This window comes from Hemiscyllium ocellatum, chromosome 10 (genome assembly GCF_020745735.1).
Source record: "Hemiscyllium ocellatum isolate sHemOce1 chromosome 10, sHemOce1.pat.X.cur, whole genome shotgun sequence".
Lineage (NCBI taxonomy): Eukaryota > Metazoa > Chordata > Chondrichthyes > Orectolobiformes > Hemiscylliidae > Hemiscyllium > Hemiscyllium ocellatum.
Genome location: NC_083410.1, coordinates 95501239 through 95623134, shown reverse-complemented (window position 1 = coordinate 95623134; position 121896 = coordinate 95501239). Strand labels below are relative to the sequence as shown.

General features: G+C 39.8%; 2 protein-coding genes across 5 annotated transcripts; one reads left to right on the top strand and one right to left on the bottom strand.

Annotated features, from left to right (window-relative positions):
- Positions 1-607: 607 nt before the first annotated feature.
- Positions 608-22726, bottom strand: armt1 (acidic residue methyltransferase 1). 2 transcript variants are annotated; one of them, XM_060831058.1, is made up of 5 exons: positions 22643-22726; positions 13981-14086; positions 9306-9547; positions 8243-8408; positions 608-2746 (listed from the first exon to the last, which is right to left on the bottom strand). In XM_060831058.1, exons 1-5 carry the CDS (start codon positions 22708-22710, stop codon positions 1970-1972), a joined length of 1359 nt encoding a protein of 452 aa, XP_060687041.1. In that variant the 5' UTR covers positions 22711-22726; the 3' UTR covers positions 608-1969. The 2 variants fall into 2 exon arrangements, with proteins under 2 accessions (XP_060687041.1, XP_060687042.1); XM_060831059.1 differs by lacking the exon at positions 22643-22726 and adding an exon at positions 22147-22594.
- Positions 22727-23350: 624 nt separating this feature from the next.
- rmnd1 (required for meiotic nuclear division 1 homolog) lies at positions 23351-93620 on the top strand. Of its 3 annotated transcripts, XM_060831055.1 has the most exons (13): positions 23351-23453; positions 26080-26191; positions 28540-28968; positions 53879-53987; positions 56463-56538; positions 66670-66709; positions 67375-67475; positions 73514-73620; positions 75328-75392; positions 76791-76867; positions 77768-77888; positions 87652-87768; positions 92033-93620. In XM_060831055.1, the coding sequence occupies exons 3-13, from the start codon at positions 28558-28560 to the stop codon at positions 92063-92065; spliced, it is 1257 nt and encodes a 418-aa protein (XP_060687038.1). In that variant the 5' UTR covers positions 23351-23453; positions 26080-26191; positions 28540-28557; the 3' UTR covers positions 92066-93620. The 3 variants fall into 3 exon arrangements, with proteins under 3 accessions (XP_060687038.1, XP_060687039.1, XP_060687040.1); XM_060831056.1 differs by lacking the exon at positions 28540-28968; XM_060831057.1 differs by lacking the exons at positions 26080-26191; positions 28540-28968.
- Positions 93621-121896: the final 28276 nt, after the last annotated feature.

Here is a 121896-nt window from a genome sequence, read left to right as displayed (position 1 = left end):
TGAACAAAAAGTTGGATGACGAGAGAAATAATGAATGAATACAATTTACAAATTAAGATCTGCATGCTTTGAAGTTATAATTCAAGGATAATAGCACAAAAATAACAATAAAATCTTTACTTTGGAAATAAACTGCGTACTTTAACATGTCAACAATGGCTAAATCTCAAGAGGTGATGGAATTTTCTTTAGAATCTAGCCTGTCATACATTATGAAGCAAAAATACAAGCTTGGTTGATCAGGGCACACAGCATGCAAGGAAGACCAGGCTTGCAGGTACAGTTTTATGGGGTTGAAAGCTGTCTAGACTAAGCATGCAACCCTTTTATCAGTGAAGAATTGAAAATCATTTTGAATAATTTAACAGTCACAATATCCAAACTCCTTGAGCAAATGCACAAGTGCGCAGATGAAAGAATCCAGGCGCAGGGAAAAGAATAGATGATAAATATAGGGCTAATGTAACAGCCGCAAACCTATGTGTGAAAAAAAGGTATTTTAAGATGGAGCAGCCTGTTATTGGTTTATTTTGAGAATTCTTCCAGGACTAGAGTTTTTTTAATGTGTATTATCTTATAGTTTTTTTTAAGTAGATAAGAAGATTAATGAACTTGCCAAAGTTTATTTAAAAAATCAGCAATTTACATCATACTGCAACGTTAAGGAGGTAAGAACAGAAGTAATTCCATCCTAAGCGAGTTGCGTAGATTAGATGTATGACAAATCTGCAATAGCACGCATCATACATTATCAAGTGATCGACTGCTTCAGTAAATTTGTTGTGGGTTCTTTTTATTCAGTACTAGTACCTGTACCTCTGGGTAAGAAAGTCCAGATTCAAATTCTAACGGCTTTGCATGCCTGTCATTACATGTCAAAACAGGTCAATTAAAAATAATTTTGGAGAAATGAAGTCAGTGGCAATGCTGTTGGACTAGCAATTTATAGGCCCAGACTAAGGCTCTGGTATCAGGTGTTCAAATCCCATCATGGCAAGTAGTGGATCTAAATCCAAAAGTTAGCCTTACCTTGGGCCAGCAGGTTTGTGTTCAAGTCCCATCTGCCATGAAGGTGAGCATAACATGTTGGAACAATTTGATCAAAAGCAATTTTTATAATGACAGTTAAGCTACTGTTTCATTTAAGTAAGCATCCCAATAAATTTAATACATGATCAATAATCCAAATGATTCTCAAACATTTAACTTACTATAAGCAGTGCGTGACTAAGAATAATTTTAACCGTACCCATCCAGTAAGTAACTTAATCAGGGACCCATTTTACACATTTTGCCTGTTTTACTTTGACTTTCCATTGAACATAGCGAGGAGTGTAAAAGAGATCATCAGTTCACTGGAAGGCCAAATAGGTTAAAACAACCCATAGTCAGGTACAACATCCATTCTTTAATCTAAACATTCAATGTTAAGACTGGTATGAATGGTGATACATCTTTCACAGTCATTTAGCAGTTTACACAGCAGAGAACCTGTATATATTTCACTTAAATTCTTGCTTGTTTCTTTGTTACTGAATCTGATAAGAGTTCAAAAACACTGTTTGAACTGGAATCAGCATATGGCAAGTTAATACTAGCAACATTTTAATCAAGAATGAACTGACATTGTTAATTTTATAATTTAATATTAGGGGAGTATTTCACATCAAGACAGTTTGTTTTCTGTGAGAGTAATGTTCTCATAGATTTTTAAAAGAATATTGCGAAAAACCTTCCCTCAAAAAATTTAAATAAATATCTTAGACCATAACTTGCTTTAAGATCAGTATGTATTCTGTAAACAATAAAGAAGCATGCTGACTGTTACAGAGCAGCCCCAGGATCAGCCATAACTTGCTTTAAGATCAGTATGTATTCTGTAAACGATAAAGAAGCATGCTAACTGTTACAGAGCAGCCCCAGGATCAGCCAGACTGGCTGATACACCATGCAGGTAGATTTGTAAGTATCATTTTTGATAAGCACCACTGAACTGAATGACACCATAGCGTCCGCTGGTCATCCATTCAGAATCAGAGACGTCCAGTTGCTCACCTTGCCCTGGTTTTAAACCAACCTGAATATCAGCTTTCAGTGTTCTTAAGCTACAAAGTGCTGCGGGTTGAAACCCACGCAAGGCTGTGTCAAAAGAAACCGTATAGTTCCATTTTCTGTCTCCTGTTAGTTTCCTATAGTTCAGGTCTCCTTTAAAAAAGATCAGATTTGATTTCTGTAATTCAATATATAAATCATGCGCAACAACAGACATGTCACAAAACTCATGAGGGCCGGTCCAGAAAAGGTGGTCATGATAAATCCAAATTCCTTGCTTCACATTCTTTTCCCACATCATACCACACGTGGACATCTGCATGTGATTGGCTTCCTTCATCTTCTTTAACGTCCAATCAAAATCTTTCTTGGTCGTATCAGAAACAAACCAAGGTATGCTTTTGCCATGAAAGTGAATCACGTCAGCCAGTTGAGAGGTTATGAGAAAATCTGCTAGTACCAAATCAGTTACCAGCTCAAATCCGGAATTGTCAAGGACAATATCTATGCGGGTGCACGTTGTTTCTGAGGTTTTATTTTTCTTATTATTAATGAGGAGTTCCCAAACACATTCAAAATCATCCACCAGGATGAAAGGCTTCAAAGATTCCAGAGTGTCTAAAGGATTGAACGACTGAGAGTTGTCCTGGCCAGCAGAAATGGAAAGGTCACATTTGTTTCCCCACAGTGCAACCTAGATTTACCAAAAACATTGAATAAGCAATTAAGATTATCTTCTCACAATAGAAGAAATTAAAATGTTGACAGTGTCAAGACTGAATCCAGAAATCTTATTTCCCACAATAAGAAATGGCTTCATCCTGCCCAGATTAAACAATTAGAAACTAATCAAGAAAGACATTCAGTTTGAAGTAACTCTCGATTTAATATTGTGCAGTTTAACAAAAGTGAGCAGTCATTTGGTTGCAGAGAATGTATGTATTGATAAAAGAAGATACATTTTGCAGAAGCTTTTCATCTTGCACTTAGCATGAAAAATACCAGTACAAAAGGGAAAACAACATTTCATTCTGGTGAGGTGTTTTCATGGAGAATGAAGCAGTTAGATGATGACTGACAGTTAACTGCCAAACCTTGTTTAAATTTTAAACCAGGAGATAGTCATTGATTTGAAGAGGTAACAACTTCAGAAATTAACCACTGAATAACTGTCATCTGTTTTGATGAGTTGAAACAGGTGTTATGTGTGTACATGCTCTTTCTGCCTACAAAGAGCAGAGCCTGGTTTATCAATACATAGCTTCCTGATTTGAGCAAGAGGCGAACTTAGCTATTTTGCACTACTGCTATGAAGTGCTATTCGTCACTAACAAGATGGTGCTGTCAAGTAAAAAGGTGTTCTGTCTATTGTACAAATGTGCAATGTGGTAATTTAGTTTCAGTGCCAGCATGATGCTAGTTTTGTAGGCTGTATGTTCCAAAGACCGGCAGATGATAGCAAACCACCTGTCAACTTGGCTGTTGCAACTGACCATACCCAATCCATTTGGCTTGCAAAACTCAAATTAGTTATGATTCCACAATAGAATGCTGGAGCAAATGTAGCCTAGAGTGTGCAAAAAATACATTGACAGTCAATTTAGAATTGTGTCTGATTCAATTCAACAAAATTAGGTGACACCCTCTGGTTAATTTCTCAGGGTAATGCCATCAACAATCAGTAAATCAGTCTGTTTTTTTTCTTTATATTCATTTGTGAGATGTGGGCATCGCTGGCTGATCAGTAGTTATTGCCTGCACCTGGCTGCCCTTGGAAAAGTGGTGGTGAGCGGCCCTCTTGAACTGCTGCAGGTCACCAGCTCCGGGTTGACCCACAATGCTATTAGGGAGGGAATTCCAGGACTTTGACCCAGTGACACTGAACGAATGGCAATATATTTCCACGTCAGCATGATGAGTGGCTTGGAAGGAAACATGAGGGTAGTGGTGTTCCCATGTATCTGCTGCCCTTGTCCTTTGAGCTGGAAGTGGTCATAGGTTTGGAAGGTGCTGTTTGAGGGTCTTTTGGTGAATTTTGGCAGTACATCTTTTAAGCAGGTCACACTGCGTAAGTGAGCATCAATTGTGGAGGTAGTGGATGTAGTGCCAATCAAGCGGGCTGCTTTGTCCTGGATGGTGTCAAACTTCTTGAGTGTTGTTGGAGCTGCACCCATTCAGGAAAATGGGGAGTATTCTATCCAATACTGATTTGTACCTTGTAGATAGTGGACAGGCACTGGGAAACCAGGAGGTGAGTTACTCATCGCAGTATGTGTAGCCTCTGACCTTCTCTTGAAGCCACTGTGTTTATGTGGTGAATCCAGTTGAGTTTCTGGTTTAAAATTTAATGAAAGCTTGGCAGTTAACCTTTAGTCATTATCTAACTGCTTCATTTTCTATGAAAACACCTCACCAATCAAGAGTCCAGAGTCTATGAATGACTAATCACCTCTCAGAGTATTGGCTTCCCTATACATTGGTATTTCTTTCAAACTGTCCTGAGCGTGATTTGAAAACCTTCAACAAAGTCCTTTTTTAACAAAAGTAGTTGACAGAATGTAACAAAATTTGCAACCTTTTGAACACTGCAGTAAGAAACGTATATTTTTAACAATGCAGACTTACTGCCATGCCCACACCTCGGATGTGTGTGAATATTGACATCTAAACTGTTAGAACTACAAACAGAGATCCCACCCACTCAATACTTTTTGAAAAAAATTTCCAATGCAGTTCGATTTTGGTTGAAACCTTGCCCCTGCCCCTACAGATAACATCGCTCCTTGACACAGGAATCAAAGCATTCCCTAGAAGTATGACTAATCTGTAGCTGGTGTATCACATAATACCAAATAGAAACTCAAGTAAATCAGTAATTCTGGGTTTTGCTTTTGATAATTTAGCAGTTTCTCAATTTGAATTTTTTCAGCCAAATTCCAATTGTATCAGCAACTTGAGATACACATAAATCAACGGGAATATCGAGTTAAACATCAAGGCTGTATTGAATGCACTGATACCAGGTCGTAAAGTCAAAGTTCCTCAGGGCATTTAATTATTTTGGTAACAAAACTTGAATCCTATTCGTAATAGTGTGCTATTCATTCAGCTTCTTTTTAGAAAATAGATACACGTTATTGATTTTGAATGAAAGACAGAGTAAAGTATTTCTTGTTACGTTTCCATGTATTCTCTCCGAATTAAAAACAAAATAATTGTTTGTGCTGTGCATAAATAACTTCTCCATTTTAAACAACCTGGAAGCTAGAATTTTTTTTATAATTTTAAGTATTTTATTTGATGCAAGTTAGCACATTCCATCCTTTTCTGCACTGTTGATAATTTTTAGTTTTTTGATCTGCTTATAGCAGTCTTGACAAATACTGTGAGCTCAAAAGTAAGGACAGATTCAGTAAGAGCCATAGTCAACAAGTTGATTGAAATTAGAAGTCATAGGAGCAGAAATAATCATTCAGTCCATCATTTCTCTGCAATTCAATAAGATCACGGCTAATCTGATAAAACCCAATTCCATTTTCCTGTCTTTTCCCTATAACCCTCATTTCTGTTTACAGATTAAAATCTGGATGTAGGTTTGCTCACTGAGCTGGAAGGTTTGTTTTCAGATGTTTCGTCACTATACTAGGTAACACTGAGACGGCACAGTGGCTCAGTAGTTAGCACTGCTGCCTTGCAGCGCCAGGGACCTGGGTTCCACTCCAGCCTCGGGTGACTGTCTGCGTGGAGTTTGCACATTCGCCCTGTGTGTGTGTGTGGGTTTCTCTGGGTGCTCCGGTTTCATCCCACAGGCCAAAGATGTGCAGGTCAGGTGAATTGGCCATGCTAAATTGCCCATAATGATAGGTGCATTAGTAGGGAGTAGGTGAATGGGTCTGGGTGGGTTACTGTTCGGAGGGTCGGTGTGGACTTGTTGGGCCGAAGGGCCTGTTTCCGCACTGTAGGGAATCTAATCTAATATTACCTACTATGGTGACGAAACGTCTGAAAACAAACCTTCCAGCTCAGCAAGCAAACCTACATCCAGAACCTCAACCTGAGCTAAAATCTTCTCAAAACTCGCTCGGATTAAAATCTGTCTATCGCAGCTTTGAATATACTAATGGCTCAGCCTCGACAGCCCTCTGTAGTAAAGATCTCCACAGATCTACTAACCTCAGAAAGAAGAAATTCTCCTCATCTATATCTTAAATGTGTGACTGCTTATTCTGAGATCATGCTCTCTATTCCTAGACTCTCCCAGAAGGGGAAACAACCTTTCTGTATCTACCCTGTTGAGACCCCTAAAAATCTTGTATGTTTGAATAAATCATTCTTCTAAATTCCAATGAGTACAGGCTCAACCCACTCAGCCTTTCTTCCTAAAACAATCCCTCTACATCTGGTATCAGCCTAATAAACCTTCTCTGGACTGCCTCCAAAGCCAGTATATCTTTCTTTGGATAAGGGACCCAAAACTGTTCAGTGTATTCTAACTGTGGTTTGACTAGTGCCGTGTATAGTTTTAATAAAACCTACCTACTTGTATACTCCATTCACTTTGAAATAAAGACTAACATGCCATTTGCCTTCCCCTTTACACAACGTAGTTGGAAGCTAGCTTTTTATGATTCATGGATGAGGGTCTCCAAACCCTTCTTGTTTTATAGCTTTCTTCAGCCTTTCTGACTTTAAACAATATTCACTTCCTCTATTCTTGCTGCCAAAGTGCATAACCTCACATTTTCCCACATTGAATTCCATCTGACAATTTCTTGCCCACTCACTTAACCTCTTTGCATTCCTCTGTTGACTCTTTGTGCCATCCTCACAACTTGCCTTCCCACCTATATTTGTGTCATTCCCAATATATTCACTTTCCTCGTCCAAGTCATTAACATATAATGTAAATAACTGGAGACCTGATTCCTGTGGCATTCCACTTGTTATAGGTTGCCATTGTGAAAATGCCCCCTTATTCCAACTCTCTGTCTTCTATTCGTTAACTAATCTTCTATCCATGCTAATATACTAGAACAAAAAGGCAGAACAGTCCTAAAATGGAAAGAGAATACATAATGCTGCATTGCAGCGGAATCTAGGTACCTATTACAGAATCGTTAAGAGATAGCATGTGAGTAGTCCAGGTTCAGAAGGCAAATAGAACATTGGCCTGTTTGCAAAGGGAAATCAGGTATGAAAGGAGGGAAGAGCTGAAAATGTGTTGCTGGTCAAAGCACAGCAGGTCAGGCAGCAGAATTTCCTGTTCCTTGGATGCTGCCTGACCTGCTGTGCCTTGACCAGCAACACATTTTCAGCTCTGATCTCCAGCATCTGCAGACCTCACTTTTTACATGAAAGGAGGGAAGTATTGGCCACAGTTACACAGGGCTTTAATGCAACTGCATCTGGAACACAGAGTCATAGAATCATAAGATGGCTCTTCGGCTTATCATGTCTGTACTGCCACAAGTCTGAACTATCTACACCAGTTCCACTTACAACTACCATAGCCTTCAATGTTAAGACACTTCAAGCATTCGTCCAAGTATGTTTTGAAAGTTGTGAGGTTACCCACCCCCTGCTCAACCATGTGCTCTTACCTTATTCAGTAGCCTAAGCTGCAGTACCTTACTAAATGTCTTCTGAAAATTTAGCTATATTACATTACTGCTTCCCCTTTATCTATCCTGCTTTTTAACTCCTCAAAGAATTCTAGTGAAGTAACTAACTACAGAGATCACAGATTCTGTTGGTTGCTCCTTTTGATCTACAATAACAATTTTATACTGAAACACTAATATAATCCCTACCCTTCAAACGTTACCTCAGAAGGTTTCACTCCTATTTGTGACATTTACATTGTGCTGCAGGCTTGCTGTTAGTGAGCTTTTGTTTAGATTAACATGTATTAAAACAAAACTCAGAAGCTAACATTGGACAGATTTTTGAAGCTACCCATTGGACACCAAATGAAAGCAAGGAAATGATTAAACTTCTTTCTTTAACAAGCTTCACATTACAGTTTTTATGTGATACTGAATATCATAACCAAGGTTACAGCCCCAAGTGAATCATGAGTAAATTATTATATTGTACAACTTGATATTGGGACTTCTTCACAGCTACAATCAATATTAATAGTAACTACACAAATACAAATCAATACACCATTTACTTGTTTAAGACATACCTGCATGAATAGAAGAAGCTCAGCTTTGAGTTGAGTATCCTTAAAACCTTCTATTTTCTTAGTAATTTCCAGAAAGTAGGTGCAGAGAGCAATGATAGCTTGCTGTGACCCGACGAAACTTTGGGTCTTTGCTTCATTAAATACATCAAAATCACACATGGGAGGACTGCAACGCATGAAATATAAAATTAAATTAAGTTATAGATTTTACAGTCTGAAGTTCATACTTTTCTTGCTAATTAACCTCACCGATTCTAGTTGATTTCTTATACAATTGTTGAGAAAAAAATAAAAGCTTACAGTTATTTACATACATGTTAACATTGAAAAACATTTCAGGTGCTTCACAATGAGATAAAATAATGCTAGCAGTTTTTGAGAAGATATGTGGCTCAGGCTAATGATATGTATGTAAGTTAGCTCATTGAGCTAGAAGGTTTGTTTTCAGAAGCTTCGTCACTATGACTAGGTGGCATCACCAGAGACTCTCACTGATGATGTTACCTAGTTATGGTGATGAAACATCTGAAAACAAACCTTCCAGCTCAGCAAGCTAACTTACATTCATATAAAATAATGCTTTTGTATGGCAATTTATTATATCTTCAGGCAAGGAAACAAGAGGTCACAATTTCAGAATTTACAAAAGGCACAAAACTCTAATATCTGGTTAAGAGAAAGGGAATACATACACACACACACACACACACACACACACACACACACACACACCATACCACGCCCCCCCTCCAAGTACAGAGACAGATAAGTAGATTGAGTATAAATTGATAGTGAATGAAATGCAATTAACAAAAAGAAAAAGTGATGTATTTAGGAGCAAAGTCCACATTCACAATGGTAAAATGTCTGGAGGAGCTTCAGGTTTACAGATATGCAAATTTTTACAACAGCAGAACAAACTGAGAAATATATAAAGATATACTGTAAAGACGTCATAAAATTGCATTTCTATACTTCAAATGCAACTTCCATTCACTGTTTATATTATAGATACAATTTCTTTCAATGTTTAAATGTCCTTTTAACATATCACTTCACTCACTTGAGTTGTAGTGATTCTTGAATCCTACGGTACATATAACACTCCATGTACAACCAGGGTGATTTAAACCAGCTGGGGTATTCATCTTTATCCAGTCTGGCTTGTTGCTGTTCTAGGTATTCATTCCACAAGTCAACATCAGGTAATCCATCCGTAAGTGGTAGTGCTGGCTTGTCCGTTTGCACCTCATTTCGTAACTTAGCCAAGAGATAGATAGCTCTCTTTTCAGCCTCAACTCCTTCCTAGAAAAATACACAGCATCATCTTAGGTACATTTAAGACAAAATTATCACAAATTAACATATCACAAAACACAAATCTGATAAGCAATTTTAATACTTTAAAATAATTTGTACGTATCTTTCCCATTTCTCACAAAATCTGATGATTTGACACACAAATGAGCTGATAACTTACGACAGTATCTGGGTATTATTGCTTTAGATAATGCATTACAATTGAATCACAAGGTAGAGTAGGAAACTGATATACTGTCTCTGTTAATTTTGATCAATAAGCATCCCAATCTAATCTCCATGGCCTCCTTGCTCCACTTTGCTAAGCTAACTAATTATATTTTTAAATGATTTATTATTTAATAAATGCTCATTTATTATTTTATTTAATTGCTCTGTTTTATTGATTGCACAGGGAGTTGAAAGCTCTGAAGCAGGCAGGAAAGTGGAGTCAAGGCCATAATCAGATAGCCGCAATTTTATTGCATGGCAGAGTAGTTCCAGAGGCCAAACGGTCTACTCCTATGATCAGAGATTCTTTGATATTTGAGGACTGGAAAGAGACATCTGTACCTAAATCTCTTTAATCTATTGAGAATATTAGTTTGATTCCACGCTAACACTCTTAAAAGTTAGAAAGTCCAAGCACCACTTCAACAGTTAAGGAAAAACAAATGTAGGCTGACCCTTTAGCGCTGTACTAAGGGACTTTGATGAACCAACATTAAACAGCCTGTATGCTTAGCCAGACAGATTTAAAAGATCCCATGGACCTATTTGATGAACTGCAGAATACGTTGGCTAACATTCATAAACATAACATTAGGACCTCAAATCCATTCTACCGCTAAATTAGAGGACGAAATATCAACATCACAAGAGCATTTACCTTCATTCTCTCCTTACACTATTAACCTAACAAAACTCCAATAATTTCAGTCTTTACAATTTCAATTGAACAAGTATATGCAATATTTTGGACAATCAAGTTCTATATTTTCACTACCTTGTGTATACAAAAAATGCACCTCATTTTATCCCCAGATGGCAGAGCCAAAAGTTTGAAACAATAACCTTTTTTGAGATTCTTGCAAGACAGGAAATATTTTGTTTATGTTGACTCTATCTAATCCCCTAATAATTTCAAAAAACCTTGTAAGTTCACCACTAAACTAGATAAATTCCAGACAAAGTAGGTTTATGCAACCGATTAACTGAATTTAACATTTTACACTGGGTATCAAGTTTGGTATTATAGGATAAAAGATTTGGTGAATAGAGTATGTGAGAAAACATGAAGTTGTCCACTTCGATAGGAAGAACAAAAAGGCAGAATAGTCCTAAAATGGAAAGAGACTACACAATGCTGCATTGCAGTGGAATCGAGGTACCTATTACAGAATCATTAAGAGATAGCATGCGATCAAGTTCAGAAGGCAAATAGAACAGTGGCCTGTTTGCAAAGGGAAATCAGGTATGAAAGGAGGGAAGTGTTGCCACAGTTATACAGGGCTTTAATGCAACTGAATCTGGAATACAGAGTATTGAATCAATCAGATGGCCCTTTGGCCCATCAAGTCTATACTGCCAAAAGTCTATACTATCTACACCAGTTCCACTTACCACACTTGCCACTACCAAAGTCTTCAATGTTATGACACTTCAAGCATTTATCCAAGTATTTTTTGAAAGTACCACCCATTCCCCTCTGCCCCTCCTCCTGCTCAACTACTCTCCCACGTAGAGCATTCCAGACCCTCCACCACCATCTGGGTGAAAAATGATTCCTGAAATGCCACTAAACCTTCTGCCTTTTACTTTAAAAAGTTTGCGCCCTTGTTCTTAACCCTTTTCCACGCTGTCCATAAGTGTGCACAGTTTTGGTCTACTTCCTTAAGAAAAGATATAGTTACATTAGAAACAATTGAAAGAAGATTCACTCAACTGGGAATGAAGGGAGAAATGAAGCAAAGGTTATGAAGATCAGGCCTATACTCACCAAAATATATTAGAATAAGAGGTGATCTTATCGGAACTTGTAAGGTCCTGAGGGGATTCATAGGGTGGATCCTGAGAAGATGTCTCTCTTGTGGGGGAGTCTAGAACTAGGACACACAATTTAAAACTTAGGGGTCTCCCATTTAAGACAAATAAGGAAAATTTCTCACTCTATATTAGTCTGTGCGATTCTCTCCCCAGAGAGCAATGAGGCTGGATCATTGAATATATTCAATGCTGAGTGAGATGGATATTCTTACAGTTTTGTGTATTTACTCTGGTGAATTTGCATCATACCACTTTCAAGGCCATTATGTCTTTTCTGAGGTTAGATGTTCAAAATTGACTGCCATGTTCCAGGTGCAACTTGACCATGGGTCTATATAATTGAGACATCACTTGCTCTTCTTTGAATTCTAGCCCCCTTCAAATAAAGTCAGTGGGCCAGATTTTCTGAGGGGTGGCAACACACTCAGATTACCCCTGTGATTCTGCAAAAGGAGATTAACATTTCCAAGAAGAGATTCCACTCAGGAGCTTCCTTGGAAAGGCACAGCTTTTTTGCTCATTTGGGCAAATGTCATTTCCTGTTTGTCTTCTCAGATGGTGGCAAGTCGGGTTCAAATCAATGTGTTTATTGATAGAGTTCCAGTTGGAATGCCATGCTTCTAAGAATTCTCATGTGTGTCTCTGTTTGGCTTGTCCTGGGATGGATGTATTATCCCAATCAAAATGGTGTCCTTCCTCATCTCTATGTAAAGAAATGACTTCACCACAGGAAATGACATCACTGACCCAAGGAAACCTAAACATCTAAATAGAAAACGGGTCACTAACACTAGTGCTTCACCGGAGGCTTACTAATGATGTTACCTAGTATGATGACAAAACCTCTGAAAACAAACCTCCCAGCTCAGCGAGCACTTACATCCAGAACCTCAACCTGAGCTTAAAATCTTCTCAAAACTCACTAGTATATTGAACTATTAAGGCACTTCAGATCATCATCATGCATCTTGTCACATTCCACCAGAAAGAATAAGAACTGTGTATTCTTACTTTGTCTCCTACCTCACGACAGGTTCATCACAAAATCAAAACATTATACAGAGGAAGCTCAATTAGCGTGAAAGTAGCCTGTCATTTAAACTATGTAATCTTAATTTGATATTTGTAGAATCGTGTTGGGTATGGGAAACCAGCCCTCGCCTACTGATTTCCAAATAAAAGAACACCAGTCTACCTAAATCTTTGATGCAAGTCTTCGCAGGACAAATTTAACAAAAGAGAATCAAGCAGATACAGTAGCAAATTAGAAGTTACTGATCAGACATAAAATAATCCTCTAGTGTTACAATGCTGAGAACTATATCTCCCTTTAATATTTTAATACTGAAGTTTACACCTGTTTTACTGATTCATGTCAGCTGCATTACTAACTCCCACTCTGAAAACTTAACAAAATTTACCAAGCTTATCTGAAAACTGGATGTAGGTTTGCTCGCTAAGCTGGGAGGTTCATTTCAAGACATTTCATCACCCTACTAGGTAGCATCTTCAGTGGGCCTCAGGCAAAGCAGGATACATGATTCCTGCTTTCTGTTTATATGTTTAGGTTGGTGATGTTATTTCCTGTGGTGATGTCATTTTCTGTCCTTTTCCTCAGGTGGTGGTAGATATAGTCTAACTCGATGCATTTGTTTATAGAATTCTTGTTGGAATGCCATGCTTCTAGGAATTCTCGTGCGTGTCTTTGTTTGGCTTGTCCTCAGATGGATGTGTGGTCCCAGTCGAAGCGGTTTCCTTCCTTATCTGTATGTAAGGATACTAGTGACAGACAATCATGTCGTTTTGTGGCTAGTTGTTCATGTATCCTGGTGGCTAGTTTTCTGCCTGTTTGTCCAGAGGCCCAACTAGCCACCAGGATACATGACAAGCCAAACAGAGAGACACACACACGAGAATTCCTAGAAGCATGGCATTCCAACCGGAACTCTATCAACAAACATATCGACTTAGACTCCACCTACCACCCCCTGATAAAAAGAACAGGAAATGACATCACCACAGGAAATAACATCACCAACCCAAAGAAACCCAAACATGTAAATAGAAAGCAGGAATCATGTACGCTGCTTTGTCTGAGGCCCACTGAAGATGTTGCCTGGTAGGGTTGTGAAATGTCTGGAAATGAACCTCCAGCTCAGCGAGCAAACCTACATCTGGAACCTCAACCTGAGCCACAAATCATCTCAAAGCTCATTATCTGAAAACTTGCTAATTTCAAAAGTCATCATACAGCTCAATAGGAAGTCATTTGGCTCACTGAGTCTGCACCATGTGCATTTCTATTAAAACTCTTATGCACTCTCTCCAACATCATTTTTCAACAAGTTAGTAAACTTACATCTTCAATTTTATAATTGTCAATCTCCACTCACCTGTCCATGTTCCTCAAAAAAAGTATCCATGTGTCGATGTACTGAATCAACAGCCTTAGTGAGTATCCGTGGCAGTCTGTCTCTAACTGTTATGTACGCAAATGACCTACAACAGAAAAATATTGTACATCAGTGGGATTATATAGCTATGGGATGCAAGAGGTTAGTACAGATTTTTCAGTATAATGTCAGGGTCACAGAGGACTCCTTTGGGCAATTTTTACATAAATGGCTGATCACCTAAATAACTAAAATATTACTTTTTGGCATTTCAGGAGAAACCTTGAACTAACAGGAAAGCACAAATATGGCATAAAATCAATATTCTATTTCGTTCCAATTGAACCAGGCTTCTATTCAGCAGAGAACACTTACAATGTTCAAGTTAAGGTTGGCAAGGGTAGCAAAAATGAAACCATGGAACAAATTTGATATTGTAGATTTCTACTTACTATATACTGTATAAAATTACACAAACCACTGGGACCTGCATTCAAGTTCAACCTTGACAGGTATGAATTTTTCTCTGCCTGCTGAATGTGGGCACCTTTTGTAAAATAAATTTAACCAACTTCACTAAACAGCCTCAAATTCAGCAATAATAGAGAACCTACTCCGAATAGTCATGGGATGACTGGTGTGAGAAATGGTGCAGTAGACAGGTGAAGCAAAGCAATCTTTCAGATTAAACATTGACCTACCTTCTACGATCTACCCTCTCTTGTGGAAGTAAAAGAACACCTTACATTATTTGAAGAGCAAGGGAAACCTGATCAACCAGCATGATTAAAACAGATTATCTGGTAATTTTCATTTTGTCTTTTTCAGGGCCTTGCTGTTTACAAATTGGCTTCAAAGATCACTTTACCTACTATAAGGCACTTTGAGATGCTAAGGTGGAGTCAGAAGCTCTACATAAGTACAATTCTTTCTTTCAACAATTGTAGATACACAATTACTTATTCCATGTTATTAATGTTCTGCATTCATCTGAATTCCAGGGCCACAGCCTAAGCACATTGCAGAAATGATTCCCTGAAAGCATAATTAGAGCAGAATGGAGTGAAATAGCCAATGAGACTTTCTGATATTGGAATTTCAACCTCTCAAATAGTGCCATTCTTTTCACAGAAGCTAGAAGATAGAACATAGTAGCTTGCCCCACTGCAGAATTTGAGCTTTGGCTGGGTACACTGAGGAAACACTGCATCACCGATGGGGTGTCATCAAAATGCTGAACTATGACCCAAATGTAATTAGAAATTGTCCCGTAGCAGCATTTTCCCTATACACAGATAACCATTTCTCCTCCAAACAACATCACTAAAAATGGATTAATTGCATCATAGAACCCCTACAGTGCAGAAAGAGACCATTTGGCCCATCCAGCCCACTCCTCACCCAGTTACCCCAAATTTCCCATGGCTAATCCACTTAGCCTGTACATCTGTAGATACTATAGAACAATTTAGCACGACCGATCCACCTAACTTACACATCTTTGGACTGTGGGAGGAGATCAGAGCACCTGGCAGAAACCCATGCTGACATGGGGAGAACGTGCAAACTCAATACAAACAGTCATAGAGTCATGCAGCATGGAAACAGATTCTTCATTCCAACTCATACAAGCAGACCAGGTATCCCAAACTTAACTAGTCCTATTTGCCTTCATTTGGGCCATAGCTCTCTAAACCTTTCCTATTCATGTACCTATCCAAACGTCTTTTAAATGTTTTACCAGCCTTTATGACTTCGTCTGGCAGCTCATTCCATAAACGCACCACCATCTATGTGAAAAAAAATTGTCACTCAGCTCCCTTTAAATCTTTCCATTTCAACCTTAAACCTACACTGTCTAGATTTGGACCCCTCTACCCTTGGAAAAAGACCTTAGCTAGTCATCTTATCCAGGTCCCTCATGATTTTATAAATCTCTATAAGGTCATGTCTCAGACTCCAGGGTCAAAAGTTCCAGCCTATTCTTACAACTCTCAAACCCTCCAGTCCCAGCAACATCCTTGTAATTTTTTTTCTGTACCGTTTCGAATTTAATAACATCCTTCCTACAGCAAAGGCTGGAATTGAACTTGAACTCTGACAGAGTGAGGCAGCAGTGCTAACCACTGAGCCAGCTTGCCACCCAATTTGTTCAATTGTTTCACTGATACTGCAAGGTCTTTGTGTGCCTACAAGAACATTACTAGGCTCTAGCTGAAATTCATTACAAAGACCCTTCTAACTTTAACAAAGATAAAATCTCATCAAATAATTAACTTAAGAAACAAAATCAAATGGAGCTAATTAGTTTAAGCATTTTTGTTATCTTTGGCGGCTACCTCTAGACTTGATGATTTCAAACACTCTTAGCTGGCTTCCTATTTTCTATGTTCCAGAAACTTGAAGTCAACCAAATTTCTGATGCTCCTGTCCTAACTTGCACGAAGTTCCAGTTACTCATTACCATTACACTCATTGACTTATACTGAGTCTTACTGACAAACATCTGGATATTAAAATTCTCATTCTTAATTTGAAGTTCCTCCTTGACTTTTCCCTTCCCTGTCTATGTAATATCCTAAAGTCACACAAGTCTCCAAGACATACACTCTCCAATTCTGGTCTCTTGAACATCCCTGATTTCAATTGCTGCAGTGTCTATGCTTTCAGATAAGATCTTAAACTATACAATTCCCTCTCTTGACTTCTGTAGCACCATTTCCTTTAAGATTTTTTGAAAAGCGAAAATCATAAGTGCTTCGCCTGAGGCCCACTGAAGATGTTACCTAGTAGGGTGACAAAACATCTGGAAATGAACCTTCCAGTTCAGCGAGCAAAACTACATCCAAAATGTAACTCTTTAACCAAGTCATCTGACTTTGTATCACTTCATTTGGTTGGGTTTTCAAATTTAATTTGTAACATTTCTGTGCTTTGGGACATCTTCCTATTTTTGAGCATGACATAAATACAAGCAGTCCATGCATTTGTTGGAGCTTTTTCTCTCATGTTGGATATACTTTCCAGTAAGTGGTACTAAATTGACACAATAGCTACACATAAACCTCAGAAAAAGATTTTAATTCAGAAGCCAAAATGCGAGTTTCATTAGTACTTCTCAGAATAAAAGAACCCTTGTGAAACCATGGGTTTCCAAACCTTACACTTTTCGAACTTTCAAGGCAACACTAACAACACATGTAAAAATTCCAAGAGTGAAGGATTACTTAAAAATTAGAGTAAAATTAGTGTAAACACAGTCAATGGTTGGAGAATATTGCCTAGATGCCTCAGATTTTTGTTTGGAAAGTGCTGGCAATGTATTTCTGAAATGGTTTTAAGTTTTCAAGATGAGACTGATAAAATTTTGCCAGGTTTTTATTTTTGTCCTCTTTATCCACACTAATTTTTCAAAGTACAGATTTGGGACAGGGTTGCCAATAAACATCAGCATTTGTAAAATGGCCAATGTAGAAAAATGAGAAAACATATAGTGCTGACTAAACTCCATTTTGCTGAAGACAGATGGTTGGATCAACAGTGTGGGAACATAACCTTAGAGAGGATAGTAGTTGAAAGGTCATCCATTTTCTCAGTAACTAAATGCAGTAAAGCCAGGTCAGCACTACTGCCCTTAATGATAAACATTTCTCAAGAATTTAACCTTCAGATCTGTTCTCCTTTGAAAATAATTGTTTCCCTTCCTTTATTCATTTCCTTGTATTACTTTAAAGGAGAAAGTTACTTTAATGGAGTTGGCAGCAACGTCGTGTTTGCAACTTTAATAAGCTCTCAAAAAAATGCAATTTGAATTTAATAATTTAAGAGCTAGTATCAGCATTTGCATTATACGGTAGCTACTATTTCAAGGGTGTCTGGGTTATCTGGGAAAGAATCTCAAAAATACATTCTCATCAATCTACAACCTGACCTCCTAGCCCAGGAATCACGTGGTACAAAAGAGAATCACGTTGAGTTTGGCCAAGACATGAGAATGGAAAGAAATAACAGTCACAAAGGAGGGAATCACAAATTACAAAATTAACTATTGTATATTCCTAAATGTCAATCATTAACCTTTGACTTTAATAAATAAACGTGTCAGTTGAAATAATTAGATATGGTGAGACTTACCTATGATGAAGGCAGTGTCTGAGCTGACACTGATGTCAGTGGATAAGTTTCAAATCCCATTGTAGGCTAATGCAATATCTAACATCTCTGTGTGAATACCATCAAGTAGCACTACATTATAAGAAGCTCTAATTGGTGTATAAAAAGGAACAAAATTCACAAAAACAATGGCTTGGAGCATTTCAAGATCAGAAGAAGCATGGTGTGAAGCTTCACTGAATCGTGTGATTTCTCCTACAAACTTCAAACATAAAATTAATGATACCTCAACTGAGCAGTTTTAGAAATGTAAACATTGCTGAAGTTCCACTGTATCCACTGTGCAGTTTGCAATCTTCCAGGAATGTCATTCCCCATTAACTGGAGCAGCATTCAAGATATCTTACAGTTAAATCATAATGAGTCAAATCAGACAACCCAAAAGTTTGGATCGATTGAAGTCATCAGCCATTCCCAAAAGCAGAATAGCAAAGAATGATGTCAGCGAAAAGACAAAATTCTGAACTGGTAATTTCGGATTAGACAAGCTTGATATCTCACCATGCCAACCAACCAGAATGAAGTTAGGCCAGACTGGAGTGTGACCTCATGCAGCTCTGGGCAAGCCATCATTTAAAATGAAGACCTCTATGTGAAAGGACATTCTAAAGCCTGCAAATTTGGCTAGACCTATGAGAAAGTTTAAAGTGTTAGCAAAGAGAAAATGAAGTAGATAAAGCAAGTGGAATTACGTGACGCAAAATTATAAACTGATCTTGCTAAATGGAAGATTCAAGCACTGAGTTTGTCAACCACTCTGAAACGGAAGGCAGACATCTTGGAGCAATTTGATAAGTGGGCATTCTCTCCAGAAAGGGAGATGAGAAATGGCTGTCTATTGCAATGATGAATATGTTCTGATAATGTGGTTCAAGACAGCTCAAGCAGGAAACATTCCCATCTCCAGCACAATCCAGCAAGAAAAGTGAACCTCGCCAAACAAGAGACTGGGCTATAACAATCCACATGCAGCAATGAATGGCTCGACCAGTTCAAAGCAAGGCATGGCACTGTCTTCCCCAGAAAAAGCAGGAAGAGTGCAGCAGTTAGGCAACAATGACAGGTGATTGGCTCCAAAATAGTCTCACTCCTGCATGAACAAGTATGTGCCAAGAATAATTTTAACGCAGGTAAAGCCAGATTGCTCTTTGATGTTTAAAGATTAAGCGACAGAAACTACAGCAAGTTGTGTGTCACTGCTATGATGTGTCTCCCTGCTATGATGAGTCTCCAATATGGACAGCACCAAAACAATACCTCTTCTTGGAACAGGAAAGAAGCCATGTTGGTTTACAAATAACAAGACATCAGCCATGCAAAACTGTCTTAATGTATAACTTATACATTTTTAAGGTATATATCAAGAAACTAGGCAAACTATTTTAATGGAATTAAGATTACCATCATCATCCAGAGAACTGTCTCTCACACCTTGACAACACTGAAGGGTCAAGCTAATATTCTTTCCTCCCAGCACCAACCAAAGCTCCTACCGATGAATCAGGGGAGATTAGGCAGCTGATCTCTCAGGTTACCAAGGCCAATAAAAAGCAGGAGTACGACTCAACACCCAACAACTGTCCTTGACTTTTTCAAGATCAGGCCATTGTAAGTTGCAAAAAATTGAAAAATATACTGCAGTTTCATTTAGGATTTTTTTGACATTGAGCACATTTGTAGGCAAATTGGATTACTATAGGGCCTCATCTATTTTGAAGCTCTGATTATCAATTTGTGGTCAGATCTCCTTGGATTTGAGTTAATGACCTTACTGTAACACAATCTGTAATGAAACACCATTCTGCATTATGAAAAATACAATACCCAAGTCTTGTATATTATCTCATGCAAGCCTGTCTTGAGAGAAAGTCCTGTCTGTAGTGAGTCATTAGTCTTAGTGAATAAAAGAAGTTCTCATGCTACATTTGGTTTTCCTAAAGGTTATTTTGTTTCATAGAATTTATTTTCCAATCCAACATCTCTGTATCTGTAAACTCTGAAATTCATTTAATCAAAGGGTATACTCTGACACTGAAAGGAGAGCAAAACATTCAAATCAACATGGGTTGAAGCTTCAAGGCAATGGTGCTTTCTCATGCACTCAACAATACTAATTCCTCTAAACATTATGAGGAGTTAGTCTGGCTCTCTTACTGAGTAGCATTGGTGTAATATTATAACTTGTCTTTCTATCAGCCCTATCTTAGATGTTGCCAAGGTTTTGGTGAGTACAGGTTTGGATGTTTCATTGGCTGAAGAATTGGGAATGATTTTGTGTGTTGTGCAATGAAAGGAAGTAGCCTCACTTGAGCTCACAATGAAGAGAAAGGTCAATGTTGAAGCAGTTGAAAGTAGCTGAGCCTAGGATGCTGTCTTGAGCAACTCCTGCAGTAATGTTCTGAGACATAGATGTGGACTTTCAATGACAACTGCTTTGATTTCTAGCTACGGAGGCATTTTCCTTATGTTACCACATTTGGTCAAATACTGCCTTGATATTTTGTGAGGTAAACAGTGTGAACCAGACAGCGAAACCTGGATCTGAATGGTTCTAATGGAATCCAAAAAAACTGAGCACCAGCAAGCAGTTTGTAACTGTGATGTTCTGCTGATGAATCCTTTAACCACATTGCTGATGAGATGGAAATTTACCTGATGGAATTTGCCTGCTTGTGAGAGGACAAGTATCCACATTGTTCAGTAGGTGTAACTTGTAGTTGTGACTGGGGGAGGGGCAGCACAGGTGGAAGTGGAGATGGATTATCCACACAACAATCCTGACTGAAGATCATCCTGGCAAATGCTTCAGCTCCTTTTTGCACTCAGCTGTGCTGTATTGTCAATATGGAGAATGGTAAAGCCAATAAACCTCCTTGTGATGTCAACATTTTTACATTTAGTTGTGACAGAATTGTTTAAACTGGTCTGTTCCTTACATAGTCATTTAGCCAAAAGTGGCATTGTACTGCCACTGCTTAAAATGCTATAATCTTACATTATAAAATCACCAGTTTGGCAGATAGTTTTCTGGTATGTCTGATACTACTCTCCACATGTGTTCATGTGTATGTCTTTATTCCTAATTGAATCAGTCTTGGTCACCTGGCTTGACTGTGATAGAGGAGTGAAGAATATGTCAGTCATTATGAAGCTAAAAATGAAGTTGTATGTATCTCTGCTGCTGATGATGGCCCACAGCACCTAATCATGGCCAGTTTTGGACCACTAGATCTTTAGAGTCAAAGAGAAGTACAGCACAGAAACAGACCCTGTGGCCCAACTCACCCATACCAACCAGTGTCCTAAATTAATCTAGTCCCATTTGCCAGCATTTGACCCAAAACCCTCTAAATCTGTCCTATTTGTATAAACATGTCTTCTAAATGTTGTAACTACCACCTCCAGCAGCTCATTCCATACAGAAAGACACCACCCATCTGTATGAATAAGTTGAAACTTAAGTCAGTTTTAAATCTTTTCCCTATGTTTTGGACACCCCTCATCTGTGAAAATGCCTTGATTATCCACCAATCCATGCCCCTCATTATTCTTATATATTCAGTGATTGTACTACACGATTTAGTGGATCATACCCTCAGTTCGGCATTCACTACCACACTGCTTACTAGGAATAAAGCAACTTTTGATGAGAATTATTTTTTCCTCTATCAAAAGGTTGTTAGTCTATGGAATTTTCTTCCTCAAAATTGTGAAGGCTGTGTCATTAAATTTATTCAGGTCAACGTTGGATTTTTTTAAAAAGACAAGGAAGTCCAGAACTACTGCAGGGGAGGCAGACAGAAAATTGGGGATGAAGACACAAATCAGGTCAGCCATGACCTTATTGAACAGTAAAACAGGCTTGAATGGCCAAATAGCCTCAATCCCTTGGAGCATTCTGAGGTCATCAAAATCACATCATTTTCTCTCATTAAGGGATCCAGCCTAAGCAAAGGAAACAAATTCTGTCAGGGCAATTTAAAAAAAACTCACTTGTTGATAGGTTCTTGATGCTATAGGCGAGGATTTTTTGTTTTTAAAAACTATTCCCTCCGAAATATATATAAAAAAATCAGGAAACAGACTGTGCGAGCACGCTCGAGGATGTCTCGTTCTTCCCCTTCATTCGCGATATTTCTTAGACCATACAGAGCCTGTACTTGGCCTGAGATGCTACTGAAGCCTCTTTCTTGTGCAACCTCAATCCCACAGACACAGGCGCCGGCCGAGCTCTAGCCCTCTGGGTTGAGGCCGGATTTGTGAGCCTTCCAGAGAACGTTTTTGTTTTCCGTTCGTTGTATGAACTGTGCTGGTTTAGATTACAGTGCTGTGTGATACTAATATACACGTCCATCAGAAGAGCAGCGCGACTCGCTTTCTGATGTTGAAGAACCTGACCGGGGGGGGGGGGAGGGGACGGGGTGGGATCGGCGTCACACGTACACTTCAGCCTTTCTTTGGCATTTGTTATCGGAAAAGAACTACAGACCCGGTGTACTTCGCCGAGAGCGAGTCTGGCACATCCACACCCGACACCGTCTTCGGCCGCGCTGCCATCTTATCACACCGAGGGGACAGGGGCCAGCAGTAGGAAATGACGTCACACAAGGCGACGCGGTGAAACCGAAGCCCATTGCGCGTGCGCGAATTGAGGGGGAAGTTGGGGAAAAGCACGAGTGAAACCGAGGCCCATTGCGCGTGCGCGAATTGAGGGGGAGCTGGGGAGAAGCACGAGTGAAACCGAAGCCCGAAGCCTATTGCGCGTGCGCAGATTGAGGGGAGCTGGGGAAAAGCACGAGTGAAACCGAAGCCCATTGCGCGTGCGCGAATTGAGGGCGGGGGAGCTGGGGAAAAGCACGAGTGAAACCGAAGCCCATTGCGCGTGCGCGAATTGAGGGCGGGGGAGCTGGGGAAAAGCACGAGTGAAACCGAAGCCCATTGCGCGTGCGCAGATTGAGGGGGAGCTGGCGAAAAGCACGAGTGAAACCGAAGCCCATTGCGCGTGCGCAGATTGAGGGGGAGCTGGGGAAAAGCACGAGTGAAACCGAAGCCCATTGCGCGTGCGCAGATTGAGGGGGAGCTGGGGAAAAGCACGAGTGAAACCGAAGCCCATTGCGCGTGCGCGAATTGAGGGCGGGGGAGCTGGGGAAAAGCACGAGTGAAACCGAAGCCCATTGCGCGTGCGCGAATTGTGGGGGGTGGTGTCGGGGAAAAGCGCGAGCTTGGGTAGGAGGTTTCAGAACCGACACGAAGTGTGAGGATGGCGGTTAGGGACCGTGAGGAAGAGATCAGTGATTGAGGTGCGTGAAGAAAGAAAGGCATGGTGGTGGTGGTGCGAGAAGGCAGCCTGGGTGATGTTGTTTTAGATGACCCGGGAATTAGTTGCAATTGGAGCCACCGGAACCTTTCCCCGGAGCCCCCAACCGACTGCGCACGCGCGCTTTGTCACTTGCCCTGGCCCTCGTGTTTCTTCTCTCACAAAGCAGCAACAAAGTCCATAGAGTCACTTCTTGTATTGCTGTGGGGAATGATATACTGGCACATGTTTATTTGAGATATCACTGAGGTCTTTGCCCAGCCACTTTTTTTCTGGGCAACATTATTCTCTTGGTAATAAAATCAGTGGCTTTCTTATTTCAATTTAGTCTATTTGCTGCTCACAGTGCTATCTCCTTAACATTAGCAAGACCAAACGCAGACCACATTACTACTTTGTGGAACACCTCCCGTTTGTAAGAATGGCCTCAACCTTCCAGTTGCTGGTCATTTCAATAGATCAACGTGCTCCCAAGCATACATTTGACTTGGGCTGCTTCTGTATCCCGAACAAGCACAATGCAAGTTAGATACCTCATTTTCTGCTTAGCTACTTAAAGATTTTAGGATTCAGTATTAAATTCTGTACCTTTACAGTATAATCTCTTTGTCTTTGGTTTTTCTTGTGTAACCCACCTTTTCCCATGTGCACAACAGAGTCTTGTCTTTGTTGACTTTGATGTCAAAAGAGTGGACTATCTTTTTTTCACCTTTGTTTACACCCATTCTACATCTCTATTTAGTCTTCACCACCATTAACAATCTCTTTGGTTCTGGGTGTCCTATCAATCTGTTCCATTTGGTAGAGAGAAATAGAATAATAAAGTGAATTAACACAAGTACAAAAAAAACTTTTATAACATCATTGAAGAGAGAGTAGTGAAGATGAGAGCTGAAGCAACATATCTTTTGATATCAAAATAACTTCGTGATGACTTGCTGAACAACAAAATAAGCAATTTTGTGACTTTTTAATAATTAAACACAGTTTGCAAGAAGTGTTTTTTTTAATTTTAAAGTTGTGCTATTTATTAATTATTTCCCTGTAAGGAGATTGCAATTGGTGTAGTAGGGGGCACCAAACTTAGCTTATCAATGAGGTATTTGCTGCATTTCAGTAAGCGTGTAAAACTTCTTGTGGAGAATAGTTGTTATAAAATATCTGATACAACTGGCAGATTTTACCTTGTATTTTCTCTTGGATATAGCAGTGCTAATCACTCAAAGTTGTTTGAACCTTTTCCAAAGTGGGGTATACCGGCAATCTCCAGTAAATTATGACATAGCCCACAGTTTTAACAATAGGCCTTATGATCTTATAGTTGTATATTTTCCTTTTATCCTTCATTTTCTTGATAAAGGCAGACTGTGAAAATACTTGATCAGACAGACCAGATATAAATTGTTGAACTTCTCATTTCACAGCAAAGGCACATCAATAGCAACAGTTATGATCAGACTTATCAGACCAAGTTAAATCAATACTACTTATCACAATAATTACACCATGCTTTCTTCATCAAGAAACCTCACTTCACATGCCTTTTGTTGTGATATTGCCTCTGGGATCTATCCTTGGCCCCTCATATTTCATTCCTGCATACTTTCCCTTGACGATACCTTCAGAAAGCACATTGTAAATCTGGGCAGTGTCAGTCTACCTCACCACATTTGTCTCGACCCACTTTACTGTTTCTAAATGGTTTAAATTGTCTGTTAGATATTTAGCAGATGAGAAGTAGGAGGACACCAAGGTGGGAATTCCCATTTAGTTCCTTACTCATCTCTAATTTTAATTGAGGCAGAATTGGTAACTATACCTTTGGCTACCAAGGTCTTAGGTTTAGAGAAGCAATGTCAGAACTTATCAGCTCTACCTCTCTTCATCTTCAGGACGAGTATTAAATCTGCCTCTTTGACCATTAACCCTCATATCATCTTATGTGGCTCAGTGCCATACTTTGTTTTAAAATGTTACTGTAAGATATCTTGGGATGCTTTATTATATTAAGGCATTTTTATAAATGCAGGGGTTATTGTTGTCTTTGTTAATGACCTCAGTGTATTCCTGCTAATCTCTTCCATGCTGCTTAATTTATGTTTCAATATTGTTCATTTGTATGTCCACTTCTCGACCCCTCCAGAGCCAACCCCATTATTTTGATTTCCTTTTGATCCTTATCCCCTCTCTCCTCTGTTTCTGCTACTTGGTCATTGCTAGCTTTTATTTTTCCTCTCTCAAGAACTTTGCTTCTTCAGTTTCTATCAAAACCAATAGTATATTTACATTTTGAGCAATTAAGATTTCAGCACTACATTGTGAGCATACGTTGACAAATCCAGTAATTAAAATTAATTCATTTTTCAAGTTTATTTTGTGCATTGCTAAAAAATCTCTTTAAAACTGGACTGTCTGAAGTAATGTGACTCTTTAAATTTCCTTGGAGCTTCTCATTACGTTCATCCAATAGGAAAGATACTGTATAAGTTACATGACTACAGTCAATGTTGCTTCTGTCAGTCGATGAAGTGGTTTAAAAATGGGGGGCCTAGATTTATTGAATTCATTAATTTGGGTCTAACTTTCTATGTTTTCTTTTGTTTTGAAAGTGGCCACTCAGTTCTATGATTGTACTGATGCTAATTTCAATGTCCTTGTCGAGAACTGAAGAAATTTACCACCAACAGCTCCAGTCCTGAAAACTGAAATTAGGCTAATCTGGTATGTACAGATTACCCTCTTCTGTTAAACCATATAAAACATTATATTTTGGCTACTTTTAAATAGAGTAATTAACTATAGCTTAGCTTCTACTACTTAACAAGAAAGACTGGTACAAGTTCTTAGAGGTAATACTGTGATTCCACTTCGTCCCCATTTTCTCTTTTCTTTGCAATATTTTTATTGTTCCATTAATTTAGTATAGCTCCATAGTTCTGTCATCTTAATTTTGTTGATCATGTGATTTTAGTTATACATTTTCATTACTGTATCAAAAAGTATCTAATTAAGCTACTAGACTAGATGGAATTGAGGTTCACAAGGAGGAGGTGTTAGAAATTCTGGAAAGTGTCAAAATAGGTAAATCCCCTGGGCAGGATGGGATTTATCCAAGGATTCTCTGGGAAGCCAGGGAGAAGATTGCCGAGCCTTTGGCTTTGATCTTTGTCGCCATTGTCTACAGGAATAGTGCCAGAAGACTGGAATATAGCAAATGTTCCCTTGTTCAAGAAGGGGAGTAGAGACAACACTGGTGATTAGAGACCAGTGAACCTTACTTCGATTGTGGGTAAAGTGTTGGAAATTATATTGATAGGAATAAGTTGATTAGGGATAGTCAACGTGGTTTTGTGAAGGGTAGGTCATGCCTCACAAACCTTTATTGAGTTCTTTGAGAAGGTGACCAAACAGGTGGATGAGGGTAAAGCCGTTGATGTGGTGTATATGGATTTCAGTAAGGTGTTTGATAAGGTTCCCCATGATAGGCTACTGCACAAAATACGGAGGCATGGGATTGAGGGTGATTTAGCAGTTTGGATCAGAAATTGGCTAGCTGAAAGAAGACAGTTACTAGTGGTGTACCGCAGGGATCTGTTTTGGGTCCACTGCTGTTTGTCATTTTTTATAAACAACTTGGATGAGGGTGTAGAAGGATGGGTTAGTAAATTTGAGGATGACACTAAAGTCGGTATAGTTATGGATAGTGCTGAAGAATGTTGTAGCTTACAGAGGCACATAGGTAAGCTGCAGAGCTGGGCTGAGAGGTGACAAATGAAATTTAATGCGGAAAAGTGTAAGATGATTCACTTTGGAAGGAATAACAAGAATGGTCAGATTCTTAGAGGTGTAGATGCGCAGAGAGATCTCGGTGTCCATGCGCATAGATAGGGCTGTTTAGAAGGCATATGGTGCATTCGCTTTTATTGATAGAGGGATCGAGTTTCGGAACCATGAGATCATGCTGCAGCTGTACAAAACTCTGGTGCGGTTGCACTTGGAGTATTGTGTACAGTTCTGGTCACCGCATTACAGGAAGGATGTGGGAGTTTTGGAAAGGGTTCAGAGGAGGTTTATTAGGGTGTTGCCTGGTACGGAGGGAAGGTGTTACGAGGAAAGGTTGAGGGACTTGAGGCTGTTTTCGTTTTCATTAGAGAGAAGGAGATTGAAAGACTTAACTGAGACATATAAGATAATCAGAGGGTTGGATCGGGTGGACAGTGAGAGCCTGTTCCCTCAGATGGTGGTGGCTAGCACGAGGCGGCATAGCTTCAAATTGAGGGGTGATAGATGAAGGACTGATGTCAGAGGTAGTTTCTTTACTCAGAGTAGTAGTAGTGGCGTGGAATGCACTGCCTGCAACAGTAGTAGACTCTCCAACTTTACAGACATTTAATTGGTCATAGGAGAGGCATGTGGACGAGAATGGAATAGTGTAGGTTAGATGGGCTTAAGATTGGTTTCACATTGAGGGCCGAAGGGCCTGTACTGTGCTGTAATGTTCTATGTTCTAAAATATATAATTGCACATTCACCCTCTCAGTCACTCTCCTGATTATGCTATATTGAAAATGATCTTCAGAAATACATTATACAGTGAACAAGGCTGGTGGCTTCCATTTTTCACAGGAAAATGGTGAAAATCCTGCAATCTCATAGTAACGTATTCAATTTATTTTGTCAGCACAAGCAAGTGGCACTTGGAACTGAATTACAATAGATCGGGATTTAACTTTGCATTTCCTACAAGATGGTTACTATTTAAATCAGATATTTTTAGCTTATATGATTGGGTAAATGATGGCATGATAATATCAGAGAAAGGCAGATAGTTAATAATCCTTGCAGGCCTAATTTAAATGTAATACACTAAGTGCTTACTCAGCAGTTCAGAGCAATTAATTGATTTGTATCACTAACACAGTTTTTATCTCCTACTTTGAAGAGGATTTTACTTTTCAAATACAGATGAATGATGATAGCTTATGTGAGAGAAGTGATAAGAAACAGTAATAATGCTTCCATTGTGATGAATATAAATTCTCCAAAAAAAATATTTTTTCCCACTTTAGATTGATTGTCCACTAACCATGACTGTCAGATTGCTCAGAATCTTGGAACTATCTGCACATTTAATGAAAAGAACTTCCTGTTTGCGATCCTGTCTGGGAACTGTTCCGCTCCTTGGGATTAGGCCCTATAGCAATTTTCAAAGAAATGCTCTGTGCTGCCCATGGAAAGGCCAAGATGGAAGATCACCAGACTATAGGCTGGTACCAGGCTCTCTCAACCCAAAAGGGACAGCTTTTGTGCAAATGCTGCATTGGCAATCTCTAAATTGTGTACAATGTGCAAACATAAGGAAACTGTTTTATTCTACTGTGACAAGCAGCAATAAAATGATTCCCAAACAGAAAGTACTGTCACCCAAAAGACCCCTTAAAGGCCCTCGGACCAAACAGCCATCAAGGACCAACCAGCCAGCTCTTGCAGATGTGGAGGTAAACAAAATGTTTTAGGTTTTCTTGTTAACGGACTACTCTTTAGGTTTGCTATATTATTTCGGTCAATAAAATTAAAATACTGTGTCCCAGTATCTCTTTTTATTCATGCTTAAAAGCAATAAGTTTGATTATTGGAATTAGATGCCAATGATGTCCAAATGGATTGGTGCAGTCACCAGTTCTTGGTTGAACCACAAGGTGGAGCATTTCTCTGTAATACTTGTCAATGGATTTCAGTTTGGAGAACAGATAAAGAACAAGAAGCTAGTAGTATTTGCTTTTCAGATGGAGAGTACTCATGAAGTTGTGATCGCTGTTACTATAGAGTTCCATATTCTAGATTGTTTTGCTCTTGTGACTAAAGGAGCAACTGAGATGGAAAATTTCAGAGTTAGAGGACATGAAGGGAAAGAAAACAGATTAACTGACCAGTGAGAATTTTAATTCACAAGAGCTTGTGGCTAGGATAGTTATAAATTAATGGTCACTGAACAGAAGTACAACCTCTCCAATACACCCACTTCTGAATTTAACAAAGATACATGTGGATGCCAACAGAAAGCTATTTGAGGACCTACTATCTGGGTACTTATTGATGCGATTAAAATGCTTAGAATAAAAACTAACTAAGGAGTCTTGAGGCAGAGTGATAGTGTCCCTACCTCTGAGCATGTGGCCAAGGTTCAATTCCCAATTACTCGAGGATGTGTCGTAACATTTCTGAGGTGGGTTGATTAGAAAATATCTAGAAGAGAAAATGAAGCACTTTTAGACCTTTTTAATCAACCTTTCAGACATGTTGTGAAACATCTCTGGAACAGTTGGAACTTAAAACTCAGACCTTCTGAAGGGATATTCCCACTGAGCCGCAAGAGCTCAACTAAGGCTTTTTAAAATCGATTTGAATACTGCTCCAAGTTTTACTTTAGAAGCAGGTATTTCCCCGTGCTTGGAGAACTGATTTGGCTTAGAGTTTGGGACACTACCACTGGGTGGGATGCTCTTCGTGGGGTTGGTGTGGACTTGAGGCCAAATAGCCTGCTTCCACACTGTAAGGATTCTAAGCAATCAAATTGTAGAGTGCTTTTAAATGAATTATTTTGATTCCTTATTTTGAAAGCTAAAAGGAAATGTCTAAATTTTTTTGAACAAAACGGTTGTGCTTTATTGATGAATGCTTGAAAATTCTGTGCAGCTGGTGTTCTGATTTTTGGTACAAGTGCAGTACATGACTATTTCTGCCTGGGGGAAAAGCCTGAAGGCTGGTCTGTAGAGAAGATCCTGATTTGATCCGATGAAAAGGGCTGGATTGTATATCAATTCCACAGTATATATAAAAAACAGGGCATTTGAAAGATCTCACTGGAAACATTTTTTCAGTCACATCTCATTCCTCTCTTTCTCTGTGTTGTACAGCATGTTAGAGTTCGTTGAAATAATTCCTCTTCTCTTTCCTTTTAAGATCTGTGCTCAGCCAGTAAGAAATGCTACACCAGAATATTTTCTACTTTGTTACATTTATTCTGGCGTTACTTAGAGTCATAGAGATGCTCAGCACAGAAACAGATCCTTCGGTCCAACTCTTCCATGCCGATCAGATATCCTAAACTAATCTAGTCCCATTTGACAGCACTTGGCCCATATCCCTCTAAACCCTTCCTATTCATATACCCACCAAGATGCCTTTTAAATATTGTAATTGTGCCATCCTCCACCACTTCCTCTAGCAGCTCATTCCACACACACACCACCCTCTGTGTGCAAAAGTTGCCCTTGAGATCCCTTTTAAATGTTTCCCCTCTCACCCTAAACCTATGCCTCTAGTTCTGGACTCCTCCACCCCAGGGGAAACACCTTGTCTATTTACCCTATCCATGCCCCTCATGATTTTATAAAGCTCTATAAGGTGACCACTCAGCCTCCTATGCTCCAGGAAAAATAGTCCCAGCCTGTTCAACCTCTCCCTATAGTTCATAATCCTCCAACCCTTGCAACGTCCTTGTAAATCTTTTCTGAACCCATTCGAGTTTCACAACATCCTTCCAAGAGGGGGGAGACTAGAATTGCACACAATATTTCAAAAATGGCCTAACTAATGCCCTGTACAGCTGCAATGTGACCTCCCAACTCCCAAACTCAATGGTCTGACTAATAAAGAAAAACACACCTAACGCCGCCTTCACTATCCTATCCACCTGCAACTCAACGTTCAAGGATCTGTGAACCTCCACTCCAAGGTCTCTTTGTTCAGTAACATTCCCCAGGACCTTACCATTGAATGTATATGTCCTGCTCTGATTTGCCTTTCCAAAATGCAGCAGCTCACATTTATCTGAATTAAACTCCCATCTGCCACTCCTCAGTGGCCCAACTAATCAAGATCCTGTTGTACTCTGAGGTAACCTTTTTCACTGTCCACTACACCTCCAATTTTAGTATCATCTGCAAACTTACTAACTATACCTCCTATGTTCACATCCAAATCATTTGTATAAATGATGAAAAGCTGTGGACCTAGCACTGATCCTTGTGGCACACCACTGGTCATATGCCTCCAGTCTGAAAAGCAACCCTCCACCACCACACTCTATCCTCTTAGTTACTTCTTCAAAAAACTCAATCAAGTTTACAAGACATGATTTCCCACACACACAGCATTGTTGACTATCCCTAATCATTCCTTGGCTTTCCAAATACATGTAAATCCTGTCCTTCAGGATTCCCTCCAACAATTTGCCCTCCACCGATGTCAGGCTCACCAGTCTACAGTTCCAAACTTTTCCTTACAAGTTTCTTAAATAGTGGCATCACGTTAGCCAACCTCCAGTCTTCCGGCACTTCACCTGTCACTATCGATGATCCAAATATCTCGGCCAGGGGCCCAACAATTACTTCCCTAGCTTCCCACAGAGTTTTAGGGGATCAACTCCTAGGGATTTATTCATTTTTATGAGTTTTAAGATGTTCAGCACCACCGCCTCTGTAATATCGACATTTTTCAAGTTGTCGCGATCTATTTCCCCACATTCCTATCTTCCATGGCCATCTCCACAGTAAACACTGCTGTGAAATACTCATGTAGGACCTCCCCATTTCCTGCAGTTCCACACGTAGGTTGCCTTTTGGATCTTTGAGGGGCCCTATTCTCTCCCTCATTACCCTTTTGTCCTTAATATATTTATAAAATCCCTGTGGATTCTCCATAGCCCTGTTTGCCAAAGCTATCTCACATTCCCCTTTTGTCCTCATGCCACTGCCACTATACTGTAATGATTCACACGATCTCTGCTGTCTATATCTGACGTGTGCTTCCTGTTGATGTTGTGTAAATATTTCACCCTCCAGCAGGAATATTGGATTGTTATCAATGATAATGACTTCTTTATAATATGATGCAATGTTAGGAGTAGTGGTGTAGAACTGTAATCTCTTGAGTCACAATGGAAGTGCTTACTTTCAGTGAGTAGGTCAATTTTAACCAACATATGGAATGTGTGAAAGCTTCATTTGAGTTGACATAGTTATACACCACTAAAGGATAAGCATGCACTTGACAAAATTGCTTCTCTTTGTAATAGAGATTGGAACTGGGGAGCATGGCTTAAAAATAAGGGGTTTCCAATTGAAGACAGATGACAAAAATTTCCCTCTGATTTGAGAATGTGAAATTGTCTTCCCCAGAAGACAGTGAGGCAGGTTCATTTAAGACTGAGGTAGATGGATTCTTGATTAATAAGAGAGTTGAGGTGTGGAGGGGGTACCCAGGAAAGTGATTTGAAAGTGCTTTGATCAGTTGTGGTCTTAAGCTTCAGAGCAGGCTCAAGGAGCTAAATAATCTATAACTGTTCCTAGCCCGTTTACTTGTATGAACATCAGTTGAGTGCTTAGATTTTTAATCAATTCGACAAAATCTCCTGTGATTCAACTCAATGTGAGCTCTCTTGTGATGCTACAACGTCGCACAAAATGTATGATAATGTGGATGATCTCCCATGCATTGGGCAGAGAACCAAAATCTGTCACCAGCTTGCTGCATTTATTTTTACACTTCCAGCCCTTTTTCCTCATAAACCTCCATTCACTTTCCTACTATCTTTCCCCTCCAACTAAAGACAAAATCCTTGGAAATAGTTAAGTGAAAAAATATTCTGTTCATGTTTTAAAACAAATTGATAAATCCAAGCCACAAATGCTTACATCCTGAAGAAAGAGTCACTTCCAGTTGGACTGCATACTGTACCAATGCATGCTTTCCCAACAATGCATATGCTGAAACTGGCATATTAAGAATTGTAGGCACACGTGTAATTGGTATCCCCTTCAGTTGATAGTGTGATAGTTCTGGCAAAAGTATCCATTATGAACTCTGGATTTTGCACTTCTGAGAAAGAAAAATATTTTGAGCAATTTTGATTCTGTTTAGTCAAGGACATTTAAAACTAGAGTGTTATGCAAATACACACAATCATGGAATCTGAGGAAGAGCTTTCATTAGAGCCAATGAGCTGCACAGCATAGAAAGAGGCCTTTCAGCCACTGTGTCTGCACCAATCATCAAACACCTACCTATACTAGTCTCATTTTCCCACTCTGGTCTGGTACCTTTCTATGCTATGGTACTTGAGGTGTTCATCTAAATACTCATTGTGATGGTTCCCACCTCAACCTTCCTTTGTGGCAGAAAGTACTAAATATTTATTCATATTCTGAGTGAAACCATTCTATCTTAAATCCCCATTAAACATTCCACCTTTACCTCAAAGCTGTTCCCCATGGTTATTGATCCCTCTATAGAGGGAAGAGATCACTTCTTTTTGTTTTACATGTGCTCCTCCTAATTTTGTACAGCTCAGTCAGGTCTCACCTCAGCTTTCTCTGCTCTAAGAAAAACAATCCGTCTGTCTAATCTCCCTTCATAACTGGGCAAGCATCTGGTGAATCTGCTCTGCATGTTGTATTCCAACATGTGGCCGCACTAACATCTTGTACAGCTCCATGATAACCCTCCTGCTCTTGCATTTACTACCCTGAGTAATAATAGCAAGTAGTTTAAAATGTGTTGTTGGAAAAGTGCATCAGGTCAGGCAGCATCCAAGGAGCAGGAGAATCGACGTTTTGGGCACGAGCCCTTCTTCAGGATTCCTGAAGAAGGGTTCATGCCCGAAACATCGATTCTCCTGCTCCTTGGATGCTGCCTGACCTGCTGCGCTTTTCCAGCAACACATTTTCAGCTCTGATCTCCAGCATCTGCAATCCTCACTCTCCTAATAACAGCAAGTATCCCATATGTCTTCATAACCACCTCATCCACCTGTCCTGTGGTCTACACACAGGTCCTTCTGATCTTCAGTACTTCCTAGGGTTCTACCATTCATTTTATATTCCCTTGCTTTGCTAGTTCTCCCAAAATTTATTTCTTTTCACTTTTTTGGATTAAGTTCCATTTGCCATTGTTCTGTCCATCTGACCAGTCCATCAATTATCATCCTGTAGTCTAAGGCTTCCATCTTTGTTACTTATCACATTACCAATTTTCATGTCATCTGTGAACGTACTGATCAGATTTCCTTCAGTATTGTTTAAAATATAATGTACACTACAAACAGTAAGGGACCTAGCACCAAACTCTGCGGTATACTGCTCGACACAGACCTCCAGTCACAAAAAGCAATCTTTTACCATCAGCATATGCCTCTTTCCACTCAGCTAAATTTGGGTCCAATTTGCCAAATTGGCTTGACCAGTCTTCTATGCAAGACTTTGTCAAAAGCCTTATCAACGTCTATGTAGACAGCATGTTCACTGCACTGCCATCATCCGTATATCTAGTCACCTCTTTAAAAAAAACTCAGCCAAACCTGTCGGATATGATCTCTCCCTTGCAAAGTCATGCTGACTATTCTTATTTAATCTTTGCCTCTCCAAATGGACGTTAATTCTATCCCTCCGTATTTGCTCTAATAGTTTCCCTACCCACTGGCCTACAATCCCCGCATCCCTATAATCCATATTGAATAATGTATCACATTATTACCTTCCAGGCCTCTGGCACCTTTTCCAAGTTCAGAGAGGCTTTGACATTAATGTCAAGACTTCTGCAATTTCCTTCCATGCTTCTCATAGCAGCCTGAGACACATGTCAGCTGGGCATGGAAACATACCCAATTATAAATCCACTTAAATTGCTCATAACTAGCCCCTCTCAATTGCAGTTTGTTAAACGATATCACAGTCCTCTTCTTTGATGTCTATATCGTTCTTCTCAGTCATGAATATAGAAGTTAGTGTGTCTAGGTGTTTAATGTGCCCCGCTATTTCTCTGGTCATTCTCTAATATACTTACAAAATGCCTTCAGATTTTCCTTTTATTGACTTGGCAGTGGTTTTTAATGCCTCTTTCCTAACTTATTTTAAGTAAACTCCTGCACTTTCTATATGCCTCTCGGGCTTCTGATATTGTTGAATCTTTGGTATGTACCATATAGGCTTCCTTTGTTTCTCTTTATCCAATCCTGTATACTCATCAATGTCCAAGATCCTCTAGAATATTTGGTCTCGGTCTTCACCTTTACAGGAACATGCTGACCTTTGTAGTTTCATTAATTCCTTTTTGAAAGACTCCCACTAATGAGATAGTGAGCATAACTTAGTAAAATCTACTATCACCAAAATGCTCTCCTACTGACACTTCTACACTTTCCCAGCTTTGTTCCCTAAAGTTAGGTCCAGCTCTGCCTTGTCTTTCGAAGGACTTTCTGCATGCTGTCTTGAAAAGCTCTCCTAGATATATTTTAAGAATTTTAACCTTTCTTAAGCATTTCACATTTTGTCTCAGTAAGTTTAAAATTTCCTGCAATTATTTTTAAACTTCTCTTGAGATTTGCCAAAAATTTGATATCTGCCCTTTTATCTTTCCTCAAGTATTTTTGAAACCTACTGTACTTTCCTAATCATGTAATTGCTCCCTTTTTTGTGTTTTAATTCTACCATATGGTCTGTTAAGGAGCCTTCAAAAATGTCATTCCTGTTTATTGCAGGAATTGACTCCTTGACCAATACTGTGATGCCACCTCTTTTACATCTCTCCCTGCCTCACCTGAAGATTTTATACCTCAGAATATTGAACTGCCCATGACATCAATAATATCATAACCACGTGTTAATCAGCACACTCAACTCATCCGCCTTACCCACAGATGCATTAAAATAAATACCAAGCTCCCTTGTATTTTAATTTGACTGCATATGCTTGTCTGCCACAATGATTTGGCTTTTCTTCTATATTTATCTATGCATCACCCATTATTGTACCTACACCCCGTACTGTCAAATTAGTTTAAACACCCATCAACAGCTCTAGCAAATCCCCAGGTAAGGATCTTTATCCTGTTTCAGTGCAGGTGCAGCCTGTTGGACTTGTACAGGATCCCACCTTTCCCAGAAACAGACCCCGTGATTTGGGAATGCAAAATCCTCTGTTGTGCACTAACACTTCAGCTGCTTTATCTACCTATTCCTATACTCTGTAGTACTTGGCACCAGAAGTAATCCAGAGCTTGCAATATTTGAGATCCAGCTTTTCAACCTGCTGTTGAGATCCTTTAGTTCTTGTCATGTGACCTCTTTCTTCTACCTATTGTCATCGGTACTATTATAAACCACAACCGCTGACTGTTTCCCCTCCCTTTTCAGAATTTCCTGTAGCCATTCAGTGACATCCTTGATCCATGCTCCAGTTAGGCAATATACTAATTTCGAGTCACTTCCACAGCCATAGAAATGCCGAATGTGCCCCTCACTATCAAGTCTCCCATGACTGTAACTTTTCCTCTCCGCTTCCCCTTGTGCGGCTGAGTTCTGGCTGCAATCTCCAGAGAAACTGTCACCCACCTTTTTCTAACAAAGAAACATATTTATTGAATAAGATTCACTTTGATGCTTTCTTGACTGCCTACCTGCTTTATTTCTTCTAACTAATGGTCACCTGTTCCTTCTCTAGCTGCTCTATCTTAAGCTGCAGGATAACCAATTTTTTTTAAAAATGCCCACCACATAACACAACGCACTGCCATACCCCCAGCTGACACTGAAGCTCTTATCTGGTACTTCATACAGATCTGGCCATCCAAACCAGATGAAGACTTCCCACATATTACGGGCTGTTCTACACTAGAATTGAACTCCCATGCCATACCTGGACTTTAAAAAAAAAATCTCACCCTAAATTTAAGCCAATTAGAAAATGAAATTTTCCTTTAAAAAGGAGCTACAATTCTTACCTTTCTGAAATGCAACTCACCTACCAGTCAGATCGCTAATTTGTACTGGTGTTACTTTTATCAGCCTTTTTGAATTCTGACAAAGTTACTGTTGGAGTTTAGCTGTTGCTCCCCAACTGAGTTTGGAATTAGTACATTTGAACCCTTCCAGAGGATGAATATGTAATTTGACTAAATTGCCTAAATTTTGAAATTCAAGCTTCTTGAGTGTTGTAAGGATTTAAAGACTCTTTAAGCTCCAAGTTTGTCTTTCTGAATTCATAACATCGTAAACTCTTATTGTACAGTTGGATGTCATTCAGCTGATTAGCCTGTGCTGGCTCTTTAAAAGAGCTGTCAGATTCATCCTACTCCCCTTCAGGTTCTCTACAGGCCAATGTTTTCTTTCTTTTAAGTAGTCAAAGGAGATTTTTATCAGCAAGTTCCTGATGGTAACATTAGGTCGGAAAGATTTAAAATGATTTTTTTTCCTTTAAATGATTGCAAAATAATGCTAGTTTTCAAAGATACTTTTCAGATATAGGATTGCTGAAAAGATAATTGGGATCAGAGAATGTTATTAGTGCATCTTGATGCACCTAATTCTAAAAGTCTTGTCTTGGATTGTGTCGATAACTTCAACATTTTCCCTTTTTTATATGTGGAAGTTCAGAAGCAGGATTAACTTTTTATTCATTCAACGAGTATGGGCACCACTGGCTAAACCAGCATTTATTGTCTGTTCCTAATTGCCCTTGCGAAGGTGGTGGTAAGTCACCTTTTTGGACTATTGAAGTCCACCCTACTATTAGGGAGGGAATTCTAGGGTTTTGACACATATATCTGGGAGATATGGAACTTAAACTCAGACTTTCTGGCCCAGAGGCAGGTACACTACCGCCATGATACCCTGTAACCTTTAATCAGAACCTTTGTGGGAGCTGTTATCTCCACCTGACAGACATGAGCCTTTGTTTGAAGTCTCAACCAAGGGACAACCTATTTCTCTGGAAAGTCAGTTTAATTTGTGTTAAAGTGGCTGGACTGGGACTGTGAACCTTCAACCTTTGGGCTCACAGGGAAGGGTCCTACCTAAACATTGCAAAGAATCTAGTCATTGGTATAACAGCAATTTCATTGATTGTCAAGTATATTAATTGTTTGTGCAGTTGGTGGGATTAATTGGAGACTTGACGCGATGTAGTCTGGAGGATAGGTGCTGACACGGACTTGGGTGAAAGGACTGTAAATCAAGTACATTTTTTTCTTTTTGTTCTTATGCTGGACTTATATTTATTATTCTTTCAACTTTGCACCAAATACTTAAATATCTGTACCTACACATCTTGCATCTAAGATAGTGCCATAGACAGCGATTGCAAACATTTTACTGCAGTTATTCAATAAAGCCAATTCAATTCATTTAATTGAGCATGCCATAGTCTTATACGCAAGATTAGAGTGGTGCTGGAAATGCACAGTAGGTCAGGCAGCATCTGAGGAACAGGAAAATTGACATTTCGGGCAGGAGCCCTTGATCAGGAATCGATTTTCCTGCCCTCGGATGCTGCCTGACCTGCTGTGCTTTTCCAGCAGCACTTCAATCTTGACTCTAATCTCCAGCATCTGCAGTACTTGCTTTCGCATAATCATATAGGCTTCCAGCGCAGAAGAAAAGACCCTTTGACCAATCAAGTCTCTGCTGGTCAAAAACAAGCACCTATATTCTAATCCTGTTTCCCAGCACGTGACCCTTTAGCTTTGCTTGTGCACTAGTGCACATCTAAATATTTTTCAAATGTTATGTGGGTCTCTGCCTCTACCACTCTTGCATATTTCCACCACTGTCTGGGTGAAACGTATTTCCTGACATCCCCTTTAAACCACTTGCAACTTACTTTAAATCTATGCTCCTGGTTTGGATCCCTATACCAAGGGAAAAGTTCCTTCTTGTCTATTCTATCTATGCCCCTCGTAAGTTTGTACATCTCAATCATTGGCCCTCCCTTAAGTCTCCTAAGCTCCAAAGCACACAATCCATCTATCCTATCCCTCTTCATAACTAAAACTCTCAAGACCAGGCAAAAATTTGGTTCATCTACTCTACACCCCATCCAATGCAATCGCATCCCTCTTACAATGTGGATTCCAGAACTGTACAGCATACTCTAGCTATGGCATAACCAATATTTTATACAGTGCCATCATAACCTCCTTGTTCTTAAATTATCTGCCTCAGCTAATAAAAGCAAGTATCCTATTTACTGCCTATTTTATCTATCTGTCCTGCTATCTTTAGGGGACTGATGGACGTGCAAACCCTTTGATCTTCAGTGCTTCCCAGAACCCTAATGATGTTCTTTGTTTTCTTGCTTTGCTTATCCCGCCTAAGTGCATCACTTCACACTTATCTGGATTGAATTCCATTGGCCAGTGGTCAGGCCATCTAACCAGCGTATCTGTATCCTTCTGTATTCTCGGGCTGTCCTCCTCACTATTTACTACCCCCCAATTTTCGTATCATTCACAAATTTACTAATCAGCCTTCTTAAATTCAAGAATACATTGTTGATATCGACCACAAACAGCAAAGCCCCCAAAATTGGTCCCTGTAGAACCCCACTGAACACAGGCTGCCTGCACAAATACCACCCTTGAACCATTATCCTCTGCTTCCTGCCACTCAGCTAATGCTGGATCCAATTTGCCAAATTTCCTTGGATCCCACGGGCTCTTAGCTTCATTTTCGTTCTCCCATATGGGACTAATCAAAAGCTTGCTGAAGCCCAAATGGACAATATGAAATGCATTGCCCTCATCTACATACATGGTCGCCTCTTCAAAAAAATTCAATCAGGTTGGTTAGGCATGGCTTACCTAAAACAAAACCATGTTGTCTGTTCTTGAATAATCCCTGCCTCTCCAAGTGCTGTTTAATTCTGTCCCTCTGAATTACTTCTGATAGTTTTCCCACCACTGAGTTTAGACTGGCTGGCCTGTAGTTTCTTGGTTTATTCCTTGCTCCTTTGTGCTATTTTATATTACAGCTGATCAAAACTGTGTTGTATTTGAAGGAGAATGTTTGTAAAATGTGTGTCTCTGCACACAATAAGAAGTATGTATAAGTTAAGCTCCGGTTTTATTCCCCATTGTCTGTGTTTCTGAAATAGGACTGGGGGTGGTTGAATTCTGTCTTGTTGGAGATTAACTCAAGTGCCATAAACTGGCGATTACGTGGCACGAATCTTCCCTTCTAGTATGTTATGTCTTGCTGCAAGTGACCATGGACTACCTCATTATCTGGGGAATTGAATAGAATGAAACTGTAATCATTGGTGAATACCTCCGCTTGGGGGTTAAAAATGGAGGAAAACTCGTTAACCATGACAGATGAAGGTATCTGGATCTAAGACATTGCCCTGGGGAACTTCTGCAGTGATGTCTCAGGGATGGGTTAATTGACCTCCAACAATCATAATCATCTCTTTTGTGCTCGGTATGCCTCTTAGTAGTCTGCTCTGATTCCTATTGATTCTATTTTGTTGGAGTTCCTTGATACTATACTATTGAATGCTGCCTTGATGTCAAGAACTTTCACTTTCATCTCACATCTCAAAGTTAACCTTTTTGCAGATGTTTGAACAAGGCTTTATGGTGATCTGGTAAAAGGCTCCATCAGGATCTCTGAATAGATTTATTGCTGTTGCTTGGTAGCACTGTTGTTGACATCTGTCAAATATTGCTGATGATTGAGAGTAGACTAATGAGACAGTAATAACCGTACTGAAGAATTTGTCCTGTATTGTGACCATTACTTTGGGTAATTATCCACCTGATTGGTTCAGTTTCCAGTGTTGTAGATTATCTGGAACAGCTTGGCTCGGGGCGTGGCTAGTACTGGAGCACATATGTTCTGCACAACAACGTGGTTTGCTGTACGGGGCCAAGGATCTTTGTGTCCGGTGTGCTCAGCTGTTTGTTGATATTTTACGGAGTGATTCTAATCTGCTGAAGACTGACATACCTAATGCTGGTGATCTGAGGAGGAGTTTGACATCATAGATCATGTGCAGAGGATTGGCATGAATTCAATTCCTCAAACTGTGCTTATCATTTTACTTCCTTGGAGGAGTCTGCCTTCCAGGCACCCAACAAGGATCAGAAACAGCTACTATAGTGAGTGTGGGAAGGACACCATTATGAAACTGGGGACTGCCTTCACTCAATTCACGTAAAATAAAAATCCTGTAGTACACTCTGTCTTATTTAATGAACTGATTTAATGAACAGGGAAAATTGTCACTTTTTCTATTCAATTCCTTTTTAGTGGGAGATGTAGACATCAGTTTGCGCAGATTGAAATATTAAAATTAGCACAATTTGTTCACACCTTATTAAGTCCACAAGTGCAAGAACATCTGGTTGACAGCCACTGAACAAAGTTCTTTTATAATCTTATAACTGGCTCCTTTTTGATAAAACAATGGGGAATCCCCACACTAATCAAAAGCTATTAAAGTAAATTTATGATGCTTGAATGTGAACAGATGCAATTCTTTAAATAGCTTTTGAAGTTCTCACGTATGTTCTTGAAGCGAGACTGTGAAGACTTATAACTGAGCAAGATAAACAACAGATTATACACTTGTCCTTTGGCAAACATAATTAAATGCTTAAACCATTGATATGTTTGTGTCTGTTAGTCTGAACCACTTCCTTTGTACAACTAAACTGTTACTTGGATTTTTCTCAACATCTCTTTTGCATGAAATTTTTATTCAGCTGTTTCATGGCTGCCATGGAAATTTTCTGTACTATCCGAAAGCTGTTAGGTAATGTTTCTACTTTCATCATCTGTATTGCTTTCTTTCAGCTCTTAAAATTTTAGCCTTTAAAAATGTTGTAAATATGTTCAACCTTATATAATTTCTATTTAGTTTCATTTCCTCTTCCATATTCTTAAAATGTGTGGCATGACAAGGCTGCATTTATGACACCTCCAGGCAGTATGCCATCACCAAGCACCTTTCCCATCCACTGTGAATATTCTGCCGTGACTAGTCCACTCATCTTTTACTCTTAACACCTCTTCATAATACCTTCCTATTCAATTCTGAAAGGTCTAACACTGATTTCTTTACCTCCTCCCTCCTCATTGTCCAAGGACCCAAATGCACCCTCTAAGTGAAACAGCAATTTACTTGTAAAGTACTTTTAATCTGCTGGGATTATAACACAACTAGATGTTATTACCAGATAAATCAGATTCCAGACGGGATCCAACTTGAGAGTTCATAACTTTATTTGTTTTGGTTTGAACAAAGTGCTCTCTCACTGAAGCACAACAAGCAATGCTGCAAATTTTGCTTTCATAACAAAAAAGAAGTGTATTATAAAAAGAATGAATTTAAAATAGAATAATCCAATCTATCTACTTATAACAAAGTGTAAGATTTTAAACACACTGTAAATATGTAGCTCTATTAATCTGGAAATACCCCTTTATTAATAGATAAGAAACAAAACAGCTTTTGTATAGTGCCCAAAACAACCGGCGCAGATCTCCAAACGCTATTCTGGATACAGTGCCTAAAACACTATTTGTATAATACACCAGTATCCCTATATCTAACACGTCAGTGGATGTAAGTGACTTAATTACTAATTTAGAGCTACAATACTTTCTTCCTGCATTATCATACACTTGAACTTGCTGCACTTAGTTTAAGTGAGTACCTCTGGGATCTTATCCTCCAAGAACTCGAGCAAATTTGTCAAATATTATTTCCTTTTTACAAAACCATGTTGACACTCTCTGAATGCATTCAGTGTCTAAGTGTCCTGATATTTCTTCTGTAGTATTGGATCCTAGCATTCTTCCAATGGTAGATGTCTTGCTAACTGGCCTATAGAATCCTGCTGTCTATCTTCCTCCCTCCTTGAACAGGGACATCCTATTTATGGTTTTCCAATTCACTAGAACCCTCCCAGAATCCAGGAAGTTCGAGACTAGTTTGCTGTCTGCAGCTATTTCCATTAAAGCATTTGAATGCAGATCAGAAGAAGCTGTCTATTTGTCTGTTTTCTGCTCTATTGAAATACCTTGTCCCTAATAATAAAATGTATGACAAGACCTTTCCTTCATTAGCACCTTCCCTGATACCTTTGGGATGGTTACGGTGTTCTCCACTCTGGTGACCAGTGCAAAATGTCGATATATTGTGAAATATCTTTGATTTTCCTGTTTCCCACTATAAATTCCCCAGTCACATCCTCCAAGGGTCCCACACTTACTCTAGCTACTCTCTTTCTTTTATATACCTGGAGAAGCTCTTGGCTATTTATTTTTATATTTCTTACCAGTTTACTTTCATTATTAATTTTCTCCCCTTTAATTAGCTTTTTAGCCACCCATTGTTGATTGCACTTTAGACAACTCTTTGTTCACCTCTCTGTAATTGCCTTTATTGACTCTTGGCAGCAGAGAACAGTTTCCATTCTCCCCCCACTTGAATGGCACTCTGTACTATGATGCTGTGGTCAGTTTGCTCATCTTCTGTGTCCCCATCCACTCTGGGAGCAAGAACTTCATGCCTTTTGGGCAAAATCACAGGTTGAAGCTCCTTCAAAGCTAAATTTTAGATTTCAATACCTACCTACTTCACTTGCAGACACACCGTCCTGACTCTGATCATGATGTAGTTAATTTAAAGGTGTGACTGTCTCCTGAAACACTGTGTTCCCATGTCCACAACCCAAACTTCACCTCAACAACTGAGCTGAAATTCCTCAAGCAATCAACACTTGCTTTGGATGCTGTCACTGAGAGTCGCACCGTCACTTTCCACATACTACTGCTGCAACACATTGCCTTCACAGCATCCTTCTGCGTCACTGTATCTCTGTTGTGAGGTGTTCACTATTTTCTTAAACACCTGCCGTTTTCCTCAAATCGTTTTTTCTGCTGAGCTCCTTTCCCAGTCAGCTTCAGCCAACTTTGCCTTCATTCCTTTGTAATTACTAATGGCAGTCATATTAATCTCATCCCTCCATCAGAGAAATAGGGTTACTTCTTTAAAATACCTGAGCTCAGACCCCATTCGTCCTCAATTGCTGATGAGAAACTGGGAAGAAGAAATCTGAAAGTCAGAAAAGAATGAGGAAAAGGCAGACCAGCAAGAGAAGGAAAAAGCCAACTGAGTAAGTAACAGAATATGTTGATGAGAGGGACAAACAAATGAAGCACGATAGTGAATTCACAATGTGAATTGAATCCTTTGGAAACAGAATCAGTCTGACTCAAGATTGAAAAACAGATAGACTCTAACCTCACACCTGTAAGGCATTGCCTGACCTGAGATGTCACCTTTTTTTTTAATAAAACCTTAAGTTATATCAAGAGTTTGGCTTTAAAGAAGGGACCAAAGGATATATAATTGAAAGGCAAATGGGGCTGTCAGGAAATTTCACCAATCTTTTAATGTTCTTCTGGAGCCTATTATTATCCTCCTCATTGCTTACTCCATTTCTGAGTCAACTTCAAACTTGCAAATTATTCCTTGTATATTCCCTGTATATCTCTCATACACACGCGCTCTCTCTCAGACACATACATCCAGCCACATTCATACCCATGCACATACCATCTCATCCGTCAAACTCACGCACACTATCAAGCATGCACGCACACACACACACTAGCATTCTCTCCCTCTCTCCCAGACACACACTCTCTCTCTTTCCTTCACATGCACACTCTCATACAAGTCTATGCAGTGAATTTGCATTTGCAGAATTGTATTTGCAGATACATTCTACTTTGTTCAGAAAACACACAATCTGTAAGCAGATAATCCGTGTGACATTTTATAAATTCCTGCTTTGGAAACAGAACCAATCTGACTCAAGATTGAAATACAGACTGACTCTAACTTCACACCTGTAATGCATTGTCTGAGCTGAGATGTCACTTTTTTTTATAAAACCTTAAATTATCTCGTGAATGTGATTTGAAAAAAGGGATCAAAGGATGTATAATTGAAAGGAAGGCAAATGGAACTGGCAGGAACTAGCAACTGGTGCAGCTAGCCTGTCTCATAGTTCTTTAAGTAATGGCAGGTGAAAATAGTGAAGTCAATATTGTGTTTATGGAATTTCAAAAGGCATTTGGTAAAGTGCCAGGTGATGGACTTGGAAAAAAAATTGAAACCCAACAAATGAAAGGAACAGTGGATTCAATGCTGTCTAAGGGACAGAAAGCAGACCAACTGTTTTTCAGATTGGAGAATAACGTACAGGGGTACCCCCTGTGAATCAGAATTAAAACCACTGTTTTTAATATATAACAATATCTTACATTTAGATAAAAACCACAACACCAGGTTTAGTCCAACAGGTTTATTTTGAAGTACAGCTTTCGGAGTGCTGCTCCTTCGTCAGGTAGCTAGTGGGGCAACATCGTAGGACACAGAATTTATAGCAAAAAAATCATAGTGTCACGCAACTGATACGATATATTGAACAAACCTAGATTGATGTTAAGCCTTTCATCTTTTTAGAATGGGTTGCAGGTTTTGGTTCATTAATACGTAAATCCCAGAACTTCTTTCAAGTCACATTCCCGAGATAACTCAGGGCTTTATTAAAACAAGGTGACAACTCCGCTCAAAAATGCATTCAAGGTGTGAGGTTAGAGTCTGGCTGTATTCCAATCTTGAGTAAGACTGGTTCTGTTTCCAAAGGAGAAATTTATAAAATGTTACATGGAATGACTGCCTACAGCTTGTGTGTGCGCGTGTGTCTGATGGTATGCGTGAGTGTGACGGAGTATATGCTATGAGAGGGTGTGTGCGTGGGTGAGAGTATGGCAGGGTGTGTGTGTCTGAGAGAGAGCATGTGTATGAGAGATATACAGGGAACATACAATGAATAATTTGCAAGTTTGAAAATGACTCCGAGGCGTAGTAAGCAATTTGGGGGATAATAATAGGCCCCAGAAGAATAGAAGACTGTGAAATGGGCAAATGTGGGAGATGCAATCTTAATGCAAAGAAGTGTGATCTGATGTGTTTTAATTAGAAGAATGAAGAGATGCAATATAAAATATTATAATAAATAATGCAGTTTTGATGAGGTTGCATGAACCGAGAAACTTGGAGTTTATATACATAAATCACAGCATCATGGCAAGTTTAGAAGGCTGTTAACATTAAAGCGCCATGGCTTTATATACAGACATAAAGTAATAAAGGAAGAATGATTTTCTGGCCCTTTCTTAAATTGCTGATTAAGCCTTAAATTGAGTATCACATTCATTTCACAGGAGATATACTAGAATTGAACTGGAGGGTATGGCATTCAAGTTACAATCAAAAAATAAGCTGTGTTGCTTTCAGAATGGCAATGTTGAAGGTGGAATTAATAGATTATCTAAAAATCATAAAGGAATTTGATGCAATAAATAAGGAGAAATTGAATTCACTGCCTGAAGGGTCAGAAACTAGACAATATAGGTTTCAAGTTATTGGTAAATGAACCAGGTATGAGCTTAGGCGCCTTTTTCAAATTATGAATTTCTACAATGTGGAATGCACTGCCTGAAAGAGAGTGGAAGCAGATTCAACAATAACTTCCAAAAGGAAATTGGTTACGTGGGGAAATGTTTCTTTCTCCAAAACCACATTTTTATATCCGAATTACTGTTTTCCCCTGTAGCTTGCTTTTATTGCATGGAGGGTGGAGGGAAGGTCAAATGTAAACTTCCCAGAGCTTTTTTCCTAAATTAGCCCTAAATTATTTTCTGTCTGTCTTTGTCTGTCCCAGGAGACTGAGAAACTGCAGTGGGAGGAAAGGGAGATCGTTTGCATGATGAAGTTAGGATGAAACAGTCCTTTTTCATATACTTATATATTTTTGGGTGGATTTCAGAAATACCAGTGAATTGCAAATGGGCATACCTTACTTGCAGAAAGTTAGATTTTACCTCATGTTCTTCCAAAACAAAAACTCAATGTAGTTGAAGTAGGTTAGTTTATTATACTATTTTCAACCAAATCATTTAATGTTGGAGGGAAAATGTTCAGCAGAATCTTCCCAAGGCCTAAACTGTAGGCAATGGCAAGATCAGAAAAAATGAGATTCACAGGGTCAAGTAATTAAAGTCCGTTGTTCCATCCAAGATTTTAATGGCAAAACGAGAACCTTAGCTTGTGAGTAGTGAGCGTCCAATTTCTGTGTATCAAGAATTCATCATTGCCTAATCTTGCCATATTTAATAATAACAGTAATTTTGAAGGTGGTCAAGTAACAGTAAGAGGATAGAAGATGATACAGCATTCTGTGGCTACAGTTACTGTGTTTGAGGTGGGGTCATCGTTGGTCACCACTTCCCTGGCTTTGACAGGGGGACAGTACAGCACAGCAGTTGTCATCTCTAGTATGCCTGGGGCACAGTGAGGTGAAGTAGGGAGAGGAAGACTCAACTGAAAGAATCGAGTGGGAATGTGAGAATATTTTTCTCATCAACCTGCTCAGAGCTAAGCTTAGAACTGCTGGAGTTGGCAGGGAGTGCAAAGAAAGAAGAAGTTAGAGTCTCCCATGTGTCCTCTATCAAGGACTAAGGTGAACTGTAATTTGTTTGTGATGTGAATGCTGACTGCTCACGTTAGCAAGGACCTTTTTTGTTTCTGATGTTACCCATATATATGCATTGGATCCATTGGTAACAGTTCCTGCTGTAGTAGGACACTGTAAATAAAGGCACTAAGAAACTGAGGATAATCTAACCAATCAGCAAACCTAGGGCGAGCAGCAACCTCCCATGGCTATGAAACAGCCTCCACAAGAAATTGCAACAAAATGTCCCCTCAGGATACAGAACACACACAGGAGGCACAAAATGTATTGTCCTCGACTTTACCTACTGAAGATAAGCAAGTGCATGGCTGCCACAGACTGAGGATGTCCTGGGATACTGTAACAGAATCATGTGCTGGAAAAGGACGTGTGAACTGAAGGTTTGGGTGGCTATATTATCCAAGTGAGAGGCAAGAGACATTTTCACTAAATTTTGATACAATTGGCTGCTTCCAAGAATTCAGTAAGAACCTGTGTGCACTCTCTGAATCCTCAACCCACAAATGTATCAACACTGTTACTGAAGAAATTTGTGTCAGATCACACTGCTTCATCTTCTTTCCCTATGATGTCATCAGTATTGTAGCTCATGCACTCAGTTTTGCCACCTTAATTGGCTTCACCCAGATGCAGAAGGTTACGGAAGTCGAGAATACTGTATCCTATAATGGATGACATAACCAATAGACCAGGATTCTGTTTGGTCTGTAAAAGTCATCTGTGGTAATCAGTGTAATCATTTTGGGGATCTGCACCAAACATCCTGAAAATTGCCATGATATCTAAATCCTTGACAACTCAGGTTCCTGCTACATTTCAAGGGCCAGGTATTAAAAAAGATGGACGCTGGGAGATGAGGGCTAACCTCTGCAACTGTAGCTGATGTCTCCATTGTGCAACTGTGACTGAGGTCAAGCATAGATACAGTGCAACCTATTATTCCATTAAGGTCATCATGGAACAGATGATAGGCCTGCTGAAGGTGAAATTCCAGTGGTTGAATTTGTCTGAGGAGTCTGATGATACTCTTCAGACAGTGTGTTCTGCATAATCCCTGCATGCTGTGCTCTTCATAACTGGAACAGGCAAAAAGGAGATTGATGGATACTGAAGAGCTGAGGAAACAACAACAGGCTTCTGTGGAGAAGAATGAGGATATAGAATGGGAAGGACATCGTCTTCACCATGATAGAGCACTACAGCATCAGACACAATGAGCCAGAAAGGGCTTGATTAACACCCAGTAGTTTTGAGTCATGAGACATTACTATTCATTGAGTGTAAATTTTCTTTTGTTCAAAAGGCAGACAGCCCCTGTTTTGCGATTTTTTGGAAAAGGTTTGTAGCTCAGGTTGAGGTTCTGGATATAAATTTGCTTACTGGGCTGGAAGGTTCGTTTTCAGATGTTTCATCACTATACTAGGTAACATCATCAGTGAGAGTCCGGTGAAGCACTGGTGGTGTGTCCCGCTTTCTATTTGTGTTTAGGTTTCTTTGGGTGGGTGATGTCATTTCCCATTCTTTTTCTCAAAGGATGGTGGATGGGATCCAAATCAATGTGTTTCTTGATAGAGTTCTGATTGGAATGTCATGCATCAAAGAATTTGTGTATGTATCTCTGTTTGGCTTGTCCTAGGATGGATGTGTTATCGGAGTCAAAGTGGTGTCCTCCTTTGTCTGTATGTAAGGATACCAGTGATAGTGGGTCATGTCTTTTTGTGGCTAGTTGGTGTTTGTATATTCTGGTGGTTAGTTTTTTACGTGCTTGTCTGATGTAGTCATTAGAGATGTACAGCACGGAAACTGACCCTTTGGTCCAACTTGATCCTTGGTCCATGCCAACCAGATATCCCAACCCGATCTAGTCCCACCTGCCAGCACCCAGTCCATATCCCTCCAAACCCTTCCTATTCATAAACCTGTCCAGATGACTTCTAAATGTTGCAATTGTGCTATCCTCCACCACTTCCTCTGGCAGCCCATACAGTCATTGCAAGATTTTTGTAATTGTCATTTGTTTTGCTTGTTGTCTGTATAGGATCTTTTAAGTTCATTAGCTGCTGTTTTAGTGTGTTGGTGGGTTTGTGGACTACCATGATGCCGAGAGGTCTGAGTAGTTTGTAACAAATAAACCACAATGGGCTCCACCAGCTCCTACAGCATGTAGTTATAACATATTGCCTGGCCCAGCATCTCTATTTTGTTTACTTAGTTCTTAATTTTATTTTTAAAAGCTTATACCGATCGTTTATGTTTGTAGCCTGTAAATATTGCCTCTATTTACCTTCAATCTGGGAGTTATTGATAATAGATGGGGCAGCAATGGCTCAGTGGTTAGCTCTGCTGCCTCACAGTGCCAGGGTCCCGGGTTTGATTCCAACTCCTGGCAACTGTCTGTGCGGAGTTTGCACATTCTCCCCATGACTGCGTGGATTTCCTCCCACAGTCCAAAGATGCGCAGATTAGGTGGATTAGCCATGAGATATGCAGGGTTACAAGGATAGGGTAGGGATGTGGATCAAGGTAGGATGCTCTTTGGAGGGTCAGTGTGGACTCAGTGGGCCGAATAACATGTTTCCACACTCTAGGGATTCTTGGATTCTAATTAGTCATAGAGTCATAGAGATGTACAGCATGGAAACAGACACTTCGGTCCAACCCGTCAATGCGGACCAGATATCTCAACCCTACCTATTCCCACCTGCCAGCACCCGGCCCATATCCCCCCAAACCCTTCCTATTTATATACCCATCCAAATGTCTTTTAAATGTTGCAATTGTGCTATCCTCCACCACATCCTCTGGCAGCTCATTCCATACACGTACCACCCTCTGTGTGAAAAGGTTGCCCCTTAGGTCTCTTTTATATCTTTCCCCTCTCACCCTAAACCTATGCCTTCTAGTTCTGGACTCCCTGACCCTAGGAAAAGACTTTGTCTATTTATCCTATCCATGCCCCTCATAATTTTTGTAAACCTCTATAAGGTCACCCCTCAGCCTCCGATGCTCCAAGGAAATCGGCCCCAGCCTGTTCAGCCTCTCCCCATAGCTCAAATCCTCCAACCCTGGCAACATCCTTGTGAATCTTTTCTGAACCCTTTCAAGTTTCACAACATCTTTCCAATAGGGAGGAGATCAGAATTGCACACAATATTCCAACAGTGGCCTAACCAATGCCCTGTACAGCCGCAACATGACCTCCCAACTCCTGTACTCAATACTCTGACCAATAAAGGAAAGTATACCAAATGCCGCCTTCCCTATCCTATCTGTGACTCCACTTTCAAGGAGCTATGAACCTGCACTCCAAGGTCTTTTTGTTTAGCAACACTCCCTAGGACCTTACCATAAAGTGTATAAGTCCTGCTAAGATTTGCTTTCCCAAAATGCAGTACCTCACATTTATCTGAATTAAACGCCATCTGCCACTTCCCAGCCCATTGGCCAATAGCTATCACCAACCAATGAACTTATGTTTATGTGTGATGTCTTTTGTGCTGGGCCCCTGATCCTGGGCTTCAGTTTATCCTGTTTTTAAAAAATATACAAACTATGAGCCAAAAAAAGCAAGCAAAAAGCACCTATTCACCTCTACACCAGGTTCTCATGCTGTCTCCAAATTCCCTGAACCATATACACAGTCTGGCTATGTCCCACTCTAGATGTGACCTCTCTTTCCTGACTCTGCGAAGCTTACTGAGCACATCCACTGTATTTAAGCAGCAAGTTTACACTTCTGATTACAGCTATTGTCCTGTCCAATGTGCTCCCTGACTCCAATGACTGTTGAACAAAATGACCGGAAGCAAACATCAATTTCTGTTTTTGAACCAAACAGTGTTGGGTTGTATGCCTGATACTTAAGCTGTTTTCTTTTTCATGGATGTACTTAAACTTTTTATATGTGTAAAGCCTGCTCAAGAGTATAATCTGCTGGATGCAGTTATTGCACCAACTGCAACATTTCGACCCTCTTGCAGGTAACGATCACCATTACCAACAGCACAGACAGTGCTCAACCCCACACCACGGACAGTGACCGCCTGCTCCCTAGCATCCTAAACAAAGAAACATTGGCCATGGCATAATTAATAATTCTGAATATTATTTTTGAAAACATTTTCTACTTTAGAATAGAGCTGAAAATAGTATAATTCACGAAAGCTTTTGAGACATTTAAACACTTGGTCGAACATATCAGCTAGTGATTTAAAAAGGGATATGACTTCACTTCTCCTGTTTATCCAGTACTATATGGCAATAGTTGTATTTCAGGCATGCTCCATATTTCTGAAGAAGCTGGGAATGGATGTTTGGGCCAGAAATGCAGAACTCACTTGTAGTGGAAAAAAAAATAGGAATGTAGTGGCAGTCTTAAGGTATTGCCATTCCTTGGGAAATTTGGACCAGAATTTGTAGGAAAAGGAAAGGCTGCAATCAGATCACCCTGGGTTTCATCAAATGTTAAAGCAGGCTTGAGGGTTCAAATGGCCTGTTTTCAGTCTTGCTTCTAATTTGTACTTGATTCTAAAGTGTAAATGAAAATGTAACTTTGTTTCATTAATTATGTTATAACATTTATTGTTTTCCTGTTTCCGGTGTGGGTTTGATTAAGATACCCTACTCTTTGTATATTCTTCCCTTTGAAAAACATTTTCCTTTTCTCCATTAGTTGTGCAAAAAAATTGTGTTTCCCTTATATCGCTCAATGGAGTTGCAACTCATGCTGCAACTTTCACTTGCCCCCTTCTAGCCTCTAATGGAACAAGTGATCATTGCTATGTTCAGTGCTTTGTTGATATATCTGCAATGCCTGAGGCTCGCATTGGAGTGCTGATAGGTTCCCTTCAGGCCAGTTATGACATTAGTTTCCCTCTACGATGAAAAAAAATCCCAAGTGTTGGAGAGGAATCAAAATTTTTATTTCATAGCATTCCGTATAAAACCTTTTTAAAATCATGTATTAATTTTTAATCAATTTTTTGTTCCTTTATGTCCATATCTTGACTAAAGGAATTGTGAAAACTCAAAGGAATTCTCAAATTAGGCTCACCGATGTGAAGAGTCAATGTTTCACAGTTCAAAGGAGAAAACATTGACTTTGAAAACTTCCGGCCCAACTGATCAGCCTACTCTACACTGTGTCTTTCAGTTACACTTGATTTAGCTAGAGCAGAAAGACATTGAATATGGCGAGTCCCAGTTGTTTGTTTGATAATATTTTGTGTGAAAATAATGACAACTGACAAGTTTGGCAGACAGATGTGCATTCTTGTTTGTAATTCAGTAATTGGTTTCTGAATTACTATCATAAGGTGCAGCCTTAAAGGCATTGGGAACTCCCTGTAGAAGGGAAATAAAACATCACTGCTGTGTTGAATAATTTTAAGTTAGAGCTGGGCCATTCGGAAATGAATTTAGAAAGCGCTTAGACAGATGTTAGCAGAAAAAGCTATTGAGGCTAGATCGATTTTAAAATCAAAACGAAGAAAAATATTTGTTAGAGTATTAAGAGTAGTCAAGGCAGGTCGATAAAATTAAGGTAAAGATCAGCAATGATCTAATTAAATGGTGGTACAGGCTTGAGGTCTGAAATAGCCTGCTCCTATTCCTTAGAACGGTTCCCAAAGAATCATTTCTTTGGTGGAAATCTTCTCAGCACAGTTGACTGTTTAGTGAATGAGGATGCGTATCCTATGAAAGTCAGAAGTGATCGGTATCAGGTAGCAAATTAACACGAAAGATGTTTGCAGCAAATATTCAGTCAAGTCAGCTCGCATATTTACCAACATATATATAAGACAAAGTCTTCATTTTCTTTCAGGAGTGGTATTGGGGAAAAAGAACAAGCTATTAAACAAATGCAACGTTCCATGTACATTAAAGTAGAACTGCATAAGTGCTCATCACAGCAGAGAAGATGTTATTATCATCTGTACTTTGTTGGCTTGTGCATCTCTTGTTGGATTGGTCATCAGATTGTTTTATCTCTGTCTCTGTATATGTTTGGACAGGATCTGATGAAATGTACAGCCTTTGCAACAGCTGATGAGTATCACCTAGAAAACCTTTGCCATGATTTGATGTCAAGTGGATATCATGAAATAACAGACCTACCCAGAGGTAAGAATAGTCATTAACACTGTGCATCAGTGAAATTTTTTAAAATGCTATAATCATAATTTGACACCACACAGGACAAAAGGTAGCCTGCTTAAATGACATACCATCCATCACTTTCAGCATTCAGCATTCACTCCCTGTACAACCGACACACACAGCAACAGTGTTCACCATCTACGAGATCTACTGTAGGAACACACCAATGCTCAAACAACGGCATCTTCCAAAATCATGGCCTCTACCACCTAGAAGGGTGAAGAAAGCAGATGCACAGGAACACCACCACTTGCAGGTTCCTCTCCAAGCCCCACACCATGCTGTCTTGGAATTATATCACTATTCTTTTATTGTCACTGGGTCAAAGTCCTCAAATTCTCTTCCCAACAGTATTATAGTTGTCATTGCAACCTGAGGTCTGCAGCAATGTGAGAAGCAGCCCAGTACCACCTTCTCTAGAAGATCAGGGCAGGACAGAGCCTGGTGCATCAGATAGTGACAAACAACACCAGCTTTCTACAGGTTGACCTTTTCCCTGTTGTACCTAGTGCCATGCTTCAGCGGAGGTGGAAAATTGATCACCACTTGGTATTTCACATCTGGATCTTTCCAGTATGCTACCAATTCTACATCCTGGATATCTGAGCTATCATGATGCATCTTTAATGCATAAGTCCAATATTCCAAGCCTTTCCAAACCAAGAAGCACACTTAACGGCTAGCTTGTAGGAGATGAGGGGATGCAACTTTCAAACTTGGTTCATAATACCTGTGAAGGACCCACTAATAAGTTGCAAGCCATATCGACAGTCAGCTTTTTCATTAAGGAAGCCTTTGGAAAGTTTAAGATTCACTCCAGATATCTACTTAGATCTGAAGACTCCCTTCAGCACTTAACAGAAGGGGTGTCATGGCAGATAATGTTGTGCTTTGTATAGCATGAGTTAACATTCCTGCTCACTTCCACATCTGCCTCCAATCAAATGGTGAGACTGCAAGTTTCTCCTTCCACTGCAGGGGAAGAACATATTGCACCCATCCATCATTCTGGGTGTTGTTGCTGTTCCAGATCTACCATCTTTTCTGAATACTTTGAATACCTGTTTGTGCGCAATCTCTTAAAATACAGCCTGATTGAGTAATGCAGATACAATTCAGCCACTATACAGCTTGAAAATGTGAAATTTGAAATCCAGAATTAAATTGTACATAGTTGACACTGCTGTTCCTGACCTGATTATTTTGAATTCCCCATTTCCCCTAGTAATTCCATTCCCCGTCCAATGCGCAGAAGCCACCTTCAGATTAATATTCCGCAAATATGACAACAACTTAATACAGTGACAGCAGAATCCATTTTTCATGGAACTGATGGAGGAATGACACAAATCATACAGCAGTTTGTGGCAAGAGGCAACCCATGGTGTCTCACTTCCTTGCCAAAAATGGATTAACTTTTTTTCTGGAGCACGACAAACAACATATGCCTTTAACCACCGGTATTTTACTGTTTATTCATAAGAAAGTAAAGAATGTATCTTGAAGAGGTTTTTTAAAAATGGGTTTTCTCTCCTACCGACAGAATTGAGTTTGGATTTTGGTTCAGCACATATACTTTTGTTTCACAAATGAACTTTGCCTTACATTAATATTTCTTGGAGATTATGACAATATAAACTAAGCATTGCAAACTATCTGGTCTGTTACTAATAAAGAAAACCTGAAAAGTATCTTATTGAGCATTGATGGACCAACGAATATTGTAAAAACATGACATAATCTAGGTCTCAAAATTGATGGCAGTTGTGAAGCTAAATTTCCATTTTGTTTAGACAGCTAAGATTCCAAAGGCAAACCTTCTGAATTTCACCAAAGCATAATTTAATCTTATCTACCTTCAAATAATCTATTCTTGTTTAACCTACCTTTGCCTTCAATTTCTGAGCTCAGGTTAAGTGATAGATATGAGATTTAATCTTCTTTTGAGGGAGAAATGATTGGCATCATAATATATTCCACTCTTGGTTATCAAGAGGAAGGTGAGCAGTGAGATTTTGTTGTGTGTAAAGATAATACAGTCAAAATATAATGTAAGTCATTCGAGATGTATAGCAAACACATCAATATATAACACCAATTTTTAGCTCTTAATACTGATATAATGATGATTGCACATTCCTCCATTTACCCCAATTATTCAAGTGAAAATTAGTGATGTTCAAATGATGAGGGTGAGTTGAATAGCCATTGATCCTGGAAATCAGATGTTACAAAATTTCTGTAATGTCTATTTGCTATTCATTTTCCATTCTTAATGACTGATCATTTTAATAAATTACTTAATATTCTGATATTTTTGCTCAGTGGAAAGAATGCTACAAATTGAACTGTATCGTCTGTTTGAATCTTCTTGTATTTTTCTATTTGTCATTATTAAAGGATTAAATAATTTTATTCCTTCCTCAATGTTTTTTCTAGATGCCTCAAATGTCCTGGTAATTGGAACTGACATGTTGGCCAAGCCAAATGACTATGGATTAATTTTTTTATTCAGGTTGGTTTGCATGATCTTTTTTTATAAAATTTGAAATGTTGTAGTGTGTTCTATTGTGTCAGTTGCACTTTGGTGTATTTTTCTACTTTCCTGATACAAGGATACGAGTTGTATATTAATGCAGCAAATTTTTTTTAAAGTTGATCCTCATTAAATCATAGCTTATTCAAAAGATTTTTTCGATAATATTCCACTATTCTGTTAAACTCCAACTTTGCGATAACAATAACTTTAAAGGGACACAGGTTTTAGCATATACTAATCTTAAACACTCTAGGTGAGAATAGAAAGAGGGTTAAACCTAAATAAATACATTTAATTATCATTCAGTTTTTCATTTGTATTATGTTACATTTTTACAACACAGAATTAGACCATTACGGACAACATGTCTGTGAACATCCTACTATCCTTATTCTAGCCCTATCGCTAAATCCTTGTCTTCTCCCATATGCACTTATTGTTCTATCCCTTAACTGCATCTTTGCCAGCCACCTCAACCAGTGCTGTGGTGGGTAGATCCACATCCTCAAAGGCCTTTCTGAGTAATGAAGTTTCTCCTGAATTCCCTATTGAATTTATTAAAGATTATCTTGTACTGAATCACCCCTAATTCTGGTTTTAACCAAACTTGTAACCACCTTACAGATTCCTGATGAAGGGCTTATGCCCAAGACGTCGATTCTCCTGCTCCTCTGATGCTTTTCCAGCACCACACTTTCAATTCTGATCTCCAGTATCTGCAGTTCTCACTTTCTTATACTCCAATATAAATCTATCAAATCATTTCATAATCTTAAAAACTTCTAACAGTCACCCTGCAGCTTTCTCATTTCAGAGGAAAGAGTCCCAGTCTTTTAAGTTTTTCCAGACAGATATATCCTTTCAGTTCTGATATCATGTATTTTCTAGCATATTGTTACTACTCTGGAACAGTGAAATATTCTGAAACTTGGATAACAATATTCTCTCATCAAAAATGTTCAATTGTTTGATCATTGGAATTTATTTAAAGTACTGTTGAGGAAAATGGTGACTCCTTGTTGGATTTAAGACATCAGTGTTCGTGGAACAATTTGGATCTTAAAACAGATCTTATCTTAATCACTGGCTAAATTTCACATTCATGTTTTCATATGTTGGACATACAAATTCCAAATTTTAACTTTACCCACCTTGTGGATCAGGGCATATTCATCCCACCCATTTTGTTTAACACGCCTCTGGAGTAGGCGGGACCTGAAATTGGGCCTGTCAGTCAGCGGGCTAGAGACACTACCACTGCGCCATAAAAGGGCCCATTAAATTTAAACGACTTTGACTTTAGCAGGCATTAGTTCAATTACATAAGTAAGTATCAAAGGCAATCAGTTTGAGTAATTATCCTCCGATTAAGTGATAGATATAAGGTTGTTATCAAATGCTCCTGAGGTCTATAAACATGCTGCCTGATTCTCAACAAATCGCCTGACTGCACCAGCACTGCCTTCACCACGGACGGTAGTCCTGCAATCTTCAATCTCTCCAGTAATGATGGTAATCCTTGAATGTAGAGGCTGAGACTGATTCAATTCTCCTTCAGACATTTAACAATCCAACCCAGTCATGCACCTTTCAATTCGACCACTAGCCTATGGATTCCTTTTATTTCACTGTCTAAATTGAGATCCACTTCAGATGCCTCAATGTTGCATTTGAAGACAAGCTATTAACCTATGAAAGCAAAGTGTACAGAAATAGGGTGTTTACGCATTTCTGATTATTTCTATCTTGGTGTTGTGTCCTGGGTAAGCAGGTCCTGTCTGCTGTAAGAATCACCAACAATAATAGGCATTTTATTTATTTCCAATTAATTATTTTATTAATTAGCCTTATCACATATCTAATTCCCGGCAATATATTGGTGCTCTGGGAAGGAGGATTGTATTTGTTTTAGTTGAGAGCTCATGAGGAAGTCTTTGATTTCTGCCAGTGCAGAGCTGCCAGTTTTCATGACTGGCTCGGGAGAATTGATAACTGCAAGTGAGAATGGATCATTTGGTTTTTTGAACCTCCACAGTTTAGGGCCTTCAATAAAATGGATAATTCTTAAAGAAAGTACTCTGTTTCTGGCTTTTTTTAATGCTTAATGAACAGAATATATTCATAACTGTTTCTCTTTTATGCGACAGCAGATATGGTGCAGAGCAAGTAAATTTTCAATGGCTAAGTAAAATGTAAGATTTCTGTCCTTTGCAGAAGTTCTGATTTATGCCAGGAACCACCTCTAAAACTAATATATCAAATGCCCTCATTATCTACATCTCCTTCAACTTTCACAATTCTGATTTGTACAAGACACTAGCCTACACTCTCACAGCTTTTTGGGAAAAAAATAGCTGAAGGAAATGCTTCCAAAAAGTATTAAATAACATTACTAATAGTGCACCAGCTTTGGAGAGAAACCTCAGTGGTTCAGTAAAACATTGTTCTGTTTGTTGCTTAGGCAATTCTAAAAGAAGTCCATTGTTAATGCACAGGGACGTCTGCTTAATGTGTATGCCCATACATTTATCAATCACTGTTTTAACTTAAACCATACGGGTTAATCTGTACTGGCAGTTAGAGTCTTTGCTGACTTGCTCCTAACTATGGGCACTCTGAGTTGATTGCCAGTTGAATTATAGAGTCATAGAGGGTCAGTGTGGACTCAGTGGGCCGAATAGCATATTTCCACACTCTAGGGATTCTCGGATTCTAGTTAGTTATAGAGATGTACAGCATGGAAACAGACACTTCGGTCCAACCCGTCCATGCGGACCAGATATCCCAACCCTACCTATTCCCACCTGCCAGCACCCAGCCCATATCCCTCCAAACCCTTTCTATTCATATACCCATCCAAATGCCTGTTAAATCTTGCAATTGTACCAGTCTCCACTACATCCTCTGGCAGCTCATTCCATACGAGTACCACCCTCTGCGTGAAAAAGTTGCCCCTTAGGTCTCTTTTATATCTTTTCCCCTCTCACCCTAAACCTATGCCCTCTAGTTCTGGACTCCCCGACCCCAGGGAAAATATTTTGTCTATTTATCCTATTCATGCCATTAATTTTGTAAACCTCTATAAGGTCACCCCTCAGCTTTCGACTCTCCAGGAAAAACAGCCCCAGTCTGTTCAGCCTCTCCCTGTAGCTCAGATCCTCCAACCCTGGCAACATCCTCATAAATCTTTTCTGAATCCTTTCAAGTTTCACAGCATCTTTCTGATAAGAAGGAGACTAGAATTGCACGCAATATTCCAACAGTGGCCTAACCAATGTCCTGTACAGCCGCAACATGACCTCCCAACTCCTGTACTCAATACTCTGATCAAGAAAGTAAAGCATCCCAAACACTGCCTTCACTATCCTATCTACCTGCGACTTCACTTTCAAGGAGCTTTGAACCTGCACTCCAAGGTCTCTTTGTTCAGCAACACTCCGTAGGACCTTACCATTAAGTGTATAAATCCTGCTAAGATTTGCTTTCCCAAAATGCAGCACCGCGCATTTATCTGAATTAAACTCCATCTGCCACTTCTCAGTCCATTGACCCATCTGGTCCAGATCCTGTTGTAATCTGAGGTAACCCTCTTCGCTGTCCATTTCACCTCCAATTTTGGTGTCATCAGCAAACTTACTAACTGTACCTCTTATGCTTGCATCCAAATCATTTATGTAAATGACAAAAAGTAGAGAGCCCAGCACCAATCCTTGTGGCACTCCACTGGTCACAGGCCTCCAGTCTGAAAGACAACCCTCTACCACCACCTCTGTCTTCTACCTTTTGAGGCAGTTCTGTATCCAAATGGCTAGTTCTCCCTGTGTTCCATGAGATCTAACCTTACTAATCAGTCTCTCATGGGGAACCTTGTCGAACGCCTTACTGAAGTCCATATAGATCACATCTACTGCTCTGCCCTCATCAATCATCTTTGTTACTTCTTCAAAAAACTCATTTAAATTTGTGAGACATGATTTCCCACACACAAAGCCATGTTGGCTATCCCAAATCAGTCCTTGCCTTTCCAAATACATGTACATCCTGTCCCTCAGGATTCCCTCCAACAACTTGCCCACCACTGAGGTCAGGCTCACCGGTCTATAGTTCCCTAGCTTGTCTTTACCGCCCTTCTTAAACAGTGGCACCACGTTTGCCAACCTCCAGTCTTCCGGCACCTCACCTGTGACTATTGATGATACAAGTATCTCAGCAAGAGGCACAGCAGTCACTTCTCTAGCTTCCCACAGAGTTCTCAGCTACACCTAATCAGGTCGTGGGGATTAATCCACTTTTAACCATTTCAAGACATCCAGCACTTCCTCCTGTGTAGTCTGGACATTTTGCAAGATGTCACTTCTGTTTCCCTCCAGTCTAATTCTTCCATATCCTTTTCCGCAGTAAACACTGATGCAAACTATTCATTTTGTATCTCCCACATTTTCTGTGGCTCCATGCAAAGGTCGCCTTGATGTAGGTCTTTATTTATTCAAACCGATGTTTGTATTGCCTACTCCTTGTTCACTTAGGCTTTGAAGGGGGCATATGTATAAATGTATTGTTACTCTCTTTTAAGCCTTTAAATTTTAATTTAGATTGAACGACCTTTTTGCTGCGTGTGCTGGAATGTGGTACATCTTTGCATTCCAGTTTTACATAGGATATTACACACTATTATATCCCTATAGCCTAGCTGCAACACTGATTGGAATATGCATCATTTTGCATAATAAAACATGAAAACAAGCTGTGCTTTTGGGTCAGACTTTGCAGATAACATTCAGTTAGGACACATAATTTCCTCCTTCATAACACAGTAGGTTGGCTGGATGCTATGAGCAAGTTAGAAAGGAACTACGTGAGTTTTTGAAAAATTACAATAACACCATTTAATATAAGGAAATATGAGGTAATCTACTTTGGATCTGAGTAAGACAAATCAGCATATTTTCTTAATGAATAACGACTAGAGCTATGAAACTGAGGGGATTTCTGTGCTCTTGTAAGCACATCACCGAAGTATAAAAAGCAATTGTAAAAGTTAATAGGATCTTGATTGTATCTCAAGTGATTTAAAATTCAAAAGTATGGAAGTAATTCTACAGTTGTTCAAATTTAATCAGGCTTCAACTAATATTGTATGCTGCATTTAGTTTGTGTTCCAAACCTCAACAAAGGTAATAAAAGAAACAAAGTGCTGAAGAAACTCAACTGGTTAGATGGCATTTCTGAAGAGAGAAAAAGAGTTAATGTTACATGTCCAGTGATTATGGAACTGAATGTTGGTGAAGACATGTGCATTATACCATTGAAAAGAGAACAGGAGCAAATGCAACAGAAGGGTGGGTCGGGAAATATTGAGGAAATTTGGAGATAAAAAGTACCATAGAACAAGATACAAAGGAAGTAGAAGTGGTTGTGGGAAAGAAGAGGCACAACGCGATCAGAGGTGCTAATTACAAGATTGTGTGTGTTGGGAGGAGGTTTGGGAGGGGAAGAAATATTGGCTGTATGACTGGATCAAAAAAATGTAACTTACGAGGACAGCTAGTGTAAACCTGACTTAAATTCCTTTGAGCCCGTCTGGTTGCTAATGTCCTTCAGAAAGGAAATGTGGCATCCTTACCTGTTCTGGATTATCTGTGACTCCAGAGCTACAGCAATGTAGTTGACTCTTAGCTGCTGTCTGAAATGGTCTAACAAGCCATCCAGTTATGTCAATTGCTATGCTGTTTCAACAAAGAAATGAAGCCATTCAGACCACCTGGCATTGACCCAGGCAGAAACAACAATGCAAAAACAGCCTTGTCAAGCTTTAAAGTCCTCCTACACCTAACCCATTTGGGGGTGTCTACCAAAATTGGGAGAGCCGTCTCTCAGACTGGTCGAAGAAAAGCCTGACACAGTTAGCTTCATGGAATCATACCTTACAACGTCCCAGACGCCACCATCATCCTTGGATATGTTTCGCACCAACAGGGCCGACCGAACAAAGATGATAGCACTGCAGAATGCAGTGGTATGTAGTCCTGAGAGTCCTCAGCATTGATCCTGAACCCTGTGAAATCTCGTGGTATCAGGTTAAATGTGCGCACAGAAATCTCCTGCTGATCACCTTCCTTGACTGATGAATCAGAACTCCTCACTGTTGAACAACACTTGGAGGAACCATTGAGGGTGGCAAGAACATAATATTTACTTTGGGTAGGGGATTTCAATGTCCACCAAAAACAGTGGCTCGGCAGCAGCACTACTGATTGATCTGGTTGGGTCCTAAAGTACCCTATTTGGTCCTAATTGCAACAGTCTTCAGCCAGAACTGCTGAGTGGATGAACTATCTCCAGTGGTCCTCAGCACAGTGGCTCTGTGCCTAGCACTGCTGCCACACAGTGCTGGAGACCCGGGTTTAATTCCACCGTCCGGTAACTGTCTGTATGCAGTTTGCACATTCTCCCCATGTCTGCATGAGTTTTCTTCAGGTGCTCTGGTTTCCTCCAAAGATATACAAGTTAGTTGCTAATTGCTCATAGTATCCAGGAATATGTAGGCTAGTTGGATTAGCCATGGGAGGTGTCAGGTTGCAAGAATAGGGTGGGATGCTCTTCGGAGGGTCATTGTGGACTTGTTGGGCTGAATGGCCTCTTTCCACACTGTACGGAATCTAGGAATCTAGTTAGTCAATATAGTAGCTATCACCAACCAATGAACTTATGTTTATGTGTAATGTCACTTTTGTGCTCGGCTCTGATATTCTAAATGATTAAAGAATATGATTGAATAGATATGAAGAAACTATTAAATCTGGAGGAGAAATGCAGAACTCCAGACCATAATAAAATTGTTAAAAGATCATTCAGAAGTGAAATCAGGAGCACTTCTTTGAATTCTGGGTGGTCAGAACTAGCCAAAAACACCTGTGAATGTGGGAGTCAGTTGAAATTTTCAAATTGTGGGATTGTTTTCCAAATGCAGATGATGTAGTTTCATGATGTGTCATTGAGAAATTGTTAGTATATATTATTAAGGAAGTAATGACAGGGCATTTGAAATGTCAAGACATAATCCATCAGAGTTGGCATGGTTTTATAAAGGGTAAATATTTTTTAGCTAATTTTGTAGAGTTCTTCGAAGATGTAACAATCAAGAAGGATTTGGGGCTCCTGTAGATGTAGTTTATCTGTACTTCCAGGAGGCTTTTGATAAGATGCCACACAAAAGGTTAATACACAAGATAAGATCAGGTGGTTGGGGTATTTTATAAGTTTGGATAGAGGATTAGCTAATCAACAGAAAGTGGAGAGTCGAGCTAAATGGGTCTTTTTCTAGTTGTAAGGATGTCGCTAGTTGGCTGCCGTAGGGTTTGAACCTCTGGTCCAACTATTTGCAATCTACATTTAGGACGTGGATACAGGAATAGAAAATACTATAGCCAGATTTGTAGATGACATGAAACTAGGTGGGAAAGTAAACTGTAATAAATAAACAAGGAATTTACAGATGGATATAGATTGGTTCAGTGAATAGGCCACAATTTGGTAGGTGAAGTTTAACATGCGCAAGTGTGAGGTTATCTATTTTGGTCAGTGTGGTAGAAAGATAACATAATATCTAATGAAATTTCGTAGTGCTTCTGTGCACAGAGATCTGGGTGACCTCGTGTATGAATCGCAGAAAACTAGTAAGCAGATAGTAAGGAAAGCAAATGGAATTTTAGCATTTATGGCTAAAGGAATGAAGTATAAAAGTGCAGAAGTGCTTACTGTAACTGTACAAAGCATTGATGAGACTGCAACTGGAGTATTGCTTCCAATTTGTTCCTCTTACTTGAGGATGGATGTAGTTGCATTGGATGCAGGTCAGGGGAGGTTCTCAAGATTGACTCCAGAGATGAGGGGTTTTGTCTTATGATGCGAGAATGAGCAGTTTATACTCTGTGAAGTTTACAAGAATGAGGAGATCTGATTAAGGAATACATGCTAAAGGGGATTGAGAAAGTAGATATACAGAGGATGTTTCTCATGGGGGAATCTAGAAGTTTTAGGATAAAGAGTAACAGATTTAAAACAAATGAGAAATTACTTCTCTCGAAGGGTTATGAATCTGTGGAATTCACTACCCCAGAATGCAGTGGATGTTGGGATATTAAGGAGGAGAGAGGTTTTTAATTAATAATGGGTGAAAGGTTATGAAGAGTGAGCAGGAAAGTAGAGTTGAAGCCAAGATGAGATCGCTCATAATTGCATTACATGGCGGAGCAAGCTCAAGAGGCTGAATGGCCTACTCCTGTTTCTAGTTCTTATGGAAACAATAATTTGGGATAGAATTAATAATTACATGGACAAATGTGGGTTCATCAGTGAAGGTGAACATAGATTTCATGCAGAAGAATCATTATTAATTAATTTGCTGGAATACCTTATAGAAGTAACAGAGAGGGTTGATAAGAGTAATGCTGTTGATGGTTTCTCAAAAGACGTTCAATACGGTGCCATGCAACAGACTTGTGAGAAAAGTTATGGCTCATAGAATAAAAGGGACAGTAGCAATGTGGATGTATGCTTGGCTAAGTGAAAGGAAACACTATGGTTAATGGATATTTTTCAAGCCAGAAGAAGGTTTATAGTTGAGTTCCCTCAGGGTCGATATTGGAATCCCTGCTTTTCTGGATTTATTTAATGATCTAGATCTTGAAATGCAAGAGACAATTTTAAGTTTGTAAACAATTTAAAACTTGGAAGCATTGTAAGCTACAAGGAAGACAGCATAGAATTTCAGATGGGTATTGACAAACTGGTGGAGATGGGGGATATGTTGATTGCAGAGAAGCATGAGGTGGTCCATTTTGTTAGAAATAAAATGGCAAGATGGTATAAAATAAGGAGCAATTTTTAACCAAAAATGACACAATAACTTCCATGCATGCACAGATATCAACTGGCTATGACAGACCTGTTCACCAGCCCTCCTATGCTCTTCTGGTCACTCCCTTCCTCCACCCTTTTGGCCCCTGCCTGTTTCACCACCTCATCCTGTGCCTGATAAAATCACTACATGCACAGACAGGCCTGGTGATGTCATCACTGTATTCCTGAATATTCATACTTGTTACTCCACCTGGTAACAGTGTTCAGATTAAACATAACTTTAAAATGAAATGTTACTCTAAAGGGTATTTAAGAGGAGAGAAACCCTGGTTGTCTATTTACATAATTCAGTACAGGTGGCAGGACAAGTGGACAAAGGGGTTGACAAAGCAAATAGTGTATTCTGCTTTCTCAATATGGGTATAGAATACAAGAGAGGGGTGGCTATGTTGAACTTATATAAGATTCTAGTTAAACCCAACTAGGGTATTGTGTACAGTTCTGGATGCTACACTTTAAGAAAAATATGAACACCTTAGAGAGAAATGTTCATGGGAGTGGTCCCAGGGATGAGAATCTGCAATTATGAAGATAGATTGAAAAATGTAGACTGTTCTCCTTGGAGAGGAAAAGGCTAAAAAGAGACTTAGTGGAAATATTGAAATAATGAGGGATCCGCACAGAGCGGATGGGAAGATACCGTTCCAGCCCATAATAGGATCAAGAACAATAGGGCACTGATTTGAAATGATTTGTAAATGAAGTAAATATGATTTGAGAAAAAACTTTGCACAGATGGAGTTTAGGCCTGAAATGCACTGCCTGGGGGTGTGGTGGAAGCAGGTTCAATCGAGACCGTCCAGGAGAATATTAATTGATTGTTTGAGTAGAAATAATACGATGGTCATGTGGTACTGGCAGGAAACTGATACAAAGTCAGTGCAGACATGATGGACTGAATGGTTGCCTTCTGCCCAATAACAATTCTGTGATTATAATTCACTAATGTAACTTATTACACCAAATGCTTTCATTTGGTAGTAAATCTATCAATTGTAGTATTTGTTAATGGTTTGAGGAAAATTAATTGTTTTTTTGCATTTTATATGTGAGATTCAGTCATGGGGTTTCTAAGGCTGTGAAACTATTTTCTATCCAATGTATTATCTGGCTGTTAAAATATAACAGATGGTCCTCTCCATGACCTTCTCCAATACTAACAATCTTTATTTCTTGCACACACAGGGAGGGCTCTGTTGTCTTTTGGAATGTGGAAGATAAAGCAGTAAGTTGAATCACACTGCATGTATCTAGGGTATTGTTTACTTATGCTGCTTTTAACTGCATGTTTACCCCAATTCCTACTTCTAACTCTGTTGGCATGAAACATTCATCATGTCCATTTATTGGACTGCTTTGCTTTTCTACTGATGGCACACATTCCTTGTTCTGGCGAGTCGTGGCCTCATTCTCTGATATTTTCTGTCTACTGCAACATCTTACAGTTCTAATTGTGGGAATAACTGTCCATTTTCAAGTAGGTACAATCGTATTAAAAATTTAGCTCAATATTTCCAAAACACGTTGCAATGTTAAAACTGTCCTTCTCCTATGTACCAGAAAAGAACAAAGAAGTAGTGAAAAATTAATTTATTAATTCAGTGACAAAACGTTGGTGCAGTATATTTCTTATGTAATAACTGTAAATAGACCTTGACTTGCTGATTGAGTAATTTTAATGGGAACAATAAATTATTGAGTTAGTGACAGCATTAAAGTTATGCTTATTAAGAAAATGCTGAATCATCCAGGTTGAGATAATGAAATTTGTATTTCATTTGGTTTCTAATATTTTGCAAATTATGTTTTATGAAAATTCTTTAAGAAAGTAAACATGAATTATATTTCTAGTCTGTTATTTAAAACAGTCTCCAAATTCTCTACCTTCAGGTGAAACGTGTAATGCAAATCTTGGAGCCACATGAGATCCAGCCTTATGAAATCGCTTTGGTTCATTGGGAAAATGAGGAAATTAATTACCGGATTGCAGAGTAAGAGCTGTATTATTTTAAATACAATCAGAAAATTCTGGAAATGCTTAACCGGTTAGGCAACATCTGAGGAGAGAGAAACAAAATTTAACATTTCACGTTTTGTGACCTTAAGTCAAAGCAGACGTGAAACATTACCTCTGTTTTTCTCTCTCCACAGATGGGGCCAGGAAAAGGAAGTATTTAAATCTAATAGGATCCCAAAATGTTTCCCTTCAGCAAATGTGGAAATGCTGGATATTCCAGTAATTTGGGACCTATCTCATAAGGTGCTGATATCTATAATTGTGCTTTGGAGGAATGGAGTGAATGCTGGTGTTTCTCAGGAGTGCTGTCCTACTTCCACACTCTTCTGCAGAGTCCAGGCATTTAGAATCTAGAGGAAGAGAAGAGGAACAAAGGTCAACACTGCATGGAAATTCTAGGTAATAATGGAGTACTATAATTGCTTAAGGGTAGAGAAAAAATATATAAAATAAGCAAGCATCCCACCGAAAGTTGTCTCTTAATTTTCCATATCCAGTAGTCATTGATCTGCCTAGTGTAGTTATTTCCCTTGTCATCTGATGCGAGAGATAGAGAGGGGATGCAAGATGTGAGCAGGCTGATGACGAGTGACATATAAGAAAGTGGTTCTAGAATGAAATGTAAAGACGGTTAACAAATACAGCTGCAAGGGACACGGCAATACATCTGTGTGATTAGAATAAAATTAATATAGTAGAGAAGCAAATGGAGCAAAGGAAGGAAGTGCTATGGTGATTATTAAAGCAGAGAAAATGCAATAGGAATAGTTAATTCAGCATTGTCTACTTGTCAGCATTGAGCCATTGTTCTTGGACATGGTATTGTCTGCTGTCTTACTCCAGCATTTGCAGCATCTTCCTGCTACCCAAGGGAAATCATGTCCTCAACTTTTCCACAAGCAGCAACTTGCATGCTTTTGCCAAAATATTTTCTCCCTAAGTACCTTCCAAGTAGCAGTCCAGATTTGCACAAAGATGCTCCTCCTTAAGATGTGTATTCATACTAATTGGGTGCTGAGCATCTGGAAAATCCTGCCCTCCAGACAGGTAGAGTGCCAATCACCACTGGAAACGTGTCGACAAGCCTGCGATGAAATATATTTCTCAGACAGAGATGACATTGGGATGGTAGCCCAGTCACCCACTCGAAACTTGGCCTTGGAAAAAATTAATTTCAGCATCAATTTTACAAAGGAAAATTGTCCTATGCAAATACTGCCACTGGGTAGTGGGCTTTGGCAAAATGAGGCAACTCCATTCAAGTTTCACAGTCTTCTGAATAATCACTTTTTGGATCAGAGATGGGCAAAAAAATTGCTGGCATTGCAAATGATATGGTCTATGACAAGAAGTTACTATACTTGTTAGCAACACTGTATATATTACGTGTGTGTGTATACAGAAGAACCTCGATTATCCGAAAAATGGATTATCCGAAGGAGATTTCGAGGCCCCGATAGGAACATTACATCAAAGACGTGTTTCCAGCAGTGATCGTGTCTTTTGTTTACAGTGATTAAACAGGCAGCATCTCCAAATGACTGACTGCCCACTGTCTCCCTCTCCTCCCACAAAGGGGTGTATCCTAAACACACCTCTCCCACCCCCCCACCTCCCAACTTCCCCAGATAACCTCTCCAACATTGTCCTGTAGAGGGCTAAGGTGGAACCTGTCAAAAAGGTGCAGTAAAAAGTTGTGTCTGTGTCTGTGTGTGTGCATGCGCGTGTGCTATTTGGAGATTTGCCCCACAAAGGTAGCAGCAGCGACAGTCTTGTTGCTCGTGTCCAGTTTGGTTGACCCGGAGAGATGGTGGCGGTGTGGGACGGGTTGGGAAAGCAGTGTTGCACGGGCTTGGGGGCGGGGGCTCATGCACTGTAAGTTGCTGCCGTCTCCTGAACGAGGAGCAGACTTTAAAAACTCCGAGCTCCAGGGGAAAGGCATTTAATCGATTAACTAAATAATTGATTAGCCAAATGAAATAGAGCCCACCCATCACGTTCGGATAATGGAAGTTCTCCTGTATGCACACATCGCACGCGCGCGCACAGACCTTCTATCTGTTGCAGTTTGTAAAATCTCGCGTAAACAGTTTGATATCAGTTTATATATAGCAATGTTCTGAAATTGTTTAAACTGAAATTCTGAGTGTCAAAATGAAAATACTTGTCCTGCCATTTGAGCATGTTCAGCATTCCTTTGGAGTCATCATCATTGATAGCAATTAAAGACTCAGCATTATTACTGAATGAATGGTCATACTTCAAATCCATTAATTCACCTATTCTTCATCCGTGTGCAGCATTTCAGTGTGTAAAATTCTTGAGTTAAATTTTCCTTGGCTCCATAGTGTCAAATTTAGAGGTGAGGGGCTAGGAAAACAGAAGGAACCGCGTTGGGCAGCTCTCATCATATTTGCCTCACTGGGACCTTTCTATGAAGGCAGATAGCCAATTAATATAGTTAAGGCTGCAACTAGGGACGATGTTTACAACCTCACCATCATTTGGAGATGGCTTCTGTTCAGTAGGTTGAGAAGCATTGAAGCTGGAGATTCCATGCTCCATAAATGGGACCACCAGCAGAAAAGGCCATACACAAGGTCCAAAAAATCTACCCAGAGGGGTTTCCATTCCATTTCTAATGCCTCACACCTATGTATGCAGCCAACCTGTTTGGCAATGACTACCTCTCTTGGTAGGGCTGCTGGAGTTCTTGAGCTATCTGGTCTCTGCTTGAATCAGCAGCATTTTTAGTAGGATATCAATGATGGTAATGGCAGATTAAATGGCTGCCTTCAAGAAGACTGTGATGCCGATTTCACTGCTGGCATGTGCGAAAGATCCAAACTTCCATTTGGTCCTGACATTGGGGTCCTAAGGCCCATCAGGAAGTCCAGCTTGTTTCAATTTTAGTGAAAATGTGTGAATATCTAACTCTATTTCTGAGATACATAGAAATGGAAAGTTGCAAGATGATGTTTCGATGCTGGACATTCCCAGAGTTGTGTAATATGCATGACTCCTTGCACCAAATATTTTGTGGAACACAGCTCAAGGTCTATGAATAAACTGTATCTGAGTTGTTTGAAATCCGGTTTTAAACAGCATTTTTGAATGTGGCCTGGATATCATAAAGGGTATGTATACCTATGTGTGATTGTTAAAGATTTTAGCTTAAAATGTGTCTTTGCAGAGTATTACTGTGACTAAGCCAAGTAATACAAATAGTTAAATCCTTTCTGAAGCAATACAGTTTTTTTTATTGAATTTACTGGGCAAGGTTTTCGCACCACAGGGTGGCACAAATTAAGTCAGTGATACAGATGGCATAGCCATCCATGAGCAATCTTTCATTCCCTTGGGTCAAAATTAAACTGCAGACTGTTCTACTAGAGCAGCAGGATGCCATTTCCACCTTAGATCAAGGAACATGGTTTGCTGCTTTTTGTACTTCCTTTGTCACGATCCTTGAATTTAGATTTTTGTTTTACTGATAGATTTACAGTCCAAATGGCTTGAAATCTTCTTAATTTGAAAAGATCCCTATGGGGCACCTAGAGAAAATGAAGTTTAATTTTTTTCACATTGGCAAACTAGCCTGATCCCAAGTAAGTCAGCAACCTTCTGGTCGACAGACTAGAATGAAGCATTTTTCTAAGTCTCAGTTACACTCACTTTGTACAGAAGCTGTTTCATTTCAATTTTAACCCAGTTCATCCTTCCAAAAATGAGTTCTTCTTTTAACTTTATATTACAAGAATTCTTAAAGTTTTTTCATTTGGCTAATGTGATGGTGAGTCAGTGAAATGTATTCACACAAAGTTGCTGATGTTCTTTAACCACAAAACAGAAGGTCATGAAAGCCATATATATATAAGAGAGTTCGAAAGATCTTAATACAAGCAGCAGCTTCCACTCCACCCCCACCTACTCCCCCCCTCCCCAGTTTCTTCTGTTTGGATTGTGACTTTGAGTCCTTTGGCATACACCTTTGACAATTCTAGTGGCCTAAATTTTCAGTTATAATAACTTGAAGATTTTTATCCAAATTCTTCTGGCTCAGAAACTCCACAAACCATCCAGGTATCTGTTGAAGAGTCATCTAGACTCAAAATGTTAATTCGCTTTCTGTCCATGGATGCTGCCTGACCCGGTGTGATCTCCAGCATTTTTTGTTTTCAGTTCAGATTCCAGCGCGTGCAATAATTTGCTCCTACTGGGTACTGATATCTGGTTCTCATGAACTTAAAGCTTAATTCTGCCCCGAGGAGAAGCTGTTCTAGTTTCTGAACTGAACTCTTCGTTCTTCTGAATTGAGACCTTGAACCTTCTGTTGGAAAGTCAAAACTAACCTAATGGCTTTTTGGTCTGTTGTAAACTCAGCAATACACACATTCAATCTAATGCTACAGAGCTTCTTCCAGGTATTTGACTACAATCACATGCTTAGAATTGGGTACACTTAGGTCACTGTTTCAAATAACTTTCTGATCTGCTTATAAAATTACCTTCCCAGAACTAACCCATGTGCATCTGCCACTATTATATTTTGTGATTTGGATTTAAAATGCATAATATGCCCTCATCACACGCCATTTAAGGAACAGTGGAAACTCTGATTAAAGATGCAAGTTCCTACAATGATTTTCTAGATTCTGTGCTCGACCATTTTGATTATTTAGTTAGATTCATATAGCGCTTTTTCTAAAAATGCAGGAACAAATAGAACAATGTTCTATTTAGGAAAGCTAAAACAAAAAAAAATTGAACAGGCCTGCTTCAGGGAATACTGGAAAATCTGCTGCTGAATAATAAAACATAAACCAAGAAAAGCAAATATATATGTGAAATCAAGGAAAACATAGGAAAGTGTTCCCTCTCTCTAAATAAAGATGTTCTACAGAGAATTTGCCTGAAAACAGGATCCTATATTGAAATATAGCAAACATACTTAGTTACGTTGAGATATGTAGTGCTTCTATTTTATAATCTAAAGATCAGTATGATACAAAAAACAATAATGAAGAGCTCCGAACTAAAGTGTTCACACAAAGTTGTCATCTGGTTTTTTTTTACAATTCTGAGATTAATCTCTTAACTCCAGATAATGTGGAAAGAGATTGGCTCTTTTTTGAAATGTCTCGACAGCACATTTTGTATTTGTTCTTCATTCAGTAGCTGTGGTCATTGTAGCAGTATTGGTTGTGATTCATGTGACTGCTTGAATGTCCACATCTCAATTATCTCCCAAGTAGATAATAAATATTGCATCATGTGTATGTAAACGAAGGCTTTATTTTGGTAATTTGCTCATGGATTGAGAACAAATGTTAGTAATGCAAATTAAAGTTGTCAAGATTGTTTATCTCATCTTACTGTCTCCTTTAGAACTGAAAAATCCACTTACAGAGAAGTTTGACTGTTTACACCCCACAGAAGTGCATTTAAGTCTTCATTGGACAGGCATATGGACATACATGGAATAGTGTAGGTGGGATGGGCTTCAGATTAGTATGACAGGGCGGCACAACATCGAGGGCCGAAGGCCCTGTACTGCACTGTAATGTTCTATGTTCTATATCAAAGGAGAATTTATATGATTATTCAGCAGTTCCAGAACCTATTCTATATCAAATACGTATTTTAATGGAGGGACAATGCAAGAATGATTCATTTTGTATACTGAGTATTCCAGTCAATTTATGGTTCTAAAATGATGTGTTGGGAAGATCAATTTGAGCTGAAAATGTGTTGCTGGAAAAGCGCAGCAGGTCAGGCAGCATCCAAGGAGCAGGAGAATCGATGTTTCGGGCATGAGCCCTTCTTCAGGAATGAGGAGAGTCTGTAGAGGTAGGAAGAGAGCTTCTTCAAGGAAGGCATCCTTGCAAGAGGATTCGCAGTAGGTTAAAATCTCCTCGAAGATCAATTTGAGCAAGTGATATGATATTGCTTAGAATTTTCAAAATAAGCAAGAGTCAAATATCATCTTAATCATATACTTGTTTTCCACAGAGGGCATTCAAAGCTGCATGGAGGACAGATTTTGTTGAACTCTGATCTGGAACTAGATGAATCTATTTTGGAGAAGTTTGCATTTTCAAATGCACTTTCCCTGTCAGGTGAGACACAAAGATGTGGATGAACTTCTGATCCTACACATTTTTCTCATTATATCTTCACGATTATTGTGCATAATCAGTTTCAATGCATCACTCTAATATTCCAGAATATACCATATTCAACCAATTTTTAAATTGATATAGCATTGAGCCATCTGTATTAATGATCATCTTTAGGTGTAATATATTGCATTCTTCCCCCAAAATTCTTCTGCTTATTAAAATTACATTACATATGTGTTTTTGTATACTTTCTTTATTGCTGCAACTACGGTAGTATGCTGGAAATCAATTACTGATACATACTCAGTTATCACAAAAGTTAAAGTTTGTTTTAAATTCATGCAGAATTCACTAATTTACCTGTTTTCTAGGTCCAGGTTGACAGAAAACATGGATCAGGTTTCTGTACTAACAAGAATTACTATTTATTACATGTAACTAGATTTTAGCTATAGGTAAATAGTTATGAACTGTCAACATAAAACCTTACTGAATAAAACTCTAATCCCCTTAAAAGCTTCACTTTAAACACTTTAGACAAAGGCAAAAACAAACAGAAATATTATGGGTGGAGGGAAAACTGGAAAAGCATTTTAGTAGTCTTTGTTCACCAGATCTGTTGAATTGATTCTTGGGCTGATCAGAAGGTTGCTTCTTGGACTTAACTTTTAAGATACCTCCACTGGTTTGCAAGAGGTATAAGATGGCTGGTTCACTGATTAAAGTTCTCTGATTTAGTGACTAAAAGATGCAACTTACAGCAACTGCTGAAGGAAAGGTAAATGGGTTTTCTTCATGGTTAAAGAAGCTTGTTGCAGAGAACCGAGAAAGTTCATGTGCAATTGGAGACCTGATGGCTTTGCTATATCTTGTCCACAGCCCCAGATTGTTCAGGTACCTGACAATCAATCACATAATTGGCAGGCAAAGATATTTATCATTGGTAACTGACCATTAATCACAAAATAATCTGCTACTTGTTGCCAAACAATGCTCCATTTGTACCCAATTCTTCAGATCCAATACATATTGTCCCAAGACTGCTTAGACTAACAGTTGTGTACATGGTATTTACAATGAGGATCAGATTATATGTTTTCAAAACTGTGTCAATATCCTTGAAACCATTGGTTTTTAAAACCATTCTTTCCCCTTTTCAGTCCATAACTTTAAAAAAACACTAAAGTGACACATTCTTTACATGATGCAGACAGAAGTGATTGATACTTACAGAAGTGCTGTATACATACCCTAACCCTTTATACTTGGTCTCAGATACATAAACCACCTTTTTTTGCTCTTAACTGAGATTTGGTGACAATGTCACTTGTAGTAAGCAGGAAGTTGGACTTACTGAAGATCAAGCTGAGTTAATGGCAGGGGGAGTATAGGTTCCTGTCTCTGAAATATTAAAGATAGTTTTACAACTTCATTGCTATTTTCTGGGACTAACCCATAAGTCAACATATTTTTTGAATTTGGTTTCACTTACTGTCGTTTTGCAATCTTAAAGCTTCAAGAGTACACAGATGCATTGTTAATGATATGATCTAATGTTGATGTTACAAAATGACATAAATCCAATTTAGCATCAGCTATTATGTAGGAAATCTGCACAATGTTGCTTTTCATTTTTTTGGCTCAAATTTTATGCAAGTTGCTAAAATCTTTGATGATTTTAAAAGTTTCTAATTTTGGTTGCAGTAAAACTTGCCATCTGGGAAGTGTCATTGGATAACTTTGTTGAGTCCATTCAATTCATTCCTGAGGTGAGCAATGTAGCATTTTCCTGCATCAGATTGTCAAGCATATTTTAAATGGATCTTGAAATTGCAATAAAGCAAGTAAAATTTGGGTATAATTGAAATATAAATGAAACACATGCGAAAGCCCATTAGCTGCCATGGTTTCCACCTTGATTTGCTGGCATTAGCTGGAATTTATTAAATATGACTCCAGTCTTATTATTTATCCCTCACCTTCAAAGTATTTCACAGCTTCCTCTGAAATTCAGTGAACAAGTGCATTGTCATTTAACATATGGAGGGGGCAGGTTCAATTCTTGGTCATTACTAAGTTTGTCAGTCTCCATAAAACAGATTTTGAAGTGTTCGGATTGATCTTCATGTGTGCACAACTGATGAGGATAGAGTAAAACAGCACTGTAGGCATAGCTACACCAGCTGGATTGTAGCAGTTCAAGAAGTTTGTTATCACTTCTCAAGGGTAAATAGGGATGAGCAACTGATGTCGACCTCATCAGTGATGCTTGCATTTCATGAAAGAACTAAAAAAAAAGTAATTTGCACAATGGAAGAGATTAAAATGACTCTGTCAGGGCAGCGGGGATTACCGTGAATCAGCAAGGACAGGAAGCTGCAATTGCAGCTCAGATGTTTGGGAATGTGAGTGACCAGGAATTGGCAACCCTATGATGCAGGGCAAGGAAGGAGAAAGTAAAGAAGGTGAGAGGATGGTTCAGAAAAGGAAGAACTAAGTGGAAAGAGAAACACAACCTCCAGGATTGGGCAAGAAACCCATTCCAAATTCACTCTGCATTTATGTGTGTGGGGAAAATGGGAACATTTTGATGTATGGAATGAGCAAGGCACCCTTGCATCATACAGTATCAGGATGAAGTAGAAATCCACTCACCATTTAAATCTACTAAATGCAATATTTAGAAATAATTTATGTATTACACAGAGCAAATCACCTTTCTTTGTGAAAATCTGGACAAGTATATAGGTCCACCTAAATTTGTTTTCCTAATAATGAGAAACAGCCCAATCCCCTCATTTAATTATAAGTTTATCTCTACCTCATTTCCTGTGCTACATGTAAGATAGATCAAATTATTGAGGATTATTATAAAAGAAACAGCAATGGCTTAAGAGACGGCCCCAAATTTCTTGAGTTTTGTGTGATTGTAATTCTGTACTTTAGATGTAAATGTAACTTGTCAATTTAAAAGAATCTGAGTGCCATTAAATAAATCCAGCTACAGTTAAATATAGCCCAATTTCACCCAACATGTCAAGTTAGCATGTTAAACTGTGATATTTTTACTGAAACTTATAATATTTGTAAACTTTATCAATTCTGACGGTCAGATTCATACCATCAAAAGCTCTCTTAGCTTCATGACATTCTGTCTTTTTATTCAGATGCTAAAATCAGGAAAACAAGTGAAACTTACACGTTCTGAAGTCATGCAGAAAATTGGTGAACTGTTTGCCTTGAGGTAAAAATAACTTTGTTTACTTCAGAAAATCTACCACTAAACAGATAGGAGCTTAATCTCTCTTTATTTGTTTCTAAGTAATGCAAAAGGGAAGCGAAGATCATGAAGTTGACACTAATGTTCTATTATTAATATCATAACCTGATTTATCCACAGAAGCATTTAATAGCCATGTTATTGCACCATCCTTGATTTTAATTATCCCACATTGCTGACACTGCCATCACCATGTTCCTCACTTTCCTCCTTAAAATCTATCTTGGCCATATTTCAATGGGTGGCAAGCTTATCTCTGTGTTGTTTCTTAGTAGTTACTATTAAGATCCATACATTCAAACCAGCATTGAAGGGAAGTAAACTGATGAGAGAAATCATTAGATTAGGTATGAAATCTTCCAAGTGTCCTGCAGAAGTAACAATAAATCAGCCTTTATCATAAGGAACTTTTTCAGAAGTCTGGCAAGGTTAAAGATTTGAGGTATGATGGAAATCCAAAATGGGGGGCACAATGTATGGTAACTGTCCATAATCTATAAACTAAAACACATACAAATACAAATAGTGGAATTGTTTGTGTATTTTTTTTCAGGTTAAGAAATTATTATTATACCTTTTTTTAAAAAAATCAAAGAACTGCAGACGCTGGAAAGCAGAAACAAAAACAGAAATTGCTAGACAAAGCTCAGTGAGTCTTACAGCATTTTTGTAGAGAAAGCCGAGTTAATATTTCAGGTCCAGTGACCCTTCTTCAGAACAGATTACTATATTTTTTTTCTCTCTGCAAATTCTCTTTGTCTATATAGATAATAGTAACAAAATATTTTGTGGATATTAATGTTAGGATTCAGAATTTCATCCACTGTAATCTGCCTAATGTTTTCTTAAATTTGCCTCTTTCAGACATCGTATAAATTTGAGTTCCGATCTCCTGATGACCCCTGATTTTTACTGGGACAGAGAAAACCTGGAACAGCTCTATGATAAAACTTGTCAATTTCTGAATATTAACCGACGTGTGAAGGTATGTGTTGTCCTAGGAAATAGTGACAGGCTAAAATGTATGCATGTAAACAGCATAGAAATAACTCTGCTGCCAGTGGGGAAGCTGCACAGTTCAGCCACAGATATCCAAAACTGCATTCCCATGTGTCAGGAGAAATCGTTTAGAAGCGCCAATAAACTACATTTTTTATACAAAGATAACTGAAAATGTTCTACTTTATAAATGTGATAATATTTATTAGCATATGATGTTTGTGCTGGGCAGACCCTTGTATTTGCATAAATAACTATTAGGAAGTCTAAAATGAAAACCAAAGAAAGCATTGCATCTAAGTCTAACCATGGTCTAGAAAGATGGGTCTGGGTGGGTTACTTTAAGGGGTCCGTGTGGACTGGTTGGGCCGAAGGGCCTGTTTCCACACTGTAGGGAATCTAATCTAAAGGTTCCGATTGCTATTGGAACTGTATTTAGGCTTTTGTGATGAGGGAATCTAATGTGTAGTTATCAAATATGTATTATTGATTGTATGCATCTGATTCACACAATTTTAGAGGAGATTAACCCAGCCTAATATATACCATACTTTGGATTGCTTAGAGCTTGTCTGAATCAAATGTGGAAGTTTCCCTGCAGTCACAATTAAGGATTACTATCAGCATTAACCGAAATTTCACATTGTACATGGAAAGCATAGATATGATGCAACCAAAGATTGTTTATTTGCTGTCAGATTAGCTTTTCATTTATTTCAATAGGATGACCCTCAACTGAAAGCAGGTACAGAGCAATAATTTAGAAATTTGCCTAGAATTTGAGCTCATTTCATTACTTCTATTTTCACAAATATTCCAAAGGTTATTATTTTAACCAAAAGAATTAGCACTTGTAGAACTTACCTGTTGCATTGAATTGTTAGTCTGTTTTGAGTTTTTAAGTTTTTTTAAATATAGAAATTTCAGTACAGAAAGAGACCATTAAGCCCAGAATAAGCCACAATTTACACTGAATTTTCTAATTTTCATAATTTCTTCTGAAGAATCAATCTTGGAAGAATTTCTGGATCTATCTGTGCCATACAAAATTGTAAATATGATAAGGTGTTGGAAATTACTAATCTCGTTTTTTACTTTCTTGACTGACCATAAGCATCTTGTCATTCATTTTACGGATATCTAACACAGTCATGCAGATGTACAGCATGGAAACAGACACTTTGATCCAAACATGCCTGACCAGATATCCTAAATTAGTCTAGTCCCATTTGCCAGCATTTGGCCCATATGCCTCCAAACCTTTCTTAATCATAGACCCATCCAGATGTCTTTGTAACTGTACCAGCCTCCACCACTTCTTCTGGGGGCTCATTCCATTACATGCACCATCCTCTGCGTGAAAAAGTTTCCTCTTAGGTCCCTTTTAAATCTTGCCCCCTCTCACCTTAAACCTATGCTCTCTAGTTTTGGACTCCCCTACACTGAGACAAAAGACCAATGCCCGTCATAGTTTTATAAATCTTTATTAGGTGAACCGTCAACCTCTGACACTCCAGGGAAAACAGCCCCAACCTATTCATCCTCTCCCTATAACTCAAACCTGGCAACACCTTCGTAAATCTTTTCTGAACCCTTTCAAGATTAACAACATCTTTCCTGTAGCAGGGCAACCAGAATTGAACACAGTACTCCAAAGGTGGCCTAACCAATACCCTCTACAGCTGCAACATACCATCCTAATTCCTATACTCCATGCACTGATCAAGTGGACCAAATGGCACTTTCACTACACTGTCTACCTGTGACTCCACCTTCAACGAACTATGAGCTTACACTTTTCCAAAATGCAAAACCTCTTATTTATCTGAATTAAACTCCATCTGCCACTCATCAGCCTATTTGATCGAAGTGCCATTGTACTCTGAAATAACCTTCTTCACTGTCCACCACACTATGAATTTTGATGTAATCTGTAAACTTTCTAACCATTTTTCCTATATTCACATCCAATTCCTAAATGACAAACAACAGTGAACCCAGCAGCACTCCTTCAACCACCTTCTCAAGGGAATCAGGAATAGGTAATACATGCTGATCACTTACATCCTGAAAATTCATTTTCAAAATACATTTTATGAATATCTCTGGTAACCTCCAAGACTGTTGACATTTTACACCTGGAAAATCAGCCTGTCAACTGTTAGAAGTGACCCAGGTCAAGAAAGTACCTCAACATTCCTGGAACCATCTCAACAACATACCTGAACATGAATAGAGCTACATGCATCCTAGAAGATATACTTAGTGTGTTTAGGATAATGGCATGGTTATTTGAAGTATGCAGTTGGGTAAGAGAAAGTTGTGATTCTGGAGAAAGAGCACAAAGATGATGGCGCGCAGCATGTGCTGGTTGCTCTTCAGCAGAAAGAATCTAAAATTGTACACCAGTTTCATTCATTTAGAGATAGCAAACAGGGGTCATTTGCACCACCATCCATTGCTAACCTGGAAAGTTGAGAGCAGTGGTGATCTTGATTATCAGTAGCAGTACTGACCTCCAGTGGTGTAGGTTGACCTTGTTACAGATGACATGGCTTAACAATGAGTTGAAGTCTGTGGAAGGAATTGTACTCAAGCATTGCCAAGTAGGATGCCAAGGTCTTCAAAGATAGTGGCATAGTGAATACAGGAAGTGCAGCCCTGATACCTACTAATCTGTATAACCACCTTTTAATCATATATGACATCAATCATGAAACAGTGCAGTCGGATCACTTTAAAAACTACCTTTATCGTTAGTTTTACCTTGTCTAGCCAATTCACTTGTAATTTTGTTTTCCCCTAATTAGCAGTGGCAGTTTGTATTCTAGGAATTTCGTTTTTATGTTTCCTCATTTATGTTCCTTCAGCATTGCTGAATTCTTGTACATATTTCATCTGATAATTTTCATTCTGACAGTTTTGCAGATCGAATTTAGTTTTTTTTCCTACGTACACTATTCATACATGTTCTGACATCAAGAAATTTTTTTATTTACAAAGCACTGACATAAAGATCAAAAAGCCATCATCTCTTTGAGTTGTTCACTTGAATTGGAGTTATATGGAACGGGTTATATGGGTTGCTGTTCGGAGTGTTGGTTTGGACTTGTTGGGCCAAAGGGCCTGTTTCCACACTGTAAGTGATCCAATCTAATCCTCACTGACAGTTGCCTGAGGCGGGATTTGAACCCGGGTCTCTGGCACTGAGAGGCAGCAGTGCTAACCACTGTGCCACCGTGCCGCCCCAGTTAGTACTGAGTTAAACAAATTTTTTTGTGACAGAAGCACATAATCATGAAAAGGTGATTCAAGGTCAGATTATTTCAGCCAGCAAACAGAGGAAGCTTTCATTCTGTATATTTATACTGGATTCAAAGCCTGGAGCCAGAGGTGAAAGGACAGATTGCTGACCTATGGTGCCACAAAAACTCATCCCACAAAGTTGATGTTTCTATTTATATTCAAAGTTCCAGTGTCATGGCACACTGAATAACTCTGAGTAATTACAATGGAATAATCTGGTTGAAAGGTTCACATAATGTCGAAAGCTACAAGGTGACAACACTACAGTCATTTGAATCTCAAATCATGCTATGTTTAATATTTACACTGTATGTAGCCGTAATTGTAAGGGACTGTTTCATTTTCTTTGAAGCCCATATTTACACAAGCAGTACCAGTCAGATTGGATGAGAATTAAAGTACTGGTTTGCTCCTCACTGTTAATGCAAGGTAATACCTCTACTATATAATTGTTACCTCATTTGCAATTTTAGTAGAAATTAATCTAGCACCCAAGCATGAAAATGCTGTAGAGGGAACACACTGTAGAAGACAAAAAGTGCTATCAATAAATGGGAAAACATGCTTCAATTGAAATACATCTAAAACATGCCCGATGCTGTAAACCTGAAATAAAAGTAGAAAATGCTGGAAATGCTCAGCTGATGGGGAAACTTCAATGGATAGAAAAAATACTTAATATTTCAGGGTGATGATTTTTTATAAGAACTGGAAAAAATTACAAACTTAAACAAGTGCAGAGCCAGGCAAAGGAGGCGGAAGTGGGGTTGAGGGGCGTGTGGAGAAGAATCTGAGATTGGGTGAAAGGCAGAGGTGATTAAATGGAAAAAAGGAAGGTAGTGCAAAGTAATGGGACAAGAAAAGAAGCAAAGGGTCCGCGAGAGTGTGAATGGTAATTGCTGTCTGAGATACTGTGAGCAGTGGTTATAATCGAAAAGTGTTAAACTAAAGCTGAATGGAAATGATTTGCTGAAAAATGAGCTTATGTCAAGTTTCATTAGAGCAATTTAGGAAACTCAGGATAGAAAGGGGCAAATAACTAAAATGGCAAGTGACCAGAAATTTGGGTTCATCCTTATTGACTAAATGATGGTTTTCAGAAAAGCAATCATCCATTCTGCATTTGGCCTCCTCAATTTAGAGGGGGCTACATTGTGAGAAATCAATAATGTATCCTAAGTTGGAAGAAATAGAAGTAAATTGCTGTATCAGTTGGAAGAGGTATTTAGTGCCGAGGACATCTGGAAGGAAGGAGATGAAAGGGCAGATGTTGCATCTCCTGGATTTGCAAGGGAAGAAGAATGTGTGTTGTGAGTGAACCAGGGTGTTCAGAGGAGCAACCTAGCATAGGGATTTTTCACTTTTCTTCCCTGTATCCCATATACATTTCAGCGACTCAGTTTCTTCAAAACTATTAAATTCTTACATTATTCCAGTTCTGATAAAAGAACATTGAGCTAAACTATTAACTTTTATCTTGGCTCACTGTTAATTGCTGACTGTTGCTGTTTATCTTTAATAATATTGACAAATGTTATTTGAACCAAAGGAGATGCTTAAAGGCTTGTCCATAGTGATGAAGAGGCATTTGCAAATCTTGAGGTGTTTTAAAGTCAAAAATAATTTTAGGAGTAAATATCGATTGCCTTATTTTGAATCAAACAAATTATGAAATCATTCTATTGCTTAGAATTCCTTTTATAAAGTGATGATGCTAGTAACTTGGGAAAGAGATCATGACACTGCTTCTAATATAAAAATGAGTAATCGTAGAAAGGATAAAACACATTTTCTAAATGAAGAGCTAGAAACAGTGAAAATCAGAAGATAGTCTTATAGTTGTACAGCATGGAAATAGACCCTTCAGTCCATCTTCTCCATGCCGATCAGATATCCTAAATTAATCTCGTCCCATTTGCCAATATTTGATTCATATCCCTCTAAACCCTTCCAATTCGTACCCATCCAGATGTCTTCTAAACATTGTAATTGTGCGTGCCTCCACCACTTCCTCTGGCAGCTCATGCCATACACGTAACACCCTTTGCGTGAAAATGTTGTTCCTTTTTTAATCTTTCCCCTCTCACCTTAAACCTATGCACTCTAATTTTGGACTCCCTTACTGTGGGGGGAAAATTACCTTGGGTAATCACCCTTTCCATGCCCCTGATGATTTTATAAACCTCTATAATGTTACCCCTCAGCCTTTGACGCTCCAGTGCAAATAACCCCAGCTTATTCAGCCTCTCCCTATAGCTCAAACCCAAAAGAAAAGGTGGGTGGAAAACAACTGTGGCTGTAAGAGCTGCTTTTTTGTTTAGGTTTTTTCATTATTGGAGCTGATTTCCTTTATTTCTTGGAGCAGTAATTGCTGTTTTTGTAAGTTTATGCTTTGATTTGGAGCTTCAAAAAAAGTCAAAAACAACGATACTTTAAACAGGAGGAAAGAGAGCACAGTAGGCGTTTCGGGAGAGACCATGTGGAAGGTCAGAGAAAGGCTCTAGAGTTCCACAAAAAAAATTTTTATAAAAGGCACTTGAGGTCCATATTAATTTGGTCACTAAAATGTCATAAACAGGTATAGTTAATTATTTCAAAGTCTAATGGAGTGTAAGCCTTTCTCTCTGAAGGATTGGAATACCAGGATGGAAGGGTTGAACTTAAATGGTCAAATTTTAAGGTGATTGGTGAAAGAACTACCTGTATATGTGGAAAAGGTTTTTATACAGTGGGGTGGTTACTATCTGGAATTGATTACCTGAAAAGGTGGTGGAGGCAGATTCAGGTGCCTTCAGTCCAACCAATCCATGCCAAATATAATCCCAAAGTAAAGTAGCCCCACCTGCCTGCTCCTGGCCCATATCCCTCATAACCTTTCATATTCATGTACTTATCCAACGTCTTTTAAACGTTGTAATTGTACCCGCATCCACCACTTTCCCAGGAAGTTCGTTCCGCACGCGAACCACCCTCTGTGTAAAGAATTGGCTTCTCATGTCTTTTTTTTAAATCTCTCTCCTCTCACCTTAGGAATGTGTCCCCAGTCTTGAAATTCCCCATCCTCGGGAAAAGACAATTACCATTATCTATGTCATTCATTATTTTATAAACTTCTATCAGATGGCCTCTCAGCTTCCTATGCTCCAGTGAAAAAAGTTGCAATCTATCCAGCCTTTCTTTATAACTCAAACCTTCCATACCCGTCAGCATCCTTCCTCTAACTGGGTGAGCATAACTGTACACAGTATTTCAGAAGAGACCTCACCAACCTCAATATGACATTCAACCTCTGTACTCAAAGGACTGAGTAATGAAGACAAGCGTGCTAAATACCTTTTTAATCACTCTGTCTATATGTGATGCAAACTTCAAAGAATTATGTACCCGAACCCCTAGGTCTCTCTGCTCTACAACACTACCCAAGGGCAGACTGTTAATTGTGTAAGTCCTACCCCTGTTTGTTGTATCAAAATACAATACCTTGCATTTATCCAGGTTGACCTGCGTCTGCCATTTTTCAGCCAATTGGCCCATTTGATGTTGTGCATACCTGAGGAAGCATGTCTTGACCTCAGAAGAAGTACCTTAGATTCAACAAAACAATACGTAGACTCTCCACAAACTAGGATAAAAAGAAGTTTTGAGTTCTAAAGAAGAGTCATACTGGACTCAAAATGTTAACTCCCTTTCTCTTTGAGACCTGCTGAGTTTCTCCAACACTGTATTTCAAATTTCCAACATCCGCAGTCTTTTGCTTGAACAGAAACTAGGGTTTTTGTATGAATAATGATAAACCTTTTCTTCTAACTGGAAAATCTAGGGGAATCATAAAATTTTACAACACAGCAGGAGGCCATTGACCCATCTGTATTGGCTCCTCGTTGTCCAGCACTATCTCTGTTGCCCACTAAGTTAAACACTTTCAAATATATCCAGCTCTCTTTTGGAACCTCATATGGAATCCGCCTCCAGCATTTTCCCAGGTAGCGCATTCCAAACCCAACTGAGTAAAGATGTTTCTCCTTATCTCACTCCCAGCTCTCCTGCTGCCAGTCTTCAAATTATGAACCCTAGTTATTGATATACCAACCAGTGGAAACATCGTTATCCTGTCAAAATGATTCATAACTCTGAACACCTCAATCAGGTCACCTCTTAATCTTGTTTGCTGCAAGGAGAAGAAACCAAATTTCTCTAAAATCTCTCATTCCTGGTATCATTCTAGTAAATTCCCTTGGCACTGTCTCCACGGCTCTAACATCCTTCCTTAAATAAGGTACCAGAACTGAATACACTCCTCCAAATATGTTCTGACCAATGATTTGTAGAGCTGTAACATTACTTTCTTACTTTTATATTCTGTGCTTCTATTTATAAACCCAAAGACCTTATTCTTCTTTACAACTGTTTCAACTTGCCTGGCCATCTCATAGAATTATGCACATGAACCTCTCTGTTCTTCAGCTCCTGTACTCCTCTCAAAGTTTTACTGTTGAACCTGTGTTGTTTCTCTGTGTTCCTTCTATCAAAGTGCATCACCTCACATTTCTTTGTGAGAAATTGTATCTAGTCAAGATGTTGGAGCCAAACCTTTAGTAATGAACCTTATTGAATGGTGCAACAAGCCCAAGGGGATATAAGGCCTAGTTTTGTTCTTGTGTTCATAATTTGGATTGTTCAGGAAAAGCTGTAATATTGAGTCACTAAAGTATGAACATTTTCTGGATTGGATTTTGGTTTTGTTACACCATTTTCTATATTTGCACATAAGGAAAAGGGATACGATAGTATTCTTTTAAAATGATGCAATACTGATCTTGTGGCTTTCAGTATTTGTATAATATATTGGCTGGAATGGTAAATATTAAAACTCTGCTTTGGCTCAAAATAGACGTTGGAAAAGCAATTTGAAGTCAGATGGGCAATTCACGGTGCTTCTGATTTTCCCATGATTAATTTTAATGACAGAGGTATATCAGCAGCGTTAAAAATATGCTGACCTCAAAGTTTGTGAGAAGATTTGTAGCTCGGGTGCTCGTTGTTGTGGTTCTGTTCGCCGAGCTGGGAATTTGTGTTGCAGACGTTTCGTCCCCTGTCTGGGTGACATCCTCAGGGCTGCAGTGGCCGGTATATTGGGTCCAGGTCGATGTGTTTGTTGATAGAATCTGTGGATGAGTGCCATGCCTCTAGGAATTCCCTGGCTGTTCTGTTTGGCTTGTCCTATAATAGTAGTGTTGTCCCAGTTGAATTCATGTTGCTTGTCATCTGCGTGTGTGGCTACTAAGGATAGCTGGTCTTGTCGTTTCGTGGCTCGTTGGTGTTCATGGATACAGATCGTTAGCTGTCTTCCTGTCTATCCTATGTAGTGTTTTATGCAGTCCTTGCATGGGATTTTGTACACTATGTTGGTTTTGCTCATGCTGGGTATCGGGTCCTTTGTCCTGCTGAGTTGTTGTCTGAGAGTAGCTGTTGGTTTGTGTGCTGTTATGAGTCCTAGTGGTCGTAGTAGTCTGGCTGTCAGTTCAGAAATGTTCTTGATGTATGGTAGTGTGGCTAGTCCTTTGGGTTGTGGCATGTCCTCATTCCGTTGTCTTTCCCTTAGGCATCTGTTGATGAAATTGCGGGGGTATCCATTTTTGGCGAATACATTGTATAGGTGTTCTTCTTCCTCTTTTGGCAGTTCAGGTGTGCTGCAGTGTGTTGTGGCCCTTTTGAACAGTGTCTTGATGCAACTTCTTTCATAACAGTACACAAACCAACAGCCACTCTCAGACAACAACTCACCAGGACAAAGGACCCAATACCCAGCATGAGTAAAACCAATGTAGTGTAACGATCCATATCCATGAACACCAACTAGCCACGAAATGACACAATCAGCTATCCTTAGTAGCCACACACACAGATGACAAGCAAAATGAGTTCGACTGGGACAATACTACTATTATAGGACAAGCCAAACAGAGAACAGCCAGGGAATTCCGAGAGGCATGGCACTCGTCCACAGATTCTATCAACAAACACATCGATCTGGACCCAATGTACCATCCACTGCAGCGGACAGCTGGAACTGACAACCGGAAGCAGCAGAGACAAACCACTATAAATGCCAGAGGAAACAACACTGAAGTGCTTCACAGGAGGCTCCCAAGCACTGAGGATGTCATTTCAACAGAGGACGAAACATCTGCAACACAAATTCCCAGCTTAGCAAACAGAACCACAACAATATGCTGCGCTCTCTGCGCAGTTAAGCAATCTGCAATTTTGTGAGAGTTTCATATGCAATGTTGTATAAAATAAATTGCAAAAGCCCCATATGTTAAAAACATTTTCTGCTTTCATGACTTAATATTAGACATACATTCATGCTGAATTAAATCTAGAGTGAACCGTGGTCAGGTGAATATGCCTTCAGGATGCAAATCTTTTGAACCCTACAGGTGATTAATGAAAAGCTACAGCATTGTACCGAACTAACAGACTTGATGAGAAACCATCTAAGTGAGAAACATGGACTGCGCCTTGAGTGGATGATTGTGATCCTCATTTCTATTGAAGTAGGTCATTCAACTGCTAGAACCAATCTTGTTATCTCATTTTTCAGGGTCATCAGTTCCACAGCGTGGAAGTTCAGAACAATCAAAAGATAACTACTGTTAGAGATCGTGCACATCTACCTATAACTCTTACATTTGCAATTTCTGTTCTTTGCACGTATTAGGTGAGGGTTATTTGAAGAGTAGGCAACTTTTAACCTTGGCTCTCTGTTGGCACCGTGCATTACTATGTTGAGTGTAGCATGAGCTAGACAGAGCTCTCGTCACTCCAGCCCTTTGCACCAAACTGAAGAGTATTCTCTAATGCACCAGTGTGTAACTTCCTCTTTCCCACACCAGCTGTCCTCCAGACCTTGCCAAGAAACAATTTCAGTGGTGCCAAATTTTTAGCAGAACCATGAATAGTTTGAGGTGGGTCAAACTCATTTCGCTCAATCCCTTCAATCAAATTTGATTTCATTACGAAATTCAGACAGTAGTGAGAGGAGATTTTCATTCAATCAATCTGGGCTAAATTTTAAACCTGGTAAATGTGTTAAATGTGCTCATTTACATTTTATCTTAATTTTTACTGCACATGTAGATTATGGTGTACCTGCAAGTAGACTATTGTGTGCTTACAAATTAGCAATGATGATATCTTGTATTAAAACACATTCCTGTCCTTTGTACATATGTCAGACATTGAGATTTGGCATGTTTTATTTTTAAAGTTTTTAGGCCCATATGCAACATTCCTACTAATATTTTTTCTCCTGTATGAACCTCCAGGCAGTGACTTCCAGAACCAGAAGTCAATCTGGGAACGGTGTCAGCACGCCAATGTGCATGGACCCTTAGGGTGTTGGTGAGGCCACTCAGCATAGAGGGAACTCTGCCAATATGTTGGTTTTGCAGAGTATCCTTTTTTCATAATTGAATGATCTTTGTAAAGGGTGTGGCCTTAAAACTGTCAATGTAAAATAATATCAAATACAAAATATTTAATCGTAAGAAATGCAAATATTAATATCATTCCCTTCCTTGGTTTAAAAAAAACAAAATGGTACTATAGGCTTCAGGCATCAAGCTAAATCATAAATTTATTAATCTATGCAACACAGCATAACTTTGCTAATGGCACAGAGTCTCACTACTCTAGATAGTAGATTAGGACTCAGGCAAGTGAAGTGTGCTTTCCATCTTCCAGCCATTAACCCACACAAATACATTAAACCTTATCTTGGTTATATAACATGCCAACTGTCAACTCTGAAGATGATGATTATGAATTTCATGCAAGAGAACAGTTTATATTTAAAAAGTAACGTGAAGGGTAATTCCCAATCCCAGCAGGGAGCATTGCTGACAGGAAAGTGAATTGGAGGTTACACTTATATTTAAATTGCCCTTCGAGCATGGCTTCACCATTGGAAGTTACTGACAATATAGTCAGGTTATTTGAATTTCTGAAACAGATTCAATCATCACCCATCAGCCAAAATCAAGGACAAGCAAATTCATGACCTTTTGCTGGTAATTTATAGAATTTTATGGGCCAGATCATTTTGGATTGTACTGCTATTTTCAAATTCCGAGCATTACTGTTTTTCTACTAAATGAATGATAACGCCTTGCTTGAGTTGTGGCCCATAGTAATAAGGGAATAGGAATAGGCCACTCAGCTCCTTAAACCTACTCTATTATTTAATACAACCATGACTGATTGATTGAATACTTCAATGCTCTTTACTCACCCCCTTCTCATGCCCCTGCATACCATTGGTAATCACAAATATATCAAACTCTATCTTAAACACATTCAAAAACTAACCTTGCACAGCCTTCTGTGGGCAAGAATGCCAAAGTTTCACAAACCCAATAGTAAAAGAAAATTCTCCTCATCTCGGACTTAAGTGACAGCCCCATTATTTTTAGGTTAGGCCCTTGGTTTTACTCACCCCAGCCAGGAGAAACATCTGACCTACATCTATTCTGTCTATCCCCTTTGAGTATTTTATAGGTTCCAATAAGATCATCTCTAATTCTTCAAAATTCTAGAGAATACAGTTTGTTCAATTCTGCTTCATAAGATAGTCTCACCATTCCATAACAAGTTTTTGTTGCACTCCCTCTATAGAAATAGTATCTTTCCTGAAATAAGCATACCCAGAGTACTCCAGACCCAATCTAACCAAGCTCCTGTATAATTAAAGCAAGACTTCACTATTCCTGAACTCGAATCATTTACGTTAAAGGCTAACATTCCATTGACATTAAAATAATCAAGGGTCAAAATGCTAATGTTAATTACATTTATTAACATTGTAATAGAAGGTATGTCGATCTCCTTTTATATAGTATTCCATGGTAGTATTATATTATTTCAGTTGTTTGACAAGTTTGGTACGATGGGAGGATGAATATTAATGGAGCATGCTGTGCCATTAGCAAGGCATTTAACAAGCATTGAATTGAGAAGCATGTGGACAGAAGTATACAGGAGCTGCTAAATTTAAAAGTAGCTTAATGGATAATGTCATTTTCAAAGCAAATTATCCCCCCATTTAAAGTTGTAATTATCAGCAATTGGTAAGTGAAAGACTTGAGTATTTTCAGTTAAGACATAGACAGTAGAAAATCTTATTTACCCCCAAGAACAATTAACTTAAGTTGCTTTCCTTTCAAAATGAATGTGCACTTTCTGATGTTCCTCAGACGATGTTGATGCATCTAATAAAGTTACACTTTCGTTGCTGAAATTAAAAGCAAGGACCGAGGACAAGATTTTCAAACAAATTGTAGCTTTTAAGCATGCTTTGGCATCCAATTTTCAACATTTACTTGAGATTTTTAGTCCAAGCACAGAAATAGACTATTTGGGCCATTATACCTACCCCACAATTGTGACAAGTGTGCAGTTATGTTTTGAATTTTGATTTACCACTCTTTCCCCAGTGGAGAGTTAATATGCCCACATGTATGTGGCTTGGAGGTAAAGGTACACACTGTGTAGTTTTCATTCTGTGATCTTCAGTCCCCTTCAATGATTCCTCACTGGGAGAGTAGAACTGCTCAGTTTTGTATGCTTCTATATGAAAAATAATCATTTCAAACATCCAAACTGTTTTTTTTTCTGTAGCACACAGCGAAGTGATGCAAATACTTGAAATCTAAAATGAGAACAAAAAAACCCAGAAGAACTTCTGAAGAAGGGTCACTGGACTTGAAAAGTTAACACTATTTTCTCCACAGATGCTGTCAAAACTGTTGAATTTCTCCAGCTATTTCTGTTTTTACTTGTTTCACATATCCAGCAGTGCTTTATTTTACTGTAAAAACTAACTAACATCTGTAAAACAAAAAAAGAAAGAGATACTGTTTCAGGTTAATGGCCTTTCAGCAGAATTGAAGGAAGATAAAAAAGCAAGAGTTGTTGAACCAGTGGAAGGGAGTGGATATGGTATATAGGAGAAATTGAAGCTCAGTGTACACTGGAGGCCAGGGAAGATTAGATAACAAAATATTTCATGATGTAATGGCCAAAAAGAGTGGTAATGGATCTAGCAAAGAGCTTATTGCTCTGAAACATTAACTCTGCTTAGCAAATTTTGAGAGTTTTAACTCTATTTTCTTCACAAATGTTGTCTGACCAGAGTTGTTCTAGTTTCATTTTTGTTGACTTTTTGTCCTCTGACCTGTAGAGCCACTGGCCTTTCTGGTCACAGATACGGGGAAGAAGGAGTGCCTAGTGTCAAAACACTAAGTTGTGAGGAAAGCTTGGAAAAATTTTACAACCGTGACTGATGTGCTGCATACGTTATAAAGCATTTTGGAATGTCCTGCAAGTGGGAAATGTGCATAAAGGTTGAAACTATAAGTTTGTCTCAGCCTTGCAGGAAGGCAATAGAGATGGAGCGCATTGAGCTATTTAATATATTTAAAAAGAGGTGAATTGAAAACATAATTCTAAAGTAAACTGACTGTAGGATAAAACAGTCAGCAAAAGCTGAAGATACACATTTTAACAGTAGCATCATGAAAATTATCACAAAAAGGGTGGAAGGTACATGGAACAGTCTTTTGGATAGACTAATCATGGCAGAACCCTTGGAGTTACTTAAAAATTCTCTGAATCCTCCATTGGGAAGGGGAGTATGATCTTCCTGACTAAGAAGCTAAGTGCATCAACTTTCGTGAGAATTGCACAAGCACATGATTTATGGAATATGATATTTTGTGAGATCAAGACAGTTAATTAATTATCTTTTTCTTTCTTATGCAGGTCTTGTTTGAACTTGCACGTGTTATTTTTTAAGTCAGTTTGGAAGACAGCAATCAAAAATCTTTTCTTCAGGTGGGGCATATAGAATATCCTCCAGAAGGCCTTAGTGCCACCCGATTGCCAGATCATTGTGGAATGTCTGCATTTTTCTCAATTCCGTTTCCAATCTATTCTACTCATTCAGAATATCACATTGCACCCATTAGTCGTTTTACCCCTCAATTAGTGTTGTACGTAATTTCTGAAACAGATATGTATAATGGAAAATAAGCAGAACTATTTTATTTGTTAGTTTAGTTCAATCATGCATTAGCTAAGACTGAATAAATTCGAATTTGTAGCAATGTTTTTTGACAGAAAATGTTTAAGATTGGTATGTCACGCAGCAAGGACACTATGATACCTGTGGAAGCAGGGTAAAATATTCTTGTGCATCTTTTGGGGGAGAGGGGAACAACGTATAGGCTATTATTTTAGAAATCTGGAACCTAAGGATTCACGAAGCTTCCTTCGGCAATACTTCCCAAACCCACAGCTACTACCTTTGAAAAGGATAAGGTTAGCAAACATGTGGAATGTAATTAAGCAAACAACAAAACATTACCATACGAGTTAAAACAGTAATACACTGTACAATACATGAACAGCTTATTTCTAACAACCAGAAGTAAAATGTGGTCACCACAGGTAATACACTGTGATCAAATACCCCACAATCAAGATAGCTACACAGATTTATCTGCAACTCCCTCCAGACGTTCATGACACTGGTCATCAAATCTTGTTAAACTTTACATGTTCTTTTAGCCATTTGGTCTTGAAACTACCCCTCCACAGCCATTTCATCACTGACTGCCTGAACAACTACTGCTGCTCTGGTCAATCAGCCTCCTTTCCTAACTAGATGCTTCCTTGGACTCTGAAAACTGTCCTCTCTAAGAGATACGAGTTACCTTTCACCAACAGCTAGTTTCTTCAAGGAAGATCAGTCCACAGGTTCTTCCTGAGCTCTAATCATGCTCTGTGGTGTGAAGCAAATACCTCTTAAGGGCTTTTCAATTCTGACTCTCAGCTGTGCTGATTGTTAGTGGCATCTGGCATCTTGTAAGCCATCATGACTTCCAGGATTTTTTTCTAATCCCTGACTGCAATGCCTAGCTGCCTAATAACTCGTAGACTTGGTCTGAGTTTTAACAGCACAGAGTATCCAACTTAATTACATAACTGTGGTTTCGTTGTACTCCAGAGAAGGTAGCTAATAATCAGCACTTACAACATGGAGTTTGTTATCTGTCTGTCTTTTGAACCACTCTTCAATGACCCCTGAACTGTCCTGAATGACATATTGTAAACCCTGCATAAGCCTCTCCTGTGTTGGGCAGAGTTAAATGCTATCACCTAGAAACTTTGCAAACTGACTGTTCCATGAAATGTTACCAGTTATAGATTGTTGGCTTTCCCTGTACAGTAATAAAATGGAAATAATTAGAAGATTTCATTACAACATGATTAACATGATAAAATTCTTAGGCAAGTTCTGAATCAACTTGACTTGTTTATCACAGCAGAGAGAATATGTTTTTATAAAATGACGAAGTAATTTAAATGAAAATACACACTAAACTTTTCATATCTATTTAGAATTCCTCTTGAGTAAAAGAGACATGACAAAGTATAATAAAATAAATAGTCTCCATTGTCTTACCAGACCACAGGGCTGCTCTCTCATTAAAGAGAAATGACTGGTGGTTGTTTAACCTGAGGATCACTAAGCCTCAGGTATGGTTGAGAAGGAGAGTCCTTCTGGCAACCTCAGTCAGTGCAGGAATTGAACACATGCTGTTGACGTTACTCTGCGTTGCAAACCAGCCATTCAGCCAACTGAACTAACTGATTCCCCCATGTGTACTACAGGAAAATGGGCAACTTTATTAGTATGTAATATGCCCTGCATCATTTTTTCCTCCCAAAACTACTATCACATGTTTTAATGTCATCTAAGTTATTTGCTTGAATACACTCTGCAATATTTTACTTCCTAGGCAGAAGGATCTGCAGACACCCTTGTCAACTTTGATAGCTCACAAGGGTTTTCTTGAAGTTCAATATCTGAAATTCACAAGTAATACTGGCTATGGGGGTGGAATACCCTTCATTAGAGGGTCACTACTTTGTCATATCATACAGTAGTGCTTTTATTTAAAAAAAACTAGTATTTACTGCCTATTTATCATTAGAACTATTGGTTAATTCCTTTTTGTTTTTTTGCTAAGCACAGAACATAACTTTGAATTAAAGTAGTAAATGTTCTATAATGGCCTGCAACACAATTCATTGCAGATAACCATGAAAATAAATACATAACATAGCCATGCGTGATGAACCCTGGGACAAATGTTTTATACAGAGGGTGGTTTGTGAGTAGAATGAACTTCCCGAGGAAGTGGTGGCTGTGGGTATAATTACAATGTTTAAAAAAACATTTGGATAAGTACATGAATAGGAAAGGTTTGGAGGGAAATGGGCCAGGAGCTGGCAGGGGGAGGCTAGTTTAATTTGGGATTATTATTCAACATTGTTATGGAGCAGGCCAGACCCCCTTAAAGAACTTCAAGAAAGTACCCCTGACCCTATCTCTGCTAGTTGTTTTAAGCAGGTGTAATGTGGATATTCCGCAGTGATGCAGCTGGTCAGACCTATTAGTTTCAAACAAAACAGAATTTATTTACAAGATTACCAAATGAAACACAAACAAAAGAGAACAGAATACTGGATAACTCCACCTACCCGAAAACCTACTTGCAACAATCCCCATAGACAACTCTTAGCACAAAAGGTAAAATCAAACATAGGATCTTACAGGAGAGATGTCACAGAGAGAGAGAGAGAGGAGGATCGGCTTGGACCTGTTCCTTTGGGTCCTGTAGTTTTTATAACGGCCTGACTGCTTTCAGTGAATGGCCAGACCAAACCCAAACCAAAGAGAGGCTGAGCTCTGCCTTCATTGTACAAGTGCTTCTTTTTTACTTAAAAGCCTTTTGTCTGAGGCAGTATCTGTTAGCTATAATCAAATTGGCTATAAAACCCTTCAACTTAAACTTTTCAAAGTCTGTGTTTTTACACCCTCCTGAATAAAAAACAACGAACAACATAACCTTGTTAAAAGAGTTGTATGATCTATGAACAGGGGGACTTTTGTGGCCATTACCATGGTTAAGAGACATGGTGCTGGAAGAGCACAGCAGTTCAGGCAGCATCCAAGGAGCAGCAAAATCGACGTTTCGGGCAAAAGCCCTTCATCAGGAATGAAGGGCTTTTGCCCGAAACGTCGATTTCGCTGCTTCTTGGATGCTGCCTGAACTGCTGTGCTCTTCCAGCACCACTGATCCAGAATCTGGTTTCCAGCATCTGCAGTCATTGTTTTTACCCCATGGTTAAGAGACAGAGTAGCTAGTTCATTACTGTGAAAAGTATTTTTGAAAAACCATCAAGAAAATGACTACAATTCACTATCTGCACACGGCATAACAATTGATTCTGTGCTATTTTCAGAATTTATTTGCAAGAGGATCTGTGTGTTGGGATTATTAGTGTTTTGCCCATTTCCTTGTGTAACAAGTCAATTGCAGGGGTTCCCCAGTTTATGAACATCCGGTTTACAAAAGCCAGTTCTTACAAAGGCAGGGGTGTAATTTTAAAGATCTGACAAACAAATATTTTCTGTTCTCACAAATGGCTCCTTTATATTGTCCTGTATTGTGTTTTGACTTGCGACAAATCGACTTGCGAACAGACAATCAAACAGAACCTGTTCGCAACCCAGGGACTGTCTGTGTAGTACTGTGTTTATCTAGTCTTCTATTTAACCTTCCATGACATATTCCCAGCACCAAGGGTTTGGCTATTTCTGGTAAAGGCATAACATCAGAAGCGAGTATACTGGGCATTTCTGCCTTATTTTCACCTCACAAACTAACTTCTTGAGGTATCATGTTGGTAATTATCCCTTGAATATCACCTCCATTCTTTACTTTCCTCTCCTTATTTCCTAAAGCACTCTGTTGTCATTTACACCAGTCACTTCCTTTAAAGGTGCAGAAAGCTCAATTGTAGTGCAATATTTAAGAAGTCGCTGAACAGCTGCACTTTGTTGTATTGAGAATTCGGTGGTTTATTTAGTTTGACTATAGCATTCACAGCCCATTCCAATGTCACATTTGTCCACACTGACTAGAGGAGGCCAACTCTTGCAGATCGGTAATTCTGAGCTAACAAGCACAGCTGCTGCTATTAAAGATGAAGGAAAAGGAATAATGATTGCTGTTGGATCAAAATGAAGGTATCGTAAGCCAGTAGCTCTGATGACCATTTGAATGTGGTGTAATATGCTTATAAAGTTATCCGATAACTTGCATCATTTGATTTGTTTGTGAATTTTTTAGGTTTAGTACATTGTTCTAAAAACTAATAAGTTCTGATTTTGATGTCTGCTATACTGTCATTTTTAACAATTTTTCAGAAAATCCAGTTGAACATAATTTGGTTTAAACCAGTCAGTGTTAAAATAGACTGACTGTGAACGGGGACCTGCCATCTTGGGTTTCACATTCATCAGCTTATAACCCCTTGGCTCTAAAGTTTGCTGTTTAGTTGAAAGACTGCACTGTTGCTGCAACTGACATCTGATTTAAATAGAAGATCATATAACTCATTGCCAGCATACCTCCCTACTTTCCCTTGCCCCTACTCTGCTCAGTTACAGCCCAGCGAAATTCCGGGTTAATGTTAAACTCACCAGGATGAAATACTTGTCTGTTAAATTGGCAAAGGACATGCATATTTATCTCCTCGCCTTTCAGTGAAGCTGTAACAATCATGTTAGATCAACAATCTCCATCATACCCTACATATCTTCCCTTATCATGCCAGCATCGAGAAAAGGGCATTGATTCTTGTGACCAGCATGTTCTCATTTGTCTGCTTTGATCTGAGGGACTTGTTTAAATGAGGATGAATATATATAACTTTCTTAAAATATCAATATATTTGAAGTTAGCCACTGGCCTAAATCTTAAGCAGAAACAGTTTCCAGACTCTAGAAGCTAATTTCTGACTTTCTCACTTTTTTTCATCAATTTCGCTTGTTTATTTATACCCAAATCTAATGAACGCAGGAGAATTTGCATAGAAATCCTCTAGTTTGTCTGCTTTAATTTTGATGCCAGAATATGCGAGTATAGAATAACTTCTGAAAAGATATAATATCAGGTGATGCACCCTACTCTAACTTCTTGAAACCTGCATTCTTTACTACTGAGGTTAACTCATTCTGCTTTCCATCAGTGGGGCTGCATGGTGGCTCAGTGGTTAGCACTCATGCCTCACAGCACCAGGGTCCCAGGTTTGATTCTAGCCTTGGGCAGGTGTCTGTGTGGAATTTGCACATTCTCCTCATGTCTGCATGGGTTTTCTCTGGGTGCTCCGGTTTCCCCCCTCAGTCCAAAGATGTGCAGTTTAGGTGAATTGGCCGTGCTAAATTGTCCATGGTGCTAGGTACATTAGTCAGAGGGAAATGGGTCTGGGTGGGTTATTCTTCGGAGGATCGGTGTGAACTGGTTGGGCAGAAGGGCCTGTTTCCACCTTGTAGGGAATCTAATCTAAAAGAAGGGAAAAAAGGAGGTTATTTAATTCTCGAAAATTGGCTGCTGAACTATCATTTGTTCTCTCATGCTCAAGACAAAGTATTGTATTTTACTTGAAATTAATCAAAATGCTGGTGCTATTGAAGAACTAAAATGTGCTAACTTATGGGAACTTAAGTGTTGTTGAAAAAAATATAAAGATGAAGAGTGACCAAATAAGTGATGTTTGTTACTGTGAATATTTAGAAAAATGTCTTAGAAAATCAATTGGCAAATTTAGGATTATGCTGTGATTCATTGCATATTACACATTTTCTTCTTGCACATGATACACTTTAGAATGCTATATATTTCCCATCTTAAATAGTTTCAGTTAAAAATAAAATGCTTGATACATTGTATGCCTCCACTGTTGCATTTTATTTTGTACATTGTAATAAAATGGCCTTGATTGTATATTTTCTTTCAGATGATCTTTTTCAAATCACAATTGATGCAAGTTACTTCATATAAATCATTCAGTTTGAGTTATGTAATGAGACAATGGTAGCTGAAATTTGGAGCGTGCTTTACAGTCAAGTTGGACCCTGAATTCGAATGTAATCATGTTGAGATTGAGCAGGGAAAAAGCAAAAGAGATGGACTAAGGCAAGGTTGGATTTTGCTGTAGAGTTGACATTAATACAATCTGAAGGACCAACACCTCATTTTCCACCTGGCCTCTTGACAGCCTCTGCATCACAATGTCGAGTTCGCCAACTTCAAAGTATGACCATTATATTCCATTTTTCTGCGTCCTCCCACACCTGTATCTTGTTTGTGTCTCGCTGACTTTGCTCCCAGCAAAGCTGACCCATTTTCTCCCTACATTCATACCTACAGGCGTCCTTTTGTACGCGCAAGCGTTCCGTTTCTGAGAGCCCCCAAAAATGATAAAATTCGTGAGTGTGGAGCCCGTTAACTATACAGGTTAAAAATCGTGGATGCACTAGTTTGCCCAGGGATATTGAATTTTGTTGCTACTTTTTAGCCCAGAAAGGTGAATTCATGAGTCTCAAACTCATGATACAGAGAAATTACTGTATTTTACGTCTGTATTGATTCTTTACCACCATTATCATTGCCTTTATCTTTTGCTCTGAGCACACTCACACTCTATTCCACTTGTACCCTTCTCCCTCAATCAACAGCATAAAAATCATTATTTTTCTTCAGTTCTGAAAACATCATCCTAGACTTAAAACATTACCTCTATTTTTTATTTCCACAGACCTGCTGAGTTTATCCAGCACTTCGTTGTTATATCAGATTTTGAGCAGTATTTTACTTTTAGACCAGTACTCTGATGATTGGACTCAAACTTGAACTTTTGCAAAGCTTTCCTGTCCTAATCAGAACTCATACTAAAATATATTTACACAGTCTGATCAGATGGCTTATTTGGATTAGATTCCCTACAGTGTGGAAATAGGGTCTTCGGCCCAACCAGTCCACACCGACTCTCCGAAGAGTAACCCACCCAGACCCATTTCCCTCTGACTAATGCAACGAACACTATGGGCAATTTAGCAAAGCCAATTCACCAGACATGGGGAGAATGTGCATACTCCACACAGACAGTTGCCCGAGGCTGGAATCGAACCTGGGACCCTGGTGCTGTGAGGCAGCAGTGCTAACCCCTGAGCCACCTTGCCGCCCCATTTCTAAAATCCTTACCCTTATTTTTGAAATCTCTCCATGGTCTCACTTCTTTCTATCTCTGTAATCTTTCCCAGCAGTGCAACTCCACAAGATTTCTGTGCTTTTTCCATTTTCTCATGCTGTGCATCCAAAATTATAATTGCTGTGCCATCCATTGCCCTAAGCCACATGTCCTAGAATTTCCTCCCCAAGCCACTCCACCTTGCTTTCCTCCTTTAAGATATTGTTTAAAACTTCTTTGACCGAGCTTTTTGTTGCATGCTGTAATATCTCCTCAGGTGGCTTGGTTGGCAGACTTTGTCTGGTAATGGTCCTGTGAGACACTCTCTGACATTTTGCTACATTAAAGGTGCTATATAAATGTACTTTGGTGTTAGTAAGGTATGTGACTCACATTGATATCAAGCCACCATTTGCAAATAAAAGCCATTCAAACTGCCAAAGTTCTGCCAAAGTCTTCAGCCAGCTTGCCCCATGGTGCTGTTTTCTTCTTAAACTATCCATCTTGCTGCATTTGTCCTCAGTATCTTCAGTGCCCATTGATAAGAATTGTTTGAGTAGATATTGAGAAACCCTTTGTGCTAATGAAGCGTTCCAGAACAAGAGATCTTGAACTGAAATTCAGCACCGGGCTGTTCAGAAGAAAAATTAGGAAACACTTTTTCGTTCAAATGGCAGTAAAAGTTTGGAATTCTCTTCCACAAAAAGGAACATAAGCAAGCATATTTATTAAGTTAAATCTGAGATCAACAGACTTTTGTCAGCCAAGTGAATTAAAGCATTTGAAACCAAGGTGGATAAATGGCACATAAACTTCAATCTCTGCAACTCAACCCCCTACACGTTTTCTTTCAGTTAACTTTTCCTTTTTTTAAATTCCCTAACTAAAACTATTCCTAACCAGAGAGCAGAAAATACCAAGGTAGAGTTATTTGAGTCAATCACTGATAAGTACACAAGAGCAGTATGAATGAAATCCTGTGAAATATTAATCTTTTTGATGTTCCCCTTACAATAGAACTAATACCCTTACCCCACTTTCACCCCACCAGTCTTTCAGTTCACTGGATCATTTCCCACCACCTTCAACACGAGTCTGCTTCCAAATGCATCTTCCCTCAATGATACATACCCTGGACTATTCCTCAGTCATGCCCAAGATCCTGTGACCTTCTCACAACACAATTCAATGCAAAAGCAGGACATGTAACATCTGACCTTTTACCTCTACTCTCCTCACTATTCATAGTCCCAACACTCCACCCAAGTGAAGCACCAATTTACATGAACTTCTTTCAGTCTCACCCTGTTGTAGTTGCTAAACACAATCTTCCTCTACAGACTGGGTGACTGTTTTGCAGAACACCTCTGTTCAGTTCATTAGCATTTGGTGGCCTTTCATTTTAATTTTCCACCTTGCCTTCACACTTAAGTTTCTTTTCCAGTCTACTGTACTGTACCTGTGAGGTTCAACATAGACTAGCTGCTGTTTATGACATCTATCAGTTGAGAACTTCACAAGTCTTTTTCACTCAACATGAAGTTCAGCAAATTCATACTTTAAGATCCGTCCCTATTTTGTTTCCTGGCTTTGACCATTTTTCTTCCAGTTAGCTGCTCACCTGCTTTAAGAATTCCCCTTTACTTGCCCCATTCCTATTCTCTTTGGTATTGGGAAGCTAATTTTTCTGTCACCTCAAATCTTGCTTCTTAAAATATGATTTCTTTCAACTTCGTCGCACTCAACTCTTTCTCAGTTCTAATTAGATTAGATTACTTACAATGTGGAAACAGGCCCTTCGGCCCAACAAGTCCACACCAACCCGCCGAAGCGCAACCCACCCAAACCCCTACATTTACCCCTTACCTAACACTACGGGCAATTTTTAGCATGGCCAATTCACCTGGCCCGCACATCTTTGTGATTGTGGGAGGAAACCGGAGCACCCGGAGGAAACCCACGCAGACACGGGGAGAACGTGCAAACGCCACACAGACAGTCACTCAAGGTGGGAATTGAACCCGGGTCTCTGGTGCTGTGAGGCAGCAGTGCTAACCACTGTGCCACCGTGCCGCCCTGTAAGTTCTGATCAAGTTGTAAACATGAAACACTGTTTCTCGTTCTATACAGAGGCTCCCAACCCTGCTGAGTTTACTAGAATTTTTCTGGTTTTAATGCCACTTAAGTTCCGATATATGCCCATGTCTGTAAGATGCAGCAGTTAAGTCTATTTATACATGTTTCTGAGCAAAATATCCTTTTGATAAAACTATTGACAGCAAGTAGTGTTGCAGAAGAGCATTGAGCTCTTTCAGCCTGAATGCATTAAATGGCAAACATGAAGGCAGTCTATTAGGAGACCACTATATAGAAGAAGGAGGTTTGGAGGTGGAATGTCTGGGAAGATTTGTGGAAGCCACATCAGGTCTGCATCCTGATGAATTTCTGACTCTGAGGACATCAACCTGCTCCACAGAGGCAGGCAGACATTAAGACCTGCAGGAGCCACTTTGTTTCAGAGCTGGTGTTTTATCCCCGCTGTATACAGAAGCTTCCAGGTCAATAAAAGTGGCACACAGAAGAAATCTTCCCTCCAAACCAGTGGCCCCTCCCAGCCTCTAATGTATACTGTTAATACAAGTAGATACATAAAGGTGGCAACATGCTTGCCTGCCTGCCTGTCTTGTTAGCACGCAGCTCTTCTAGTGCAGTTGTTTTGGCCTGCATGCATTGAATGGGAAAATGTGAAGGCAGTCTATTTGGTGACTACTACCAGAAGGTTATAGTGGCATACTGATAACGCAAGTATGCCCCGACCTCATGTTGCCTGGCTTGCTGTGTTCTTCCAGCCTCCTACTTGCCTACTTTGGATTCCAGCAGCTGCAGGGTTTTTTTTTGTCTCTATTATTAATAACATGAGCAGGATCGCAACACCTAACGGACCAGAATTCAGATACCCCAATGCCTGGCAAAACATCAAGCCCATTGAGACCTTGTATTGAAGGTAACATGGCAATAGGAAAGCTGTGGAAGCATTGGCTATTACAGATTGATGCAGTGGCAGGAAATGAGCTCTTCCAGGAATGGTTCATAGAATATGCGGGTCAGTGGCCAACCATGTTCTTTTTGCTTGCATTCATATTCTACACATGTCCTCCCATTCTCTTTATCTCAGCTTTTCAATGTGTTGTTCTATTCCCTTTTCTCTCACTAATCTAGTTTTGTTTCAAAAACATCTAAGTCATTTAATTCAAGAACTTTACATGTTACAACATTTCACGTTACAAAGGTTTTCTGAGTAAAGAAATTTCTCTATATTTTCCTTTTAGATTTATTAGCTAATCTTCTATTTGTGCGATTCTCTTACAAGAGGTATTGTAAGGGTCATTGTGTACAGTTGATGTTAGGGCCTTGGGTAGTGTTAGAGCACAGTGGGACATGAAGGTGCAGGTACATAATTCTTTGCAGTTTTGTCAGGTGGCTAAAAAGGCATTTAGCACACTTCATTGATCAGGCCTATGAGTATGGGAGTAAGGATGTCATGTTGAGGTTGTACAAGACATTGATGAGGCCTCCTCTTGTCTTTTGAACCCAAAGGACTGTCCACCGGCCGATTGGCGCCCGTGCCTCCCTCCCCGATGAGGCCTCTTCTGGAATACTGTGTCCAGTTCTGATTGCCCAGCTATTAGAAGGATATTGTTAAACTGGAAAAGGTTAGGAAAAGATTTACCAGGATGTTTCTGGGTATGGAAGGCTTGAGTTATAAAGAAAGGCTGAATAGGTAGGGACATTTTTCACTGGAGCATAAGAGGTTGAGAGGTGACCTTATACAAGTTTACAAGATAATGAGGGATATTGATGGTGTTAATGCTAGTTGTCTTTTCTCTAGGACTGGGGATTTCAAGACTAGGGGGCAAACTTGTAAGGTGAGAGGAGAGAGATTTCAAAAGGCATGAGAGGCAATTTTTTTTAACAGAGGGTGGTTCTCATATGGAATGAACTTTGAGGTAGTAGTGGATGTGGGTACAATTACAACATTTAAAAGACACTTGGATAAGAACATGAATAGGATAGGTTTGGAGTGGAATGGGCCAGGAGCAGGCAGGTGGGGCATGTTTAGCTTGGGATTATATTTGGCATGGACTGATTGATCCGAAAGGTCTGTTACAGTGGTGTATGACTCTAAGTAGAAACATTCTTTTCACATCTAGAGTGTACAGAAAGACCTCAATTGATTAACCTCTAAGTGGGAACGTAAAGACAGCAATGGACCATTCAGCCCATCAAACGTGCCCTACCCAACAATGTAGTTGTGGCTGGTTAAACACTTAGCCACTCTTTCACCATCCCCATAGTTCTGTATGGTACTGGAAATCAGAAATCCAATAATCTCTAGTGCAAACATACTGAGACTTCACTCTTTTCAGAAAAATGTCACTATCTATTTAATCTTCTCTGATAAAAAAATACTTTCTCCGTTCTACTACTATCGTTGTAAAGTTACTTCCAATCTTATCCAGTGCTTCTGTACTAGTTTCATAATATAGGGACAAAGAGTAGAATTTCCGTAGCCCGATGAAAGTCATGTTCCACTGTATGGGGCAAGTCCTGAAAATGATTTTGGGTTGGGATCCTGATGACACTGGCCACCTTCTGACTTTTCCTGGGCTGAACTTGGATGGGAAGGCTCCCAGGATGGGTCATGGTTTTGTGGCAATTTTACTGCACTAACAGTCCAGCGACCAAGCTCATGCTCTGGGACATAGTTTCAGTTGGTGAAATTTAAATTAATAGATTCGGAATTAAAAACTAGTCGAATGGTGACCGTGAAACCCCTGTTGTTTGTCATGAAATCCCACCCGGTTCACTAATGATCTTGCAAACATACAAACAAAGAACAAAAGTAAGCCACTTGACCCTTCAAGCTGTTGCACCATTCATTAATATCATAGCTGATCTGATTTTTAACCTCAACATTTCATTCCCGATAGGTTTTTGATTCCCAAGGGAATTAAAGGCTATCAATCTCTGCTTAAAAATATTTAAAGATTCTGTATCCATTGTTTTTTGAGAAAGGAAGTTCCAAAGACCCACAGAGAGAAAAACAAAAGTGCTCCTTTGGCTTTGAACTACGTGCTTTAGGGGATGGAAATCTGCCACTCTTTCCAAGTCTGGCCTACACGTGACTCCAAACCTGCAACAATGTGGTTGATTGCCCTCTGAACTGCTCTGATTACAAAGCCAGAAAATGATTTTGGGTTGGGATCCTGATGACACTGGCCACCTTCTGACTTTTCCTGGGCTGAACTTGGATGGGAAGGCTCTCAGGATGGGTCGTGGTTTTGTGGCAATTTTACTGCACTAACAGTAAAAATTGACTGAAACCAGATGAATCAGCTGGCATCAACTTAGGCAATGATAACAGCAATCCAGACCTATGCCCTGCAAAGTCCTTCTTATTAATAACTGAGGGGTTTGTGTCAACTTTGTGAGAGTTGTGTTACGGGCTAGTCCAGCAACAACCTGACATCGTCATACAGAATGCAAACCTAGAACTTCCCAGACATCACCAAACCATGTACATTGTGTCCCACTGGTAGGACTAGACCCATCAGCATTGTGGTGTACAGTCAGTTGGGCACTGCCTAGAAATTCTCAACACTGATTCCAGATGAATTCTCATGGCATCAGAGCAAAAGTAGTCAAGGAAGCCTCCTGCTGATGTACCTGAGCTGATGAATCAGTACTCCTCCATGTCACTAGCATCAGTAGTCAGGAAAATATTAGAATATGTTACAAAGGACACAATTACTGGACATTTAGAAAATAATTGTCTGATTAGGCAGTGATCATGAGTTTATGAAGGTGAAATGGTGTGACATGCCTGATAGAGTTTATTAGGATGTTATTAGCAGAGTTGAAATGGGAAAAGCAGTGAATATGTTGTGTTTAGATTTTCAAAAAACCTTTTGATAAAGTCCCACACAGGCTGGAAAACCAAAATAAATCAGATGGAATTGGAGATAAAATAGTAGCATTGATTGAAGGTTAATTATTCAGCAGAAAGCAGAGAGTCAGCATAAATGGGTCATGCTACTCTCTCCCCACCCCCAACCTCCCCAAGCTTATCTCTCCACGCTTCAGTCTCTCTGGCTTTATTCCTGATGAAGGGCTTTTGCCCGAAACGTCGATTTTGCTGCTCGTTGGATGCTGCCTGAACTGCTGTGCTCTTCCAGCACCACTGATCCATTCTCAGCTTGACAGGTTCTGACTAGTGAGGTCCTCTTAGGATTAATGCTTGGCTCCCATCTGTTTACAATCCATGTCAGTGATTTGGCTGTGCAGACCAAGGGCTCACGTGTTTCAGTGGTAGTGTTCTTACCTCTGGACCCAGAGCCTTAGGTTCAAGTCTCATTTGATCAAGAGGTGTATTATAACAAGTCCAAGCAGTTTGATTCAACTCAGCCCTAGAGGGTCTTGTGGTGCAATGGTAGTGTTCCTACTACTAGACCAGAGGGTGTGGGTTCAATTCCCAGTTGCCTCAGGGGTCTATCGTTATGTACCTAGACAGATTGATTAAAATAATTGAGTGTTGGGTTGACGATGCTGCTCCTTTAACAAGATTATGTTGTCCTTGGCTTTTTTTGTCAAAGGGGTTATAAAGGCAGAGATTCTAATATGTCTGGAAATATCTACTTGAAAAAGCTTCGAAGTTTCTTTTAAAACACCTCTGCAATGAAAGAGGTTCGGGGTTTGGGTTGAGCAAACTATTTTGTTTGCAGCATGCTGATCCTCTCTCTCTCTCTCTCTCTCTCTCTCTGACATCTCTCCTGCAGGAACCTGTGTTTGATTTTACTTTTTTTTTGCCAAGGGGGTGTTTATGGGGATGTCGCAAGTATTTGGAAGAGCATCACTAAGTTGCAATAACGTTGATTGGGTTTTCAGATAGTTTGTTATTTTGAATCCGGTTCTCTTTCATGTTTCATTCAATAGTCTGTAAATAAATTCTGTTCTAAAACTGAGTGGTTGGGTCAGCTGCATCACTCCTGGAATATCTGCTCTACACCTGCTTAAAACAACAAACAAAGTTAGGCTACCTTCTTTAAATGTTTTGAGGGGGTCAGGCCTGGTCCATAACAAGGGCCTATTGTAAAGTTTCCAAGTTTTAAAATGATTCAAAATTTGGTGGGAATGTGAAATGTGTGGAGAATGTAGAAGCCTCAATGGGATCGATCAGGATGAGGTAGTGGTCAAGAGTATGGGTGGTGGAATATAATTTGGATCAGTATGAGGTTATCTGCTTTGCTAGGCGAAACAGAGATGCAGAGTATTTCTTAAATTGTGAGAATTTGGAAAGTGTTGTATTCCAGACTTTAGAGTCACAGTCATAGATATGTACAGCATAGAAACAGACCCTGCAGTCCAACTCATCCATGCTGACCAGATATCTAGTCTCATTTGCCATATCTCTCTAAACCCTTCCTATTCATGCACCCATCCAGTTGCCTTTTAAATGGTGTATTTGTACCATCTTCCTCTTCTTCCTCTGGCAGCTCATTCTATACACATACCATCCTTTGTGTGAAAAAGTTGCCTCTTAGGTCCATTTTAAATCTTTTCCCTCTCACCTTCAACCTTTACCCCTATCCCGGGAAAAAAAGACCTTGGCTATTCAACCTACCCATACTCCTCATGATTTTATAAACCTCTATAAGGTTCCCCCTCTCGGCCTCTGATGCTCCTGGGAAAATGACCTAAGCCTATTCAGCATGTCCCTTCAGCTCAAACCCTCCAAGTCTGGCAACATGCTTGTAAATTTTTTCTGAATCCTTTCAAGTTTCACACCGTCGTTCCTGGAGCAGGCAGACCAGAATTGGATACAGTATTCCAAAATTGGCCTAACCAATAACCTGTGCAGCTGCAACATGACCTCCTAATTCCTAAAGTCAATGCACCAACCAATAAAGGCAAGCATACCAAATGCCTACCCTGTCAAACTGTAACTCCCCTTCGGTGGAACTATGTGGCACACCACTGGTCACAGGCCTCCAGTCTGAAAAGCAACCCTCCACCACCCTCTGTCTTCTACTTTCGAGCCAATTTTGTATCCAAATGCTAGTTCTCCCTGTCTTCCATGTGATCTAACTTTAACCAATCTACTATGAAGAGCCTCCTCTGCCTTCATTGGTCTTGATTGGCACGCCATTTGTTGTCTTTAACATTTAGCCCCTTCATCCAAAGATGTGCAGGTCAGGTGAATTGGCCATGCTAAATTGCCCATAGTATTGGGTGCATTAGTCAGAGGCGAAATGGGTCTGGGTCGGTTACTCTTCGGAGGGTCAGTGCGGACTTGTTGGGCCAAATGGTCTGCTTCCATACCGTAGGTAATCTAATCTAATCTACCTCAGACACACAGTGGTAGCAGCGTGTACCATTTATTAGATGCACTGCAGCAACTCACCATGGCTCCTCTGACCGTACCTCCCAAACCCATGACTTCTACCACGCAGGCGCATCACCACTTAAAGCTTTCCCTCCAAGCTACAGAACATCCTGATTTGAAACAATGTCTTTATTTCTTTGCTGTGGGTGGATAAAAATCCTGGAACTCCTCCCAAACAGTACTGCAGATGTACTTATCCCAGTAAACTGCAGCATAGAATCATAGAGTCAAAGAGATGTACAGCATGGAAACAGAGCCTTCGGTCCAACCTGTCTATGCCGACCAGATATCCCAACCCAATCTAGTCCCACCTGCCAGCACTAGTTCAAGAATACAGCTCTTCTCAATGGTAATTAGGGCTAGGCAATGAAAGCTGACCCAGCCAGTGATGTACACAGCCCACCAAAAGTGGTAGTCAGAAGCAGGAACCATGATTGATATTTCCCACCCTAATCAAGGAGGAAATTAGCAACCTGGCTGCCCAGCCTCACTGAGGCTAACTATCGAGCCCCACATTATTATCCCATTATGATCAACAAAGTCTGGGAATTGAATCTGGAAACTCTCCAGACTGTATATCTGATTTTGTTTAAAAGCCCTATGGTTTCCAGTATCTCCTGCATTCTTCTTAACTGTAGTGCTCACTTTCTTGGCTATGCTCAAAGCCTCTGTTGCCACTCCATGCCAGAACCATGCTGTGGAAGTTTCCAGTCTTCTCCCAGTTCTGGGTTGAAGTACCCAGAGTTAGCAGCACTCTTTGGAAAACCAAATTTGCCAGCTGCTAAGTTGGCATAGTCTGATAGAAATGAAGTTCAAATGAGAGAAATAGAGATCATTGTGGTATTTCTGTTTTCTACAAAAAAATTCATGTAATAAGGATTATGATCATTCAGACTCATCATGTAAATAACAATTAACTGGTTTGTTGCACCTGCCACACAGTGTGTTTAACTCATACCTAGCAAAGCAACTGCAAATCGACTCATAAAAATTATAAATGATAATATTTATTTGTTTAACACAATTAATATTATAATAAAATACTCTGCAAACTAACAATTTATACTGTAAATCTAATCAACTACCTTGTGCTTTAACGTAATCTGAATGATCATACACCAACACACTACAGCTTGACCCTGATCCACGCGGCGATGATTGTCTGGTCTTCTCCAGGTGGTCCCAGGGGTGTCTTCACTTCACAGCGCTGGACTTGGGTTACCACCCCTGAAGTGGTGTTGTGGTGATTCTTGTACTTAGAAATCTTAGTACCCTTTTGGGAGAGTCTTTGATGTCCGCCAATAGATTGATCAGGGCTTGATCACCCTGATCGATCAGACCCAACCAGGCATTGACATGTCAATGGCCGGATGGTCCTTGAGCATCCATTCCTGGAGGTGTTGGGGGCATGTAGGTCAGTATCCCTCTCCAAATAAGGATGTGAGGCTCCCCCCCCCCCCCCCCCCCCCGTATCTGGTAAAGAACTTGATGTTTCTCATTGTCCTGGAAATGGCATTCAGATCGATTCTATTTAATTCCAATTCAAGTGTATGTAGTATTGTCTGCAGCTGCTGGGTCAGTTGCACACTGTCTGTCTAGCTGCAGCTTGTTTGGATTCTGCAGCATGTTTATTCCAGAATCTTTGAGCACAATCACTTCTGGTCAAGGCTTGTCTCAATTTCCCAGCATGCCTCATTTATTGTCTATTTTTCACAAATCCATCATTTTGAATGGCACATCCGGCCACAATATGTTGTGTTTTATTTTTTAAAAAATGCAGGAAGAGTCTTAAAAACCTGAAAATTGTGAAACCTAAATTAGAAAGGTAAATTGGTTGAAATGTGTAACAAGATGATGGTCTACCCACAGAGAGCGATAAAAAGCAATTTTAATGCTCAAAACTAATTGCTGGAGAACCAGTTTAGCAAGTGTTAATCTAACTGAGCTGTTTCTGCTCTTTACATTCCATGTAACAAATGTGAAATATTTGCCCCAGAGAGTGTCAGAAGCATTTCTCATTTAAGAAGTTTATTTAAACGATAAAGCTGTCTTCTATTTGTTTCAACCAGTTTCCAGCATCCTTTTATTTGTGCATTGCATCAAATTTATGACACAGAAGCAAGTCATTCTCTAAAACATCCACATCAGTCATTATGCTTCTCCAGTTCTACTTAATGCCACCCAATCAACAAATCTTCAAAGGTCTATCCACATGGGCACCAGTTATACAGAGAACATTTCTTTTCCAGTCCTAGTAGAATGCCTCCCCACTATTCTTTCTCCAGTACGTCAGTGACATATATTGGTGCTACTTCTCTCTCTTGTCTGGAATTGAACTATTTGGTAATTTTGCTTCCGATTTCCATCCTGCTCTCATCTTTGCCTGGTCCATCTCTGGCTCCTCCATTTCCTTCATTGATATCTTTGTTTCAATTTCTGAGCATAGACAGGCCACCAAATCTCCAGAAATGGTTCTCTCCACCTTCCTCTCTGACCTATCACCATTGCCCCCACCTCCATCTACCTATCGCACTCTCAGCTAGCGTCCCCAGCCCCACCCCCCTCTCATTTATCTCTCCACCCCCTTGGCTCACAAGCCTCCCTCCTGATGAAGATTCTCCTGCTCCTTGGATGCTGCCTGACCTGTTGTGCTTTTCCAGCATCACACTCTCGACTCTGGCCACCCAATCTGTTACAAATCCACCAACACCCATAACTCCTTGTCTATAAATTCTCACAACCTGCTTCTGGTAAGGACTTTCTCCCAATTTCTCTGTCCCCATCGCATCTGTTCTGACGATGCTACTTCCAAAGGGGAGCCTCAGAAGTGTCCCTCTTTTTCCTCAACTGAGAATTGCCCAAAATCATGATTGGCAGTGCCCTTAGCTGTGTCTGACTCATTATTCACGCTTCTGCCCACACCCTTACCCTTCCTTCCCACAACAATGACTGAGTTCCCCCGGTCCTCACTTTCCATCCCACCAACCTCCCCATCCAAAAGATCAAAAGCCACCATTTCTAGCAGCTCAAGCAGGATGTCACCACCAGACACATATTCCTTTCCCTTCCTTGTCAGTATTCTGCAGGGACTATTCCCTCCAGGACATCCTGGTTCCACCCCTCCCCTCCACAGCCCCAAAACAGGTTTCCATGCAATCGTGAAAGGTGCAACACCTGCCCATTTACTTTTTCCCTCTTCATTAACCAAGGCCCCAGACACACCTTCCAGGTGAAACAGTGATTTGCCTGCACATCATTCACTCTCCTGAATTCACTGCTCACAATGTTGTCTGTTCAGCAGTGGGGAGATGAAACCTAGACCGGGTGACCATTTTGCAGAACACCTATGCTCTGTCCATAAAATAACCTTGAGCTTCCAGTTGCTTCCCACTTCAACGCACCACCATGTTCCCACACCAACAGTTTTGTCTCAGGCCTGCTGCAGTGCTCCAACCAAGCGCAAAGCAAACTGGAGGAACAAACCTTCCGCCTAGGTACCTTACAGCCTTTTAGGACTCAACATTGAGTTTAAGAACTTCAGGGCATGAACAACCTCTTCCAGGTTTATTACCCATTCCCACATCACAAGGTCTTCTTCTTGAGTTGTTTCCAGCACAGCCAGCCCTATTTCAACCACAGTTGGTTCTGATATCCCATGATAGTTCCGCTCTCGTGCAATCTCGCATTATGAGAAAATTGTGCAATAGCGGTGCCGTTTAAGCAAATGGGGCCTGAATAACATTCTAGCCACTACAGCTAAGGAAAGTTCATGTCTAAGTTCTTCAATCGCGCTAACGCCAATTCATGTCTAAGAAACACGCATTATAGCAGAACCGACTGGATTCATACTTCTCATTAGTATCCAATTAGCATTCATCTTCCTCTCAGCTTATCAATCATTTTGTTTGTTTGCTTTTTTTTGCACTCTCTTTCAGCAACCATCTCCATGTATTCACTACCTCCCCGCACCCTATCATCAGCATAAATACCACCCTTTCCAACTTACTTTCTGTTCTGACGAAGGGTTACTGGACAGTTTCTGCCAGACCTGCTGAATTTCTCCAGCACTTTCTTTTTTTAAACTAATCTTTCTGTTCTTTTCTCCCATAAGTGCCTATTTAGCTTATCCTTGGATTCATCCATCTTATTGGCCTTAATATTCCCTGTGTAAACTAGTTTCACATTTAAAACACTATCTGGATGAATGAAGCTGTCCTGAATTCCTCACTGGATTTACCAATAGAATATCTTACTTATGACCTCTAATTTTGGCATTTCCTCATAAATATTTACAATATACCTCTTGAAGCCCTTAATATTTTTTAATAGGTGACCCCAACTTTTATTTTCCTCAATCAATCTTTCCTTATAACCTCTCAGTTATGCTTGTGAATCATTTTTGTAAATATTTTGCAGCTTGGAATGAGTCAATAGAAGATCCTAATTACCCCATTCTGCTTTCCACAGAGATGTTTTTATTTCTTTTTACATAAAACTGCAAATGCCATAGAAAGAGCCAAGTGATTCTACAACCATGTTGTGAAGTCTTCCCACATCCAGTCATGATTGGTGGAGGACATTTGCGGAGGAGGAGGAGGATCCATGAGTATTCTCATCTTGAATGATGCTAGACCCAGCTGAAGAGTGCAAAACTGAAGCTTTCAAACACCATTGCCCCTCTACCGGAGATCCCTGCCATCACAAATGCCAGTCTTCAGCCATTTTAATACATCTTCTGTGACATAAAGAAATAGTTGAATGTGCTATACACAGCACAGGCTATTGGCCCCAAACCTGGTTGTAGTGCTAAAGATTTACTGAAGATGACATTGTGAGCAGCGAATACACTAGAATAGATTGGATGGAGTGCAGGTAAATCGCTGCTTCATTTGGAAAGTTGGCCTGGGGCATCGGATAGTGAGGAGGAAGTAGGTAACGGGCAAGTGTTGCATCAGAGCTAACCATGCTATTAGTCAAGCAATTCCAGTGCAGGTGCAATACTGGCATCTACCAAATTATCTGGTACACAGCTTCATTTTGGCAAGAAGAATAAAAATTAAGCACATTATGTAATTGTGAGATTGCATTGCTCTGAGATGCAGAGGAATCTGGATGACCTAGTGCATAAAGGCTGGTCATGGTATTAATCAACTCCAGCCTCCCCATTATTCTTGACCCACTTCAGTTTGCCTATTGGATCAACAGATCTACGTCAGATGCCATATACTTGCCCTTCGCTCCTCCTTAGAACATCTTAACACCAAGAACAGTTACGTAAGAATACTACTCATTGACTACAGTCCAGCCTTCAACACTATTATCCCCTCTAGACTGATTACTAAACTTAGTGATCTCAGACTAAGCCCCACTCTCTGCAACTGGACCCTCAGTTTCCTGACCCACAGGTTACAATTAGTGAAAATTGGGGATCATACTTCACCCTCACTAACACAACACTGGAGACCCCAGGGGTGTGTACTAAGCCCCCTACTGTACTCACTATACCCATGATTGATCGCCAGATATTAGACCAATACCATTTACAAGTTCACTGATGACACCACCATAGTCAATTAAATCTCAGATGGTGACTCAGACTACAGATGGGACGTGGGAGACCTGGAAAAATGGTGCACTGAGAACAACCTAGCTCTCAGTGCTAGCACAACCAAGGAATTCATTATTGACTTTCAGCAGAATGTTACTCATGGCCCCCTACACATCAACATCACCGAAGTGGAATGAATGGAGAGTGTCAAGCTCCTGGGAGTGCTCATCCACAACAAACTTTCTTGGACTCTTCATGTGAGCACACTGGTTACAAAGGCCGAACAATGTATTTCCTTCCTCGGGCAGCTGAGAAAATTTGGCATGACGGCGAACACATTTGCCAACTTTTATAGGTTCGCCATTGAGAGCATTCTGTCTGGATGTATCACAGTATGGCAACTGTACCATTCAAGATTGGAGACAGTTACAGAGAGTGGTGAACTTGACTAACAATCACAAAAGCCAATCACAACCTCCCATCTATAGAATCCAACTACCAGGCCCGCTGTCAAGGAAAGGCTGCCAGCATTCTCAAAGAACCATCCCACCCTGGCAATGTTTTTCTACAACCTCTACCATTGGGGAGAAGGTACAGAAGCCTGAACACATGCACTAGCTGCTTTTGAACCAGTTTCTACCCTACTGTTGTTAGAATACTGAATGGACTCACAAACTCATAACATTCACCTGTGTTTTTGTTTTTGCTGCTGTTTACCTATTATTTACTTATCTATACTACTTAACTCTGTGATCTGCCTGTATTGCTCACAAAACAAAGCTTTTCACTGTGCCTCAGTATATGTGACAATAAATTCAATTCAATAAATCATAAAACGTTAGTATGCAGGAACTGCAAGTAATTAGGAAAGCTAATAGAATTCTAATTTACTGCAAGGGGAATTGAATATAGAAGACAGGAGGTTACGTTTCAGTTATGTCAGGCAGCAGCGAGACCACATCTGGAGTGCTGTGTCATCATATTTAAGGAAAGGTTTACATGTATTGGAATCAATTCAAGGAGGCTTTACCACCCGAATACTTGAAGTGGGTGGATCTTCTTATGAGGAAAAGTTGGACAGGCTGGGCTTGTATCTGCTGGAGTTAGAAGAGTAAGAGGCAGTGTGATTGATCCTGAGGGATCTTGATGGATGTGGAGAGGATGTTTGCTCTTCTAAGAGAATATGGAACTGGAGGTTGGGGGAGCTATGGATAATGTTTAAAAAGTCAGAGTCATCTTTTAAAACTGAAATGGAGGAGAATGTTTTCCTCGAGAACACTGAGAATTTTTGAAACTCTTCGTAAAAACGTGTTGGAAACAGAGACTTTGAATATTTTTAAGGCAGATGCTGATAGATTCTTGGTAGACAATGGGGTGAAAGGTTATCATAGGTAGTTGGAGATTTCAGGTTACAATGTGATCAGCCATGATCTTATTAAATGGCTGGGCTGTTACAAAGGACTGAGCAGCCTCTTCCTGTACCTCTTCATATGTGCCTATGCAGATGAAATTTGCAGTATTTCCTAGTTCATCTACTGTTGCACAAGGGAGGTCACTGATGTTCTGTATTCCAAGAGCTGAATACATATTGTTGTCTCTTGCCAAGGTAATGCAGCTGGAGCAAGCATTTGGCTTTTCAGCGAATTCTGGATTCTCCATGTTGCAGAGGCCCAATTATCACATGTTGGTTTTTGAATGCAGCATGTCTCCTTGCGGTGTATCTTAACTGTAGGAGATTTAACTCTGTCAATATCCAGGTACTGGGTGTCTCTTCAGATCAATACCTGGTATCTAGCAGCAGTCATGAGTCATGTGTCTGCTGTACCATCTGCACCATGACAAATCAGACATTGGGACTGGCAGAAGTCAGCTATCCACCGATCTATGGCTCATGAAATTGCATGCAACACATGCACTGAACATTCACACGAAATGTGATTGAGCTTACGAACGGTGCTGAAACAATAATTCTAATACCTGCATCCATGTGGAAGAACCCTGCAGTATTTGGCTAAGCAAGTCTCAAGATTCATGGTGGTCTGCTGCATCCTTTACAATGAGGGCAGGGCATTGCTACTAAATATTTGGTAACCGACTGAAAAGGAAGAGTTAAAGGGGGAAGAAGAAGAAGAAGAGGAGCAGTTACACATCTTGTTATTGCCCAGGCTCACTCTGATCAACTCATCTGACTGTGGTGATAGTTGAATGTAATTCCAATTCCCCCTCACCAGTAGGTTCGCACCATATAGTCCTTCTGTTACTGACTATTATGTTTTCTTGGACGAAATGTTAAAATAAAATCCACCTCAAACAAACTTATGAATCATTTCCCTCAAAATCTGACTGCCCTTGGGACAGATTTTCCACATGCTGTTGCATCATGTCCTCCTGCTACTGGGCAGCTGTACCCCAGTGGTAGCAGCATAGCTAGTACAATGCTGCTGACTTTCTGTGGGAGGTGATGCAATGGCCTCACAGGACCATCTCAAGCAATGCTGGGCTTGGAAGCTGTTAACTGTACCATCCCGTCACGGCTGACCAATAACAACAAGGAGACAGTGAGGTCTGCAGATGCTGGAGATCGGAGTTGAGAGTGTGTTGCTGGTAAAGCACGGCAGGTCAGGCAGCATCCAAGGAGCAGGAAAATCCAAGTTTCAGGCCGAGCCCTTCATCAGGAATGAGGCTGGGAGCCTCGGGGGTGGAGAGATAAATGAGAGGGGGGCTAGGGCTGGGGAGAAGATAGCTGAGAGTCCAATATGTGGATGGAGGTGGGGGTAAAGGTGATAGGTCGGAGAGGAGGGTGGAGCGGATAGGGGAAGGAGGATTGACAGGTGGGACAGGTCATGAAGGCGGTGCTGAGCTGGAAGTTTAGAACTGGGGTAAAGTGAGGTGAGGGGAAATGGGGAAACTGGTGAAGTCCACATTGATGCCCTGGGGTTGAAGGATTCCAAGGTGGAAGATAAGGCGTTCTTCTTCCAGGCGTCGGGTGGTGAGGGAGCGGCGGTGGAGGAGGCCCAGGACCTGCATGTCCTCAGCAGAGTGGGAGGGGTAGTTGAAAGTTCGGCCACGGGGTGGTGTGGTTGATTGGTGCAGGTGTCCCAGAGATTTTCTCTCAAGCTCTCTGCGAGAAGGCATCCAGTCTCCCCAGCGTAGAGGAGACCGCAGCAGGAGCAATGGATACAATAAATGACATTGGTGGATGTGCAGGTGAAACTTTGATGGATGTGGAAGGCTCCTTTGGAGCCTTGGACAGAGGTGAGGGAGGAGGTGTGGGTGCAGGTTTTGTAATTCCAGCGGTGGCAGGGGAAGATGCCAGGACGGGAGGCTGGGTTGTTAGGGGGCATGCACCTGACCAGGTAGTCGCGGAGGGAACAGTCTTTGTGGAAAGCTGATAGGGGTGGGGAGGGAAATATGTTCCAGGTGGTGGGGTCCATTTGTAGGTGGCGGAAATGCTGGCGGATGATATGATTTATGCGGAGGTTGGTGGGATGCAAGGTGAGAACCAGGAGGGCTCTGTCCTTATTGCGGTTGGAAGGGTGGGGTTTGAGGGCTGAGGTGCGGGATGTGAATGAGATGCATTTGAAGGCATCTTCAACCACTGGGAGGGGAAATTTCGGTCTTTAAAGAAGGAGGCCATCTGGTGTGTTCTGTGATGGAACTGGTCCCCCTGGGAGCAGGTGAGGCGGAGGTGGAGGAATTAGGAATATGGGATAGGTGGGAGGATGTGTAATCCAGGTAGCTGTGGGACTCGGTGGGTTTGTAAAAAATGCCAGTGTTGAGTCGGTCCCCGTAGATGGAGATGCAGGGGTCTCGGAAGGGGAGGAAGGTGTCAGAGATGGTCCAGGTTAATTTAAGGTCGGGGTGGAATGTATTGGTGAAGTTGATGAACTATTCGACCTCCTCATGGGAGCAGTAACAACAAGGACATTGGCAGAGTGGCAGTGGTGGGAGGATAACTGTTGTCTTCCTAAGAGACAGCAGCATATTCATGACCCACGGCTATTCCTGTTGTATGTAGTCTCAACAATCTTCACAATGTATTGGAGCACAGATCACTGCACTGCTCTGATATGCAGCAAGCCCTTTTGAATGGTATTTTGGCTGATATGGCTACCAGGGTTCAATAGCTGGCAATAGCTGTACAACCTGTGATATATGGATGTGAGCTCTGTGAAGTGTGTAACATTAGGGGAAGCTATGAATGGAAACCATCGGTCATGATTGATAGAGATTGTTGGTGGGAGAGTTTTACTATTTTCATTTACAGTTCATCCCTAATTGTCCAGAGGAGTTACCCACAATACTGTGGGTCTTGAGGCACATGTAGGCCAGAACAGATAAGAATGACAGATTTCCTTCCCTAAAAGTCATTAGTGAATCAGATAGGTTTATTTTCCAACAAACAATAGCGGTTTCATGATCATCATCAAACTCTTAATTCCTGATTTTTAAAAATTGAATTCAAATGGAGAGATTTTAACCCAGGTCCCCAGAACACAGAGTCATAGAGATATACAACACAGAAACAGACCCTTCGGTCCAAATCATCCATGCTGATCAGATATCCCAACCCAATCAGGTCCCATGTACCAGTATCCAGCCCATTTCCCTCCAAACCCTATTCATATACCCATCCAGATGTCTTTTAAATGTTGCAAGTGTATCAGCCTCCACCACTTCCTCTGGCAGTTCATTCCATACACGCACCACCCTCTGCATGAAAAAAGTTGCCCCTTAGGTCCTTTTTATATCTTTCCCCTCTCGCCCTAAACCTATGCCCTCTAGTTCTGGACTCCCCCACCCCAGGGAAAAGACTTTGCCTATTTAGGTAAAGGTGAGGACTGCAGATGCTGGAGATGAGAGTCAAGAGTGTGGTGCTGGAAAAGCAAAGCCAGTCAGGTAGCATCCAAGGGGCAGAAAAATCAACGTTTCAGGCAAAAGCCCTTCATCATTTTATCCCTATCCATACCCCCCATGATTTTATAAACTTCTATAAGGTCAATCCTCAGCCTCCAACATTCCAACATTACATGAGTTTCTGGTTTAATAGTCGAGTGATAATACTGCTAGACCATTGACTCTCCAGTAACTGAGCGGTAGTGCCATGAGCAGACTATAAGATTGGTTTGCAGTTCATTGGATATGGCATCCGAAGATGTATTTATTACTGTTCATTGAACTTCTGTGGCACTGCAAGGAGCTTATTGTGGCTAGACCCCTGGCTTTGCAGCTTCCTGCTGCCTGATAGCTTGTCTGGAGGGGCATCTTGCCTCTTCTAAGCTTAGATAGTGTCTCTTGCTCTCTGCACCTCATCAGACAAATCTTACTGTGCACACCTGAGAATCTTGCAGCCTGCTGTCTGGCATGTTGTTGACATTGTTACGTCCTTCTCAAATCAAATTCAAATTAAAGGACTTATTGAGCCAAAAAATGCCTCCCCTTTAAGAGGGAGAGTCTGGCTTAAGTCAGGTAAGCTGGCATGATCTCATGCTAACCTCTCACAATTCTGTGTCTTGGCCATTACTTATCTGCCAACCAACATAATTCAAAATCATTATTAATCTGGTTATTATCTCATTGCTGTTGAAGAGGACTAACTGTGAGTAAATTGCTGCCCTGTTTGCAATGTTACAACAGTGACTGAACTTCAAAAACATTTAATTATGTACAAAGTAATTTGAGATGTTCGTGAGAATCTCACACAGAAGGTGATGCGTGTATGGAATGAGCTGCCAGAGGAAGTGGTGGAGACTGGTACAATTACAACATTTAAAAGGCATCAGGATGGGTATATGAATAGGAAGGGTTTAGGTGGATATGGGCCAAGTGCTGGCAAATGGGACTAGACTAGTTTAGATATCTGGTCAGCATAGATGAGTTGGACCAAAGGGTATTTCCATGCTGTACATCTCTATGACTCTATGAGGTGCTATCAAAAGGTCTATCTCAACCCGATTTATTTTTAGGCATACATTATAAATAACAAGCTGTCCCCCATCAAGCTTTATTGATCTTTTTTTCAATATACTTCAACAGTAATGTGTAAATTCCCTGCCTGGTTCACAGGAAAAGCTCTTGCTCATTTTAACATGACCTACAGTGTAATTGGTATGGACTTTGAGAGCAAGCCTCTTAAAGGTGAACAATAACCTGGTTGACCTTTCCATCATTTTTGTGTGGATTGTCTACTAGTGCATTAATTTACTTGATAGATGTCTGAAAAACATTTATTTGTTTGCAGTATGAGACATTTAATCACCCAAAACAGAAGGATTGTGTAGCAGATCAGAATAACGGTGGAGCAGGTTGCGATCACTGGGAAGCAGGACGTGACAACTATAGAGGAGGGCCCAATCACTGTGAAGCTGGCTTAGATCAGGAGGCAAATACAGCAGGTTAGGATCATTGGGAAGCAGAGCAAGGTCAGTGTGATGCAATCCAAGCTTTGATTTGATTTATTATTATTGTCACATGTTCAGTGAAATGGCAGATCATACCATACACAGCGCATTAGGATAATAGAACAGAGCAAAAAAATACAATGTTACGGCTGCAGAGAATGTGCACAAGATCAACATTAAATATAAAAGTTTGAGAGATCCATTCAGAAGTCTGAAAACAGTGGGGAAAAAGCTGTTCTTGAATCTGTTGGTACATGTGTTTATGCTTTTGTATCTTCTGCATGGAGCAGGTCAAGATCACTGTGAAGCACACCAGGAAGTGAATGAAACAAGTTGGGATCATGGTGAAGGAGATTGGGACCATGGTGAGGCAAGGTGTGATAAATGTGAAGGAGGTCAGGCTTACTGTGAAACAGGTCGGGATTACTTCAGAGCAGATCAGAGGGTATGATGCAGATAGAGATCACTATGAAGCAGACTGGAAGGATAACAAAGCAGACTGGGAGGAGTTTAATGCAAACTAGTGAAAAATATTTTGGAATCACTGGAGAGAGAGAAATCAAACTGTGACATTTGGTTCTGAGTTGGCTAGGAAATTAAAATGTCTGTGTTTTCAACAATGAGAGTTAAGTAAAGCATTTCAATTAACCTCCCTCTATTTAAGGGATGTGAATAGCTCATGAGTTTGTTTTAATGTGGTAAACTTCATTGTCTTTGAGATAGAGCAATGTGAAGGCAGCTACAATCCCTGAGGTGCACATCTTGTTGCACATTTGCATTTCCTGCACTCTAAATAGCCATCTGGGCAAGAAGTGTGGCCAGCTGTAACACATTCAGTCTGTGTCGTGAAGCTTGTGTATCAATTGGCCTCACTGTGATACATTTGTAAGATCAAGGGCTTTGTGAATTGTATGCTTATAGATCGTAGAATCATAACATAGAATAGGTTATGTGAATTGGCCATGCTAAATTGCCTGTAGTGTGAGGTGACGGGGTAAATGTAGGGGAATGGGTCTGGGTGAGTGGCGCTTCGGCGGGTCGGTGTGGACTTGTTGGGCCGAAGGGCCTGTTTCCACACTGTAAGTAATCTAATTTAATAAATAAAGAATCCCCAACAGTGTGGAAACAGGCCCTTCGGCCCAACAAGTCCACACCGACCCTCCAAAGAGTAACCCACCCAGACACATGCCCCTACCCTATTAGCCTACATTTTGGTCACCTCGAGCTTTAGAATATGCAGGGCAAGAGGGAGTAGGTGACCATAAGTAAGACAAGAAAAGAATTGGCAGGTGGTGCAGAGGTTCTGCTGGTTGCATCTCTTTCTCTAAACATGAATACCGATGAAAGTGATTGTCTAGGGATTGCAGCCAGAACCAAGACCTTGGCATCACAGTGAACCCATTGTGAGGGGCATGAAGAGAACCATGAGGGCAATAGATTTGATAGTAAGTGGGAACAATACAGCTGTTTTTTTTTGGTCACAATTATGCACCCAAGATGATACGTTGCCTCCTGTTGCCAGGGGTAAGGACATCACTGAATGACTACAGAGAATCCTGAGAGGAGAGGGCAGACTGCGAGCAGTGGTGATCTATATCAGTACCAATGAATTAGGTGGAAAGAACAATACGGTCCTGGAGTCAGAATTTGGACAGCTTGGTAGGAAATTAATAAGACAGAATTCAAAAAGAGTAAATTATAGATTACTCCGAACACAAAAGTAAGTGGCCATCAAATAGGACAAAGCAAGATAATGCATGACTGGAGATGGTTCGGGGGGAGGGCTTTACTATCTTTGGAAATCAAGATCACCACGGGGGAGAGGTGGGACATAATGTCTGAGAAACACAATCTAGGAACAGCTAGATAGGGAGTAACTAGAGTAGGTGGTAACTGGGAGGATGGGTAACTTTGAGAAATAGATCAATAAGGAAAGAGATGGTAAGTCGTTGGGAGAGTGGGCGATTGAGCAGTGAGTGATTGGGACAGAACACAAAAGGGAGGGTAAATAATTGGTAGACAGGGCAATTGGGACAGTGGTGATTGGAAGACATACTAATTATGATAGTGAGTGACTGGGACAGGAGTAATCCAGATAGTGAGTGATTGAGAGAGAAGCTGATCAGGA

Coding starts and splice junctions, on each gene's coding strand:
- rmnd1 (XM_060831055.1), top strand. CDS start 28,558: ATGACTGTCAGATTGCTCAGAATCTTGGAACTATCTGCACATTTAATG. Junction 56,539..66,669: donor GGATTAATTTTTTTATTCAG/GTTGGTTTGCAT, acceptor TTGCACACACAG/GGAGGGCTCTGTTGTCTTTT. Junction 67,476..73,513: donor ATTAATTACCGGATTGCAGA/GTAAGAGCTGTA, acceptor TGTTTTCCACAG/AGGGCATTCAAAGCTGCATG.
- armt1 (XM_060831058.1), bottom strand. CDS start 22,710: ATGGCAGCGCGGCCGAAGACGGTGTCGGGTGTGGATGTGCCAGACTCG. Junction 8,409..9,305: donor CAAGAATCACTACAACTCAA/GTGAGTGAAGTG, acceptor CATGCGTTGCAG/TCCTCCCATGTGTGATTTTG. Junction 2,747..8,242: donor AGCTTCTTCTATTCATGCAG/GTATGTCTTAAA, acceptor TGGTAAATCTAG/GTTGCACTGTGGGGAAACAA.